The 141,554-nt window shown below is 41.5% G+C and overlaps 4 protein-coding genes across 5 annotated transcripts; 2 read left to right on the forward strand and 2 right to left on the reverse strand.

Annotated features, from left to right (window-relative positions):
- The first annotated feature begins 11,166 nt into the window (after nucleotides 1-11,166).
- LOC104260640 (complement C4) lies at nucleotides 11,167-59,489 on the forward strand. The gene is made up of 41 exons (XM_009816421.2): nucleotides 11,167-11,234; nucleotides 13,983-14,175; nucleotides 15,221-15,404; nucleotides 16,145-16,215; nucleotides 16,529-16,614; nucleotides 17,875-17,957; nucleotides 19,061-19,148; nucleotides 22,529-22,634; nucleotides 22,813-22,936; nucleotides 25,233-25,348; nucleotides 26,099-26,266; nucleotides 27,014-27,211; nucleotides 29,558-29,749; nucleotides 31,101-31,250; nucleotides 31,660-31,786; nucleotides 32,156-32,227; nucleotides 33,101-33,301; nucleotides 34,219-34,330; nucleotides 34,542-34,612; nucleotides 35,545-35,684; nucleotides 36,817-37,029; nucleotides 38,324-38,375; nucleotides 38,911-38,991; nucleotides 40,049-40,252; nucleotides 41,773-41,848; nucleotides 42,229-42,385; nucleotides 44,329-44,424; nucleotides 44,734-44,902; nucleotides 45,909-46,075; nucleotides 46,523-46,681; nucleotides 47,291-47,350; nucleotides 47,816-47,909; nucleotides 48,568-48,736; nucleotides 50,401-50,488; nucleotides 51,119-51,193; nucleotides 52,246-52,354; nucleotides 53,315-53,404; nucleotides 53,785-53,877; nucleotides 54,514-54,597; nucleotides 58,026-58,158; nucleotides 59,351-59,489. Exons 1-41 carry the CDS (start codon nucleotides 11,170-11,172, stop codon nucleotides 59,487-59,489), a joined length of 5,055 nt encoding a protein of 1,684 aa, XP_009814723.2. The 5' UTR covers nucleotides 11,167-11,169.
- Nucleotides 59,490-63,008: 3,519 nt separating this feature from the next.
- Nucleotides 63,009-71,819, reverse strand: STOML3 (stomatin like 3). Its single transcript, XM_009816420.2, has 6 exons — nucleotides 71,768-71,819; nucleotides 68,158-68,259; nucleotides 67,205-67,329; nucleotides 64,539-64,758; nucleotides 63,358-63,491; nucleotides 63,009-63,209 (listed from the first exon to the last, which is right to left on the reverse strand). Exons 1-6 carry the CDS (start codon nucleotides 71,817-71,819, stop codon nucleotides 63,009-63,011), a joined length of 834 nt encoding a protein of 277 aa, XP_009814722.2.
- A 4,690-nt stretch (nucleotides 71,820-76,509) lies between these two features.
- Nucleotides 76,510-96,507, reverse strand: PROSER1 (proline and serine rich 1). 2 transcript variants are annotated; one of them, XM_009816419.2, is made up of 13 exons: nucleotides 96,463-96,507; nucleotides 93,219-93,284; nucleotides 92,416-92,484; nucleotides 91,862-91,956; nucleotides 89,872-89,965; nucleotides 89,248-89,358; nucleotides 87,996-88,079; nucleotides 86,962-87,040; nucleotides 84,587-84,682; nucleotides 84,421-84,465; nucleotides 80,353-82,114; nucleotides 79,540-79,687; nucleotides 76,510-78,184 (listed from the first exon to the last, which is right to left on the reverse strand). In XM_009816419.2, exons 1-13 carry the CDS (start codon nucleotides 96,505-96,507, stop codon nucleotides 78,062-78,064), a joined length of 2,817 nt encoding a protein of 938 aa, XP_009814721.2. In that variant the 3' UTR covers nucleotides 76,510-78,061. The 2 variants fall into 2 exon arrangements, with proteins under 2 accessions (XP_009814721.2, XP_059673909.1); XM_059817926.1 differs by lacking the exon at nucleotides 93,219-93,284.
- A 1,000-nt stretch (nucleotides 96,508-97,507) lies between these two features.
- Nucleotides 97,508-106,810, forward strand: NHLRC3 (NHL repeat containing 3). Its single transcript, XM_059819210.1, has 7 exons — nucleotides 97,508-97,606; nucleotides 98,880-99,032; nucleotides 99,911-100,058; nucleotides 100,591-100,791; nucleotides 101,971-102,062; nucleotides 103,607-103,719; nucleotides 104,202-106,810. The coding sequence occupies exons 1-7, from the start codon at nucleotides 97,523-97,525 to the stop codon at nucleotides 104,428-104,430; spliced, it is 1,020 nt and encodes a 339-aa protein (XP_059675193.1). The 5' UTR covers nucleotides 97,508-97,522; the 3' UTR covers nucleotides 104,431-106,810.
- The last annotated feature ends 34,744 nt before the right edge of the window (nucleotides 106,811-141,554 follow it).

Consider the following 141,554-nt stretch of genomic DNA (forward strand, 5'->3'; position numbering starts at 1 on the left):
GCATGAGTGTTTTCCTAAGCTCATAGCTGCATTCTTCTGTACCTCATACACATTATCTTGCTTTTATATGGTCTTGGACTGCTCTGTGTAGGGGATCCTGCCTGTCTGACTCCTTAGAGAGGGCACTTTCAGATATCTGAGTTGCAGATAGGGTTATGTATTCCTTAACAGCACTGTATATACAATTAAGCCAGCCTTTATTTCTACTATAACCCCCATGGCAGAAGGGCTATCTGCAGACTGTAAAGAGGAATAAGTAATAGGAGTAAAATAAATATCCTTAGAAGGTGTATTTTTTCTCTGTGTTCTTTTAACCTCAGAGATACACTTTACGACAAAGCCAAAGACCCTCTCTGCCTATTCCTGCATGCCAGAAAGATGTTAGCATTCCTAAATAGCTGGCCTTATATCACAATATTTTAAGGCATTTTAATTCCTATCAGAAGTGAAGCTAGCCCTCTGCCTACTGTGAAATATGGGGAACTTAAAGATGATTTAAAATAATCTTTCCCCCTCCCTTCTAGTCATAAGCGGAATTTAGCTGGAACAGAGAATAGGGGCCCCACGTTTTCAAGGCATCTGCTTTCCCAGATAAGCTCTTGACTCGCAGGGAGTGGGAAGAGAAGACTGTGTTGCAGTAAATCTGAAAGACCATAAGGAGTGGAGTGGGGTCAGGCTTCTGACTACAATAATCATTTCAGAAAGGACGCAAATGAGATAAGCCTTGTTCTTGGCAATAAACTGTGGTGGTCAGCACAAAACATTTCAACTTGCCTTCCAGGGTCTAATGCCATGAGGCTGATGTAGCTGGCTAGAGCAAGATGTTCATGACTAGCTCTGAACTGTTCTGCCAACTGAGAATGCACTGACTTTATAAAAACTTACTCTTAAAATACGGCTTAAACAGCACTGCTTTTGCTGGTGCATTTTCTTGCAAAATGATAGATGAAGCAGTAGGTTAGAAAGCTGCATAGAAACGTGGACTTGTGTCCAAACAAGCTGGGTTTGGAGACAGTCGAGTAAAGGCTGTGATGTCAAGAGGTGGGCGGCTCTCAGCATCCCAGAGCGAATCCCACCAGAAGTGTCTCAGAAGACAAAGCGTGTTTGATGCTGAACTGCCAGTGGGTCACCTGGGACATGTTTGGGGGGGTATTATTCTTTTTTTCTCTTCTTTTTTTCACACACAAGTGTTTAAGCACTCCTTAGAGCAGACCAGGATAGGTCCCTCCACTAGGATAACTCAGATCGCTTTTTTAAACCCACTAGCTCTTTTGACTGTCATGGAGCTCGGATATGCAGCTCATGTACGCGCAGCCTGCGCTGTGGAGAACCACCTGTGTGCTCTCAGAAAGCAGGACTGGCAATTTCACAGCTCGTCATGAAAGCTTGCTTCTGTGGCGGAGAGCACAGCTGCCCACTGGATGGCACCAGGACTCTGTCCATACGCCACTGCTGGAGGCCTGCACGCTCCCCTTCAATGTCCCTGACTCTGTCCCATCACTAGGCTCAGTGCTGCTTTGCAAACAGACACAGCAGGACCCTGGAAGCAAAAAGATAGGTAGTAATTACAGATGTGAAAGCTGTCACTGAAGACGTAGAATGCTGGCACGGGTAATATTTTCAAAGGGGTATGTGATCTATGCACATGCATGGGTGTGTTATCGAGATGGGAATATTCTGCAGAGCACTTTGTGTTCTTTTCCACACAGGCTGCTATTTCTGAGTAATCGCATAAAGAATAATCACAGATATGGAATACACCTTTTCTAACCATAGGATAGAGGGAAAAATATTTCTTTTTTCAAACGGTGTTGTTCCAAAGCTTCCTTGATGTTGCTTCAAGCTATAGCAACAGCAGTATATAGATGCTGGAGGTTTAGCAGATTCTAGCTGCAAGATTCTGTGCCTTAGAGTATATTAACATCCCACATGTGACCCAGATCAGAGGCATTGATGCTGCCACAGTGAGTCAACGGTTTTGGGTATCTCAGTGGGGAATGCATGCAGAAAACCTATGGCAGATAGATATTTATAGAATAATATACAAGTAAATGCTGTTAGTACTCCACCACAGAAACTGAAGCTGGGCTTGCTGCCTAAATGTACACCTGCAGTGTACTTACTGAAGCCAACAAGCTTTACTGAAGTCACCAAAGAAAGGGAAGGTGTTTGGAAATTTAGCGTTCCATTACATTATATAGTAATTCTTAATGATCTCTGATGGCTGTTTATTTATTTATTTGTCACTGCTCAGGCAGAAATGTAAAACCCTGTGAAATGGGAGTCAGCTCCAAATTTACTTGAGAAACTGCTGCTGGTGGCAGCAATGAATGAGAAAAAGCCTGTAAGGCAGAGCATAGCAGCCCAAAACTGAGATGCTTGGTAGGGACCAGTCTTGGCAACCCTATGCTGTATATAACCTTGAGGAGGATCCTGCCTCACCGTTTGGATAGCAGAGACCAGTGGGCTCCAGGTGCAGGACAAGATGGTGTCTAAGCGCAGAAACAGCATAAGCAGGCAGGGAATTAGATCACAGAATCACAGAATCACTAAGGTTGGAAAAGACATGTAAGATCATCAGGTCCAACCATCAACTAACACCACCATGCCCATTAAACAATGTCCCACAATGCCACGTCCACACATTCCTTGAAGACCTCCAGTGATGGTCACTCCACCACCTCCCTGGGCAGCCTGTTCCAATGCTTCATCAGTCTCTCAGTAAAGAAATCTTTCCTAATATACAGCCTAAACCTCCCCTGGCACAACTTGAGGCCATTTCCTCTTGTCCTATCACTTGTCACTTGGGAGAAGAGACCAACACCCACCTCTCTGCAACCTCCTTTCAGGTAATTGTAGAGAGCGATAAGGTCTCCCCTCAGCCTCCTCTTCTCCAGGCTGAACAACCCCAGTTCCCTCAGCCGCTCCTCATAAGACTTGTGCTCCAGACCCCTCACCAGCTTCGTCGCCCTTCTCCGGACACGCTCCAGCCCCTCAATGTCTTTCTTGTAGTGAGGGGCCCAAAACTGAACACAGGATTCGAGGTGCGGCCTCACCAGTGCTGAGTACAGGGGCACGATCACCTCCCCACTCCCGCTGTCCACACTATTTCTGATACAGGCCAGGATGCCGTTGGCCTTCTTGGCCACCTGGGCACACTGCTGGCTCATTTTCAGCCGGCTGTCAATCAACACCCCCAGGTCCTTTTCTGCAGGGCAGCTTTCCAGCCACTCTTCCCCAAGCCTGTAGCGTTGCATGGGGTTGTTGTGACCCAAGTGCAGGACCCGGCACTTGGCCTTGTTGAACCTCATCCAATTGGCCTCGGCCCATCGATCCAGCCTGTTCAGATCCCTCTGCAGAGCCTTCCTAGCCTCGAGCAGATCAACACTCCCGCCCAACTTGGTGTCATCTGCAAACTTACTGAGGGTGCACTCGATCCCCTCGTCCAGATCATCGATAAAGATATTAAACAAGACCAGCCCCAAAACTGAGCCCTGGGGAACACCACTTGTGACCGGCCACCAACTTCATTTAACTCTATTCACCACAACTCTCTGGGCTCGGCCATCCAGCCAGTTTTTTACCCAGCGAAGAGTGCACCTGTCTAAGCCACAAGTCGCCAGCTTCTCCAGGAGAATGCTGAGGGAGACAGTGTCGAAGGCTTTACTAAAGTCCAGGTAGACAACATCGGCAGCCTTTCCCTCATTCATAAAGTGGGTCACCTGGTCATAGAAGGAGACGAGGTTGGTCAAGCAGGACCTGCCCTTCATGAACTCGTGCTGGCTGGGCCTGATTCCTTGGTTGTCCTGCACGTGCCCTGGGAGCGCCCTCAAGATGAGCCTCTCCATAATCTCCCCCGGCACCGAGGTCAGGCTGACAGGCCTGTAGTTCCCCAGATCCTCCTTCCGACCCTTCTTGTAGATGGGTGTCACGTTGGCAAGCCTCCAGTCGTCCGGGACCTCCCCTGTTAACCAGGACTGTTGATAAATGTTGGACAGTGGCTTGGCAAGCTCCTCCGCCAGCTCCCTCAGCGCCCTTGGGTGGATCCCATCAGGCCCCATAGACTTGGGAGTGTCCAGGTGGCATAGCAGGTCGTTAACTGCTTCCTCCTGGATCATGGGGAGTTTATTTTGCTCTCCATCCTTGTCTTTCAGCTCAGGGAGCTGAATACCCTGAGGATACCTGGTGTGGCTATTAAAGACTGAGGCAAAGAAGGCATTAAGTACCTCAGCCTTTTCCTCATCCTTCATGACAATGTTCCCCCCCGCATCCAGCAAAGGACCGAGATTCTCCTTGGCTCTCTTTTTGTTGTTAATGTATTTATAGAAGCATTTTTTGTTATCCCTTACAACCGTGGCCAGATTGAGCTCTAGCTGGGCTTTTGCCATTCTCATTCCCTCTCTGCATGACCAAACGAGGTCCTTGTACTCTTCTTCAGTTGCCTGCCCCTCCTTCCAAAGGTGATAAACTCTCCTTTTTTTCCTGAGTCCCAGGAAAAGCTCCTTGTTCAGCCAGGCCGGCCGTCTTCCCCGACGGCTCTTCTTACGACACATGGGGACTGCCTGCTCCTGCGCCTTCAAGATTTCCTTTCTGAAGAAGGCCCAGCCTTCCTGGACCCCTTTGCCCTTCAGGACCGTCTCCCGTGGGACCCTCTCAACCAGTGGCCTGAACAGGCCGAAGTCTGCCCTCTGGAAGTCCATCGTAGTGTTTTTGCTGACAAAACCACCAGATCTCAGACCTGGGCTTCTGTCTGAGGCTTAGAGTGCCATGGGCACCGGCTCTTTCAAACCTGCTATTTATTTCTTCTCCCTCATCAAGACAGGCACAAGAGGCACGCCCAGCACATGTAGAAGACGGAAAGCGAAGGAAAACTAAGAGAGACGCACAGACATGGATGGCACCAGCTTCCAAAGCTCTCTGCCCCGCCACCCCAAAGAGGGGATAGCAGAGGTACAGCCCCAGCCTTGGCTTTCACATCAGGGTTGCAGGCTGGGCTGCTGTCAGAGACAGCAGCAGGATCACTGCTGGGACCACAGGCTGAACCAGAACAGTGCAGAGGTGTTTTTAAACCACATGCCGATATGACTGAAAATTCGTCTTCCTCTTTTAGAAGTCAAGTCAAAATCGAGCATAAATGGCCTGGAAATGTGACCCACATCATAAAAATACATAGCAGAACATCTGCTCACATATTAACAAGGGCAGATCCATGCTTCTTCCAAGATGTTTTGACTAAATAAATGAAAGCATCCTTTGTGTTCACATTCTGTTATAGTTTCACCTTTTTTCTGTAGGTACAATGTGTAAACCATATAATCTGGGCAGGATGTGTCTGACCCAAGTACCATCAGCAGGGCTTTGGGGACATCCAGCCAGTCCCCTTCTGAAGGTATCAATATTCCCCTCTGCACCTAAGCCACTGAGAGGACAGCTGAGTTGTCTTCTTTCATATCATTTTGCTGGAGGCAGTTTTCTGCAAAATGGGGTTAGCGAGAGCAAAGATTCCTCCTACAACCGCCGTGTCCAGTTTGGGTACAGTACCTACTCCTGATAGTACAAAGAGCCACATTGTTCATCCAAATAGCTGCCTAAAAAGCTGATGGCTGCAAAGGGTCAGGGCTCCATGGCTACATTTCTGCAGAAAGAAGAGATCAGCATACATTACTTGAATAACTGTCCCACTGAGCTGCTACAGATTTTATTCCTCTATAACAGGACAGCAGATGCTTTGCCTGCCGCCTGGGGAGGTACTGCAGCTCCTGACACTGAAACGTGGTGTAACTGAGCAGCTTCTCCTTTACAATAAAAACAAAACTCTCCTGACACTCATATCCTGTCTCCTCTCCCCCTTTCTCTTTGAATTTCATCCTTGAACATTAAAACCAAGGGACCAAAAAAGGTAGGACAGCTTCTGATGTGCCAGTGGAGCTGACCTAAACTTGCTTGAGTGCGATGGAGGTCAGAGCAGAGCCTTCTCCCAGGCTTGGAAAAACAGCAGCTTTCTTGTGTCTCATGTTGCTCTGTTACTGAGTTACTGGCTGAAGTGAGCATTTTAGATTTAACTTGCAGATCAGAACAAGGAAAGCTGCCAGTGGCAGATAGGCACATGGCTACCTGTGGTTGTACGTGGTATGTGATTTTTTTCTCCTTTTGTTTGTAAAACATTTTTTAGTATAATTGTGCAATCATCTGAAACATTAGAGTATCTCCATTTAACAAGTCAGGAAATGCAAGGAATGATGGTCAGTAATAGTTACAAATTACTTATCTAAATTTTGCCTGCATAAAAGGCTGGTTTCCCTTCATTCATGGTATGCTCCCAAATGCACAGAACTGGATGTGTAACCATTATTCTTGCTCTTATTCTTCTCAGCTGGTTAAAATTTTAGCTTTTGCCACTGATATGTTCAAGATGCCATTTGCTTTTTAACTTATTCTTATCTTTTGCTCCCATGAAAAGGAGAAGAAAAGAATGCCCTAAAGAGACAATTATGTTCATTACAGTCCAGAAGAATGGAGATGTTGGGAAAGATCAAAATATTTGAAATACGTTAATATTTGTAGGTAATGTGTATTTATTACAGTTGGTAGTGAGGAAAAATTGGGTTGTCCTTGGTTTTTATAAAGAAATTGAAAGAAAAGAAAAAAACCCACAAAGGAGAGATTTGAGAACAAGACTCTAGACAGAGTGTCAGGATGTTTGGGTACAATGACAGTACCCCAAATACCCTGTATGATTTAGGACAAGTTGTTTTCTTCTTCATTTCCAGCAGTTCTTTGCTTTCACCTGGGGTGAGAGAGCCACCTGCATGTTCAGACATCTCCTCCCCTCCTGGCCATGACCTGTCCAATGGCTTTTTCTCTCAGCAAGGCTCAAATTGGTACATTTATTAAATTTGACCTACATTTCCTAAAGGTGCCAAAAGCTCTGAGATTCTGAAAAAGGTAGCTGACCAAAAAACCCAGGATGTATTATTACAGTTGGGTGAAATATTATGTCAGTAGTATAATGCAATTATTGTTTGACCTAAAAAAACCATAATGTCTTATATAGGTCACTTTTGCAACATATTAGATTTCCAGAAGCAGTGCTGGTTTTGTACATTTTTCACAAATCCTAAACTTTTTTCTTTTTTTTTTCTTTTTTTTTCTTTTTGTTGACACTATGTTAAGAAAATCACAGAATTGAGCCTACGCATTGGGAAAATGGGGGAGGAACCCAAGAGAAAAAACTAAGGCTGGTTGCTTAATCCCCCCAAAATCCAGGTTCCTCAGTGAGAGAAGAAAAATCATGGATATATTTGTTTTCCTCTTTTAAACATTTTTTTTTTTCAGCAGATACACTTAGGAGCACTAAATACAGAACATTTAAAGAAAATAAAGACAAAACCAACAATTTTTCATGGCAAAAGCAACTAGAACCTAGATTAACTTTTTCATTCATGACCTAGATTATGGTAAAGGAAAAAAGTATAGTTTAAATTTACATTTTCAATTTACATTGAAGCTAAAGAGACGTTATCCTGCTGTTAAGAGGAACTTTTCAAATTAGACCCACGCTTCATGGTCTGCTGTTGAAAAAGGATTTCAAAATCCAATTTTCTGAAATGTCAGAAGTGAAATATTGCCTTTTATGTTTGTCACAATTCCCTGTAACTCTGCAAAGAGGATATCACTGCGGTGCTTATTTGTAAAATGTGCTTTGTGAAGCTGTCCTTTGTACCCTTCTTCCAGGCAGAGGTGAAAAAGTGCAGGAGGAAAGTGAAAGAAGAGTTTGGTCTTGTTAGTATTTAGGCAGATTAAGGGGAAAAAGCCTTTTGGAAGCACTTCAACCCAAAGAACAAAAACTACTGCTGGTGCTCAAAACACTGTGAAAGCCTACAAAGTTCAGATGAAGTTACTGAAAGGAGAGATAGCATATATTCAAAATAAAGCAAGTCTGTCTCCCTGAGTTCAGGGTGCACTAGTTCCTTCCTACACATACATCAATCCCAGACTGTGCTTTCCACATGCTGTACTGGACTGTGGGTCAACTGAAGGATCAATAGCATACCTGGTGAAAAGTGGCTGATGAGTAAATAGGAAAGGACTTTGCCTTTAGAAAAAGAACAGCCGCATAAGTTATTTTCAGGTGAGTTTTCTGTGTTCTCTCTTTCATGCGTGTGCTGGAGATCTTCAACAGAGAGAATTTTATTTTTTTTTATTTTACTTCCTTTTATTTCACTTTATTATGTTATATTTTAATGTGGCTTTGGACTGGAATATTTTTCGTTATACTAGAAATCACAATCCCAGCCAATCTGAAGATTCTGTGATACTAGAGAACCAGTGCAATGATCATTTTATACAAAGCCAGAGACAGACAAATAAAGCATAAGGAATTTTAAGTCTAGTTATAATGGTTATGTATACACTTGCTCTTTTGTGTTTGTGAGAGACAGAGATAAAAATCCCTATTTAATTACAGTTGCTGGTTTATATTTTGGAGAAAAAATGCCTTTATTAAGAGTCAGAACAAAACCTTAAATTCAAGTATAAAATGGTTATGCGACATATTGCTATGGATAGCTGTTATGTACTCACATATATATATATTCATACTTCACAAAGAGGCAAAAGTGTACAAATCCAATTAAAAACAAGTGAAAGCAAAAAATTACTTTTGCAAGTCCCCTTTAAAAAGTGATCTGTGAAAATGTCTTACTGTGAGCTCATACACAGCTATTTGTATAGCTGTACAAACAGACCTTGGTCCCCTGACAAACAAGCCAGCCTGGACAATGGAAAGCCCCTCTCCTTCCCTCTGATAAAGACTGGCACAACAGCAAGATTTTGCTGTGACCCCACAGCGCAAAGTTGCCTTTCCCGTGACTTCAGGAGTAGGAAATCCGTGTTGCAGTCTTCTGCAAATTGTCGACTTTTCAGCTGGGAGAACGCCGTACGTGTTTCTCAAGGAAAGAGCATTGACCTTGCAGATATTGATTTTTTTTTTCTTATTTTTTATTTGTCTGGAGCAAAAATAAAGGACCCTTTCATACTCGTTTCTTGTTCTGTTTTAGTGACTGAGATGGCCAGTGATTGCATCAGCCCTGACCTTGGATGGCAGCCATGTAAGACCTAGCAGTGGAACTGTCTCTGAAAATGGCAGGAGCCTCAGCATGCTCCACAGCTACTGCTGCTCTTAATTAACTTCCCCCATTATCTTCTCTTTGTTCATGCAAGAGTGAGAAGTCCTTATTTTACCAGCTGCAAGTTTAACAAGGTTCTTCTGCTCCCCAGGGAGAGCATGAGCCCTGTTCCCAAGAGAACATCTTCCACAAAACCTTTGTCTTTGTCCTGAGCACAGACCAGCTTCATGGTGGAAATCTCTACTCTTTGTCACCACCTAGCTTGGCTTTTGGAGGCCAGAGGCCCTGAGGAAAATGATGTGATTTTGGCACAGAAATAAATCAGTTTTGTCAGTTCATAACAACTGCAGAGGGAATGAGAGGGTAGGGATGGAGGGCAGAGTGAAAATAACTTTGGTCTTAACAGTTCCCATTTCTGATCTCCTGCAAACATCTCCCAAAGAGCATGGATTTGGACCCTGAGGATCCACAGGTACCTTCCTCACCTTGTCGCCCCTGACTGGCAGCTGAAGTGAGAGTGGAAGCCAGAAGAGGAAGGGTGAAGGCAACTGACTGTCTCTTGGAAAGAACCTATGCCTAGAGCAGGCGAAACTTAGCTTTTGCTGATGCGAGTTTGAAGCCAGAAACATTCTTGTTGCTACTGCTGTTGGTGCTTTCTGTGACCACCAGTGGACAGAAAGTACCTGCCATCCATCTGTTTTTGTCTCAGAGGAAGCTACCACACTTGTGACACACTCAGTGTAAAATAGTGAACTGGTTTGTTGACACCTTACACCTTTTCCTCTTCCTCTACCTCCTTGTCTTGAAGCAACTCTTCCTGGAGCTGCTTATGTCTGAAGAGCAAGGCAAGGGATGTCTCTTAGGCAAGGGGTGGGTGAGGTGGAGGTCCCTTCACCCTCACACTGCAACATGACTGTGGGCAGTGAGCCCTTGCTGTGAGCATTAATTCACCTTACAAATAATGGGGTGCTGATTTAAGGCATCCATTGCTAATAATTAAAGACACAAACTTAAATGTGGTGTATTAAAGGGCAGTTTATCCCCAGAACTTGTGGGCAGCCTTGTGATCATTTCTGGTATTTGATCTGCCTGTAAATCAGATGGGCATTTTTCCATTCTCATGAGTCAACAAAATTATGTTTGGGAGACAACGATCCAGTAAAGGCTTGCAAAAATGAAACTTGATGAGAGTTTCAGTTTGTTCTTTCATTTGCCTTTGATCAAAACTGGTTCCAGCACAAACAGTTATTTGTCAGATATCTTTTTTTTTCCCCCTGTTTTTGAGTATCCTGCCTTTTAAGACATTGTGTGTCTTTCCTGCAGTCTGGAATGCCTTCAGCTAATGAGTCATCTTATGTGCTTATGCTAAGATGAGATCAATTACCTTCTGGAAAAGCCCTCTGTCTTGACTGTAAAGGAAAATTGGGCTGAGTAGTTCAGACAGAGACATCCATTTTATTTCCACTTAAATTAAAGCAGATGAATGCCTTCAAGCACTGCAGATTGGGACTGAGTTGCACAGGCAGATTTCCAGCACAGTTCCTTTGGTGCTATCTAAACCAGAGGGAGGTTTTTCTCACCTTTGCTGGACCACATAGATGCCTGGAGTTAATGGCATAGAGAAGGGACGTGTCACTTGCATTTGTCCCCATTTAGAAGTGCTTTACAGCCACTCTTTTAGCCATGGTGTCTTGTTTGATTTTGGGATTGCCTTTGCAGTATTTGTGGAAACTTGTCTCTGCACATGACTTTTAGTTGCTATCATGTGAAAATATTGAAGCTGGGAAGAGAATGAATAAATAATCAAACGTAAAATTGTGGCTTAGTCCAGAATGTCTATCCCCAGGCTATTAATTTATGCATCACTAGCATGTCCATCATTACTGGTTGAATGGTTTTGCAAGTTATTAATAAATAACCAGGATAGGTAATGTCCTCGCTGCAACGTGACATCAGCCCATTTCTTACAGCCTGCACCACAAGGGTAGATTGATGGTGGCTATTTGGTATTTCTGTTTTGCAGATGTTGTAGAGTTTTCCAATGGAAAGACTGGTATTTTTGATGAGCTTTTGTTCGCTGTTGTCCAATACACAGCAAGCACCATCGTAAGTACATTTTATTATTAATTCTTCACTCCTAACAAATCCCTTGAAAGAGAAAATAGGAAATGCTGGTGGTCTTGATAGAAAATCAACAAAGCCTGTTCTTTCGACCACTGAAAATTTGTGTAACCTTAAATAGGTAAAAAGTAAAAACCTTAAAACTGCCCTTTTAAGGAATTTTTAAGGGGAGAAATCTCCATTCAGTAACAAATAATTAAAAATATCCTACTGAAGCATGATGTTTATGCTGTTATTGCTGCTTGTTCATCTTTAGTTTATGACATTTACCGGACTGGCAAAACTTGGGAAAGAATAACCCTCCTTTCTGTAATTGATTTATACATTGCAGAAAGCAAAGGTTTCACATTTGGGAGAGCTTCAGGATTTTTCTGTACTTATCCTCTATTTTAGTGGAGATTTACATACATTGATACTGATTCTTCTAGTTGGACAAATTCCTGGGTTTGGGAAATAGATGTAACTCTGAGAAAACCTATGGAGCATGTTAAAGGTCCTTTAAATGGACCTTTATCTGTAGGGCAGAGGTACAGGAGAAGAGACTCTTGCTTTTATCCCACCAGGATCAAGTGTATTCAGGTACTTGCTGTAGCCAGAGGAGAGCTTTGATGAGATATTTGGGCAGTCAAACCCTCCTCCCCTTCCATGTCAGCGCACTGTTGAGGTTATCTCCAGCCCCAAATACTTATTTTTCTTCTTATGAGGTTTTAGCCAGGTACAAACTCCTGCCTGCAGTCTAGTGTTGACCTCCAGTGTCCATGTCAGCGTGAAAAATACAGCCCCATAGAAGCTTGATATTGTGCTACCCATGGTGCATCTTGAGGCACCCTTCATCTTCAGTAAAGCACAGGCTTTGTCATCTGTGATAAAATCTTAGTGGAAATGGGGACTGAGACAGTTTTTTTCTGAGGTAATTGGATGTGGGAAACACAAGGTGCTGAATGTATTAGGTATATGAAACTGAACATTATGTCAGGAAAAATCATCATGACTCTTTGAGACCAGATCTGGCTTGTGTCTGGCTAGCTGAGATTATGGGCAGTCTAGGCTAGTGACCATGTCTGTCTGAGTTATTGCATAGGTAAACTTTTAAACAACTAACTATACTCCAGTAAAAAAAGACCCTAAATTTCTGTAGGATATGGCAGAGAGCAATCATTACGGTCTCTTTTCCACATGTGAAGACAGGTCTTATATCACTGTTTGCTAGATCCAACAGACTCTGAGTGGGTCATGCAGTGACACTTTTAGAGTAAAACCCTTTCAATGCGGTTGAGAAAATACAACAAACACAGCTGAAAATGAAAACATTCTTCTCAACATTCAAGCATTTGAATGTATATAGATGCCAAACCTGCCTGACTAATGAATTAGAGAAGATAATTAAAGAAATGAAAACAATAAAGATCAGGATCAAGCATTGCATGAGGGTAGGTGTAACTGAAAGACAAGTTTCATCATTCATTGTAAACTAGAAACATTAGAAAGTATTTTCACAAATGTACAGGTTAAAACAGTAAAACTTTTTAATGTTTATTGAAAGCTGTTCTGTTTTTCTCTCCCAAGATCCCTATGCTTGTGTGAAGACTCAGACCACCTATGATGCATGTCACTAATTATATGGAAGGAGAGACATGATTTTTATTCTGTTTTCACAGCGCACCATGATCATTATCAGAAAAAAAGGAAGCAAATTTGAGTTTCATTTGAAAAAGCATACCAGTTTTATTACCTTATTTCTATACCCCACCTTTCATTTTATAAATTTAAGAAAGAAGAAACATTAAAAAAAAAAAAGTAAAAAAAGAGAAAGTTCAGCCAACCCATTCTGATAATGGTAAAATATTTTACCTTTCATTTTAGAAGTCTTCTGCAGAATAATAATTTTCCAAAAGCAGCCTTCTTAAGCTCAGAACTGTTCTTTGTGTATGTGCCATTATATCATTAAGACATAGCTCTCCACATAGTTCTCTGATTTTTGTGTATAAAAGATACTCGAAAAAAAGAGAGCAAGAATGACGATCTACATTTTAAAGGTCATTAAATTAATTACAAGAAGCACCAGAGCAGAGCTAAGAATACAGAAGAGTAATAAAGAGGAAAAACTAAATCCCAACCAGTTTAGCCTCCAACTCAGCCCTTCCCAGGGCTGGAGTCTCACCTTCCGTGGTCTCTCATTACCAGCATTTCACAAAGAGTGACATCTGAATGAAGAGCAGCTACTTGAAACCCCATATATATGGTTATATAGGAAATTGATACATTCTGACATATTAAAGCATAAACTGGCATAATGTAGGTGCTAGTACATGAAGATACATGACTTTGTAGTATCCAATATGTATTTATGAATATCTGTTCATTGTCTTTTGATGCATGGCGTGGTTTTGTTTCCAGAAAGTTGAGTTTATAGCACTTCCTCTGAGTTAAACCAGGCTATAAATGGCATTGGCAGTCCCTGGGATATATTGCAGGTTTTTTTCTCTCCTGTCTATAGGGACTGATCTTTTGTAGGACCCAAATGTGATGGTTCAGAATTTGGGGATCAGTCAGAGAGAAACTGTCTTCTTTTAACCTCTACTCTGACTAACAAGGGGTGTGGACTAGGTGATCTCCAAGCTCAACTATTCTGGGAGAGTCTGGTTTTTCTTTAAAATTTGTATTGGTTGAACATTCCTGTATTACACGAAAATCAGCCTACATACTGGACAATCTGTTTCTATGTTGGTTTAGATTTCTTATTACTGCCCCAAATGTGGTGCATTTGGGCACACATGAGACAATAACAGTTCAAGTCCATGGAGCACAGAGCCCTGTGCAAGTTACTGCATACTTCAAAGATGAGACAAAAAATCAGCTGCTATCAGAGAGGATCATCTTTAACCTTAACCAAAATAACAACTACCAAGAGATGAAAAAAGTAATGGTGAGTCTACCATCATAGTGATGTAAATGTTTTAATCTGGTGATAAAAAACACAGAATCTGTACTAGGAATATATTGGAACAGAGACAACACTGATCCCTAGAGACAGATGACAAAACACCAGTTCCAGTGACAGCAGCACCCTATTCACCCAACCAGCTGATAAAACAATGCCTAATATAATTTCAGTGGCGCTTGTGAGTGCTCTTTTGCGCCCAATAAGCAAGCTCAAGATTTTGTCATGCGGTGATGAAAAATCTTTTCATCTCTGTAGATCAAAGATGAAATTAAATTTTAAAACATTTAATTGTTTTATCACTGTTTATTGTTCTGCATCACTTGAACTAAGACTGCATTCATGCCTTTGGCATACTTGCCATTTTTACAAAACAGGAGAAACTTAAAAGTGTGCAGTCTCTCAGACCAAAGCCTATGATGTTTCTGCAAACCTGCAAGTTGATTAATTCTTCTTTACATCCTGCTTTGCATTATTTGCTTCCGACATGATTCTTTGAAGTCTTAGTTCAGGAGTACTAGTCTGGGCTATTTGGTTGGATAACAGCACACAGCAAGACTCAGTTTAGCTCTGATTGATTACTCCCAAAGCTAAAAGCTGAGCTTTCAAATCAGGTTCCTCTTGAGCATGATGTTTACAAACACTGTATTATCCTGCATGAGGTAAAGCTCTAGTCTCATAGCCAAGATTTTAGCAAGTGAAGGATTACAGGATGCTGCTACAGCTACCAAATGACATGATAACTGGAATTTAACATGCATGTAGACTGAAGAAAAGTCACTGGGCTTGAGCTGTTGCCATTGGACAGAAGAATGTGCATTTCTATGGCAGAAAATGGGGGATTACATAGTATTTCTACTTAAAAAGAAATATTCATCCAGTAAGAAAGATATAATTGAGTATCTTCTGTCAAATGGTGCTATATAAAATTATTTAAGCACTTCAGCTGTTTTTGGTCCTCAGCTGTGTGGCTCCAAAGTTACCAGGTTCATATCTGACTCTGTGGGGTTTTTCCTTTTGTCTTCTTCAGGTCAAGCCAGGGACTCTGCAACAGGATCTGTTCAAGAAGCGTGATCATCCATATGTTCTGCTAGTCACCGAAAGCAGGGAGCTTTATAAGGAGAGCATTCAAAGCACTCACATCCTCCTGTCTTCCAAGAAAGGCTACATTTTTATTCAGACAGATAAGCCTATATACACACCAAGTTCCAAAGGTTGAAATACAAATGCTGCATTTCAGATGTTGAATATAGATGTTACAAGGGCATTATTAGAAAAAGTAATAACGACTTGATCCTTCCTAATGTAAATTCTTCTTGTTTAATCCCATCTATCTCTGTGCTTAGCAGCCAGTCCAGATTTTAAACTCGCCTTCTGCAGCCAGGGCTTCTGCAGGGTCTGCACTGCACATTGCAGCAACCCACGTGGAAATCCCACAGGATTCAAAAAGTCATTTTCTCTTCTAATGGGAGGCAGACAAAATCTGCTCCTTTTTGTTCAAAAAGCTTAATCATGACTTTTCTTTGGAAAACAAAATTGTGAGAAACCTGCAAAAAAACTCCTATTGCTTCTGCTTGTAACACCAGCAATAAGTATCCTTTGCACTTTAAGACCACAACTGTTTTGTTACTTAACAATTTAATTAAGTAACAAGAGAGGGAAGTCAAAAAAATTCTTGAGTTTGGTTGCAGGCCTTGACTGCAGAAGGAATACAAAAGTGAGTGAAGCTCCCTGAGTATTTTTTGGAATTTCCTTCAAACAGGTATCTGTTTGGTCATGTAACATGCAAAGCCTATGGAAGAATTCAATTCTTTTTTGAAATGTCTCAGAGTTCTTTTCATTAAAAGAAAGTATTTTATCCTAAATTCAGTAACTCAGTTTAGCACTTGTAATAATTAATATCTAGAAAGGCCAGAAATAAATATGTAAACACATTTATCCTTCTGTTAAACAGTAAAATACAGGATCTTCATTCTGGACAATGCTATGAGGCCAACAGATGACACAGTTACAGTTGCTGTGCTAGTAAGTATACAAAAAAACCTGTTAATGAATGCTTCTTCAGCAAAGGAACTATGAAAAACTTCCATAAAAGATCCAAGAGTAAAACTATAGCTATGGCTTCTCTCCAGAAATCAGTATTTACACATTGTGAGATATGTCTAGTCATTTTTGGCCAATATCAGGAGCATGGAGGGAAACGTAATATGTGAGTATTAAAGTAAGAAAGTAAGCAGAGTATTTTCTTTCTTAGGACTAGTATATGAAGTTGAGCTTTTGGATGTAAATGTTTGACAGCTGGTGCATAATTTTATGTTTGTTTTCTCTCTCTCAACAGAATTCAAAAGGAATGGTGGTTAAAAAGTCAGACCTGAAAATAAAAACAGTGTTCAGTGAAAACTTGGAAATACCTGACATTGCAGAGTAGGTTACTGCTGTGCCTTGTGCGTTAAAACAGTTCACATGTCAAAATGTCTCTTGTAGCAGACCTATCTTCAAGCTAAACACAAGAGTCTTGTCCTTCCCTTCCCTTCTTTCTGCTCTGCTCCCCTGTTTTCCTCTCTTCTCTTTTTCACTTATTGTCTATTGTCTGCTTTACGATTTCTCTAGAACAGGAGGTGTGCTAAAGCAGACAGTTTTGCTCTGATCACACATGGGAATCACCGCGGCGCACTGTCAGTGCACGACAGCAGGGAACCGAGCATGGTTGCTCTGGAGCCAGCCCCAGAGCCTTCTGCCGTGCACCTGAGCTGGTGACCCCACACTCCCTTCTCGGACACTGGAGAGAAAGTCACATATTTAGGCTGTGATTCATCTGACCTGTTTTAGATGCCTGTGTCAGGATGAGATGTACCATAACTCATCACTGTCTGTTTCTCTCCATTGGTTCTAGAGGAGCCCAAGGGCACCTACGCAGGTGAAAGACCTCACAGTATAATGTCTAAAGTGAGAAGGACTAACCCCACCTCCTATTAGCAGGATCAAACCATCCTGATTCATCCCCCTTACCTGTTGAAGTACCTAAGATTTTTAACTGCTGAATTGCTTGAATTACCTTTCAAAATTGTCTTTCTCTCACCATGGAGCAGAGATTGAGCCTATGGTTAATATCTTTCTACCTTTAAGCACCTCATCTTGGAGAGATGAGTCCAGAATTTAATGTTAATATGTGGCAATTAGCAACATTTATCCTGGTAAGGAACAATTTAGCAAACTGCTTAAATATCTGCTCAACTATGTGGCTACATTCAGGAGAGCACTTCTGTAAGGGCTCAGTTTGCCAAGTGTCATCAATTACCTCTGATTTCAAACAGTCAAGCTTTTACTTAATATTCAGTGTGTTCTTGCATGCTAGATTGATTTTGGCATCACAGTGAAGATAAGCTATAGGAAATACATGATGAGTTCTCTATTTCTGAGGGCTTTTCAAAGGCAGTGCATGTTACATGTGGTTTGCAAATATGTTATCTTGCAGCTCCTCATAAAGTCTTTTTGAGTGTTTCCTAGGAGGTTTGGAAATATGTTGCTGGCTCCTCCCAGCAAAGAGAAGTCCATTAATAAATTAGTTTGGGATGAGATCAAAGCAAGGAAAATATTAGCATTTAGTGATAATTTAAATATATTAGCATCATAAAATATCTGAGGAATTCTAATTAACTATTTTCTGCTGAATCTGAACTTTAGGCCTGGAACTTGGAAAATCAAAGCCTGGTTTCATCAATATGAAATGTCTAATGTTTCTGCTGAATTTGAAGTTAAAAATTATGGTAAGAGAATATTTAATTTGCATTATAAATGTACAAAGTCAGCACTACGTGTTAAAAGATAGACTGCAGTGATTAAACCTGGCTGTAGTTAGGTACTGAGGACAAGATTCACAGTGTTTCAGTGCCTCATTGCCATCTCTGATGCACAGAAGGACAACTCTTGTTTTGTGTGCCTTCCACTTATATTTGAAAAAAAACTTTATTTTCATACAGGCATAGTAACTTTAACATTTTTCACAAAACATCTGGTTTTGGAAGGGCTCTCCTACTGCAGAAAAAAATGGAGATGAGCTCCATTTTAAAATCATTGCAATTTTGGCTAAAGTTTTCAGTGAAGACTAGAATAAGAAAAAAAAAGCTACCTGTTTTCTCTCAGTAGAATTCAGTTTGGAAGTTGGAGTTGTTCCTATACTCAGAGAAGCTTTTTTAAAGAAAAGTAAGGGACTAGAAAAAGTAAAAATGTAGATATACAATTTGGGGTAAGAAATGGCTTGATTTATTTGCACAGAAATGATGCTTTCTTGTAAAATTCATTGTAGGGTTTGGTTTTTTTTCCTTAAAGGCAAAAGAAAACCGCAGGATTATAAGAAAATCTCAGTTTAACAAAAGTGGTTTTGCCTTAGCTAGTAAATGTAACAGAATAGTGGAGACTACTGCATCCTCTGCAAACACGTACATCCAGGAGCAAATTACTCTGGCTATATCTACAGTAGTAAATAATTTGGCTTTATAGGAGCAAATTACAGAGTAACACAGCTGATGCTGAGGACCTCATGTCCACACTCAATCCATTTCAGGGTGGGTTTACTTCAGACTGCTTCTAGTCCAGGGCACTTAATGCCCATTGGCAGTTAGACCTTATCTTCTGGCGTATTTTCATTGTAAACATATCGATTTTGTATGCTCGAAGACTGCTCCACTATGTGAAGCCAAGCAGAATAAGGGAAGATGATCAGGAGATTTGCTTCAGAAATGCACTGCTGATTCGAACTAAAATATCTTCTCAGTGCAGCTGCATCTCAGTGGGTGTTGCCACAGGACAGGAGTTTAAGGTATGTTTGAATCTCACGTCATGACCTTTTGTCTTCCTTTTTTTCATGCAGAACTTCCATCTTTTGAAGTCAAACTCATCCCACTTCAGCCATACTACCATATCTGGAATGAAAACTTTGTGTTTGATATTGAAGCAAAGTAGGTGTGCCCACAGCAAGGTTGTTTTAGGAGGCAGATAAGTAGATAGATAATGAACTTTGCAGCTTCTTCCTTTTTCTTGTCATTAACAGTTAACAAGCTTCTGGCTTTACTTGAATCTGACTTTAATCTTACATACTCTCTGTTTCCACTAACTTGAGACATCAGTGTAAAATGCAACCTGGGTCCAAGTGGTGTTGATCAAAATGGAACAAGATTTTCTGAATATTTTAGCTTGCTAGTAAAAAGGTGACTAAGATTCTCCTCTGTGTTGCTAGGTAAGGTTCCAGGCAAAACGATAATCTGCTTTTCTTTATACTTTTTGGTTTAAACATTTAGAAACATTCTAAAGCCTCAGAGGTTGCTATTTAATGTAATTCAGGTAGAGAGTTGAACACACAGTATCAGCAAATAATGTCAGACCTTCACTAAGAACAGCTCCTTAAAAAAAAAAGTCAGAACCTTATGGCTTTTGAGGTTGATTCACCTTGTTCCTTAAGATTCTTTAACACAAAACCACAAATAGGATCACACAGAGTTATTGTAGCTAGTATTGTTAAATATATTTGGTGATAAACAGTGGGGAAATTTTCTGTACAGTCATGATACCCAAGATAGTGGAAAGTGAACTGTGTATATTTTATTAAATAATCAGTATTTATTTTTCAAGCCTGTAAAGCTTACTGTATCCATTCACTTTTAGTATTTTTGACTATTAATGCTTTGCAATTATTTTTTGATAGTATAAAAAGATAAACATATGACATTGTTGGGAGATGTTTTAACAGTGACATTCTAATAACTTACTAATTCTACAGAATAACTGATATAATTTTATCAAGGTATTTCATTAAGTTTCCTAGGCAAAGCCTCTTTGAGTGTTGCCTTTTACAAACATACACATAATTGAATAGTTTAAGAATATCTTATTGATAAGTCACCATTGGATAGTTTGTGTATGTCTCAGTAGCTGATGGGGATGGCAGAGAGGAGACAGTCGATTCAGAAGGGAGGAAAGATCTAGGTACAGAAATTGCTAATATAATACGCAGATAAGAATAAAAAAGCCTGGTCTATACAACCAAAGTTTATGACTTTTTTTAAGCACTGACAGTAACTAACATTGTAAGTAATTTGGCTTACAGTAGCCTTTAGTTAAATAGGCATTAAATATTAGCATTGAACTGTGTGGGTGCATGTGACTAAAGTATCATCACTACCATGACCATTTGTGTTTCATCTTGTGTTTGACTCTGGAAAGCCCTCCAAACTGAGAGCAGCAAACAGATGATTATTATACTCAAACATTTTTTTAATATCTTTTGAGATATTATTTCTTAGATGCTTTCCTTATATGAGGAATTTTTCTCATACAGTAGGAGCTTTGTCTGCATTTGAGCAGGATACCAGAAAAGATATTTAAGCCTCCTGGGCTGTAAATCAAACAGTTCCAGGAAAGGTTCCTGAGCCCCAGAGCCTGGCTGCCGACAGCTCAGCTGGTGCATAGCACAAGCTCAGCCTCAGCCATACAGCACTCCCCAAACAATTCCTGGAAACTTTTCAGGAGGAAGCATGGACCAAGGTCCACCCCAGGTCTGCATGTGGCCACCCTCCTGTGGAAGACAGGGGGTTTAGTAGATCAGGTACGAGCTGTGCTGTGCCAGCCAGCCGCAGCCTCCGAGACAGCACTGTGCCTGTTTAATTTAATTTAATTAACCATGTCCAAACAGGGTGCAATCACTAGACTCACTGCACAGACCCTGGCACTGTATCCAAGTGGAAGACTGATCCGCCACCCCACCAGTTCTAGCGGATTTTATTTCTGGTCTAAATTCATCCCTGGCCAGCTCATGTCCTGTTGCTCTTCTGTCCACCGTCCTTGAGCTCTTTGCCCTGACCGTCCTGATCCTTCCTTTCCCCAGCACACCTTGAGAGAGCAGACAGAACGCTGTATCCACCTCCTTTGCTTGGCTGAACAAACTCAACTCTTCTAATCTCCTCTTGATCACCTTCACTTCTTTATTTGGTTCTGTTAAATAATTACTAGCTTTAATCATGATTACTTGATATTGTGATATGAAGTGATATCAGATAACTGGCTTTAATATTTTAATCCTTTGTAAAGTTTTCTCTGTATGTTATTGCAGCACTCAATTTTGGTTTATGGACTGTGCAACTCCTTCATATATACTTCACTACTCATTAACATCATAATTATTTAAGAGGAAAAAATGGGGTTGAATAACTGAATACTATTCTTTTGTCTGTTGGAAAAGGTCCTAGTGGTGCTACACAGGCCTGCCTGACTTTCATCAAAATCAACACATGGAATTCCTGATAACTGAACTTATTTCTCTGAACTGGCCATGCGTGTAATGAACAGTTATTTGGTATATTGACTGTTGTTCCCCACAGTTATTAGTTCTGGCATTTTAAGCAGTTTTCACAAGAACTGCCTCTCAGTTAGTTTCATTGGTATAGATCAGTGCTGCTGATCAGATCAGTTTGAAAGAGGCTTTATTTAAACAAAAATAAGCCATTACAGAACTGAAATGAAGGAGGATTTCCATGAGCAAAAGACAGCACCATGGCCGTGACAGGTCTCATGTAGCACATTACGTGCTGTGTTGCAGGAGGATGCCATCTGCCAGAGTTTTCTTGAGTAAGGAGCCTGCCAGGTGCCACAACATGCCCTATCCCCTCTGTCCATAACATATATGGAGAGTTCAGAGGTGTTCTTGGCAGATACCTATCTGGCAAATATTTCACTTACACTGTGTTATACTTTCACTATGTTATACTGCCTAAATCCATAGGAGAGATGTGGGGCAGAGGGTGTCTGCTCTGCCTAATGCAGGTATTAAAATTTCAACAGGTAGGATCTGTCTCTGGAGGTCTTCAGAGGTACCAGATACTTCATATTTGTCCCTAAGACAATTCTCTGGACCCCTATTTTAAATGCTGTGTTCATGTGGTGTCTCATACAAAGGAATTAGCTGTTCATCCAAGCTTAATAGGTGCATACCTCCCTTGCTCCCTGTGAAGGGGATGAGTTGTGTGAAACCTCACTGTGCAAAAAAAAAGTTTAAAATACACTGGTGTAAATTTTGTCAGATTATGTCTCCACATGTGATTCTGCCAACACAATTTACTCCATATATTTCTCTGCACTTGAAACCACCACTTTGTGCACAGACCAGTAAAAGTCTTCATGATTGAATTATCAGTGAGTGGGACTAATTTTTGTTTTCAAGCTATTAGTTACAGATGGGATGCCTATAGATATCCCAATTTTATTTCAGCATAAAATGATTAGTCTGATTTATGCTTGCTTTTTATCAATGTAATGATTCATCTCCTCACTTTTCTTCCTTCCAAAGACACTCCTATGGGAAAGGGATTCAAGGTGCTGCATATGTGCGATTTGGCATAATTGATGAAAACGAGAAAAAAGTCTTTCTTCCAGGCCTGGAACAACAGCTTTCAGTAAGTACTGGAGTTCAGTGGAACTATTCTGATTTATCCCAGGTGAGCTGAATATTGTCAGAAATTACCAGAATATAGATCCCTGTAATACCGTAGTCATGCTATAAGCAACAATTTTTTTAAATCTATTGGCAACAAACCAGTAAAGGGTTGTCACTTTTTTTCACTTTTGTTTTAGATTCAAAATGGAAAAGGAAGAGTTACTTTAAATACACCACTTTTGGAAGAGAAATTAAGAAAGAGTATTTCCACTCTGGAAGGGTTTCATTTATATGTTGCTGTTACCACTGTAGAAACTGCGAGTGAGTACACTTAGCTGATACAGTCTGTAATATTTACATCGATCTTTCTCTAGTGCAATCCTTCATGTGGGAAATCTTGTCCTGCTGAACCAATCTTCACTGCAAAGCGTGCTCATGCTATAGTGCATGACAGTCTCCTTCATCTGACCCCCTTCTCTGCACAAACTTAATCTCGTGTGGGATTCACTTATCTGAACACAAATGTCCAGTACCACTTTAAATGCCCTATGTAGTCCTGTATGGTCTTCCACTGCTGCTCCTGAAGTGCTCAGGTCTCCTATAAGTACTCTCCTATAGGGTCCTGTGAGCCCTGTGAGGATATGTAAGATAACCTAGTCTGTATGAAGTGGCACCAGACACCTGTATGAATGTAAATAAATTGCTCCCCTTGAGATCTTGTTTGAGCACTTGCCTCAGCCACGTTTATTCCTTCCATACATACAAAGTTATTAGTTGAGCTTGGTATCTTAGCTTGCTTTGTACCTCAGCTAGCTAAGCTGTCAGTCTAAAGGCATAGGTATTACAGCTACAGTGCGATGCAGAGGAGGATCTAGCCCTTGTGAGTCCTGCTTGTCCTCTTATGCCTTCCCACGGTTTTATCAGGCTGTGATACTTGGCATATGCACAAGTACAATGTAGTCCAAATAGCTTGGTCTTGCTGTTCATCTGGGACATGAGCCTGGAGCACGCCTATCCAGAAGTTTTTCAGTGGCTGTTTGCCTTTGTTTTCCTAGAGGACAGATAATTATTTCCACAGTTCATTACAAGGGATTTGTGCAGATATTTGCTCACAGCAGTGCTTAAGTGTGTTGAGTAGGCCCCCCGTTATCTTAGAGCTACCCACAAGTGAGCACTGTGTTGAATTAGATGCAGTGGTCAATGGGTTATCTGAGTTGTAGCAAGTGCTATTGTTAGTCATGTGAGGCTAAGGTGAGAGGTGCAACTTCAGTGCTGACCTCTGAAGTTGAATCTGCGACGAAGCTGACTTTTCCAAAATGGGCAAGATGTTTCTTGTTTGTAGGGCGATTGATCTCTTTTATTTTAGATATCTGAAAGTAATGTATCTAGTTGGAGCTCAGGCACTTTGTATAAACAGTATAGAGAAAGGATGGGTTAAATTGCACTCCAGAGATGTCTGATCCCATTAGCTATAGAAGGAGTCTGGTTACTTAGAATTACTAGAATCCTAAAAATTCCTAAAAATCCTAAATATGAAGTAGGATTCCTTAGAATCCCCAAATTAAGTCAAATGCATTCAGCTGTGCAGTTCTTTAGTATAATCTCCTATAGGTACTTGCATGCACTATTGCCGCAGTATTTATTGCAAGAGCAAAAGGGGCTGAAAGACCTCCTGTTGCCACACCAGCATGATGGACATAAGATCTCATGGTGTGGCTCTCTACCACGCTGTGCATGCTTCCTCTTTCTGCTGCAGGCAGGCTGCCTCCACCCTTGGGTTTGGTATTAATTATATGCACGACAGGGCAAGGCTGGTGGGCTTTACGGACACCTCTCAACCTTGGAGTGGAAAATAAGAACATTGAAAGTATGTCTTTAAATGCACTTAGTTTAAAGCAATCCATGTAACTGGGTTTTTTAGAAGTAGTTATGGGTAGTGGTTTAACTAGAAGTTAACTAGAAGAATGAGTGGTTTAACTAGAAGAATCTTAGATGGGAAGCAGATGCTCAAGCTGTCTTGTAGGTGCAAAGTTGCAGAAGATTATATTAGGCAATATTAACTCTCATCAGTAGTCAAAAAAGTAAAAAAAAAAAAAGCTCTTTCAGAAAATTAGACATCTAAGGTCCACATCCCCCTACTGATTCTGAGTGACTTTTATGTTGGACTTCGATGTAGCCCTCCCCCAGCAGCAAAGCCCCGACAGCTCGGAAAGGGAGGTGCATGGCCGCAGTGCCTCTATGTTTGCAGTTACCTTGTTCCGATCGATGTGTTAGAGGGGAATTTTTGTGTTGTGAATAACAAATCACTTTGCAGGTCTCCTTGTTCTGATCTCAGCTGTCAAGAGCATACACCTGCCAGTGTCAGCTCGCTGGAGCACCGCACACGCCGCACTGCCCTTGCACTGGCCTGCCTTTGGTTGTGTTCCCCATCCGCCTGCACCCATCTCTTCCTCTTTTCAGGACTGAAGCTCTTTGGGGAGGGATCATATTTCAGTTTTCTTTATATACGCTGCTAAAAATGCAAGTAATCTTGAAAACAGAAATGATGGATGCTGTGGTAATATGCAAGTATGTAGTTATTGCTCCCATAGCAACATAGACTGTTTGATATTAACAGGTGGTGAGATGAGGGAAGAGGAACTCAGCAATGTGAAGTTTGTGAAATCTCCTTATGCTGTTGATCTGTCTAACACCAAAAAGTATTTTGTGCCTGGAGCCCCATTCTCTGTTGTGGTATGTAGTATTGAATGGACTGTGTCCGTTTGCCTCCGTAGCAAAGGATTTATATCTGCCCTGTTTATAAAATCCTTGTCTGATCCAGTGGGAGCTCTGTAGGACAGAGACCTTCAGGAACAGGTCCAACATGGAGCTACTGTTTGTGTGTCTGGTTTGTCTCGTTTCTGTACACACAAAGCGTAAGCAGGGAAACTGAAACCAGAAAATGCTGCTTTTCTGTTCTGGAAGTTATCTGTCCACTGTTGCACTACAAGGTTTTATAAAAAACAGAGAAGTCTCTTCCTCACTTCCATATCAAAAGATTAAAATAATAATGTTGTGTCAAATTAATCCTGTGTCAAATTAAAATTCTAAAAACTAAACCAAGGTATTGTCTTTTTTTAAAAAAATGCATTTAGGTTTAAGTTTTTAAACTTCACACCTTACAAGTTTTTTCTACAAAGAGTTAAAGTTGGAAATTTACCTTATAGTAGTTAAAGGCAAATATCTCTGGGATCAGCTGAGATCTAATAGATGCTAAGTGAAAATCTGGGGCAGCTGTTAATCTGTGTTCACGGATTTTTACCTTAGTCGGAGTCCAGACTGAGTCAATTGCTACCTTCTTCTCTCAAACCTCAAATTTTCAAACACTGATGTGTACAGGTTTGTATTTCTTCTCAGTTTATAAAAATAATTGCTTCTTTTTTGTGGGCATTTTTAAACCTAGGCATTCCCTTGAAGTAACAGAAAAACATTTTTTTCCAATAGGCATCTGCCACTTTGATTGATGGCTCTCCTGCTGCCTCTCTACCTGTCACTGCTACTGTTACCTTGCCTGGAAAAACCCCAATGAAGAAGACCGCACTTTCTAATAAAGAGGGTCTAATCCCCTTTACATTCGACATCCCTGGAGATGCTCAGATGCTTCAAATAATGGTAAAGAAAACCCAAACATCCATGTTTAAATATACACCACTGAGAAGAGCTCATAAGACAATTACAAATGACTGTGAAGATGATCAGTTTTCATTAAATGAGCACAGAGGGTGGAACATGATATTTTACACCATCTGTACAGCTTTGTCCAGGTTGTGTAAGATATGTTAGAGAGACCAGGGGCCTGAGGGGTGCCTCACTGAACTGAGGGACGCTTTTGTACATCGGAGCTGTGGGAGTACATGCATTGGTGGTAGTGGTGCTTTTTTTGTGGTTCAAATGTACATTTTCCTGGCATGAAGGATGGAAATGGGACCATAAGGAGTATCACCATGAGAAGTGACAGAAAATGATGAAAACAAGGTGAAGGAAAAGAACCTGAGCAATGCAGACAGTAGGCTGCGTCTGGACACTCAGGGGGTTCAATTATGTGCACAATATAAAAAGGGAAAAAAGCTGTCTAAGTACAAAATCACTTTGTGATTTTGAGCCATTGATTCTCATTAAGAAAGAGCCAAGGCTGAAAAATACCAAGTGCAAATACAGCAAGGGACAAAATAGGGTGAGAGAATAAAGTAATTAAAATCCTGGTTTTTGATGCCAGGTTCTGCTAATGAGGTCTCAGCAGTGATTCATCTCATCTCCCAGCATTTTCTGAATAAGCTGACATGATATGAATTAAGGGTGGCACTCTATACTGTCTCCTGAGGGACACTTTAGTCACTCTGTCCTTTTCTTCCCTGACAGGTAAAGGCTGAAGAGGGAAAAGAAAAATTAGAATCACCTGAAACCAGTATTAGAGCTGAAAGATACCAGTCCGCTTCCCCGAACTACCTCAGCATCAGCATCCCGCATACTGTTGTGGCACCTGGAGATACCTTACGCATCACCTTGAATAATATTCATCAGTCTGGCAGTGGAAAGATTGACTATTTCTATTATATGGTAAACAGAGTAGTAGCATATCAGTAATTTCTTTCAGGAATTATACGAGCCAGAACACCTATCTAGTTACTAATAGATGGGAAACCAGAGGGGGTTCAACAAGGGGCAACCGAGATGATCAGTGTCGTAGCACACCTGACCTATCAAGGCAGGCTGAGGGACCTGGGCTTGTTCACCTTGGTGAAGAGGCTAAGAGTGAGTTAACAGCAACCTAAAATTACTTGAAGAGGAATTACAGATATAATGCAGACAAACTTTCCCTGTTGGTGCCGTGCAGTACTACAAGGGACAAAGGCTACAAATTATGTCCTGGAAGGTTCATTTTGGAAAAATCTTTTCATTAGTGATGAATGCAATACTGGAAGAGGTTCCTCAGAGGATTTAGGAAATTGTCATCCTCAGAAGCATGCAGCACTCAGCCAGAGAAAACCACATCTGACCTAATCTTATGCTGGTGATGGCTTATCTTAGAGCAGGCAGTAGGACTAGAGATCTCCATAGGTCCCTTTCAGAAACTATATCTAGGATTCTGTTATTTTGATATATTTACATATATTTGGGGGCATGTAATATACAAATCTTTGTAAATTTTTCTTTTGAAGGACACATAAGTAAAAATTTTAATCTGTAGTTTCTAATACAGTCTAGAGCAACTAGGTCCACATGGGGTAATGTTTGTCTGCATAATTATGCAGATATTTTTGAAAGATACTAAACTCACAGCTTGAAAGCTGAAATCCTAGACAGATAACTTCTATGATAGCTATGACAATTTGTTTTCTCTTAATCCAGATCTCATTCTTTCCCACTCCTTCCAATCTGTACTTTTTCCTTGTAATAAGCCAATATTAAATATTATTTTTATTGGTACAATTCCCATAAATGCATTTTTTCAGCTATTACAGAACTGCCCACCTTGTTGTGAGCAGATCATACATATATATGAGATTCTGTCCCTGTAACTAGAAAACCTAGTCGTATTCTAGGGGACCTTGAATATCTCAGAAAATGCCTTTTATAGTTAACTATTGTTTATTTCATGAATAACACATGATTCTTGTATTACCATGGCTCCATATTACCTGGACCCGATGTTAGTTGACAGGTAGGTCAGTGTTATCTCCAACAGATAACGTCATGAAGGATCACTGAAGGCATTGGCTGTTGTGGGTCTAAATAGCATCCTGAAACTGGGTCTGAAAAGTAGTTCTATAGATAGAAAAGTGAGGAAACAATCCTGCTCAGCCTGGGACCAGGAATGCAAAGTATTTATTTTGCTGAAGGAGGCAAATGTGTTCATGGATACATTCCGGGAGTGAATCTGTTGAATGTCAAATGTGTTTAATCTGATTCTCCCTCTCTTCGTCTTAATTTCCCTTGGCAGCTTAAATTTCCCAGGATGATAAGCACCACAGGCACCAGTTCCCATTTATTTTTAATAGGACTCTGATATATTGGAATATTTGTATCCCTAGGAATTAAATTTAGGTTTGCGGGGGGGGTATTTTCATTGGATGACTTAGCATAAGGCTGGAATTGCCGCTGCCGGGCTCTGGGAAGGCGCAGTGCTGGGCAGGCAGGGTGTGTGGGAGGGGTGGTGGGAGACACTGCTGGAGCTCAGTGGTGAGATTCTCTCCCAAGCTTTGGTCACCTAAACGAAGGCAGTGAGAATTTCAGACCAGGCTGCAGCATGTCTTTGTTTCTTCCTGAAGCCTATCCATAGTGCGTTTACGAAAGCTGCATATATTTTGTTCAGGAAAGAGCTCTATCAGTCCTGCCGCTGTGCCAGTTTTCCGCTCCTCCGACAACCCATGGATATAATTAACGTAACATGGGAAGAAAGGAATCAAATAGTGAAAGATGGGCTGAAATCAGTTAAGGGCCAGTCTGTGATACTTTATCCTGAATAATACTTTTTGGGTGAAACCTCCTGCTCCATCCCTTCCACACCATCTGTAAGATTAAGTACTGATTACAGATTAAATAAAGCTGATATCCTCCTGGGGGTGATGACCTGTTACTGTAGAAGGCAAAAATCTGGGACTCCCTTTTCAAGCTGTAAGACTGAGTGGAGGGCGGTAGATTTGTGTTCAAACCTGGGCCACAGAACCAGTGCAGCAGAGGCTTACCACCACACTCCTGTGCTAGAGGCACTGTGAGCTGGTCTCCTGCGGGCTACTGACATGCAGGTTGGGAATTAAAACTATTAAGTGCCATTAGAAGAGAATAAATTTTAAATAGAAATGGCCTCAGAAAATTCTCAATATGTATATAAAATTATGCAACCTAATGCCCAGTCTAGTGTGTATTCACAATGTTTAATTTCTGTTTGTTTCTGCCTTGCAGGTTGTGGCAAAGGGACAAGCCGAGCTTTTGGGTAGGGTCCCCTCCTCAAACAAAATAATAAACCTTAAAATCACTGAGAAGATGGTGCCTGCCTTTCGCTTTCTAGCTTACTACTTCATTGCAAATGAGGGCCGTCAAGACATTGTCGCTGATTCTGTATGGGTGGACGTTATGGATGTCTGCGAAGGAAAGGTACTTTCAAAGCAAGGAGCTTCTGTTATTGTATTCCAAAATAAAAACAAAAACATGGGGTATCAGCAGAGCAAGTGCAGGCCTGGGGTTAAAAAGTGAAAGACATTTCATTTTTCTTGAAAAAGGGAGTTGTCAGGATTCTTGCTAAAAGGTAGAGCTGGGAAAGACTCCCAGGAGTGATGGCAGAGATAGCCTTCTTCCATAGACAAGTTGTGCCTCAAAGAGCTGAAAAATATAGTTTCCTACAGATAAATGCACCTCTGCAAGTGTCTATATATTAGAAATCTGCAGGGAAACACCAATAGAATCATTGAGGGGCAGAATTTCTTTATAACTTTGTCTTTTTGTAGTGAGATGCATCACATGAAAGACAGTGAAGCAATTTATTGGGGGGAAAAAAAAGAGGAAGTTAAAGTAATTTTTTAAGCTTTTTCATTCTTGTTAAAAGTAATTTTCTGAGATTTTGTAGCTCTTCAAAAGCACTTTAAAAAAATAAAATAGTTTACATTAGAAAATGAAGTGTGGACAAAATATGAGTCCCTCTAAGCCTTTCTTTCACCTTCCTCCTCCTCCTTTTTGGTACCCTAACGTAAAACGAAAAAAATAACATGAGAATTTTTCCCAATAGCATGAAACACAAATCCTGAAAAGTGTCAGCTATTTAAAATTATTTTTTCAAAAAAAAAAAAAAAAATTGTTTTGGAAAAAGAATGTGATAGTCCACTGGGAAAAATTATCCACCTCTAACACACAGCCAATTTTTCATTCGTACAATGGCAAAACCCAGTTACGTTCAGATTGGCATTTCTATTAATAATTCCCTGTTAATTACATAATCATCATGGCTATTTCCTCCTAAACCACAGAAGTGTCTACATCAGATATGCACCAGATCTGAACCCAGTCATGTAGAAAAAGTCAAGTGTAAGATAGAAAGGAGGTAGTACTATTACAAACTGGTTTGTCAGCTAATTTTCTATGTTAATTAGTCGTTTGCTGTATTTCATGGTGATTTTGTTGCCACTGGAAAATAACAAAATTATGTTGAAGGCCCTAGTTCAGCAAACCCCTTACACATACTTTTAATTCCCATTGGTGTTTAAGTGTCGTTGAAAGGCAGCATCAAATATCCTGCACAGACGCATCTTTTAACCCCCCACGTTGTCCTCCAGTGGGAGACATCTGCATCTTCATCTTCCAAAACGCAGGATCCCGGGCAGAAACACCGCAAAACAGAACCATCCCCCAGTCTCTGACTGCTGACAGTCACAGCTGACAGTATTCCATGACCAAAGAGTCTTTGCTTTTTATTAATAAATATGATATTTTTGTTTCAATATTTTCTATTTAGATTAAAGTGAGAACAGAACAAGAGAGATATGAACCAACAGACAATGTCAATTTACTGATTGAAACGGACCATGTGGGAACAGTTGCCTTAGCTGTGATTGATAAAGCAGTTTTTATTCTGAACAAGAAAAACAAGCTTACAGCCAAAAAAGTAAGATATCTGTAAGAAGGAAGTATCATATCCACTAATCAAGCAAAATTTTCCATGACTAATGAGAGGATCAAAATGTAATTAATGGCTATTAATTGCTTAATCACAGCTTTGCTAAACTTGAAAATTTTTTGCTTTTACAATTTAGGATATATTTAAGATGAATGATACATTTAAGATGGGGATTGCCATGCTACAGCAGACAAGTTTGTAAATTAAAAAAAAACCCACAACTGAAAATATTCTCCCACTAAAACATCCCTCAGCTTTAATCTCAGTTTCCAAGTGTAGCTTGTACCACCATTTTGTGTTACTTCTGCAAGTTAAAGGCTACAATAATTTTTAATATATTAAAAAAAACCAACTTTTGCACATGTGTACAGTCCATGTATGTTATTTTATTTGGCAGGTATTTAATGCTATGAATTCGTATGATCTTGGATGTTCTGCAGGTGGTGGTGCAGACAGTGTTCAAGTTTTTACTGATGTAGGTCTGGCCTTTTTATCAGATACGATTAAATCCAATGTTCGGGAGGGTAAGTGCAATCTGTCCTTTACTTTAGATGTTTGTACAAGATCACTACAGATCTGCAGAGGCTGATTGCTTAAAAATCAGAAATATTTTATTGTGATATTGTAAGATCGCCCTGCCTGTGGATTTTCCTTCTTCTGTTCTTCCACCGGGTGCTGGCAGCTCAGATAGCCCAGATCGTGGCTGCTTGTCCTTCAATGCCCAGCTCAGCTGGGGTAGGCAGCAGTTGGCTAGGGCTGTAAAGTAACTTGGCAATCTGTGGGTCTGCCGTGAACGAGATGGGTCCTAAGATGGATCTTCCATGAATGACCTGTACGATCAGGCTGTTACTGTCATAGTATCATAAACAAGCTCTTCTTTTCTGCTTCCCCAGGCTATAAATGCCTTCAGGTTAGCAGAAGGCAGAAGAGATCTTTGGATTTTCAGAAGAAAATGTCAGGAATTGGTGCGTCTACTCACCTGGGTGACCTGAAAGGCTTAGCAGGGGGAGGCAAAGGGAACTGGCTGGGATCTAAGGGGCAAGAAGTGATGGGATGTTAAAGGATACGAAGATATTCATAGTCCCAGTTCTTGCATTAAGCGACCTAATGTAGCACAAGTGTGTATACTATACCATGTGACTGGATGCATTATCTATCAAAACAACTCAAAAAAAAAAACCAAAGAGTGGCCTGGCTGCAAATGGAAACTATTTCACCAGTTTATAATCCCAAATATGAAGTACTTCTACTAGATATCATGTCAAAGAATCAGTCATGACTTTTAAATTTTTTTCAAAATTATTTGTATGGACAGAAAATGTTTTATAGGGGTTTTTTTCTTTCTTTCTTGACATTCTGCTTTGAAGTTGTTCCAGCTTTGGTACTTTAGGCTCCAAATAAGAGAAGAGCTAGTATAATAGTAGAAGTTAAAAATAAAAAAATTTACACAAATTGATATTTTCTTGCCAGAAGACATGAAGGCTTGAAGCTGGGATCTTCCTTTGAAATCAGTCTCTTTATTCAAGAACGAGAGCACTGCCATGACTATTATTTCTATCAAGATATCTAATTCCAGTGCATGAAGGAGGCATTTTTAATTCACAGTCTGAATTTGGAGAGAAAGTTTAGCATAGAATATCTAGGATGCTGTAGGGCCCATGCTTTCCTCCTGTGTTTGTGGACTGGTTTTAGGATGGAGGAAGGGTCCCCAACTGAAGGTAGACTGTTGCAATAACAACTAACATTAACTGCAAAGAGTGACAGGAATGAGCACAATGAACACCTTTATACTTAGTGCGACTTCCACAGAACTAATTCTGCCTTTAATTATATTGCAGCCAGCAAATATCAAAACACTGATCTACAGAAATGCTGTGAAGATGGAATGAAATTAAATCCCATGAGGTTTTCTTGTGTGAAAAGGCTAGCAAAGGTGGTTGGCTCCCCCGAATGCAGAAATGCCTTCCAGGACTGCTGTGAGAAAGCCACAACCCTCAGAAAGGAGGCGAAGCGGAGGACCAGAGTGGGCTTGGCACGATGTAAAGAACAGTGGCGTGCAACTGTCTACAGAAAAATACCCTTCATATGGTGGCAAGGGAGGGTTAAGGGGGATTTAATGCTGTCAGGCCAGGGAGGAAGTTTTCACATCATTTCAGTGAGCCCCGGTATAGTGCAACACCCACACGCCATTGCATCGTCACAACTATACACTGTGAAGGTGGGAGTGGGACGGGATAAATTCTTGGGGTGAAAAAAGGCAGGAATCGCTTTAGCCACCGTTGGTCCCAGAACAGCTTTGTGGAGGAGCTGCTGGCCTCTGCCCGCACCCCAGCAGGCTGCAAACAGCGGAGCAGAGAAGGAGGTGGATGTCTGCGTTCAGGGCTCTGAGTGATCTCAGATTCATGACTATTTTATTAGTGATGCTACTATTACACCACCCGAGTACCTCCAAAACACTCCTCATGAGAAGGGGCCACTTCAGCCAGGGGCAATTTTGTCTCTTTCTTCCTTTCTTCTCCCCAAAGTCTATCTCTGATCACGCAAGAGCTCATCTAACAAAAAAAAGTATTTCATGTTGAAAATTACCCCATTCTAAGTGTAATTTCTACTACCATTTTTCTCAGAGCTCCCCTTTCGTGTTCTGTCTGTTACAAATAGGGGACAGTGGGAACATCTTTGCTATGCATTACTAAGGGGGAATGTTTTCTTATTTGTTAGCATATAGTTATTGAACTTGGAAAGAAGAATTATATTTTTGTTCAATGACAATCTGTGGCCATTGCTTCTCTTTTTTTCAGTATTTTTTTTTTCAATGCACAAGATGAAACCCAGATGAAGTCTTTTCATTCAGAGCATTTTTCAAGCTGCTTTCTGTCTGACAAACTGACTCCCTGCAAGACAGCGTAAGGTCAGCAGCCAAAGATTTCAGAACAGAAACCCCACTCTTGTTTTACAGACTATGATGACCATGAAGAATTTTTTGACGAAACCTCTGTCAACTTGCGCAGTTATTTTCCTGAGAGCTGGTGGTGGAGTTTTGAAGAAGTGAAAAACCCTGGAAACCATAGGTACTGTATCACCTGGCTAGGTGAACATGTCTAAATTTGTACAGTAAAATGTATGTAAATATCAGCTTTATGTGTTATCAGAATATTTGCAAGTACTTTGTCTCCACAACTGAGGAAAAATTTTTTTCCTTTACAATACTCAAACTTCAGCAAATGACAGTGTTTACATTTTATACATCCTTCCTAATACATTTTATTTTGTGTTTCTTAGTGTAGAAAACTTTGCTCCTGACTCTATAACTACCTGGGAAGTTCAGGCAATAAGCATATCTCCCCAAAAAGGTATAAGTATTGGGTATTTTATTAGGTTTCTTTGTACGGATAAATAGAGAACTTTTTTTTTTTAAAAAAACCAGATACAATGTTACGTTGACAGAGTGAGACAGTCTGTATTGAAAAACACCAAGTGTTTTGATCATGACATTTACTTCTCTCTTTTATGCCATATTAAAGCCCAGCTAGAATTTAAAGGATACACATATATTTATAAAAGCAACATGAAATGCGCTCTGAAGGAGGATGGATTACACAATCAAAACTGTCTCTTATTCTTTCCAGTCTATAAACCATCTCATTTTAGCTTCCACATGGCCAGGAAGCCACAAGAAAGGTAACGGTAATAACGCCACTTTTATTTGAATAATTCTGAGAATGAGTGCTGGCCACCTCAGAGAAGCGTGGAAGTCTGTGGTCTCTGGAAAGCCAGGAGACTAGCAGATGATCAGCAAGGGCTGGACACCAGAGAGCCCAAGTTCCCAGGTACTGTGCTCTGGGAGCAACTGGGGCTGGACCAGGACCACGCAAGAGGGACAAAGGGTCCACCCAGTACTGCCCACTCCCCTTCAGAAAGGGAGGCTCATCCAGGGGTGCAGTGATGGGCATGGAGTTCATTTACAGAAAGCAAGGAAAGGTCATCGTGTTTTAAAAATGGCCTTTGGAGGAAAGCTGGGCCACATTTCACTCACAAAAGCTACAAACCCTCCTGCCAAATTTTACCTATCAAAAACCATGGCAGTGACTCCAGAGGACAAATCATCTACCCCTGAGATAGGTCTCTAGAGCAGGTGAGTTGAAATGCTTTCTGAATATGCCTGTCTCACTCTCCTGCTCTTGAGCTTGGGGAAGCTCAGGCAATGAGTTTTGACTAGATGTTTAACTCTCTACCAGCTGATACTAAGTGTGTCATTCTCAACTCTGTATTTTTCTCATCCCAGGATTTTGCATAGCTGACCCCCACACCTTTGCAGTTTTCAAAGACTTTTTTGTATCCCTGAGATTACCATACTCAGTCCGAAGACATGAACAACTAGAAATAAAAGCAGTGGTTTACAACTATCTGCCCGACGATATCCAGGTAGTATTACCACCAACTGCTGTGCTATACACATCTAGCTAGCTAGATGTATAGCTATGTAATAATTTAATGTAAATGACCTACCCACCTTTCAATGCCTTCCTACAGCCCAGACATTACGCTCCCATTTTGAAAGTCTTCCCAGGGACAGGATCCAGTTCTACTTGCTAATCAAACTTACTGTATAATACAGATTTTATTTGCCAAATTACACAGCCAAATTCCATGTCTTTGAGTATGTCTTCTCCCCCTTCACTGAAGAAAACAACTACTTTTTTTGGTGCCTGCTGATCTGGGCAACACACAGCTGCTAATAAAACAGGTACACAAGATACAGAGGTAAACTATGAGCACACAATCCAATATGTTAGTCACAAAATACATTGTGCATACCACAATGCCACTTTTTGTCTGCATGTGACATCTATCCAGCTCTGCATATGGCCACAGTTGTCACTGGGCTTAGGGCCTCCATCATCCTCAGGCTGATGCTCTTTTTCTCATCTCTTCCTATCTCTCAGCCAGCTCTGCCTGGCCAGCATCTTCTGAACTGTGTTGAATGGTATAGAGCTGGGATGTATGAAAATGTACTATCCTTCTTACTTCCCTGTGGTTCAGGTATAGGCCAAAACTGTACTACCAATTCAGTGTAATGAAGAAATACTAGCCGATTTACCTTCACAGCCCTTGTCAATGTAGACGAATGTTAATAGATGATAGGGTCATAGAACAATTTAGGTTGGAAGGGACCTCCAGAGGTCTCTAGTCCAAACTGCTGCCCAGAGCAGGTCCAGTTACAGCAGGTCATTCAGGGCCTTGTCCAGTCAGATATTGAATATCTCCAAGGAGAGAGACTCCACAAACTCTTGTTTGGACAAGTTGTGCAACATTTGATCACTTCTTGGTGAAAAAGTTTTCCCATTTTATAAATGGAGAATAGTAAATTCAGGGGAGCAAAGTGAAAAATACTTTCTATCTTGCAAAATGTCTGCATTGCCTTTTTAAACAAAAACTCGTCTCCTGTTATACCTGTTTCTCATTTCCCATTCTTATCTAGACATGGTGGAGCTGGGTATTTTTCCTGTTCAGTGATGCACTAAGCCTGATCGCAGGTATTGCCTTGTCCCCGCAGGTTGCAGTGACAATGGATGCAGTAAAGGGGCTGTGCACCGCAGAGGCGACGGAGAAGGCTGTGCAGCTGATGCTGGTGGCTAAGGGAAACTCTGCAACACCAGCCTACTTCTCAGTTGTCCCTCTGACTGTGGGAGAAATTCCAATTACTATCACTGCTTTTGACACGGTTTCTGGGCATAGTGATAGCATTAGGAAGAACCTCAATGTTGTGGTAAGTATAACTAGTTGAGGGCAGGCACTTCACAAATATGTGTTTGTCCTCAATATAACATTCACTATGTGTGGAGCTCTTGTGGACGGAGCGAAATCGTAGAAACATAAGGCTGGAAGCAATGTCAGGAAACCTGTTTCTCAGCAAGGATTGAGCTATAGCATGGGGATGAAATATAACCCTGTGGTGGGCTTGTATGTAGTGTATATGGACAGAATTGTCCTCTATAGCAAAAAGGCATCCTTCTACCCATGACACAGCAACAACTTCCTTCATGCAGTCAGCACCCATCTTGTAATCTTTAACTTCAACCTGCTTCATCAATATTTATAAAAATGCTTTTTCCTTTATGAAGCCAAGATTGAAGATGTCCATCTAGCAATATTTTAGAGAAGGAAGTACTCTCTGCTACTCATAAAGTTAAACCCTATTGTATTCTTTCTAGTTAATGGATCTTCAATCTTAACAATTGCATAGGTAAAAGAGATACAGGCAAACAAAGTTGTTGTATTGATTATTTAATACCTTAGTTCTCTTTCAAAATGATGAAAAGTAGGAGCCTTTTAGAAAAGATGACTTTTCAAGAATCAACACTGACTGGCACAGACTCATTACAGCACTCCAGTAGCCCGCTGAGGGTTATTTTCAATCCACACAAAGACTGCAAAATATGAATCCTTGCACCATTAATGTCAGGGGACAGCCATGTAGGCAAAGATAAGGCATGGGATGGTGGGAACCTGCTGTTGTTACAGGCCATAACTTTACTAGAGATAGACACAGTCTCAGAGTTCAATGCTACACCAAAACACTAAAAGTGTCTGTAAAAATAGCTTTATTGAAATAGAAATGGTAGGAAGAGAGATGTGTGGAAATTAGAAGGAAAAAATGTTTAAATTTTACCAACAAGATGACCTCAGAACTTGGTGGATTTCATAGATGAGAGGTTTATAAAAATGAGTCCACCTGTGAATTTGACTTGCACAGCTCACAAAGCTGAGAATAAACTTTGAAGTTTAATTTTTCTGGGTTAGTTTTGGTTAAAGGAATTTCATCCAGGGAAATATATCAATAATAACAAAAAAAGTCAGTAAAGTTTATTAGCATTTCAACTGGGAGACTGAAATTCTGATTTGAAGCTTCAGTTTTACCTGGAGAGAAATCTCACTCCAAAACAACTTATTTCTGCCACCTGCTGTCTAGTGTTAAGGGCAGAGATCGTGACTTTCATGCAGCTTAATTTCAGGTGTGAGTACTTGCAAAAGTTTTTACTTTTCTTTCCTCAATTGTACAGGCTGAAGGTGTTTTACAGAGAGAAGAAAAGACCATTTGCATTAACAGTGGCTGTAAGTTACACAAAAGAATTAAATACAGATGAGGTTTGAGGTAGGGACAGGGGTGTAAATCCTGGTGTGAATATCCGATGGATGTAGTGAAATACTTCTTAATGAACAAATGTTGCTTTGGTTGACCAGAATTTGACACAAATCTCTTCATCTAATACATAGTAAAAGACTCAGAAAAGAAAAGTCATTTAATTCTAAATGTTTATAATTGATTTGTATTACTTTTGTGTTTCATGGTAGCATTCTTTAAATATTAAATAGGCATCTATTTAATTTACTAATGGGTCTTAAAAGGTATTAAAAACAAGCCTCATTTCAAGCCAAAAAATACTGCTAATGATTGAAAATTAAATCAATTTAAGAAAGATAAGTATATTTCTTTTCATAAAATTCCATTTAACATTTCTGATAACATTTCTGTCATAATTGCCCTCAACTGTGACATGTTTAATGAAAAGCATGTTCTAAAGTTACACTGTATGTCTTTATGTTTAAAGAGTCTGGATGTAGATCTCTATTTACTCTTTATTTACAGTAAAGTCCCAAACACTGGACCTGAACAGACCATCTGATATGGTACCGGGTTCTGATAGTCACGTGTTTGTTAGCCTGAAAGGTAAATGTAATTTTTTGTCAATAACTTCTCCATAGTTGACGAGAGACATGCCCCTTTGTGCTGCTTGTTCCTGAACGTTGAGTCTCCATTCCCACCTAGTTTTTCAGCTATGACTCAAATGGTCTGTGCTACATGCCCAGGTCATAAAACAAACAGTCCCAAGGCTGATCCAGTACCTTTCCTCTTTCTAATTATTCCTTCTCACTTGTGTTGGATATAATAGCTTTATGCGGGCCATCCTGCCTCACCGTGCCCAAGCTAACTTTATGGGAAAGCCAGAGAAGAAGGAAAGAGTTCACCTTCTCTGATAACCCCACACTGCATGTAGGTCTGTAGAAATCTTCTTTAGTCTTCAGAAATAAGGATGCCAGACTCTGATGTATAAGTTCTGGAAAGTTCTGTTTTTCTAAAGAGAAGATATGTACAATCATATATTCATTTAATTAAATAATCGTATACATATATATTTACTCATGCATACGTATTTTAAAAACACCTACTAGCAAGTACTCTTATTAATGATAAAAACATTTTTTCCCAGAAAATGTGAAATAATGCATTCTTGACACAAAGGCTATTGACTTCCTTTCAAATCCCTGTTCGAAAGTATGGGGGTGCTTGAATTCATCAAATGAGAAAATTGCAGAGAGGAAAAAGAAAAAAACCTCTGCACAAAATGTTTAGCATGATTAAGGCATGATCTTTTTGCTCTCTGTGGGAGGATCAGGTCTGGTTTGACAAGACTTTTCCAGCCCTAATCTGAAGCACCAGTTTTTCCCCCTTTCCTTGCTTCCCTGCCTCCGGTAGCCTCAGGATTCTTTCTCCTCCATGCTCCTTCACTGCCCCAACCTCCTTTCTCCAGCTTTCTCAGGGTCTGGCACCTCATCCTTGTTCTTCTCCAGCTTTACAAAGTCTTAGGTAGCTGAAAACAGTGTTTAATAATGAAAGGTATCAGGCCATGCTGGAATGTCAACCCATAGTTAGTATCACCTTTCTTCATGTTATACCAGCCAGCTTTAAATAGAGTATGTACTATGGCTTGTGTTTTTCACAACAGGGAATATTATGGATGAGTCTGTTGAAAATTGTCTTAGTCTCACTGGAGTTGAGAAACTTATTCAAGTGCCCACAGGCTGCGCAGAGCAAACAATGGTGAAAATGGCCCCCGCAGTCTACGCTATTGAGTACTTGGATGCCAGTGAACAGTGGGTGAACTTTAATCCTGAAAGGAAGGTGGAAGCCATTAACATGATTGAAAAAGGTACGCAGAAAAAAAACCCAGAGACCAACCCACATGGTCTTTGTTATCATTTTACATTGCACACTAACCATTGCTACTTGCCAAAGGAGTGGCGTTGTCTTAACACAGCCACACAGAAATGCCTCTGACAATCTGCAGACATGAGAAACGGAACTGGTGAGGAGGATTTAGGTGACTAATTGCCTACATCTGACATTGTACAGTATTGACATTCACAGTCCACCCTCTCTCTTGCCTAATTCAGAAGCAGAAAGTAAAATCTGAGCTGATCCATGTCAACTCTTTTCAGAGTAAATGGACAGGAAAAGCCAGTTGATCATTTCCTCCTAATGTAGATGTGCAAAATAGATCAAGATGAATCATGTCCTAAAAATGTTTATTTCTCCCCACGTATCATAGACAGTGCTTAGGATGGCCAGCTGGGATGTAGACATCTCTGCTGGAGATGTCTGTAGCTGGCAAGAGGAGTATCACTAAGGAAACTCCCAATGGTAATAATGATATTGACACTTTCTCTTCCACACTCCTGTATTCATTACATGAGCTCGGGTGACTCCAACAGCCTTGGACCAACCCAGGGAGGGAGTTTCCTTAGGGAGAAGACAGCTGCAAGGCTGCTTCTTGAAAAGCCCACTCCAAGACGTGATCCAAAGCTGGTGGTAAACGTACAGCAAAGCCAAGACCACAGCATGTGGAAGTGGAGGTGTTCCAGCTCACAGGCACTAACATAGAGCACAAGAGTTATCAGTATTGTAGCAGGTACAGCTGATCTTTCTAACTGTAGTGGTGTGCACATGGCATAAAGCAATATAACGCACCTGTCTTCCTGTTCTTCAGACAATGTGACACACATTTCATCAGTGAAAATTAAGGGTATAAATAGAGATTAAAAACATGCTAACAGTTGCTGAATGGAGGTCTTCACCTATTTATCTAAGATTGCCTAAAGTGACATGAGATCTTGCTGATGAGTATTTGGTACTATCAGCAGCATTTAGTCCCTTTGTTATGCCTTCATTGATTCTTATTGAAGTTCACCGGGGTAGAAAATGAGTTGTGTGGCTATGGTACAGACTTTGTCAAGATAATAGCAGTCAAGATCAGAGGTCACAACTCATGATTTCTAAGTCTATGTCTGACCCAAGAGATGATGTTTTGTATATTTTTTGATTCCATGCACCGTAACATCAACAGCGTGGGAAGTTTTCAGTAATGGTAAATAAGTTTCCCAAGACTCGCTACACAGAAAATGCTTTGTAACTATAGATAGCTGCAGTTTTCGGGTTATTCTCATGGCTCAATTAAGTCAAACAAGACAGAGCACCTTCTAAACCTAGTACTTTTTCTGTGTCAAAGGCCTGCTGACACAGACATTTCCTTCTTAATGCACCAGTGAATACCTCCATGTACTCTTCCACTAGTCAATACTGAACATGTCCATGTTAATACAAGTGATGTACGAAAATGTCCAAAAAATATGTATATTCTCTGAACAGTTATGTGGTGCCCTGTTCATGCAGGTTATACTAGACTGCTTGAGTTTCAGAAGGTGGATGGCTCCTATGGAGCATTTAAAACAACTCCCAGTAGTGTATGGTAAGTGTATTTTTCTTTTTTTTTCCCCTCAAAATAACTCTATTATCATTTGATACATCAGTTTTTCTGGGAGGATGGATTTTCAAAATCTGGTGGGCATGGTGTTACCTATATACTTTTGTCATGGATAGTCAGTGATGTAAGTTTCTAAGCATGTTTAGTCCTTGATGAAGGAGTTTTATAATGAGTCACTGATTATTTTGCATTTGCCATAGAGTAGAAATAGTCACGATGATGCTGCATGATAACTCATTAGGTTCCAGTGAGTGCACTATATTGAATATGAGCCTATGCACAAAATTAGTATGTTTCTTTTCCTGTCAATATACTCCTCTATAAACATATGTCAGCAAAAGTTTGGAATATTTTCTTTTGTGCAGGTTAACTGCATTCATTGTTAAAGTACTCACAAGGTGCAGAGAATACATTAATGTCCAAGACAGTCACATTCGCAACTCGATTTCCTACTTGATTAATCAACAGCAGGCAGATGACTCATTCCATGACCATCACCCTGTATTGGATAGGACTATGCAGGTAGGTCATCCGTATTTAGAAGAATCCGTTGCACATTTAGAGCTGCTAGGGATTGAAGGGAATAGTGTGAGTTGTTGAGTAACAAGAAATGTATCTAAAGAAAAGAAATGAAATGTCTGGAGCACAAGTCTTATGAGGAGCGGCTGAGGGAACTGGGGTTGTTCAGTCTGGAGAAGAGGAGGCTGAGGAGAGACCTCATCGCTCTCTACAACTACCTGAAAGGAGATTGCAGAGAGGTGGGTGTTGGCCTCTTCTCCCAAGTGACGAGTGACAGAACAAGAAGAAATGGCCTCAAGTTGCACCAGGGGAGGTTTAGACTGGATATTAGGAAAAATTTCTTTACTGAGAGAGTGGTGAGACACTGGAATAAACTGCCCAGGGAAGTGGTGGAGTCACCATCCCTGGAGGTGTTTGAGGAACCTGTGGACAAGGCATTGTGGGACATGGTTTAATGGGCATGGTGGTGTTTTTTTGGTTGATGGTTGGACTTGATGACCTTACAGGTCTTTTCCAACCTTTGTGATTCTGTGATTCTGTGAAATCTGTAATGTAAGAAGTACAAAATCTGTAATGTAAAATGAACTTGTTAAAAGGTCTGTTATCTTAGAGACGCATAGCTAGCACTTCACCACCTTTATCTTTTGATCCAGTCTTAGATAATTTTATAACTGACCTATGCCTCTAGACCACTTAGAAAATTAATTCTGAGATCTTTGTGCTTAGTAAAAATCTGTGCCTTTTATTGTCAAAGGCAATAGAGCCATAGAATCGTAATTTAGTTTTGAAGGGACCTCCAGAGTCCAACCCCTGCTCAGAACAGGTCTAGTTAGGTCAGATTCCACAGGGCCATGTCCAGCTGAGTCTTGAGTACCTCCAAGGATGGGGATCTCACAGTCTCTCTGAGTAACCTGTTTAAGTATTTCACCACTCCCATGGTGGGGAAAAAAAAATCTTAATACCTAACCAGAATTTCCAATTGCATATGTTAGTCTACATATCCCTATAAGTCTCAGAAACACAAAATTGTTACACTGTCCATGCATCTAAGATATGAAAATAATGTGCATATTCCAAAATTCATTGAAAATGTAGATACCTTTGTGGTGATCTTATAAAAAAAAAAATGTATTAACTTTATTAATGATCTTTGTCAAATCACTAGTGGTGCTTCCACCCTCAAAGCCAGTTCCACAGTTGGTATAACACTGTTAGGGATAAAACACAGCTCCAGAACTGGCCAAGGCTTTTCTGACCTGTGTTCATGCTGAGATACTTGTCTTCTCTTCTACGTTTGCTTCAGGAGCTGTGCATGATAATTTTGTACAGAGTCTTTCCAAGCAAACAACCTATCCTTCTCCTAAGGATAAACATTTGGGGCTGAGTGAAGGAGAAGGTTGTTGTCAAAGGTTGTTGAATGTTGTTGAAGGTCCTAAGGTTGTTGTCAAAGGAGAGCATGAGCAAAAGAATCACAAAGAAGAATAGGAAAGAAAATGCAGATCTTCAGGGAAAAGAGCTAATGAGGGCACTGTATTTAGTTTATCAAGAAGAGGAATAAGAAATGATGTGTATAATGGTGTTTAAATAACTTTCCAGGAGGAAAGTTCTGTGTGTTAGAGGGCTTGGAAATTGAAGCTATGAATATTCCAGTGAGAAATTATAGATTTTTAACAGTAAGTTAAAGAATTAAATAGTTGATTACCAGCTGAAGGATGTAGTGTGTTCCTAATCTTTTAACATTGTTTAATGCAAACTGACTACCATTATAGAAGATATACTTCAGGCAGACACAAGTTATTGAGCAAAATTAAAGGGTAAAACTACATGGTCTGTGATCAGATGGTTTGACAAGAAGGTTCTTGACTTCATGAAAAGTTATTTTCTAAATTTAATCATAAGCATATACATGTACATTTAACTTTTCCTTTTCATGTTTCATCTTTCAGGGTGGCATTGGGTCAGCAGAAGAGGATTTGGCTTTGACAGCTTTTGTAACTATAGCATTGCAACAGACTCTAGAGGTCTACAAGTCACCTGATGTGGTAGGAAACCTGTTTATTTTTAAGACTGAAGGCTATTGCACAATGGCATGTCCACCCTACTACCTTAAAGCACTGCAGATGAGGAGGTAAAAGTCTCTTTGCATTTGTGGTGGATAGGAAAAGATGCTGTGGCCTAACATACAATAAGGTGTTTTGAACTACGCACTCCATCAATGGCTAGGCAAAAATTATTAAAATTGTCTCAAAAATAACTACAGTGAAGTATTCTAATTTCCTAGTACTCTCACCAGCAGTAACAGTTAGTAGGTCTGAATGATCTTTTCAAATGGATCCATTCTGTTTTCACAGGTACAAGTGATTAGAGAAGCAGTGGTTTACATGAAAAATCAACTTTCAAGAAATACTAACTGCTATTCTACAGCCATCACTGCTTATGCTCTGACGCTTGTGCAGTCTGACAGTGAAGAAGCCCAGTTTGCAAAAGAAAAATTGAGGGCCTGTTCTGTTTTTGATGCAGGTACTGGTAACTGTTCTTAAAAATTCAGTTAGAAAACATTTTTCCTAATTAAAGCACTTTGAGCACTCCTATATGAACAAAACAAATTCAAGTAAATTAAGACTGTTTAATTTTATAGAAGCATGTATGTATATATGTAATACACTTAATTATTTAAATTACATAATTAAATATGTCAATGTCAAAAATGTAATACGTGATTTGTATAATTAATATCTCTATAAAGTAACAACTTAGCATTGTGAAGTTTGGATCATGATCTTATCTGATACTAGAATTGGAACAAAACCATGGTAAATAGTCATTTACTGCTTCCCTTGCTGCCTACCAAAGTTTCCACACCCCTAAAGTGCATTAAAAATAAAAGTCCAAGCCAGTTGAGAAAGAAGAAAGTTTTGGTGGGTAAATAGGGATGAACAGCCATATATGGGAGTAGTCCAGACTGGATTTGTGATCAAGAGGGAAGGTGTCTTCTCCAGCCCACCTTCTTTCAAAGCCCCCCACCAGTTCTGAGTGATTTGTTCCAGCTCCACATGGATGTCACCTCTTCCCCCTGGGTGTATGGCTGTGGTCAATGCTGAGTCAGTTGGCTGTGTGGCTGCACTGCCATGCTATTAATTTCTCCCAATTCATTTGGTAAATACGTTATGGTTTAATAGCCATAGTTTAAGCATAGGGAATACTCTTCTCCTTAATCAAGACTGGACGTATGGGCATAATTAATACTATTATTTCTTGGGGACCACCAGACACAATGCTACCACTCCATCAGATGGACATCGCTGTACAATGGGATCAGTAGACTGTGATCGTTGGATAGGTCAAGATTGAAAATTGTGGTTTTCCTTTTCCATTACATCTGCTTCCCAACTGATTTGTTGCTCTCAGGAGAGTATCTGTGTCTTGTGGTTCCTCAGCACTATGACATGAAATATCTACTGTGTAGAATAGTAATTTTTGGCAAATATCTTTATCAAGGGGATTCAAGACTGAATTATTCTTGCAGCAAAGCAGCAGCGCTACTGGGGAAACGGGAACGACGCAGTCTCAGTGGAAAGCACTGCCTATGCATTGCTGCAAACAATGCTCCTGAAAGACATGGAGTACGCAAGGCCTATTGCTACGTGGCTGACAGAAAGAAGGAACTACGGTGGAGGATACTGCTCTACACAGGTGCCTGACCACCCATCCAGGTGGAGTTTCAGGGGGAGGGAAGAAAATGGAAGCCCCATAAAGACTGTTTCATTTAGATTTGAAAGCATCGTAACAGTTAATCCTGAACTTCTTTGGTGTATGAAGCACTAAAGATTTTGGCTCATTAATAAAAAATGGGCCAAAATGAAATTGTTATTAGCCAGCAAAGATTCTTTGCCTTTATGAAGACTTATGATAATCAAAGGGCAGAACTCCAGTGTTTTTAGGATTTTAATGCTAAAAGAAGAAGCTGGGAAACAAAACGAATAGTCTGTGCAGGTAGGAACAGACAGATACAGGAGAACTTCAAAGCAGCAAAACCCATAAAACTGAAGAATAGCTTCAGGTGACTGATCATGTCATCTTACATATTGTTGAAATAACCTGGCATAATTGTTAGGTTTTTTGCATTTCTTTCTCACCTAGGACACAGTGGTGGCCCTAGAAGCTCTGTCAGCATACAGCATACAGACATTGAACACTGCTTCCACCAACCTGACTGTAAAACTGGGAACACCTGGAAGACAAAAAGACTACAGTATTACTCTGACTGATACTGATGAAACGATTCAGAAGCAGCTAGAGGTATACAACCATCCATTGTTTCAAGCTTTTTTCCCCTCAAACAGGAGAAACATTGGATCATCTGGCCTAGGTTTTCTGATGTTAAGCGATGATGATGACGGTTTATAATATTTTTTTAATAATTTAATCTGTAAAACAACAGAATCTTCTTAAAGAAAAAAAAATCAGCAGATGCTTAGCAGCACACTTTAGAGGCCCTTTCCTGCCTCTTCAAGGACTTAGGTGATGTAAATCTCCCCCAATAGTGTAGAGCAGCCAGGAGCCCAAGTCTTGCTAGGGAATGAGGAAGAAGGGGAATATTCTGATATTCAGTGTGTTGGGACATGTGAAAATGTCAAATCCAGGCCACAGAGGAGAGAGTGAAGTTGGGAAAATATGTCTCCTGGGCCCCAGAATGGCAGAGTAACATGCACCAGCCCAGCACATTAAAAATCATATGACACTTGAGGTCTCATAACTCCTTCTGCAGCTAAAGGTTTTCCCAACCCCAGTTCTGAGGAGTAAAGGTATAGAAGACCATCAAGATTGCAGGAAAACAATAGTTCAAATGCTGAGCACAAACTAAATCTCCTTTTCTTTTCTTTTTTTCTTTTTGTCCTTGGTTTGCAGTTTGAACTTGGGAGAAAACTTGAAGTGTCTGTACACGGCAGAGGAAATGGCACAATGAGTGTAAGCTGTAAATCAGAAATTCATAGTCCAACTGGACTTCTTTAAATCCCTTTTTGAAAACAGAGTGAGAAGTTACTTGCCATGACTTCATTCTTTGTGTTCCTATCTCCAAATTTCTAAAATTCAGGGCCTACAGACTGCCCTGACAGGCAGTCAATTTTCCCTGTTTTTAACTTTAAGTCCACGAAATGTCAATGCTGATAGAGGCAGATGGAGTTTGAAAGCCCCCTTTGTTGCTGGGAATGGAGAGTTATCTCAAAGGTCCCTCACTACTTATGATTCGCACGTAGGACCTCTCCTGCTTATACCCATGACAGTCGTCTGCCACTAGTCTGTGCCTCTGGGAGACTGGTGTTTTTCTCCATAATCCCACGTCCAATCAACATTTGCTGAAGTCCTGCATGAGTAAATCCCTTGTCATTTAAATTATTTTTTGGTCGTTTGCTGTTTGTGTGTTCGTCTTAGATATTAAAAGTGTACTGGTCTTCTGAGCTGAAAAACAACACGTGTAATGATTTGATTTTGACGGTGGAAATGGAAGGGGGCATTAAGTACTCTGGTGAGTGAAAAGGAAAGTGATTGGGTCTGAAAGGTAACATGTTTGGCCAGCTGCTAATGATACTTAATGTCTTTCCAGCCTTGCAGAGTGGGAATAAATGAATGAAACAAGGAAAGAGAGAGGCCTCTGAACTCTCCTAGCTATTGTTTCATTCAATCTTATTAATATTTTTAAATAGTTTAATAACTATGTGTGTGACTGTACGTGCAGCAGGTACCTAACAGATACGTGGTCCCCCTAATAAGGGACCTACCATGTGGCCTTAAAAATTCTTTGAGGCAGATCTGTCATAGGTTTTTCATATGAGCAAGACTGTGTTTTCCATCCCCTGAAGTGTGCATTCATCATCCTCTCTGCCTATGTCTGCATTTTTTTTCTGTTTGAATAGCTAACTTTTAGAGGCAGGGATTGTCCTTTACATATTTATGCATGGCCTAAACCCCATTCTTATCAAGATCTGTTGGTTATTCTTACTATGATTATCCCTAAAATTTTGACTCAGAATGAATTAGAAATACTGAGATGGTGTAGAGCAAACTTTTATAAAACCCATAGAGATGGCGACTGCCCACTGGTATTTATCATTATACAAAAAGGAGCCAAATTACCAGGTCTTCAGTCAAATTTGTGCATGGCTGATGGTGTCTGTTACCTCCAGAAGTTGCATACCCTGATGAAAATTATGATTATGAGGACTTGATTGCTGCAGAAGACAGCGCGTTTGAGCCACTGTCTGAAATAGAGTGGTTTGATATCCGCAGCAGAAGGAAAAGGGATGTCATCTCTCCCAGTAAAGCAGAATCGCTGCAGTACAAAGTCTGTGTCAGGTAGGTCTGCAAGATCAGCTCTTCATTAGAAAATCCTTTCATTTTTGTTTGGTCACGCTCCTCATATCCGCAAGCTCGGCATCCAACCTGGTGATCTTCTGTGAGTATGCATACATAGTGAGTCTGCATCCTCTCTCCCACGGCAGGAGAAAAGGTTTCCACATGATCTATTAGGTTTAGATAGTTTACATAGACCTCAAATGTCCATTGCAGATTCTGCCCCATCAAACTCTGGGGAGACTCTAAAGCACCTGGCTGGCTAATCATTTGAAAGAATATTTTTTTTAAATAAAGTAGGTACAATTGGAATACAGTAATAACACTTTTACAGAGTCTCATTGTTTTCCAGAGAGATGCTGTTACTTCCTTTGTGGCCACACTCTGGCCTCATAAAAAAGAAAAGATATCTACTACTGTTTGGAGGAGGAGAAGAGGCAGAAGGGATCTCCTGTTGTGGCAATAAAGAAGTAGGCAAGGGCAGAGCTAGTGAGAAAGAAAACCTCCTGTGCAGAATAACACTAAAACATCTGCTTTTGCTCCCTTTCGCAGTCTGGTAAGGGTCGCAGAAGCACAAAGTGGTGGCTGTCCTGAGTTCCTCTTCTAGAGAAGTGCAGTGTGGCAGAAGCAGGTTTTACTCCCCAGTAGAATTTAGCTTTTCCACCGACTTTTGACAAAGCCTCGGAGGCAGTGGTTTTTTCCCCCCCTCCCAGACAGTGGCATGAACAATAGCAGGGGAGGATTGGAGTTATCCTAATTCCCAGGTTTCGCTTTCCCTAGTTAAACATGTATTCAGTGAATCGTGTGCTGTCTGAAGCATCATTTTCCCCATTAATTGCTATGTAACATTTATCAACTATCAGATCCACTCTTCTGCAGGACATTGCTGAGTGTTAGGGTGAGGCTTAAACAATAATGTGGAGCTCCCTTTGTTGTAGTTAAGGCACAGGAGAAAAATTGAAGGCACTGACTACATCACCATACTTCTTCCCTGCACCATGGTACATCCCTTATGGGGAAAGGAGGGTGCCAAAATAAAAGTTTCTGAAGTACCGCTAAGTGTATGTAGAATATCTTATGGCAAGGCACCCTATGTCAGTACAGAACAGCTTCATTTTCCATCAATGACAAAGCCACCCGATTTTTGAGAAGGTGGAATTAGAAAAGATTGGAAGTCCAATATCTATACCTAATGGATAGTTAGAGCTATGAGGATTTTTGCCTTGGACAGCAAAGGTGATGTAAATTTGACTTTGTCCGTGAAGAATTTGGATAAACTCTTTACCCATCTCCACTCTCCAGGTAATAGAGAACAGACACTTTGTCAATGCTGTTTACTTTCCCTATATTCAACAGTGTTTTTATGGTGGGATGAACTGTCCTTTGAAGGTGATTGTTTCTGCCTATCAGCTATAAAGAAAGCCTAGATGACAAGCTCAGGCAAGACACCTGGGTTTAGGTTGACCATTTGACTCGTTTAGATAATGAATTTTGCCTCCTGACTCTTAATAAGGTAGGCAGCTAATTTTCAAATTAAAATCCACTTAGGAAAGTTAAATGGAGTGGAATGTTTTGTTTCACCATTAGCAAGCCTGAAGAGCCAAATTCTTCAAAGTAAGCTGGCTGTCCAGTGCAGGTGTTCACTGATGGCGGTCTCCCTTGTAAAGGTCCACAGGTTCCAATGCACCAAAGATGTCCCTGGTTGATCTCTCTCTGTTGAGTGGCTTGGAGCCTGACACAAAGGATCTCGAACAGGTTAGAAACACACTTTTCTGTGCAATCTTTTATAGCCTTTTCTATAGAAAATTTGTCTTTCAAAATCTTTCCAAAGTCCACAGAATAAAAAAGGGAAAATAGATTTTGGATAGATGTATTTTCATATTCTTGTTCTGATAAAATATTTGCTGAATATATATAAGAAATGAAAAGCTTGTGGTGAACAGAGTTCAGCCTTCTTAGTCCATTGTAACAGAAATTAGGGCAAGGCTCAGGAGGGCACTTAAGTATGTGCCTGCTCCTTAAAACATATTGCTTCTCCCCACTGGCACTGTTCTGCAACATGACAGGACAGCATGTCATGTGCTTGCAGGAGGAATGCAAGCAGGTCTTTTAGAGGCAGTTCCCAGCAGGGCACGGTGACAGGGAGGTGGAGCACAGTGCTCTGCAAAGGTGGCTACAGAGTTTTGGGTTCTGTAGCCTGCTTGGTTGGAGAAGGTTTTCCCAGGTTCATGCTCTCAGGGACTGTCTCCTTTAGGGAGGAAGAAAGAGGGCAAAATAAAGCAAAGAGCTGAACAAAGCAAACCAGAATATAGAGGGTGGTAGCAAAGGTGTTCCTGTTATGCTAGGTTTTTGTTCTGATTTTTTTGTTTGCTTGTTTTCCTGCAGTTGGTGATGTCTTCAGACCAGTACATTCAGCACTATGAGTACAAGGAAGGAAAGGTTTTGCTCTACTTTGGTGAGGTAAGCAAACACAACGATTTTCCAATCTCTGCCATTTCAGACAGCATATATAGACCTCTTTTTAAACCTAATCATCATTGTTTTTCATACTCCGTTACCTTCTTGTGGTTTTTGTCATATATTATTATTGAACAGCTCAGTTGAAAGAGGGCGGAGGAGGGGAAGAAGAGAAACATGCACCTTCGTCCTCTGCCTTTCTGTGTTCCAGGTGATGTAATCCATGTTTGAGATTTTGGCTTTGGCCCCAAAAAAAAAAAAAAAAAAAAAATCCTCTCTAGCCAGAAGAGATGCTTTTCGTCCAAGATTAATGAAGTATTAACTGGTGGGCCTGTAAATTCCACAGGGACACCTTGCGTGTGAAGTTCAGCATTTCTGGACTGAGATCCATAAAACAAATGCAAACATCAAAACCCCTAGTTTCTGTGTATTTCCCCATATTTTGGTTAATGACTCCACCCTACACCCACTTGAGTTGTTTCACCTCCACAACCAAAACAGGGGGATCCCTGTAGAAAGCACACAGAGGTCAATGGTTTTTTTTAAATGTAAGACAATAGACAAATGAAAAAATGTAAATGTTATTGCTGCTATGACCAACCTAGATAATTTGTGTGTTTAACATAAGTCAAAAGCTGTCCCTGACCTTAGCATTTTACTAAGGAAAGTGTATATACTGGCGGCCACCAGTACAGGATAGGCTATGAACACGTATTACACCCATTACTCCTGTGGAAGGTGGCTTTAGGCAAAAGCTGAAAAGTAAAGTCCAAAGTGATGATGTGAGTCCAGATCAGATGATAGTTTCAGGCAGAGAAGACCTGCACACATCTCTCAAAACTACCTTTACCAGGCTTATCTCATCCACAAAATCTCCCAATAAAATCACAGAAGGAAACGCCTTCTTCAAGTTGAGGCTACAGCTATCAGGATTAACTCACCTATGCCATCAGAAACAAGCACTCAAGAGCTAATACAGGCACAAATGAATAAGGAACTGACTGGGGAGAAAGAGTTAGTTTCCTTGTCATAACTGTTGTTCCTTTTTTCTCCAGCTCACAAGCGGACCAGACCCAGATTGTGTATCATTTGGGGCAAAGCAAATCAATCCCATGGGCTTGGTTCAGCCAGCAAATGCCATCCTTTATGATTTTTACAACCCTGGTAAGGGCACAGGAAAATGATACATAACTGATTGAAAGAGAGACCCTCAAGAACAAACTCCAGTCTATAGAAAGGTGGTTTTGATGTAGTGTGTGAAACCACGTGATTTTGTCAAGTGTTAAAATAACCTGCCTCGAATACTGTCTTCTACTACCATGGCTTAAGATCATCTAAATAGAGATCCTCTCAGGAAGGGTCCATTATTGCGAATGGACTGAAAATACAAACTTTTTCACTCATGGATTTTTAAATCAGGTTTCCTGAGTTCCTGTTTCTCATCGTGCTTTTAAACACCGTGTTCCACTCACATCATCTTTTCAGTCAGGCTGTCTTTATATGCATCAAAGATAGCCAACCTTAGAGATCTGGCTTACGTACTGTGCTTGCTGGGGGAACCAGTCTCATTCCCCATTCAAAGAAGGTTAAATGCAAATCATCCCCACTTGCCAGAGTTACGAAAACAATATTTGAAAATTAGGTCAAATCTCTACTTTGCCTGAAGCTGAGGGATTCAAGACAGTTTACACTAGGTTTAAATCACTAACTGTTGGTGATCCTACCTCCTTCTTCTGAAACAGCGCAGTGCTCACTGTAGCTCTGTCGTCTACAGACGCTTTTAAGATGGATGATTTTCAGAGGAAACAAAAAAAAAGGGAAGAATACAACTTAAAAAGGCCACCCAAACAAAAAAAAACCAAACCACAAACTGAAAAAAAAAAAACCTCCCCCCAAAAAAACCTGGAAGCAACAAGCCAGATTGTGCCCAGCTGAAAGGCAAGGTGATCCCTGTACTCTAGATGCCTAGGCTATAGGTCTTTGTGGACTGCTGAAGTGCATCTAACCCCTTAGTGCTCTGATTCCTCTGGACCAGGGAAAAGTTGGGCTGCAAATGTAGTTTCCACTGCATAGGCTTTTCCACCTGAGCTCTCTGAGACAAGCCATTTTGTTTCTTCTCCGTAGACAGAAAGTGCAGCGTATTCTACAGTGCTCCCAAACACAGCTCCATGCTTTCAAAGGTGTGCCACGCCAATGTTTGCCAGTGTGCAGAAGGTAAGGAATGACTAAATAAGCTGGTCTAAAAGAAGATAGTTACTTCTACGAACCGTTAACATGAGAATTGTTAAGCCCAGAAAGGACCATTACAATTATCCTAATGCATAATACAGGACACAAAGCATCCTCTAGTATGTTCGGTACGAAATTGAAAATTTTTTTTTAAGATATCCAGGATTGATTTAATAGTTGAATGCAATGTGTATATACATGTGCATACGTATGTAAAAACCCTCCACCACACCTCTAAGAAAGTCGTTCTGCCATTTTATTTTATTCTCTGTTATAAAGTTGAGTGAATGAGTATTTGTAAACTATATCTATCTAAATAGCCATGCCTACAGAGACAGATGTGTCATTTATTTTCTTCACTTTAGGTCCCTGCCCAAGACAAAGATCAACTTTCAGTAAAGCTGTAACACAAACCACACGCTTTAGTTTTGTCTGCTACCACCCTATTGCGGATTATGGTAAGGCATGAAAGACAACTGTCAATTTAATTTAAAGATAGTTCTTTTTAATAAGGATAAATTTGTAGTTTTATATGCCCAGACCTCTCCTGAAATGAGTAAGGTTTCTGTATCTGGCCTAGAGGCTGAGGAGATGAAACAAAGCTGTGTGCTGTCACAGTCATCAGGGCATTTTACAGGATGGAGATAAAGAGCAGGCTTTGCATGGCATGCCATAGCTCAGCAGCTCCTTCTGCAGAGCTAGACAAATATTTCTCCTTTGTTAATTTGCCTTTCTGGTCTCTTCTTTGGATGGGAAGTTGGAAGAGCTACTGAAGGAAAACTGGTTCAGCAGCTTTGGTAACTTAGATGCTAACAGAAGGACCGGAAAAAAAAGTGAAAACCTAATCATATAGGAGCTGCTTTTAAAAAAAATACACAAAAGGAATACAAATCTAGAGGTTGTTGATTAATACCTGGCTTTCTAAAAGCATATTAGGCATATAGGATTACTATCCTGTTGTCTTTCATATCCTCATGATTTGTGAATAGATGGTACACCGGCCTCTGACATCTGGTAAAAGCATACCTATTTTTCAGTTCTTGGATGCAATTTCATGTTTCCATCCAGCCTCACACAGTTGTTGTCTGTTGCAGTGTACGAGGTAGAGGTTCTCAATAATACACAGAAGAATGTTTTTGATTACTATGAGGCCAAAATCCACAGAATCCTTAAAGCCAGTAAGTATCAAAATGTTTGGTTCCTTTCATTCACCTGTAGGAAAACTAGGTTGATTAAATGTTAGCCAGTATGAGCCATGCAGATACCTTCTCTTGCTGTAGAAAGTAGGGTCAGATATACTTCTACACTAGGCTTGCAAGAAGACTGATTTCTTTCAAGGCTTATTTGGTACAGCTACCTCACTGTTCAGTTCAGGGGTAGGTTGCTTTGGTTCACATTGTGCAGCACAGAGCACATGAGTTTCAATCCTTTCAGGTGAAACTAAACCAGAAGACACATTCCAGCTGCATTCATTCCATGGCTCCAAACTGGAGCTAATCTAAGATAAACCCTCCAAAAACATGCATAGTGTGGATATTAGGTCTTCTGCATCAACTAATTCACTTTATAGACTGCTGTTATTGCTCCACATCTTTTTCTGCTGTAGACATATCCACTGACCTCTGTTTTGATACTAGATGAAGAATTGAAGTGCTTGTTACCCAATTAATTATTAAGCACTTGCAACCCTTGCAGAACAGGCTAAGAGTTGTCCACAATGACTTGCCTGAAGTCAGTGACCACAGGAAAACTTCTAGAACTTCAATTTAATAATTGTGATAAGAAGCCTTTCTATTTCTTTAGGTGCAGTGTAAAGATTTGAACTGCTCTCAGATGATGTCCTTTTGCAGGTCTGCCATCCCAGTTGTCCCCATGTGAACTTTATCAGCAGCATCAGTGAGCACTGATACTCTTCAAAGTAATTTCTGGAGAGGCTGTCAGATAACATCTCAGACTTCAGCCACTGTGGTGTCACGTGGTTGTCAGTTTTGAGTTTGGCAGCCAGAGATTGCCTTTAAAAAACAATTTCAAAGATTCTGAAATCTTCCCTGTCTGGAACAGAATAATTAACTCACTCCCTCGATCTTTTCCCAGGGGACTGGCAATGTCACCCAGTACATTATGGCACACAACTTGTGATCTGTGCCCAATGTTCAGTTCCTGTTGGAAAATGAGGTCCACAATTCATGAGTCCAGAGACAGCATCTGTCATACCCAGGGCTTTCCATATGCAGGGAAATGATAATGTACCTAGTGATCGGAACACTGGCTATGGGAGATTACAGCACTATGATGGAAAGTTTCATTAATCCCTCCAGAAAACCTACAGGATCTAAAGGATTTGGATCTCTGGGCCCCAATGCATTTGTACTCACAACTCGCAGGCAAGCACTGGAAAGATTTTGCTTCTTGGCAGCTGAGAGAAACATGCTTTGAATGTGAAGTTGAAGGGAAGAGATTATTTCTCCCATTCCCACCTCATTCTTTTTAATACCTTTAAAATCCCCTTTGGTTTGTGCTGTATGATGCAGCTTATGAGCATCAGTAGGCTTTCAGCAGGCTTGAGGAAGGCTGGGAAGAAGCATGAAGCCATGATGATGAAGGAAAAGCAAGGTGTTGCATCCAAATCAGCTCATGACTGAGCTGGAGTTGTTATCTTTTGTATTTTCTGTGGCTGTTTTGAGTGAGGTTGGTCTCTGTTGCCCTCACCAAGGGTAGGTGAGAATTAGTAGGGTAAATTCTCATTCTCTGGACTGCTGGCATTATTTCAGTATCAATCCTTGCAAATAAAGGGGTGGTTCAGAAGACAGATGGAAACACTTATTTGTGTTTGGGAGTCAGCAAAAGAGAATTTTGCAGATGTGCATTCCTCAGATTACTTTGATTATTAATAGAATTAGTGCATGTATTTTGGATGGTTAACATTTATGCTGTCCTATGAGTCCTTTAGGGGAACAGTATGGCCCATGCAAAATAGCACAGAATTCTTTTTTTTTTTTCCTTTTTTTTTCCCCCCAGGTTTTTTATTTCACATTATAGACTCTAAAACTTGAATTAATTGTTTCCCTTAAATTCTGCTTGGTCACTTTGGATCATTATATTTTTATTTTTTTAACTGGAGATTTAGAATTGGAAATGACATAATAACCTGTTAAAGTAATAACTCAAATGCTTATGAACTCTACAGTCTGAACTGTATTTAGGCCATTTGTGAAGCATATGAACCAAGAAACACCATGGTAATTTAAGCACAATGAACCTGAGGCATAATATCATCATTTTCTCAAGTAGTTCTGATCCATCTTTGCATTCCTTGAGCAAAATGAAAATTCAGTACACCATATAGCATAGGAACAATAGAAATGTCTTGGGTTATATGAGAAAACCTACAGTACTGTATCATTCTTTGGAAAAATGCAGATGTAAACCAGCATACAATACCGAAGACTGACTTTTCCCTGGCCTACAGGTACCATATGTAAAATTAAGGCAAGTTTTAACTAGGAAATAGATAACGTTCTCAGTGTTAGGATTCACAGATTACCACACTACATCAAATTCTCTGAAATCTATTAGCGTTAAAATATTCTACTTCAGGATTTTATTCTACTTTTAGGGTTCTATTTTGAATACTAGACTTCCCATACTTGTAATACAATACTGTAGAGAGCAGAAGCTGCACAAGCTTCTGTTAACTGATAGGAAGACTGTGGTGTCTTAGTTGTAATTTAAGCTGGTTTAATGTTGAATTTGTCACCACAGTTGCGCATGACATTTCACATTATAGTTAGAAAGGGAGTAAGAAATTACAATATTGCTGTTATTTGCATTTTTTTTTCAAATGGACTTTGAAAACTGTTGTTCTAGCCAAACAACACAGTATTGTCATGACCAGTGGTTGGTCTGATGAATAAGCATCTTTCCAGCTCTCATGTCATTGCAGTACCTGAGTAGCCTTCTATTCTGCCTTGGATGCCCACTTCTGTAATGGGCAGTGCAGCTCTTGAATGAATAATCTTCTGGGCCGGAATCCAGACCACAATCTTCTAAGTTATTTTAATGTGGAGATCACCAAGTGCATGTCCTATGTATCAGCTTCAGAGGGAATAGTGTAGAGGCTACATTGGTGAAGTTCAGGTCAGGTGTGCTAAGGAGAGTGAGTTTTTAATACTGCCTGCTGCATTGTTGAGCCTCAAGATATTTGAATTTAGTTTGCTAGCTTTTAAGACCACTATGAGCCTAAGCAATCTGAAATATAAGATAGCATGTTTTCTTTGTCCTTTGGCTTTTCCTTCAGTCTCTGAGATTTAAACAAACTCCATAAGGCCTGAAAGTTCTCTATAGCAAAACAGCTTCTTCAATAACTACTGAGGAGGCCAAGACAACCAGCTAAGACAGAAATAGCTTACTTTTTGTCAGGTAATGTTAAGGAAAATATATCCTACCATAGCATGGCCATTTATTCCCATGTCAAGCCACAACTCCCAAGTGAAATATTACCTTGGCTTAGCAGTGGAGTAAATGATCACAAGGAGTTGTGTCCTGTGGGCTACGGTTCTACTCTTTATTAGAAAAGTTCATGTGGTTTGCTCTTGTTGTGCCACAGCTACTGATGACAGCATCCAAGTGGGCGCCCACCGACAGTTCCTAACACGTTCCACGTGCAAGTTAAACATGATCGCTGGCAAACGGTACCTCCTCATGGGGAAAGATGGGCAAACGGTTGATTGCAACAACAAGTAAGTGTAATAGTTTCTGAGCAGCACTGGCTGTTATCACGGACAGTGAATCCAGAGGATACTCAACCTATTAGAATACCTCCAGAAAGCAAAGGGAGGGCCAAATTTCTTACGGGCTGATTCTGCTGGCTTTACTAAAATGCAAAGAGTACCACGCCATAGGCAAAATGGTGGCTGTGGGGAACAGCTGAGCCACCCAAATCTATTGGCTCATGTATCTGTGCAAAGCCTGGTTCCCCCATTTCTCAGAATCAAAATCTGGCCCTGACTCCACTCATTTAAAAATTCATAGCTAGAAAAGGAGAATGGGAAGCACTACATGGTTGCATCTACTGCAGATGCCTTACACAACTCCTGTGTTTGCAAAAGAAATGGGTGGGACTGTGGCCAAGAGCAGCTCTCAAAGTTTCTGTTATATCATGCATGCAAATAGCATATTCTTCTCACTTCTCATTGTCATACTTTAATGAAAAAAAGGGATTTATCTGAGGAGGAATTGAGTCTGACACTATCAAATATTCAGTGATGAAGACATCTTAAATTTTTCATTTCCCTGCACAGAACTGGAGAAAGGTAGTGCATCTGAAAGCTTCTAGGAAGGGGACCTTCTCAATCAAATTGTGAGCACCACTTCCTAAAACCTTAAAAAGTCCACTCTCCCCATCTTTATATGACACCAATGTGAGTGCTTAAGTCAGGGGCCTGCTTCAAGGCAAGCTTGCTAAAGACTGAAGTCTCTCAGTAGAGGTGTAACCTCCAAAGTCTTCTCCAGTCCAGTTGTAAAATGCCAGAAGCTACATGGGCTCTTACCACAGAAAATTAGGAAACATTTTGGGATACTGTGTTGAAACTAAACTCCCCTCCACTGTGTCCCATTGGTGTTCACTGGGGCTTTTTGTGCCAGTCCACAAAATTCTAATAGAAACTTAGCCCAAGCCTACCTGGTGTCACTCAAAACACAAGTACAGCCAGATTTATCCCAGCTTGGCACTGGCTCTTCCTAAACTTTATTCAAAGCTCAGTTAACCTGCTGGTGGAACGAGGTTTCAGGCAAGTTTCTTGGCTAGTGTAACTCCTCCTGATCTCAGAGATGCTTTAGTGGAGGGATGCAGTCCCGCAGGGTTTACACTTCCCCATCGCTCCGTGTCAGCTGTAGTGACTCACCTCCTTTACCTGTCCCACTTGCACTCAGGATGCAGTACTTCCTTGATGCACAAGCCTGGGTAGAGAAAATCCCAGACGACAGTGAGTGCCGCACCACCCTGCACCGGCAAGCCTGTGCTCATCTGCAGGACTTCATGAACACGCCTGACAGCCTGTGCCTCTTCTGAACGATTGCTCTGCTCCCCACATCCTACCTGTGTGACTGAGACTCAGCTCCTTCCTAAATTTTTCTTGCAAAGCCTGTACATCGCAGTGGCACCTGAAACATTGCAGAGTTGCTTCTGTTGCTATCTGTTTTGCTGAATGGGTTATCGTCTTGTAGATTTTTTTTTTGGGGGGTGTAATACAACAAAAATTGCAGTTACTCTACCGGTTATTGTGTTTATTCTCCCTGCCACTGGTGAAGAGAGAGCAGGAATTTCTGTCTCCCTGGTCCATTATACAACAGTGCAATTATCCTGCAGGAGATCAAATGAAAAATCATTGTGCTGGCAGAGCTGATGGTTAATTCCTGCAGTTATTGCCACTGGATGTTGAAGAGGCCAAGAAATTTGCATGGGTCAGAAAGAAGACTGGGCATTCATGGGCTTACCAAGTACACCCTGTGTTACACTGCTACTGAAAGAAAAGAGATACTAACACTTATGTTTCAGCACATCAGTTAATTTCTGATTTTAATTGTGAGCCCTCATGTAGGGAAATGAATGATCCCACTTGTACCACAGCAGGATTCCCATACGTACTTCTGAAGCTGGAACTGGAACTGGCCCAGCATCAGGGATGGGCAACTGGACTGGATGTGCCTGTGTCTCGCCCAGGAGTCCTGCACAGGCTGGTTAGTGCTGGTAGCTCACTGAGAGCACAGAACTGCTTTTCAATTACATTCTGTAGTCACATGTCTTTCAAGCTTTTCTTTTTTTTAGAGTTTAATTAATTTGCACTACTTTAAAAAAAAAAAAAAGCTGATGCAATCTGTGGTTGCATTTTTCTAAAGCATTGCTGCTTCTGTGCAACTTGCTTCTGCAAACAGTTCTGTAGTGGAGATAGAATATTTGTCAGGGAAAGGTGGGGGGGGTTGCTGTCACAATTATAAAGGCTTCTGCAAATGGCAGACTAAACTGACGATGAAAAATAACCCCAAAACTCAAAACCTCTCTTTTCTTAGAATAAGTCTGTAGAAAATGTTTGGATAGCACTGATAAGTAGATGCCTTGCAAATACAGGTTTTACTTCTTTAGTTTGCCAGCAAAATGCCATTTGGCAGTCAGGTCTGAAGCAGAGAAGAGCTGTACTGAAAAGCTGTCTTTGCTGAACAGGTCACCATCCTCAGATGCTCATACACTGTCTTCGTGCCAGCAGTTACTGAGTGCGAAAATTTGCAACCTGGACTGCTTGTGTTACATTGCAGTAAAAATAAGAAGGGTCTGTATTAATGATATAATAATTAGTAGGTCCATGCTGATCTGGTTAATTTGGAGTCAAATGACCCTACTGGATAGGAGGGGCAGCAGTGAGCCCTGTGTGGAGGAGACACTACACAGCAGCAGCACCTACCAGAACAGCTACTCCACAAGAGCCTTCAGATTCCTAGCAAACAGCCCATCACTGTGTGCCAGCACTGTGAACTACCCAGCTATTTTTGAAGGCTGTAAACTCAGGCGTAATGATAGCTGAACTCTGATATCTGCAATGGTGTGCCCCGCTCAGCTGCCAGGCATTGCATTCTTGGAGGGTGGGGAAGGCTCATTCTGTGAAAACCTGCACCACTGCTTCATGACATCTGCAAGGGAAGATGAGAAACCTCCTGATAATGAAAAACAGACACTTAAATTAACAAAGACAATTTGTTTTCCTCAAGGTTTGCCCCAGTGTATTGAGTTTGCGTGGCAAGGTTTTGGTAGCAGGGGGGCTACAGGGGTGGCTTCTGTGAGAAGATGCCAGAAGCTTCCCCTGTGTCCCATAGAGCCAATGCCAGCCGGCTCCAAGACGGACTCGCCACTGGACAAGGCTGAGCCCATCAGCGATGGTGGTAGCGCCTCTGGGATAATGTATTTAAGAAGGGGGAAAAAAACCTGCTGTGCAATAGCAGCCAGAGAGAGGAGTGAGAATACATGAGAGAAACAACTCTGCAGACCCCAAGGTCAGTGAAGAAGGAGGGGGAGGAGGTGCTCCAGGCGCCAGAGCAGAGATTCCCCTGCAGCCCCTGGTGAAGAGCATGGTGAGGCAGGCTGTGCCCCTGCAGCCCATGGAGGTCCACGGTGGAGCAGATATCCACCTGCAGCCCGTGGAGGACCTCACGCTGGAGCAGGTGGATGCCCGAAGGAGGCTGCGACCCTGTGGGAAGTCTGCGCTGGAGCAGGCTCCTGGCAGGATCTGTCAACCTGTGGAGAGGGAGGAGCCCACGCTGGAGCAGGTTTGCTGGCAGGACTTGTGACCCTGTGGCAGACCCCCACTGGAACAGTCTGTTCCTGAAGGATTACACCCCGTGGAAAGGACACACAGAAAGGACCCATGCTGGAGCTGTTTATGAGGAACTGCAGCCCGTGGGAAGGATCCACGTTGGAGAAGTTCATGGAGAACTGTCTCCTGTGGGAGGGTCCCCACGCAGGAGCAGGGGAAGAACGTGAGGAGGAAGGAGCGCCACAGACGTGTGATGAACTGACCGCATCCCCCATTCCCCGTCCCCCTGTGCTGCTCAGGGGGAGGGGGTAGAGAAAATCAGGAGGGACGTTGAGCCCAGGGAGAAGGGAGGGGTGGGGCAAAGGTGTTTTTAAGATTTCGTTTTATTTCTCATTATTCTACTCTGACTTTTGATTGGTAAAAAATAAAATTAATTTCCCCAAGTTGAGTCTGTTTTGCCCATGATGGTAATTGGTAAGAGATCTCCCTGTCCTTATCTCGATCCACGAGCCTGCCATCATATTTTTTTCTCCCTCTGTCCAGTTGAGGAGGGGGACATGATAGAGCAGCTTGGTGGGCCCCTGGCATCCAGCCAAGGTCAACCCACCGCACCCAGCTCTCAGATTTAGGAAATGTGACTGTAATGCATGGCTGTACATTCTCTTCCTTTTATTACAGAGCTTATAGAAATGTCAGTGATATTGGCAAAATCCAGCTGAGGTCAGTAAAGAAAGTGCTTTTACTCATATAAGGTAGCGAATAGGCTGTTCTACTGACATACCTATTATCCAGTAACTCTGTTAATAATCTCAAAAGAATACCTCTAAGGTTATGGGCCAAATCCTTCTTGCCACTCCACAGGGCTTGAGTTAAATGCCAGTATCTGACCCTTTTGTTGTGTGGAGTATGTCAAGAGCTCACAGGTTCTTGCTTAGCAGACAAATCACCAAATAATTGCTACACTCAAGACTCTGTAAAATGTGCTGAAAGCATCATTAAAATTTCATATTAGGTTTAACATAAATTTTATATATTTTATTGTATTTTAAATATTTTCTTCCATTTCACTTGGAGATGAGTCTAAGCTGAAACTGGTTAGTGCCTGAACTTTGCAAATGCAGTCTCCTAATGTGGGAGCTATGTGTGGTTATTAAACCTTTTTTACTGTTATTTTTGGTACAGAGGACCAAAGCATGCTTCTACTTTAGGCCTGATAATCTGGAATGCCTTGCTTCCTGGGAAACCCTTTAAATGTCTCTGCCCAAGGATCTAGCATAGAAGAGTCTCTATCCCCCTCTATTTTTCTGCCCGAAACTCTCAAGCAAATTTATAGGGAGAGGGAAGACAATGGTGGAATTATTCTCTGCGGCCAAGGTTGTTAACATTTGCAGGTAGCGTTGCTGAAGACCTGCTGGAGACTCAGCCAGCGTCATGGAGGCCTGCTTGAGGGCTTTAGAAGCATTCATTTCTCTTTCTGCTGCCACAATCTGCAAAGCAAGAGAAACGGAAACCACATTGAGATACTGCCCATAGTGGGGAAAATACACCTTTACAATGAGGAGAAAACAAATAGTCACTTGGATGCCTGGGACAAGGATACAGGAGCTTGGAGGTAGACATTGCTGTGGGTCTCACCTTAGCTCTTGCCTCTCGAGCAGCCTCTGCTTCGGCTGCCATTGCTCTCTGCATGGCTACAGGAATCCTGACATCTTTGATCTCCACTCGGGCCACTTTGATTCCCCACTGCTCCGTGGCACTGTCGAGGAGAGGATAGCCTTAGGGACAAACACACCACCCACCACAAAGAGCGCAGTGATGGCAGAGAGAAAACCACGTGATGTACCCTGCCGCTTGGGCAGAAGGAAAGACAGCGTGTAAACCTGCCTAACAGAAAGACGGAGCCCTCCAGGGGTACTAACATCCGACTTGGTGTTGTACAGCGAGTACCGCAACCTTATGACACTCTTGCTGATCAACACCGATGTCTGAGACAGGGTGTCTCCTGTGTGGCTTCTCTACTGTCTCCTAAATTATGATCCCCATCTTTTCTTCAGGTGGGCACTTACCAAACTTCTCCCTTTTACAAAGTAATACTACTGCAACTTCCTAGAACCGCATGATGCTGTAAAAGCACGTAAAAGGACACTACGAGTGAATGACGCAGCACAGCCCTGCGGCACTGGCATGCTCTTCTGTGCTCAGGCTCCTGGGAGCTACTGCAACCCACGTCACCACTGTGCTCCTGCTCTGCCCATGGCTGCTGTCCTGGCTGGAGAGGGGTACACTCTCTCTTTTATCTGACTATGCCTCGACTCTGACTGAAAAGCGTAAATCAGGTTTTGGCTTTCTTCTCTGCTCCCTCCTTGGCTGCCAAATTAAAAAAAAAAACAGATGGCATTTTAAAGCATAAAACAACTCGGTTCTGTACTTTTAGTTGTTATGACAGGAGATACAAGCCCTGCCTTGATGAAACCTCCATCAAGGGTCTGCTCAAGATAGACCTTTCCACAAGCAGCAGACTTCTTTCTCACTGCTTGCAGTAAACTCTGTACAAAGACTAAACTGATTTATTCAACTGACTGGATAATTTCAGAATCTTCATTACTTTTTGATAGGAAATAACTGTTCTTCAAGAACCTTGGGAAATATCTTTAGAATAACTCTTTCTTACTCTGAGCAATGAGATGTATAATTGAAAAAAACCATAAAGGAAAATTTTGCTATAGTTGTTGAAGAAAGAAAGAGAGATTATTTCTAATCTGCTACTTCCCAGAAAAAATCTCCATGTTGTCAGTGAATTTTGAGAGCCAGATTTACCTGAATACTGCGTGCAATCTCCCCACGAGCTGCCAGGAGCTGAGCCAAGCTCTGTGTACCCAGGAGGTTTCTCAGGGTTGTCTGTGCCAAGAGGAAGGTAGCCAAATGGACGTCAGTGACGTTAGCGACGGCGCTGACAGCGCTGTCGATCCTGTAGCACACCACCCCAGCGACTTGGGTAGTAACAGCATCTTTTGTGAGAATCTGCATTGCAGAAATGTGCAGAATTAGAGAAGGATCCAATAACACTCCCCTTGCTAAGGAAAGGGAATATTTTTTTTCCTTTAGTGAGGAAAAGGCCTGATAATTCAAGGAAACTATGAATTTTGTTTGGTTTCTCTGTTATTCCCCTGAGAAATAACTTCAAGGAAGTTATCCTGCATCACCAATAGTTTAAACCAGGGCAAAATGTTGTACATTGCCTTTAGACAACTGTTTCAACAGGAAATGAATCTCATAACCTGAATGATTTTCTTCTGCAATACTAAATGATGGTTATCCTCTTCCTTTCTGGTAGAAAGGACCATTACTGGTTTTATACATTGCATGCAGACTGGAAAATCCGTTTTTCTTTCCCTAAACAACGTATTTTTAAGAAACACCAGCAAATTAAAACAAAAATGAAAAGCAAAGTGCAAGAAATTATGAGAAGAAACTTTGAAAAATTTTTAAGTATTCATAGAGGAGTTGTGCCATCTTTTGCCAGACAAGCCTCTTGTGCCTCAGCAGGTAGCTGGCCTCAGCAAACTGCTGATGATGCTCCACTGTCTTCCGTCCTCAGCATCTTTTGCCTGCAAGTAAGTGCTTCACAGAAGCCCTGCCAACAGCTGCAGAAGCCTTGCCAAAAGCTGCTAAGCCTTGTACAGCACAACTGCTGTAACCATCTTCCTTCCAGCCTTCCGTTTTGTCAATAAAATGCCTAAAGATACATCTCTCCATTCCTGCTTGGATCTGAGTTTTGTGGATGATTGTCTGCTAATTCCTTTTAATTTAAGGAGATTTGTTATCCATATGTAATTTGCCTTTTAAGAAACATGTAGGCTGTGCATACCTTCGAGCAGTGACTACAACATCACTGAAGGCTTTTTTGAATGGTGAGCTGCGTGCGTGTCAGATCCAATTTTATTAGGACATTCTATTCTGGATATTTTACACTTGTCTATTGCTTCATTTCCATGTGTGGAATAACAATACAATTGGGAATTTTTTAGCCTCTCCTCTCTTGTCCTCTCTGACTCCCATTTGCAGTTCTACCCCCCCTTCCTTATCTTTTATCTCACAGTTCTGAACATCAGCAAGAGGAGTTTGCTTGGCCTGCATGCAGTGATGCATGTGCAGGTTTTCATAAGTAGAAGTTTGGAAGTCAAAAGATACAGCAAATAAGCTAAATTCTATACAGTAGCTCACAACTGCAAGACTATAAAACACCCACATTATTTTTGATCGCGCCACAGATCAGCTTTATGTTTTATTTCTGTTTTAGATGGCTGCTAGAGAATAGGTACCCTGTACAAAGCAAATGGATGGAAATATCCACAGGGTGAGAAATGAGCCCACCTTATTACCACAGCTGTCCTTTCTGCTATGGGAGGTGACAACAGTGAGGTTTTGCATTTTCAAATAATGGAGGGAAATGCAGATATCTGCAAATAACATGAATTTATTGGAGCTTAATGGCCTAGGGCACTGGACTGGGAATGGGCAGATTGCAGTTCTGGTCTCAAATCTGCCATGAGACTTCTGACAAAACCTCCTTCCATGCCTTTGTTTCGTTTCCCCACTTTAGATCATAAGCCATTTATGGTACAGTATGTGTGTCCCCAGGAAAGACATCTCCCAGGTCCAGATTCCTGCACCATATTAGGAACATTGTCCTAAGATCTGACCCGTCCTGTGATGGAGTCCCCACTCTCCCTTCACTAGAGAGGGGGACTTGACAACTATTTTTCTAATCTCAGCACCTTGCTTAGGTGCCCAGAGCCATGCAGAAGAGCTCTGCAGCTGCCCTAGCTGCTCTTTGGACCACATGGCTGTTCTTCAAGAGGAAACACAGTATCTGGAAAGGACTTTTTCCTCTTATTTCCACTTCCAGTTTGCCCAGTTTCATTGCACAGAGGTGGTAACTGCACCAATGCAAATACCTCATGTTGTTGGGTTTGGTTTGTATTTGTGATTTGTAACCTCATCCTAGGTGACTGTAACAAACTCTGTATAGATGCAGAGTGTCCTTGCCCTGACACATTTGCAATTTTCAGAGCAGAAGACAGCTGAAGAGCTGGCAGCAATGAGCAGTGTTGGAAGTGGGGTATAGGGAGAGTGGCCACAGGCACCCAAAGAAGTCTGCAGCAGATCTGAAGATTGAATTTAAACCTCCCCAGTCCCCCACAAGTGTCTGCAGCATGAACACAACCAATTGTTGTCCAACGTACTCAACAGCAAAGCCATACCTGGTATCAAGGTCCTCAACCTTCTGTCTTGTGCTGTGACAGGGGGGTGGCTTTATCTTCTCTTCAGAAAAACAAACAGCCTGCAAGTAAAGGAACTGCAGCAGAGAGGATCATCTCTCTTCATAGCACCCCCTGTGCTATGAAGAAGGATTTCATAGACCTCTGCAATTCTTTATGTGGTTAATGTGCATCATAATAAAATAAAAACAGTGCATCATAATAAAATAAAAACAGTGCATCTTAACAGAATAAAACTGCATGCATTCACCTGGTCCCTTTGCTTTCTCAGACAGTATACGTCCCAGCCGAAATACAACAGCACATTCATATTCTCTGATAACCTAGGACAATATTTCAAATTTAGAATTTTACAAATAATTCCATTCCTGCTCTCTGGACTGATTTTTTTTAATCTTTGGCATCTGTATTGAATGTGAAAAAAGTACAAATAATATAGGAACCAACAAAGCTGCAAGTCACTAGGCATTTTATGTCTTCTCCTCACCTCATCCTTTGCTGGAAAAAACTCAGACTCTGGCCCTGTAAATATTTTACAAAGCAGATCAAATATGAAAGAGTTACCACTGATCTAATGAGGCTACCCACAGCTCTCTCAACATCAGTGCTACACTCAGAGTAGCACTCACCTCAGACAATCTACCTAACTACTTTGGTTAGTGTATTAGGACTACTCAAGGTCTGGTGTTCAGGGCAATCACTCTGGTAACTCACCCCTAAAATTGCTTTAAATTAATCATATTATGCTCATGCCTTGAAGGGACTGTGGGTTTAGGTTGTGTAGTCCCTCAGTGCAGGGACTTTCTCCATTTTTCATCAGTATCCATGTTAATCACTATTGCTGGCAGCATCAAATATGAGTTCTTCAGAAGAGTTTGTATTCTCCTAGTGTTGTTGTAAAGCAGGGAAGTTTAACTGATGATGGAAGTTGAGATGGGAAGAAATTAAATGAGTAAGTTGTGGTGATACAGAAAGTCAGTGGAAGAACATGGATCTCTTGGTCGCAGACCACATCTTCACTACAAGCCCTTACGATTTCCAAAAAGTGAATGTAAAGTGCCTTGTTTTAACAAAATCAATAAACCAATAAATGTAAGTAACAACGATAATCATAGAGCATTCTTTATGTGTCCCAAATCCCAGTAGTTTAGCTTGATACATGCCCAGATGGAAATAGGAAAGGTAATAAGCACCAGGAGGAAAGAAAGGGAAATCAGGATCCAGCCACAGACACCAACTCCTTCCCACCTGTCGGCTATAAAAAAAAAATAAGGAAGAAAAGCAGCGAATGCAAATTTTGAAAAGAGTTCTCTGAAGGATGTAGATCTAGCCCACTGCAATCATAAGGGACTGCAAAGTCCACCGAGACTCATTCCCTTTTACCTCCCTCCCATCGCTCACTGAAAGCTATAAAACACCTATCCAAACATTCAACCTTATGTCCCTTCTGCCCCAAGGGTTAACAGGTTTAGCAAGTACGTTCTGCAACAGGAAAGAAAGAGGAAAAATGAAAAACATTGCCAAAGCTGGGGGCTGTGAAGGAGAAATAAATCATTGGGTGAAGTATCCGTAGATATGAATCTCTGCCAGTGTGCCACGGCTGGGGCAAAAGATTCAGTTTGTATGAAACAGGTAGTAAGGAAAATGAGGGGAACTCCTACTGGCTTTAGTTGAAAGTTTTCAGGAATATTGATGGACCAGTTCATTCACTGGACCAGAAGCTTCAAAATCAGTGCTTGTCAAAATGCACACCCATGCATTTTGAGCAGTTCTTTCACTGCGTTCAGCTCTTCTCATCCCAAAATTTCATTATAATGAAATTTCATTATTTCATTATAATGAAATCAAAACACATCAAAATAATTTCATCATTTTACCACCTGAAGGGAGGACAGTGGTGAGTTGTTGTTCAAGTACTAAAAGTTTGGGAGGCTCTTTGAAAGGGAAAGGTGATCAAGGAGCTGCTGCTCTTTGAAGAGCAGCTGGAGCTGCTGAGGTCCTCACAGAAAAGGCACGGAAGAGGGCAAGGAGCAAAACAGGCCAGTCCTGCCAGCAGGACAGAATGCTGCAAGGTCAACTGAATTCTGTTAAATGCAGAAATGCCTTGGATCAGGAGAGTCACGAGAAAAGCAGAAGCATCAGGGATGCAGGCTGGGCTAGCCCTAAGGGCTGCCCAGCTGCCAGGTTTGGGCCAGAAGAGGGGTTTTGCAGGAATGAGCATCAGCAGATGGGAAGCCGAACGCCACAGCCTACGTTTCCCAGCGCAAGGGGAAGAGGCAGGAGAGAAGACAGAAGGCTCAGACGTCTCCTCAGAGAACCTCCCCCACGCTGATGCAAAGATGCCGCATGTTTTGGATATGTTACCTCAAAGGTACAGGGTAGCACTGGGAATTTCAGACATCAAATAAAATTCATATGCAGATAGAAACTGATAAATAGAAAAGACAACAATTCATTTTATACGTTGCGAGAAAAAACTTGTCACCACAGTGAAACAGCATGAGGCTACCTGATCTGTAAGGCACAAGCTCACAGACCAGCGGAGCAGGACTGACAAGTTTGTCAGAAAACCCCAAGCAACCCTGGAGGAGGAGACTCTACACAGCCCTCCTGCAGCTCTTTCTTCTCTCGGGTGCATAGCTGCGCTACGTGCGCTGGCAACGAAGTCAGGTTAGCTGCAAACCTGGGTGTTACAACCAAGCCTTTTGCTGCTTGGAGTTTTTGCCTTCCTACTTCTGAGGTCCCTGCTGCAGATTTAATCATTCACACATAAATATGTTTGTGTCCAAGAGGGTCAAGTTTCAGGCATCCCTTTGTTTGCCCTGAGAGCTGGGCACAGAATCGCTGCGCCAGGAGCCCGGCTTTCCTCCTGACCCTTTTCAACAAACAGTAATTTGAAATCCCTGGTTGTTTAATGAGGGATCATCAGCCATGCTGCAATCTGTGGTAGGAAAGATTTGAGGAACTCCCCTGAGTAAATTACCATGCAAACCTCAAGGCCATGTGTTTGAAGACAGGACTTTTAAGATTTAATGTGAAAATCTTTAACGCTTTCACTGCTGCTTGTTTGCCATACAGTGTTCTTCATGTTACACTAGTGGTGTGTCAGACTACAACAGGTACATGAAGTACCAGCAGTCAAGCGTCTTTTAATCAGTGGAAAGAGATCAAGGAAACTTGTGGAATGGGCATCATTCATAATTTTTTATCTGAAGCTTGGGGAAATGAATCACAAAGGCATGTTTTGTTCAGCAGAACTCAGCGTTTTCCTCTATTTCACCTAAATTATTAGCTTACAGAAAAATGTCTGAAGATCTTTTTCTCCAATGCCAAACTTGGTCATGAAGAACCTCTTCAAAAGCAATTTTGGATGGTAACATCACCTGCCATCACCCATCTGAGACCACTGTGATGATGCGTGGTAGGAATGACACAACCCACAGATGGGGGGGAATGGCTCGGAACAAATGCCCACACCCTGCAGATTGATATTCAAGCAGCTGAGAAGAGGTAGGTCAAGATATCACTTATCACCACTATGGACAAGAAGCACGCATCCAAAACTTGACAAAGTACAAGTGAATCCTTCTCCATAAAAACTGTCCTAGAGATCCTGTTGCCAACGTAGATTCCAATGAAAAAAGCAGGATATGACAGTATGCCTTTTTAACAGTGAATCCAGACCTAGATCTAAAAAAACACCACAAATGTTCTCAGATTACCCCAAAGTCTCAAACCATTTAACCACAAGACAAATGGAAGGTTCTAGAAAAACACAATAGTGAAGAATAAGGATCAGTCACAACCCAACATATCAGGGACCTGGTTTTGCCATGCCTATATATGGGTTACAATAGTCATAACCACCAAAAACCTCACTTGGGACTACAGTCCAGAGCAAACCAAGAGCTGCAATGCACTGTACAATGTGAGAGCTCATCAATCAGCAGTTGTGGAAAAGCTCCAGGACACTCATAAGATTCACTTTGTTTTTCCTTAATACACTCATTTGCGGTTGGACTTTAAAGGTCTTTTTCAACCTAAATGATTCTATGATTCTGTGATCATGAACACACTTGATACACAAAACTATGATGTGGATGTCAAACTTGAAAAGCTCATGTCCATGTTGTCTCGTGAGGAATATAAAGAACAGTGGGCAAAAATCTCCCAAGTCTCCTACAGCAACAAAGAGAGAAGGAGTAGCCTCAGCCTTTTGTAACCGCTATGCACCCTCCTGCTTTCTACAAGCACCCAAATCAATGCCGCTGAGACTCATGCTTGTCCCACTGTACTATCCATACTAATGGCCAGACACAATGGTGAAAACAGCACACATCATTGCCAGTAACAACTTTGGTTTGGCAGCAGTTCCCTTGCTTGAAGAGAGCACCAGGTAGGTGTTCATCACACAAGTCCAAACACATCAAGTGTCCTTTTGGGGCTGAAAAATTCTTCTGCCTTCCCTAACTATCTCATATTTTTCCCTTTCCACCCCATCCCTACATACAGAAGTGTATCAATAGCTGAATCAGCCATTTTAGCCCCTGGGGTCATTTTGCCGGAAGGTAGATCCTGATATGTGTTGGCAGGCAGTACAAGGTAATTTGGTCTGTCACTCACAGTGGCAGATCCTGAATTTTCATATCCAGCCTATGTGGGAGACATGATGAATGCCTGGATTCAAGTGTACTTTTTTTTGTTTAGTTAGTTTTGCTCCTTTTTATTGAGAAAAACACACACACACACAAAGCTAGGCTTACCAATTAGATGCTCTGTGTTGTTTTTCTTGGGCGTCTCTCTATGGGGATCCATCCCATTCAAGGGAAGCTCTGATACCGTCACAGACGAGATAGCAGCATACCTTGAAACAGCACAGCGCTCATGCGAAGCGCTGAAGAGAGAGGCAGGGTGAGAGGAGAAATCCCCACTTGTACGAGAGCCCTGTGGGAGTTAGTTACCCTGGTGGGGAGGGGATGTTTACAAAAACAAAGTCTTGTGGATCAGAGCTGTCTCTGATGTAACTCCATGGTCTTCTGTGGCTGTCTTCTGGCTGCGGATGCACTTGGCCCAGCTGGTTTTACACCCCACAAAATCCAAACTGGAAATTATTTCTATGAATCAGTAATATCTGCCACCAGAGAGAAAAAACAAGGACAAGACAGAAAGAGAAGATAAAGAGAAAACAAGTCCTATGAGGAGCGGCTGAGGGAACTGGAGTTGTTTAGTCTGGAGAAAAGGAAGCTCAGGGGAGACCTTATCGCTCTCTACAGCTACCTGAAAGGAGGTTGCAGAGAGGTGGGTGTAGGTCTCTTCTCCCAAGTGACAGGTGATAGGACAAGAGGAAATGGCCTCAAGTTGCACCAGGGGAGATTAAGACTGGATATTAGGAAAAATTTCTTCACTGAAAGAGTTGTCAGACATTGGAACAGGCTGCCCAGGGAGGTGGTGGAGTCACCATCCCTGGAGGTATTTAAAAGACATGTAGATGTGGCACTGAGGGACATGGTTTAGTGGTGGACGTAGCAGGGTTAGGTTTACGGTTGGACTCGATGATCTTAAAGGTCTTTTCCAACCTAAATGAGTCTATGATTCTATAAAGCCAGAAGGTACAGGTTGAGGACTGCTCCTCTGCTGTACACCTCTTAATATTACGGGGATCAGCTACTGTTCAGATCACAAACACTAGCAACATAAATAACCCTCCAGGTGAGGTCCCTGCGCTGCGTACAATAGCTCATCACACACTTCTTGATACTGTACATCACAATAGGTTGAACCCTGTTGTGCTAGATAACCTAAAAACCACACTAAAAGCATTTCAGCTCCAAAGTCTCAAAATTTTCCCCCAATAAGAGTGTTTTTCACAAAACACTTTTTACTATTGGCGATCAGACCAAGCACAGCATTTCAGACTCCGCCATTTCTGAAGGCTGCAGCAGCAGCAAGCAGCCTTCTCAAAGGACACAAATCTGTTGCTTGTTACTTGGGAAGTGAGAGGTGGCTTTTCGTATGCAATTGATGAGTTTGACATACAGCTGCATTAATTAATTAATATGGCTGTTTTCTGTGGGTATCCATGATCTAGAATAGCTTTGAAGATCTGGCTCCAGCTTCATTTCACTTCAGTCTTCACCCCTGCCAGTAATCACACTGGCCCCAGATGGGCCATTCAAAGCTGACTGCTTCCCAGAGAATCCTTTCTCAGCTTCACAGAGAGGAAACTACACCATTGAATGGATGTTTTAAATCACAGTGAAAACCATAAGCACAAACAGCTTGCAAAACTGGGACTGACATGCTTACTGCAATACCCTCCCAAATATGTGACAATATCCATCTGAAGTCATTTTCCCAATTATTTGGCTTCTCACGCTGAGCTGTCCCGTTCAGGACAAATGCCTACTAGTAGGGCAGCAAGGGTGAACAGTTACAAGAAAAATGTGCTTTAATTATTTCAGAAGCAAAAACATAACATGCAAAACTACCCTAACATCTTTTTTTTTTTTTAATTTTAGAGCAACTCAGTTTTCTTGAAAGTAACTTTATTCCAAGCCATTTGAACTCCACAATCTACACAGCTGCTTACACCATCAGACAGATGAGAAAATCATACTAAAATCTAACAGAAGTAATTGCTCCCTGCTGTTTATTGATAATTCCCTGAGATGCTTGTAAATATAGCCCTTGAAAGGTGACTAAAGCAGATGGTGTTTTTCTTTCATGTTCAGGAACATCACTGTATTAGTTCCTCCATGTTAACTTCAGCTGCATTTTTATTCCCTGTTTCAGAAATCTGAAGTCAAAGGCAGGGCAATCTTAATCCTTTCTCCCTGGGGCTATACTGGGTCATGTGGATAACTCCTGTCCCGAAGTGCTATAAAACACTCAGAGAAGAAAATACATGAGGGCTCCAGAGCAAAGCAGTTTACAAGCTGCAAGTTCACTGCTGCTGAACAGGCTGGCACAGCCCTGTGTCACAGAGCAGTACCACAAAGAAAACCAGTTTGAGTCCAAAGCCACTTTAGCAGGACTTAGGAGCAACATTAGATAAATGCGGTTCAGGTGGGTGGCAGTTCAGCTATTTCTGCAGTGTGCTGATGTAGCTAAAGCCTTCAACTTCTGTTCCGAAAGCAGCACAAAGGCTCAGGTCAGGCACAATGATTAGGTGCTTACCTGTAAGCAGGCCATTCTCCAAGAGCTCTCTGCACCAACTGCTGTGTTTGCAAATGGTACCAGTCCTTTACAATTTCCCTAAATTGTCCAGTTGTTCCCACTTATCACCCAGTTGCAGAGACTTAACCCACAGACCAAGCACCCACTTCAAAATTTGTTAAAACCAGAATGGGAATTCTTACACACAGCCACTTCTGAACAGTGCCAATCCCAAAGTCATCAGGCAGTCCTCAACCGAGATTCCCATGTAACGAAGTTGTAGGTTTCCGTTTGTCTTTTTCTGACCTTTTTAGGCCTGTAATACTTTCCTTCCCATGTATTGGGCTTTGGCTACTCCCTAAAGATTTCTCAGTCTCGTCTTTTCCTGGCCCTAAATTCTGCCCCCAGAATAGACACTAGCCTTTTTGCTTCAGGCTCGTCATTCCTTTTCCCCAGATTAAAATTTAGAAGGGACAGGACATAGCGAAGATTAACAGCACCATCCTATTGCTTGTAGGGACATCCCCATGTTGCTCCTCCTCCTCATGAAAATGGCATCAGCTTTCAATAGCTGAAGATGGGGAGATCACAGGAGGCACCCCTTTGGCTAGACTTCGCTAGAGCATGAGCAAATATGAGAGACAGTCAGTCAAAGGGATCGCTCCCATCTCAATCCAGAAAGGAAGGCAATTCACAGGAAAGTAAGAACGTTCATACAATGGCAAGTTTCCTTTCAGGCCTAGCCAAAAAGCACAACACTCACTTGCCAATCAGAGGAAGAAGACAGAAAACTGCTGTTTCTCTCATATTCACGACAGCTGCAATTAAAGCACTTGAACGAAATACTGAAACTTGTACTCGCAAACATAATCCCACTATGTTCATAGCTGTTCCAAATAAAGATTTTATTTCAAAGAACATTTCACTACACCTTATCTTTGCAGTCTGTCAACATAGCTGAAAAATAGCAGTAACAGGCAATTTGAACAATGAAAAATCATAGTTAGTCCAGAATTAAGTCAGACAGCAACAGTCCTTTCCCAGCTCAGGCTCAGCGTAAGATCCAGGATGGTTTGCCTCAGAAGCAGACTTTTCCTTGGCTTTTTAAAAATGGTGCTCAAGTAAGCATGAAAGAGCTCAGGACAAATCACCCCCTTCAGAAATTCCAAGGCTGGGTCACAGGAGTTTGCTGCAATGCAGAACACAGACTTTATTCCTGAAGAGAAAAAAAAATCAATAAAAAACAATTTTACATCAGGAGAAATATTTAAGAAATTGAAACTTACCTTAATCCTAACCACTGGAAAGTTCAATTTACAAAATCCTGCTCAGTGTGATTTGGTAAGAACCAGAGAGCCCATTCTAGACAAAAAAAACTTGACAGTTTAATGCTTCTTAGCCTACTTGTTCACTTGTCTACCGCTGATGACAAGCTTCTGGGTAAAACTACACCAGCTGTGCATGAAATACTTTTTCTGGGTAAAGTGGCTAGACACCACTTAGCAAGTACATTGTTTTAGGAGAACAGCATTTAATACAGTGGATATTCATTACTTCTCACCTGTTTTCATTTGGAGAAACAGGGCTTCACGGACTCTTAGGTATCTTTGAGTTGTCTAATGTTCAGACAGAAAAAAAACGCACCAACTCACACCCCACAACCATTCAATAGATGTTTTCAGAAATAGCCTACAAACTACTTTTTGATAAAACCCTGCATAACAGCTGATGTCTGGTACTTGTTTTTGACTGTGAATTAGTTTAAACTTTCCTTGATGGGGAAACTAGGACTCAAATCAGAGACCAAATTCAGCACCTCAGTAATGTTACAAAATGCTTACCGACTTTGAACTACTTTACACTCATATCTATAGAACAAAAGCCAATTCACCCTTGAGAAGATACCTATATTTTTATTTTCTCCTTCTCCAATTGATCTACTAATCTACAAAGAACAAGTCATGAAAAGAATGAGAAGAAAAGTATAATGAAAGATTGTGGAGATTTTTTCCACCTATTCCTTGAGTCAAGATATAAGGCACTGATTTTAAAAGCAGTTCAGAGTGGAGAATCATTAGAATTCAACAGCTTCACAAAACGAAAAAAGTAAAAGTGCAATTTGTTTTTATCTTTAGATTTAAAGTAATATGTGAATTTGATTATTAAAATGCAAGACTACCCAACTGCTGACAAAGTATTGAGGACACTATTTAATTTTTTTATATAAACACGCCACAGGATATTTCTATTGCCACTCTTTTGGAAACCAATTTTATAATTCAGTCTATAATTCCGCATAATGAAGAAACAGCATAAGCAAGATCAAACATTAGGAAGTGTCTTCGTAAAAACAAGTTTATTCATCTGTATTTTAGCCAAATATGTAAATAGTCAGCAAAGCCTTTTTGCCATGACAGTAAACTTTTTATTTAAAAAAATTGTGTTAAAAACCAATACAGGAATTTCCGTTAATGTTCTAAAAAAGTTTGTTCACATCTTGAAAGAAAATACATTAGCAACATCTCCCAGCAGAATTCATCTTTAAAAAAGTAAACCTCTAGGTGCAGAGCTTTTCTACAGTATAGTATCCTCTACATTTTAATTTAATCACAGGATTGAATATCATTCATGTCTATTGTCTCTAGAACATGATCAAGAGTTTATCTTAAATAGATGATATTCAATGATGTGTTACACATTGCCACAGGTACTAACATTATTAGAAGAGTGCACAACTGAATTTCACTAACAAAGCAAGACCTTTCTATATGCTGCGTCATAACCCTTCCTAACCAATACAGTTAATTTAGCTATATGCCTTTAAAATCATGTACATTTTCCAAGGAAAAATACTAAAAAATCCATGGTCCAAATTCTGCTCCCACTTATATTCACAGGATAACATAAGCACCCTCAAGTTGTGGTTTATAGGCGAAAAGCATATAGAGAACCAGTGAGTTTACGACTATAAGGGAGAGAAGAACTTGACCCATGTCTGTAAACATTCACAGAAGTCTGCAGTCAAAAGTGCCGGATAGGCAGCCTACCCGCAGTACAATTATTTCATTCGCAGAGAGGTGTGGGGGCAGGGAGAATGTTATGGAACAGTATTTTAGAGGCAAATTAAAATGCTTTTATATACTTCAGAAAGACATATTCTCAGCTAGCTAAACCATACTCCAGTAAAACATAATCCACTTCTACCCAAATATAGTACAGCATCATTTCCTAGCTCTCCTGTTCAGATTCAGACAAAGGAGTACTCAATTCAGCAGCAAGCCCATGACAATATTTCAAAGCGTAAGAAAACCCCCACACCCCTCTGATCTAGCCTCCCCTTAACATACTGCTGACACTAACAGGAGATCCTCACACATACGAAGAAAAGATCCAAAGAACCATAAACTGACCTTGATCTATGCACACACAAGAAGCGTGCATCTAGACAAAAGATCGTCTACAGCTTTAAGTATCTAGTTTCAGTCTAGATCTCATTCTATATTAACCACATATACCATACAAAACATAACAGAAGGATAGGTGCTTATACACACTATTAAGTATACTTGTTCTCCCCATTCAGTTTGACAGCCAACTGCTCTATTTACATAAATGTTTGTTTGAATGTTCCTGATCCTGTAAGACACCAAACATTCAACTCATAAGCTAAAAGGAGAGTCAAGGATGCTCAGCAATTCACAGGATCAGACCCTGAATCAATTAAATGCAATCACAAATTAGGTTTGACATCTGACACAGCCTCCTGGAATCGTTTTACCCTCATGTTTTCCCCCTCTTTCCCAAATTCAGACCATGCTCCCACTAACGCGGAGACAGCCTTCAAAGTGAATACGATCAGGCTCTGTCAAGCAACAACTGCAGTCTTTAAAAATGCCCGGTATTTATTGCCATCCACTCTGGGGCAGACTTGTCTGCAATGAAAATGGTGTTCCTGGTGTTGACGGATAGTTAGCAAAACCTTCAGGCTGAGCTGTATAGTTCTCCAGAGCAGAAGCAGAATGTGCCTTCAAGGAAGAGAAGAAGTTAGGAAACAGCACTGATAAAAACAAAGAAACAAACAAAAATCTAAATGAAGCAAAATTTCAGGCACAATACCAGTCCTACTCAAGCCAAAACAAACAAAGTATAATATGAAGTATGCAAAGAACAGAGGTGAGCAATGCACCTATACGCAGATGTGAAACTGTAGTGCAGCTATTGCTCTGAAATACCAGAGAATGAGTAAAGCAGTTGGATTAAGAGGAAAAATGAAGAAGTGTTAATGGTGTTTACTTTCCAGTGGAGCATGCCACAGCTGATTTGGAAGGTACAGCCTAATCAAGACCTGTAGTATTTCACTGACTTTGAACTTTCTTTACCTTCACTGCTCGAGTAGCTAAGTGTTAATTTTAGTGATTGGAACTTGTAAACAAGAAAACTGATGTTTCCTCAATGCAATCTGTGTACATAGATTTCTACAGAATAGACAATTCCCGAGCTGCAAAAGCAGCATGGCCTAGATTAAGTAATTTGCTTCTTCCGATCTATTTCCCCTGATATTCAACAGATATCTGACAATATTCTGCATATTGAACAGTACGTAGACACATGCTCCATTTCAAAAACTGATGTGTCACAGAGGAGAGAAAACATTAATTCAAGACATTCAACTGCCTCTTTTAGTATTTTGTAGAGAAGGACAAATTTCCTACCAGAATCCTTAATCTGTACAGAGGCCATTTTTAACAAAAGGCAAACTAAACATCTAAGTACAAACTCTGATGATAATTTCAGTTAACTTATGTAGGTTGATGACTGAAACAAGTTATTTCATGGACAAGAGAGATGATGAAACTACACATTACCTAAAGCTACCTCAAGCTTATATTACAATACTTGTGGGAACTGTCAAGAGAAAGGCACAACCACAGCAGACACAAATTTAAGACAATCTGATTGCATGTGTAGAGAGGCACATAACTCACAACAAAGCGGTTTTCCACAGAAATCTTTAAGTATTAAAATGTCAGACTGGAACTGAGCACAAATTTTGCAACTACATGGTCAGCTCATCAGATTTAACACAAACCTAGCAAAAATTTCACTTGCCTGTATTTTCTTTTTTTTTTTCACTCCTCCCCATTTTACAAAGAGTTTTCAAAAAGGGTTTAATCATATTCATAACATCCAGAAGCACTGTACATTGGCCTTCAATAATTTAATATGAGTTGTTCTTTATCATCATCCTTGTAATCAGTTCTCAAACAGGTTAGGGGTTTTAATCATTTACTGACTTAAACTAATCCCAAGAAGTTAACACACAAGTACATGCTCAAACAATTACTGGAAGCAAAACAGTATTAACAAATAGGCATGTTACCTGTAGTAGTGCTGACTGTGCAGCCGCACTATGCTGCAATTCCTGTAAGGAAGACTGTGCGGCACTTTGGGGAAAGCCAGGGATACCAGGGAGAGATAAAAGACCAGGAAAAACTGCATTTCCCGGTGTCTGTAGTCCAGACGTCAAGCTGAAAGAATGTCAAGATGCGGCTATTATTAGGAACATCTGCATCATGTTTTATCCTATGTTTATCCCTCTATAAGCTTATGTCTATATAAATTAGAAAAGTACCTCTTTTTCTAAACCTCATAAATGCCAGAATTTCCAAACAGAAGCCCAGTCTCTACCCACCTACAAATTATTCATGCACACACAAACCAAGACTGTCTAGAGCACACCTAAGAAGGGAACTCAGAAATTTTTGTACCTCGGCTGTGCCTACAATTTGCACACAAAAAAACTTTACAGACAAAAGTTAATGCTGAGTACTTCCTTAAAACATAGGAACATCTAAGATATTGTCTGCTATTACCTGGATGTGTCAATGGATGCCCACGTGGAATCCATTCTTGTAAAAGCCTAGGAGGTGCCAAGTATCCTCATCTGGGAAATAAGATCACTCAGCACCTCACTGGATTAGACTGTCATAATAGGGACTACTGAGGACAACCTATTTAGTAACTACTCTATCAGTTTCTAAAGACAGGTGGAAATCTAGTGGTGAACTAACTTAAAAAATTAACTGTAATTACTAACTATGAGTGAAAATAAAGTCTACGCCTAAAGTAAAATCAGTGTTTTGCTCAAGAGAAAAAGAAATGGTTCTGACCTCCTTCAGAAACAGAAACATACCCAGCCTGTGCAACAAGTGCAGAGTTGAAGTTTGAGCTAAAGGCCGAGGCAAACCCTGGCAGGACCGGAGCCGGAGATGGGGCTGTGGCAGCTGCCGGCAACGGTGCAACTGCTGCTACTGCAGAAGATGCCTGGAGGCCAGGGAAAGAAGGGAGAGCAGGAGTGACAGAGGGTGTGTTAGAGACAGGAAAACCAGGGAAGGATGGGTTTGATGATCCCAGAGGTCCCTGGGCAACAGAAAAAAGGGAAGGGACGGCACTGGACAAGTTAAGCGAGAAGGGTGGAGCAGAGACTGTTGCTGAGGCGGCGAGTCCTGAGAGTACGGCGGCAGTGGAACTCACATGAGGGGCAGACACGGCTGAAGCGGTTGTAGACGGAGTAGCTAACAAAGACCCTGGGAGAGTGACAGGTGGTGTAAGTGCTGGATTACCAGTAAAAGCAAAGTTACTGGTTAGAGACGTAAAAGGAGGAAGTCCATTGAACACAGGGGGCATGGGAGCAGAGGAGCCATGTGGGGCGAGGGAAATGGAAGCCAGAGAACTGGAATTGTTTAGAGGAGCACTCAAAGAGGAGAGACCTGATAGTGCTGGATTCAGGGAACTGGGTAAACTGACTGGCACTGAAGCTGCTGAGGTGTATGCACGCCCGAGCGCTGATAATCCTATAGTGCCATGAGAAGGGCCGGCCGAATGTGATGGACCTTTGAAGGCCGAGAGGGTAGGACTCATGGGTTCTGTTTTGACCAGAACTGGGATACTTGTGGCAGCTGGGGCTGATGAGAGCTGCTGATCAGGATTAGTAGGGCTTGTGCCATGCAAGAGGGAGGCTGATGAGCCACAGTTGACTGGCAAAATCGATGGCGAAGTGGTTAAAGGTGACTGTGCAGGCAATGTTGGAGGAGTGGAACTAGAATTGGCTACAGATGGGGATGGAAGACCTGGAAAAATGGCCAACCCTGGTGTGGAGGAACGCTGTGGGGTGGGGGTGGCTGATGGAGTGTAACATTTGTTGACAGAGGAAGTGGGAGGGTCAGAGCTTTGATTAGCAAGAGCAGATAAAGAAGCAAGTTCACTTGTCATAGCAGAAGGTAAAGCAGATGAATTGATTAATGAAGTGTCATTTGATGTCAGAAATCCCTTTAAGACAGACAAAATTGGGTTAGGCAAGCTAAGTGAACCAGGAATGGTAGTGGCAGGAGAATTAGCAATTGTAGATGGAACAGGACTAGAAATCCCTTGGGCGTTGGGCGGCAAGGACAAAGGGAGGCCAGCAAAAACTGATGACAATGGAGTGGAATTATTAGCAGAAGCAATTGAAGAGGTTGCAGAAAACGGGAGGCCAGCAAATGGTGCAGTAGCAGATGCAAAAGCTTCACTAGGCGCAGGTGTGGCACACGGTGTGGAAGAACCTTGCGGAGCTGGCATAGCAGTAGGTATAGAAGCCAGCCCAGAAAAAACTGCAGGGATAGGGGTGGAGGTTGCACTGTGAACAGATGTGACAGGAACACCAGGCAATGAAAGGGATTTGATGACAGTAGGGGTTGGGGTGGATGGCTGAGATGTATGGATGGAAGAGGAGACCTGTCCTGGGAAAACAGGAAGGACAGGGGTAGACATGTTCATCCCAGAGATGAGTGGAGTTGCAGGTGCTAATGGATGGCTTATTGCCTTGACAGGTGATGGGGTAGGGACTGGAGTAGCAGCAGGTGTTGAAGGATTAGAACCATGAGGAGTAAAGAGCTGATTCGCTTGTGCAGAAAAAGCTGCAAAGAAACAAAACTGGTAAGAATACTTGAAACTGTCAGAAATGTTTGAAATCAACACAAACACATTTTATACAGCAATTGAAAATATGATACACAGGCAATAGCTAACATACAATGTCTGTATATAAACAATGAACACTGGAGCCTATGAAGACAAAACAAAAAGGTACGTACAAACACATCACACAAGTTGTACATCATGTAAGCTACCACTCCTCTTTAAAACACTTTGTGACATCTGCTACCTCTTCATGATCTCATGCAGGACAGTTAGATACTCAAATACACTCTGTAAGAATGCCTAAATGATACAGATCAACACCCTCCCTCTGGTCCCTAACATCTGGCAGTACCCAAATCAGATCTAATATTCCATTGGCATCAGATCACCTGGGCTCCTCTGCATCCACTCTCACTGAAGGTCAGAATTTCCTTCAGAACCAGTTAATTCAATGTATCATGATTTCAGAGAAGTTTAGTCAACAGCTGAAGAAAGCTGATTTCAGGTGCTGGTATTTTTCTTTCCTTCAAAATCAGGTCATTCTCTTCACTGTGTTTCCTTCAGATTTTGATTCTAAGAAGGTACACTTTTAAATTCATGTATCACACTACAGTATTAAACTAACATTGGCACTTGACCTTATCAACAAATATTTGTGTGAGTCTGAAGTCAGATGTCTATGATTGAAGCAAGCGCCTGCCACTAGGAAGAATCAGCTTATACCAACCCTACAAAGTAAGTCAGAGACATCAGTCAAGCTGGAGGAAAACAGGCAGGCACACTGTGAATGGTGATGTGGGGGTTAAAGGAAAGATGCTGCATTTATGAACACTGGCATGTCAAGAGCCTTGGTATGCCTCTATCTAGTTTCCTGTGGAATGTGAATGTGTTAATTAATCACTCCTCTCAAACAACCCTCATGCTTTATTTTACTTTTAAAATAATCTGTTCAACTGTAAGCAAATTACTGATCCAACCAGCCAAACTCATTACCCATAACTTTGTAACAGCTTAGATTTCTCTCTTGCCCAAATTCTACATATACACACACAAACCCAAAACCAGAATCTTTAAAATCTTGGACCTAAGCTGATATGAGAAACTCCTGCTTTATGTATCTTGAAACTCTAAAACTAGCAAGTTTGCAAACAAACTATTTCTTTTTACATATTCTTTTCCAAAAACCTAGACCCAGATTGCTCGGCTCTGGATTCTGTCCTTTCCTCACCCTGTTTCCAAGCTGAAGACTCTCCAAAAGAACACAGTGGTTAATCCTGACAGCCAAGACAATCACCAGGGAAATACTGCTGCAATAGAACCCAGAGCTGTTACTGAATTCCTCCTCCTAAGAGAAAATTTTATTCTTTACACTGTGTTCATTTAGCTGTATAAACTACCTTGTAAATACATGCACACTTAAAGGGGTATATATGAATAAAGTGATTCTTTGAAACCGCAACATTTCTGTAGAACCATCCCTGGGCACAGAGGAGAAAAGACAAAACATAACTTTTTTTTTTTCCCTAGAAATATTTAAAGGAGCTAAACTTATCATCGTCATCTTATCTATTTTGTGTATTTGTTAATATGCCTGACTCAAGAGTCAGTAGATTCTCAGTTTCTATTTGTCAAACCTAACAAATTATTATCAAAGCCTTTGTGTAAGTTCATAAAGGGATTTATTATTATGATTTGTACTAAGTGTAAAAAGCATACAAAGTACCACACCAACAGAGACACACAAAAACCCGCAAAACTCTCTCTTCTGCAAAAAGAATTGGAATTTAAAGGATAAGACAAAAGTGCAGGTAGACACAGTTGGATGTATCAGTATAAGACATTCCACACGTGGATTTCAACAAACTATAAATGAAGAATCTGTTTCTCTTGTATTCCTAGCTTCCCATTGCAACTAATATATGAAATTAAAATCTGAATTAGTTTTCAAACAGGTGTCCAAAGTTTTACAACTGCAAAGATATTAATGAAGTGTTTCAGTGCACTACACTGCAAAGAACATTTTGATTTAGTATTTTGCATGATTTCTCACATACTTATATGCTGAAGAATATAAAACTTTAATGAGCTAAAACAAAAGACCAAATTTTAATGTTTCAATGCTACTAAGTACCAAATGCCTGAGATTATTTTTTCTCAACTCTCAAGGGATCCTTTTCCAACAGTAGTTAAATACTTAGAGGCTTACGAAAATCCCACTAAACAAATAAGTTGCTTACATTTTTATGAACAAAGAACAAAGATACAATCAACACAAAAATCCCCCTGTGGACTTGCAATTTACCTTGATTTTGGGAAGGTTTTGCCTGGCTGGAAAGGTCCTCATTTTCTAAACAGAGAACAACAGCTTGTTATTTACAAGCAAATGAAACTCCAGCAGTGAATGATCCATTCACAACAATGAATTAGAAAAAATACCATCAACATTTTTAAAGGTATGCATGCTTTACCTGATACCACTTGATTAGCAGTGTATGGTGGAGGAGCTGGTAAGCCTGGAGCTATGACATTAGCCATTGGAACTAAGCCAGCATTGTTGTAAGCACCTAAAAGAACAAATGCAATACACATCTCGGTTGTCAGAAGAACCTATATATAAATGAATCAGTAAGTGTGTTTTCCTTTAAAAGAACATTTGCAAGATTGTAGGACATTCCTTCACCAAAAACCCAGACCAGTTAATCATCCAGGCTGGATGCTGACATTTGCCAGTGTCTGCCTGAGTGACATGCATTGTGATCCAAATTTTAGTAAGCGCAGTTCTCTTGAAAGAGCCTGAAAAAGTCAGGTTTCAATTGCTTTCAGTTCCATTTTGCCTGAAAACCTCAAAGGGGAGGAGTGATTCAGAGTGTCTGCAGCATCATTTGTTCTTTTTACATTCCTAACTTAAAGGCTGTTGCAACTCTTCCTGTAACATTAAAGCCTTGACAAACAAAAGAGCCAAACATACACCAGTGACCATGACAAGCCCTCCAACACTAGTCAGAAAATTCAGAGAAAAATGTCCCATCTCAAATACTTAAGTCTGTCATTCTTCAATATTTCTTTAAATGTTGAGAAATTCAAGTGGGTTAGAAAATTATTTTAATATAAAATACTTATTGTACTTAACATATAAAAAAATACCCCTTTTCTTCCCTTATTCTTTGGAGCAACTCAAACTGTTGTATAGCTGTGGTATACAGTTCTGATGAAGAACATCAGAATTCAAATCACAGGAACATAAATACACTTCACAGTGGTCTTGAATGAATATTTTAAGAGCATAAGAACTTACTCTTCATGGGAAAAGGTAGCACTTGAAAAATACTCAAAGTGCAGTAATCTGTCATACACAATCCTTTTTAATTTCACACTTTCATAATAGTTCTACCTAATGTTAAGATTTCTTGCATGACAACTCTTGGCTGAAAATCAGAAAAGTAACTAACAATCATCGTGTCAGCCAGGAAGGAAATGTTAAACCAATACACATAAGAGGCAGAAAACAAAACATCATTCCGACAATTCTGACTATTGCTTGAAAATAATCACATTCACAGTTTCAGGTCAGCATCTGCAATCTCATTAAACACATTTTTTATATATATAAATATATCATCAGTTATGAGTTCCGTTGCCACAAGTTTTTTAAAAACATGTTGCAGCCTAATAAGGCCCTGAAACCTCAAAGCTGTTTCATATCCTAAAATGTACTAATACTTACCTCCAGTCACAGGCCAAATTTTGTGCCCTATCTTACTTCGGATGCGATTTATTTAATATAAATTTGAGCTAGCCTGCAAGTTTCCTGTACACTTTCTGGGGAGCAAGTTATTTCTAGGACACAAATCATCAGACTTACTTTAGCTACTAGTAGTGCCCATTTTTCCGAACTGACTATAAAGAAACTTGCAGACATCAAGTTGGTTAGATGACTCACCCTTTTAACATGCACGCTAAGAGCTCTACCACACCTTCTTATCAAATACCTGAAAAACTCCCTGAAACATCAGCGAAAATCACGCTTCCTAACCAGAGCACTCCTTGTTTTGCAGTACAGAATGGCAAGATTAGGAAAAGCTTTCAGCTGCTGCTCAAAAAGGCCAGAGTCTGACTCCATAAATACTCCAAGCTCTTCTTCCAAAGAAATGGAAATTGCTGTGCTCCTTTCCAAAAATGTCTGGAACCAAACAACTAATGCAGCAGAGCAAAGAGAGAGGAGTTTATGAAGGAAGACTCAATCTTACTTGAGGCACAAGGCTAGGTAGGAATAGCCAGGCCAAACACAGGAAAAGGCAATCACTTTGTCCCTTTTGAGATTGAAATCTACATAGCTAAACGTTTCTTCTAGGAAACTGTTTTCTCTCCATTGTGATGGAGAGAAAGTAAAGCTGAAGGCAACTGAGAAACAGATTACTGTCCTTCAGCAAGCTCCTACATATTTTCACCCAATTCAGGGCTGTGCCTAACCATATCCTAGGCTTGGTCAACAGACTTGCCAAGCCAAAGCCCAAACCTTGGTCAAACATTACAACAAAGACACAGCCCTAGTCTTGTCTAACATGCACAATGCCTCCCACAAATGAAATATTTTGTCATCAGAACAGGATTGTGAATTTTCCTTATGATGTGGATGTTGGAAAAAGAAGTCCATATATTCCTCTTTTTATCAACTCTGCGTTCATGACAGGAAGAGGTAGAAACCAGTACCCAGAGCATGCTTAGGGAGCGCAAGTCAATTTCAGATATGACCATGGTCAGAGAAACTGACACTTGACACCTATTACTTAAAAGGCAAATGGATGAAACAATAGCATTGAGCTAGAACACATAGAAGCCTTACTTGGTGCAATAGTTGCATGTGGCCGACATGGTGGGATGGGGTATGGAACTGGTTTGTGTGGATTGTAGGTTGATGGAGCCTACATAAACAAAAAACAAACGGAAAAAGCAATAGTGAAAGCATTACCTAATGTTTCTCAGACAAATAACTAACATTCAGATACTACTACAGACAGCTGTACTTCACTGGAAAAATATCAGATAGCAAATTTCTTCATAATATCCATAGTGACTGCAAATATTTCACTGTTTCTGAAAAAAATGAAACAAGCATCACTAGTATACCTTTAGATTTTAATATAACACTGAACACGGGTGGGAAAGGGAACTTATTCCTGCCTTGTAGCTTTCACACTGCAGTCTTGGGCTGACTTCTCATTTTAAAGATTTAGCACATTTAAAATTAACAAATACTTACGAAGCTACCTGTCCCTTTAAAGTAATACACCTTAGTGGGAAACATCTCATAATAAAAGTGAAAATAAAACATTTGGACAATACTTCAAAGTAGTATCAGGTTCATTGAAAGTTTGTCCCACATGCTTAAAAATTTTGAAATACAGATCAGCTGTGTTATTAAGGAACAAGAACCTTCTTCTAAGGCACTGCTGTAATTCAAGTTTCCAAGATGCAGGCATTTTTTATGTTCATGTGGGAAATCCTCAGAGACTGTAATAAAAAATTGCATATATTTGTATCTAAAACTTCCACTAGCTCATGACAAACTACTAAAAATGCTTTTAGTTTTGTCTTCTGCTACTGTAATTCAAATTCTGTCTTCAAATGGACACCCATTGTATCCACTAGAGAATCCTATCCCCCACAGATATAAACTGGAGCTTCTTTTCAAATTAAATAAAAAAAATACTAGGTCATACTATCTTTATTATAGAAGTTTAGCTTTGTTTAAATTGCTGCTCTACAGTCTTCTTGTAACACAATAGCATTTTATATAAAGGCCTCATTGAATTGGCTGGTGGTTGGATTTTGTTTTTTTCTTAAAGTTCCATTTATTTACTCATTTATTAGACATACTGGTTTGGATGGTCCAAGTATACGGGCTGCTATTCCCTTTCCTTCATTAGTACATTCTTCTGTGTCCTTTTTGATAGGGGTTCCCTGAAACAAAAGAAAATTAAACTATTAAGTATCAATTTAGAAGTAAATCTTGCTATAGAATTTCTGCCATATTTGATTTTTTTTCTAAACTACATTCAAGTTTTTGAATATTCTGAAAGCGATACTTAACCATGTTTGTTAGGAAGAAGAAACTGTGTTCTAGGCTTGTAAAATGGTAAGTAAGAGCATTCCAATAGCTTGGTTTGTAACACTGAGCTTTTGTAAAGAGATGCGTATTAAACAGCCCATGTTTCTGACACAATTAGAATTCTGCATTTTGATTTGTGGACATAATAACTTATATTTTGCAGTCCCTTAAGTGTTCACAGAAAATACTTAACATGGTTTTTCAAGAACTACACAAAGACAGCATGTCCAGAGAAGGGTGACAAAGCTGGTGAAGGGTCTGGAGCACAAGCCTTATGCGGAGTGGTTGAGAGAGCTGGGGTTGTTCAGCCTGGAGAAGAGGAGGCTGAGAGGAGACCTTATCACTCTCTACAGCTACCTTAAAGGAGGTTGTAGCGAGGTGGGTGCTGGTCTCTTGTCCCAGGTGACAAGTGATAGGACAAGAGGAAATGGCCTCAAGTTGCACCAGGGGACATTTAGACTGGATATTAAGAAAAATTTCTTCACTGAAAGGGTTGTCAGACATGGGAACAGGCTACCCAGGGAGGTGGTTGAGTCACCATCCCTGGAGGTTTTTAAAAGACGTACAGACGAGGTGCTTAGGGACATGGTTTAGTGGTGGACTTAGCAGGGTTAGGTTTATGGTTAGACCTGATGATCTTAAAGGTCTTTTCCAAACTAAATGATTCTATGATTAGCAGTAGTACTGTAGTGACTATATTAGGTCATCTTATCAACCTACCAGTAAGGCTCTGTACACATCTCCCCATTCTGCCAAATATTGCTGGAATTTACAATGTTTTCCGTATATGAAAAATGTCTTATTTATGCAGTAACCTTTACTTGAAGCAGCATAGAAAGAATGGGCAAATAAAAACAATGCAAGTTCCCTATAAATTTGTAATGGGGTAATACAAAAAAACCCAAACACTGCTTTTGATTCCACTCCTCCTTTCATGTATATGAATACTGGTTTGGTTATACTATAATGAACCCGAAATCAAGGATGCTGTGAAAAGCAAAAGCATATAATCACGCTTACTGGGAAAATTCCATTTATGCGGCTTGGTTTGCCCTTGGGATAAGGGTTGCCAGGAATCATGCCACAGGATGATATCATAGCATGAGGAGCCTTACAACCCGTTTTTGAAGCCTGCAAAATAATGAAGAAAGGACATTATTTGCTATCAAATTCAATGGTTTAAGGAAATGAATTACTATTTCGTGACATTTAGACTGCATGAATCAACCTACATGGAACAATTCAAAGCTCTGTCTCAAATCTTCTTCCCAAATAGTCCAAATAGTGTGAGGTTCTGCCGAAGTCCCCTTTGTTTTGAATAACTCTACTTGGACCACCTCTGCTTCTACTGAACTTGGGGTTAAGCACTTGGTATTCTCTAAAACAAATGCAGACTGTTTCCTTTAGCAATTGATTGCAATTCTGTGCCCCTCTCTCCATATGATCCTAATGCCTGACAGAAACTTCCCCTTTTTTTGCACATGTATTACATAGCTCTTATCTTTTTGCAGCTGCTTCTTTCAGCTTGTCTTCCACCAGTAGTTCCCAGCGGTCTTCACGGTAAGTCCTGACCCCACAATGACCATAAGGACAGAAACAATACTGTATTTGACAGAATCAAGGATACTAGAGTATCTTGACTACCTGTTCAAGAATTCTTCTGCACCTTTTCTTCTCTGACATATTAATTCTGAACAGATCTTCAATAAGGCGGTAATTCTGAGCATCAACAATGTTGCTATAAATAAAGACATTCATAGACGATTACTGCCATTTCTTATGCTTATCAGAAATAATGCACTACTGAAAAGTGATCAATACTTAGTCAGTCAGTACCCAACAGTACCTTGAAAAAACATAATCAGTTCAGATCATAATATTACTATTAAAGTAAAAAACCCAGGCTTAAATATGGACTTCATACCTGTAAGTGAAACATGATATTAGAATTAAATATCAATACGGAGTATTAGAATTAAATATCAATATGGAACAATGGACAATGATGGCTAAACTTTATGGCAAAATTAATTATGTTGAAAAAATGAATTTTGCATCACAGCAGTTCATTAGAAAGCTTTAATTGCTACTAGCACGCAATTCCCAGCACAGCAGAAAACCAGCAGCTACTCAGTTTGCCGCTGTTCCTTGCTAGACTGGTAGAGAAACAAATTTTCATCTTATTTACTCCAGAATGAAAAAGATGAAACTCCTGGCAATTCTCCCCAGGTTCTGCAGAGCTAGTGAAACCCCTCACACAGTTCCATAAAGTACCGTTCCTTTCTCCTTGCTCCTCTCCCAAAAACAACACTAGACACACCAACAACAGAATGTGCAAGTACAAGGAGCCTAATGCCTGATTCTACGTGTCTCTTTCAAAACCCTGACCACAGCACCTTTACTGCTATCAAACATTACCTGCCCCATCCAAACTACTGGAAATACAATACAGCCTCAAAAAGGAGAACTTCTCAAAGGAGGATATTAGAAGAAATGGAATCAGCAGAATGTTGAACAAAAACATGAAAAACACCTCAAAAAATGGTATTAAAATGTGAATGAACTTTCAGCTTTGTTCTCTAGTTCTGATTAGCAAAGTAAGTAGTACATAGATTTGGGTTAGGATTTCTATATTATGACTCCCTTATTATGCTCTTGCATTGTAGAAAGAAATTCAACAGCTAAAGAAATTACCACGCTCTCCCCCCACACCAGCTGAAGTGTAGCAACTAAAGAGTCTGTGAGCTCCAGTCTCATTTCAAGAAGCAAAACATGTTAGTTTAATGTGCCACTGAACTTCCTTTAGGCTATCCTGTTTTGTTTTGGTCTGAAAGAGACTAGAAGCATTCATACAGCTTCTTAAAGCTCAACCCAAAAGCAAGATCATGTCTATATCCTCAGACTTATTGGTTTTATGGATGTTTATGTAATGAATTTATATGCCCCAAAATGTTCACACTGTCTGTAATATATAGCATTCATATGCAAGGCAGACATACTTAATGCAAAAAAAAACCCAACTCAAAACAGAACAATACTTCATATAATAAATCCCCTAAATCAGGCAGAAGAATTCCAATATAAACATATGCAAAAGCTAGATCCTTTGAAGCAGCTGTGTTCAGTAAAAAAACCCAACTTTCTGTGTAAACATACATTTAGAATATCTATACATCTTTTATAGACATTAGATCTGTAAATCAAATGTGTCAATTTAAGAGATGTATTTACTTAACTCCTTTTCACATACGTGATATTTAGAGGGCTTTTCAAATGCAAAAGGGTCAATTCCCAGAATACTCTGGTCTCAAGTCTTCTATATTTCAGTGAGCAGAAATAAGCTTAAGTCCCTCTTCATTCTCTACAAGATTTGAAGACGACTGTAAAAATATTGGCAAAGTGACAGTTTTCCAGCAGGCAGAAGCCCACATAGCATGCTGAAGACTCAGACAAACTATAGAATTCTGCACAATGTCTACTACTAATTATTCTTTTGATAGCCCCATCAATAATGGATTTGTGCTTTACCTTAACTGGCCACAGTGCTTCCTTCTAGAAGTATCTTAAGTTTTATATACTGAAACATTAGTAAAAACAATACCACTTAAGGAAATATAACATGAGAGATACTTACGAAGCTAAGATTTCAAGGGCAATAAGTTTATCTTTACTGAATGTGAAGCAGTTGAGAATATTAACCATTTTTGATGCTGGAACTGCCACTATTTTCTGACAAGTAAGCAAGAAAGAAAAAAGTGTATATAAAATAAGACACTACAATTATTTTAAACCCAGAATGCTACTTAGTAACAGCTTCATATCACATATTTCAGTAAACATTTAATAATCTCTCCCTCCCACTTGAAGGAGACTCTATGCACTAAATGCTGAACAAGGAACTGCAAAAAGCACTTGCCAAAAGCAGAGAAATTAGGGAAGTTAACAACAGTTAAAAAGGGCTACATCTATTCCTGTGATACACAGGAAAGTAAAAGATACTTTAGTCAGAAAAGATGCCCTGGTTAAAAGTATGACGTTTCGTATTTTGATACCACAGAAAAAGAAAGAGATGAAGAGGAAACTTTGAAGATTAAAAGGTAGACTGACCCACCAGTTGCAAAAGTAGACATCACAAAACTAAAATAAGAGGGCAAACTTAGTCTACAAGATTATGCCACAAGAACTTACATGTTGTAAAGCCTTTATTGCCTTGAGCTGTGGTTCAGCCCAGGAAAAGTACCTCAGTAACTCAACAACCTGCAACAGAAAGGCCTTCAATTAATCTTTTATAGATATGTTAAAAATTATGCTAACAACATGAATATGGTCTTCCCATTTTTGGAGTATAGTGGTATACTGCTAAAAAACATGTGTCTGTCTGTGATGTTTGATTACATCAGTGCCTACCAACATCTAATGTTCTTTTTATTTCTAAGTAGGCACCTAAAAATTCTCTTATGAGATGGAAGTTTTTCTATGGAAATATTTAAAATAGATACTTACTCCTCTCTATATATTTGCATATATGCATAACAATTGCCACCGTATTAAAATAAAATAAAATCAAGTCTTTCTGAAAAAGCTTATAAATCTTCAGTATCTCAAACAGCATATTTACCAAACATACACCAAAAAAAAGAAGAAAAAGAAACAGGAAAAAAACCTACATAGTACCAAAATAAGTTGGACACTTACTACTACATGCCAGCGTAGAAAATACATGCAAAATAATCCTAAATTCCATTATGATAAATTTCTCCAATTTTGCCCACACAAGAGAAACAAAAATGTAATGATTTTGATAATAAAATAACTTGGAACTATTTTTAACAGATTAATGCTGATATAATAACAAGGAATTAAATATCCTCAGTTAATAAATAAAAAAGCTAATATGATCAGCCTCAGCATGACTGGAGACACTGTCTTTCTATATTACTAAATACACAAAACCAATAGTTCCCATTAAACCCATGAGCATTGACTTTTACCTGTTCACTAGAAAAGTATCCATGAACATATTCAATAGCTTTTAATTTGTACTCAGTCAATACAGCCTAGAAGATAAAAAAAAAAACACCATGCATAATTAGTCCCTCAAAAATTATAATAGCACAATCATCTGCTAGAATAATCTATTAATCTAAAAAAACCCCACCTTACAAAGTGACATTTGCATCAATTACACTGCAATATTTCTAAGTAACAGAATACTCCTTCGATAATTGAGAGAACAATGAAAAGCAGAGAGATGTAATTATACTCTTCTATTACAAAAAATGACTCATTTTTTTATTTATTTCATTTTGCTTTTTTTTTGTTGTTTAAAACTGTACTGAGAGATCATCCTTTTGCCTCTAAGGTTTACATCAACCTGACATTAAACAAGATAGTACAGTTGATTATTCATAAAATCTTTGTACGTTCCCTGTAAAATAATTAGCAAAGCATCTTACTTCAGTGAATTTATGAAGAGACTGGATAACAAGTCTGTACAGACAGAATTAAGTATACAAGAAAGCTTGATCCAGAGAGTGATGTTGTCTTACCATTACCTTCCCATAGATCAAATGTTAATATGCAATCATACAAAACAAAGGAAGCAACGTAGTTTAACACAGTACCGGCCACCACCTTTAACTTAGTGGCAAGACAGTTTTGTTGATAACCACGTGGGCTATCTAAAAGCCAGGACTTCCTCCCTCTCCTCATACCCAGCTCACTGATACAGGTACAAGACGTAAAGAAGATAGGTAACAGCTGAATTCCTGCCCCAAACTGGTGCACACACCTTTCTTCCCCAGTTTCCAAGGCCCGCATCTTTTGCTAGCTCTCATGCTTATTCTCAAATCACTTCCAGCTTCACCCACACACCCATTTCTATTTCCTTCCCAATAGCCCTAAAACCTACCCCTACTTCTTCCTTTTTTTGTTCTTGTCCCTCCACACAGACAGATGTGAAGTTCTCCATCACTGCAACCTGACTGTGAGTAGCACAGGTGCACAAAAACCCACTCGCATACTGTTCGAGGCAACCCCCTTCCCTTATGTACCTCTTTAAGAGACCAACACTACCAGACATGCTGAAATCAAAGGGGAAAAAGAACATCTCTCTTCATGCTCGTTTTTTCTGCACTCCCTTCCTTCTCTTCACATATTTTGGAAGAAAACCTGATATGTCACACAGCAACTTCTGTACCAAAACAAATGTCACTTTTCCTCCTTAAATCAACAACTGAATTACTTCATAATAAGACAAACAGAAAGCACTGCTATGTATATTTACAAAAAAAAAACCAACCCCAAACTTTATTTTGTTAATAATCATAAATATATATGGGGAAAGACAGAACTAAGCTACACATTAAGACATTTAAATAATTGTTCCTGCTAACTGTAGGACTGAAAATGGAACAGACCAACACAACTGACCTGTGAATCACATAATAAAGATGGTTCTGCCACAGAGCTAGAAATGAAGTTTAAACAAAGACCTAGCAACAAAGGTACAAAATAAGCATTCGGAAAATGAACTTTACACTGGAACAGCACAGCTATTATTAACACAGCACAACACTGATCCTTAGATCAACAGTAAGAGGCCTACAGGAATACAGGCAGATAGCATACAGGAAACATAACTGCCTAAAATCATATGCCAAAACCCCTTTCATTTGAAGTCTTTAGAAATCACAGTGTGTGTTCTGAAGGGCCGCACTGCAGTAGTACTATTTGAAACGTTACTCCCTCCCACCATCAATTCTCAGAGAAAGTATTCATGTGCAATTTGTTCCTTGATTTTTTTCCCCAGATTTTCCATAAAAATTCTTAAGTTGGGAGGGAAGTCCACACCCTGAAATATCTGAGGCTGTCACATTTTAGCTGGTTACACAGCATGGAACATACCTGTTTTATAAAGAAGAATTTATCACCATGACCTTATGCAAAAATGCTAGTAAATTTAGTTGTGATAACACAGACTCATCAATGGGGCTTTTGTGCACAGTGGTTTATACCTCAATATGTTCCAAAATAATAATACTACTACAACTGCAGCCATCACTGTATCTCACGTTGAAGAGAAGCTGCACTGAAACTCAACTCTAGCACCCAAGTCCAAATAAAGGAAATTACCTCCTAGACAACCCTTCATAACAAAAACCACCTTTCACGAAAAAGCTAAGGATTCCTTTCCTGCCATAAGGCAATCTTATCCAAAACAAGCCCTTCATTTCCACACCAAGACAGCTTTAGCAGGATACATAATGGTTCTACTGTGACACTTAAATCACCTCTGCTTAACTACAGTAAGATACATCATCCCAGGTTTGTACTTCCCACACAAGACAGAAACCCTGGTTCTACTAATCTGAGAGGTTCTGAAAGATCCAGACACTTTTCCACCTCCTCTTCCACTTCCAGCATTTGGGGAACTGTCCCAACCACTAACCTCTGGCTTTCATGGTAAAAGAAGGCCTCTGTGCAGAAAGAAATGAGAGCACCCAGCAGACATCAGGAAGCCTAGGTTTGTATCTCTGCTTCCCACAACTAGCAGGTATTTGCTCAGTGAATTTTCAACAGGAGATGCACAAGCACAGTTCAGAGCATGCATCAAAACCCAGGATTTCACACCCGGGAGGAAGGTGTGCACACACCGCTGAGCTGTGGCAGACATGGCTTTGAACAAGGGCAGCATAGTGCAGCTTGGAAATCAGCCCTCTCATGTCAGATTTGTGTGTTGTGTCTCCTAAACCATGATATAAAGGGTGGATACCTCACACTCTAAGTCTGCATCTCTGATCAGGCCAAGCAAACACAGTCCCTCCCCCCACATAAGAGATACGTGGCTATTTTGGCTTTTCTTCCCCATCTTCCTTGACAGTGAAAATGCTGTGATGAACTTATTCAAATGCTTATTTCAAATGAGTGTTCTTCAAGCGCATGTTGTTAGCTCAGTGACAGCAGTCTGGACATTCAATCTCAGTTTTCTGAGAAAATAAAAATACCTCAAAGAGAGCAAGCATGTCACAGCAGCTTTACACTGTTATATCTGACATACAAAAACTAGGATACACCAGCAATACAGGATTACAGTTCTTCACACTGAGAGGAAATTTAGTCTTTATTGAATCCTCAAGTGGTTATTAAAGAATACAAACACCTAACCTGGTGTGTTCATCAAGAGGAATATTCTACCATCAAATGGTTAAACTGACATGCAAAACAAGAAGTTACCTTTCTAATTTCATCCAGCACGGTTTCAAATGATTTCTTATCCATCTTTATTAGTTCATTCAATGCAGATACTTAAACATGGAGGGGAAAAAAAAATAAAAAATCCAGGCCAAAGACTTTACCGAGAGTCTTTAAGCACACAGAAATTAAAAAAAAAAAAAAAAAAAAAAAAAAAAAAAAAAAAAAAGCAGCAGGGCAAGAAGGGCAGCCTGGGCTCTGCTTAGCCCCTGGGATTTTAGCGCTGACGCCCTCCTTTACAATGCTGGACACAGCGCAAGAGACAAAGGCAGACCGCCGGCTGCTGCTCGCCACCTCGGAGGCGACCCGCGCCCGCTCACTGCACGTTCCGAGGCTGTTCTCGCCGGCGAAGGAAGAGGAAGGGCACAGGGCAGAGAGGCCCAGGCAGCGGCAGGAAGGGGGCGGCAGCCGTGGCCCCTCGGAGCGGCCGCCCAACGACCCCGCAGCGCCGCTCCCCTCAGCACGCGACACCGAGGCCCGGCCGGCCCGCGCCCGCCCGCGGGGCGGCCTCACACTCCATAGCTCGCTGCGCCGCCACCCTTTGATGCCGGCGGTCAGAAGCCGAGGCGCTTCCGAGCGGCCGCCGGATAACGCGGGGCAGCAGGTCGAGCCGGCCCGGGAAGCGAGGGCGCGGCGCCACCGGCAGCCCGGAGCCACCGACAAGGCACCCCACTCCACCGGTCCTGCCTCTCTGCCGTCGCGCTCGCATGACATCACAGCGCGGAGTCGAAGGCCCCTTTCTATGCTGGTCGGCACAACGATGCCTGCGCAGAAGTGGCGGAAACTGGAGGCGGACTCGCCCCTCTTCCAGGTCCCGGGCGTCGCGCGGAAACGCTGAGCGTTTCGTCTGGCCTACCTCTCTGCTGCCGCCGCTCCGTTCGGAGCCGGCACAGTTCCGGGCAGCCCAGCGCCGAGAGAAGCGGCGAAGGGGGACAAGGCCCCCTTTCCTGGGCCATCCGAAGGCCGGAGGGGGGGGTCGGTCACGTGGCTGCCATGGCAACGCCGCCCGCCCGCGCCGCGGCCCCTCCCCGTCCCGGCCTCCATGAGGCGGAAGCGGCCGCCGAGGCCGTGGCTGGTGATGGCCGGTGCCCTGTTAGCCCTGCTGGCCCTGCTCTGGGGCTCGCAGGTGGGCAGCGGGCAGCGGGCGGGGGGCGCGGCCTGAGGGAGGGGGCGAAGCGCGGGAAGCGGCAGGGGCCAGCCCGGTGGCTGAGCTGTGTGCAAGCCCTCCGGTTACGGCTTCTTGCCCGAAGGCAAATACCGGGGGAGGGGGCTGGCGGCGGGCTGGGAGGAGTGCACCCGGGGGCGGCGGGGCCGGGGCCGTGGTGCACCTGCCTGCCTGTCGCCAGTCTGCGTGGGGACCCGCCGGAGTGCGGGGGGGCGGCCGGGGCCCCGGGGGCCGGTTCGTCCTGTGCTTTCCCGCGCCTCTTCTGCCTTACGTCGTTTTAGGGGGAGGCTTGTTTATGTGACTGCAGCCCTTCTGAGATAAATGCGTACGCTGGGTGATTCTTTTTCAGGGGTTTCCAAGCAATATGCTCTGCTTAAACGAGGAAAAACTTCATAATCTGTAGGTGAATAACTTTGCACTTCTTACTGTCGGATTTTCTCCCTGCTTAATTACTCTCGGTTTTCCTTCATGATAGTCTAGTCTTTCTTAAGCGGGTCCTAGTTCTCTCTCATCAACTTACCGCCACTTCTGGCAGGGCAATTAACAGGAATGTTAAATGGCCCTGGTCCTTCAGGGGCACCACTTGTTATTTCTTAGTTCTAGCCTGATCTTCCTGTTTCAGCCCTTAGATCTCAATCCAGTGCTTGCCGCAGCGCAGCTGTGCTTAGCTTCCGTTCTTCTGCTGGAAAAATAGAACAAAAAGGTGGAAGATTATTTTTTTCCATTATCCTTTAAAATATATACATTGACCTGAGTTTCACCATTCCTGCTATCTTACACATCCCCGTTTCTGACATACAGTTTTCTTTCTTGACCTGTATTTTCCCTTAGTTCTGATTTTTCTTTTTCTTATTTTCATATCTTCTTGAAGTGATTATTGATTCTCTTGCATTTGGAACCTTCTCTACTATCTTTCTCATTTTGGAGTGTGATTTACAGATAGTAATAGCAATTTCGATATAAGAAATTTCAGGGTGTGGGTTTTTTTACCTTCTAATTCCAGAGCTCCCCAGTCCAAAGAACTTCATTAGCTAATTTCCAGTTTGTCAAAATTTTCCCATTTGCAGTCCAAAACCCTAGCTACACGCCTATTTCTGTTTATCTGTCTTCTTAATTTAAATTGAATAAATCAATTTATGATGCTTCCAGACAAAGTTACTTTCTACTGCTGGTTCTTCTGATCCCACCATTGTGGGATTTAACTACTAATGGATATTTATTTTTGTATTTTCAGGTTTTAAAAGCATTTGATTACTTCTCTTCTTGGAAGGGACAGGAACAGATGTACAAGCTGGACATAGGCTGGCCTAAAATTCCAGAATACTTCACTGGTCAAACATTTTGTGTTGCTGTTGACTCTCTTCATGGTTTGGTCTATGTGGGACAAGTGAGTGAGAATACTATCTTTTTCTCCTTGTTAACCTAGTGTATTTTTGCCTTTAAAGTGTCTTGTTTAGAGTAAGAGAGAGAGATATATATATGTATGTGTGTATATATAGATAGGAATAATTATTGTATCAAAATTAGTGAAAATATAAGTATAGTTATCTCTGCTATATCCATTTTTAAAGCGGTTCTAGGACCATAGTTGCTTGTGCTTTTAAAAGCATTACATTTCTGTGATATGAATGCGTGATCCAACTTAACTGAGTTACAGTAGCTTTTTCTCTAACTGTAAGGTAAAGTGTGTTTCTGGGGCAACTGACTAGTCCCCTTCTACTCTTTCAGCCTTTGTCACATGAAATGAAAAACATGCAGCTCTTTCAGCCAGTTACAGTAATTGGAGTTCAATTATTTGCTTTACCCAGTTGCATGCATTGGTATCCCTAGGTCATGGATAAGACATTATCTCCATGGAAAGTGGTGGGATTTAATTATAAAGCACAGTATAAGTACTTGAGTGCCATGTAGCTAGTAAGTACAGTCACAGTTTTTCATGCTTGTGTTATGCTTGGCATATTTTTCAGCAAGAACATAAAAACATGATTGAAGAGGAAGACCAAGATAGCTGCAGGAGCTTGGCTGCTCTGAAAAGTGGACTCTGTGTGATTTAAGTTAAAAGTCTAGAATGAATGGAAGGTTTTGCATGCTAAACTTAGGCCCTTCTTTCTCTCTTCTAGCTGGAAAAAGTGAGATCTAGCAGGCAGTCTCAGGAGACTTGCCATGATTCATGAAACATTGCAAAAACCGTACGAAGAGGAATTTTCAAAAATATGATTACTTGCTTAATAAGTTTTCTTAATAGACCTTTTTTTGCCTTTTCAGAGGGGAGATAATATACCAAAGGTACTTGTATTCTCAGAGGAAGGCTATTTTCTTTACTCCTGGAATAATACCGTTGAAATGCCTCATGGTATCTTTGTATTGAACACTGCAACAGATAGTTCAGTATGGATCACAGATGTTGGAACAGGTATGCATGGTGGTAATGAGAGAAGTATTAGGTGGGGAAGAAAATGCTAATATTGCAGATATTACTTTAAACAATTCATTTATTTAAGTTTCTCAAACAAATCTGAGACAGATTTGTACTTCTCTTGCCATGAACAAACTTTTCAGGGGCTGCATAAAATACTCTGAAGGTTCATGAGTTGTGCTGTGTGTCTGCTTACAGCTTCTGAACTTAGTAAGCAAGTTTTTTGTTTTGTTTAGGTTTTTTGTGGTTTTGGGGTTTTTTTCCCGGGAGAAGTATCAGGGGGAAAAGAAAATCTTCTGGCTAGACTTAATCTTCTGTCCTAGGTTTGGTGGCCCTAATACAATGGTGAATATTGCTGTAGCCTATGGATTTACTAACCCACAGTCATATTCTCACTAAAGAATTTTGTCTGTTTGATTTATTAATATCACTTATGAGTATCAGGAGATTTTCTTCTTTAATCTTTGTAATGAGTTGTAATAGTTGCATTTTGTTTTAAGATGTTTATGCGCTTTTTTTCTTAATTCAGGGAAATATGGGCACACCGTGAAACAGTATAGCCCTTCGGGTAAACTTATGCAGATCTTGGGCACGCCAGGTAATGCTGGTTCAAGTTTGATTCCCCTACAATTTGATCAACCAGCAGAGATCTTTGTAGAGGAAAGTGGAGATATCTATGTTGTGGATGGAGATGGAGGAATGAATAACAGATTGCTCAAACTATCTAACGGTATGGAAAAATGAACTTCCGCAGTAGTTGACCATTGAAAATTGAATTTTAAATAGCACAGCTTGAGAATACTTTTAAGCGAGGACTAGGTAGAGCTGTTATTTAACATTAGTTTGAAGACTTCGTTGGATCAGGTCCTGTTTTACTGCTTGTCACTTCTGGAGAAATCTCCTAATCATTTATGACAAGAGGCTGAGAGAATGAGTTTTTTTAATCTTCAAGTGAGAAGGCTAAGGAGGATTCTTATTGCTGTCTTCAAGTCAGTAATGGGAGTGCTTAGAGAAGACAGAGCCACACATTTCTTGGAGATGCACAGTGAAGAATGAGGAACACTGAGCAAAAGATGCAAGAGGGGGAATTCTACTTTGGTTTTTGGAGGGAAGGATTCACAGTGAGGGTGATCAGGCAGTGAATAGTTTGCCCAGAGAGGGTGTGCAATCACCACTCTGGGAGATGCTCAAAACTTGATGAGTTATGAACAATCTGATCTAACTTCAGAGTTGGATTTATTATCAAGGCTAGTCATGCTTTGAGAAGCAGGTTGGACCCGATGGTGTCTGGAGATCTTTTATACTTAAATTATTCCATGATTCTAATTAGCTTGCTCATATTTCCCAGTTAGATGGTCAGTGTTGGTTAGGCCTGTGAGTGAGGAGTCTGTGCCTGTCTGCAGTTGTGGAAAAGTGGAGGAGCTACTGTTTCTCCTTTGCACTATCATAAAACAGTCGGTTTGCTAATACCTCATTTGCAAAATAGTAAATTGTTAAAACAAAGCTGCCAGGTAACAAATGTAAAAAGTCAATTTAGAAAAACAAATTAATATCATAATCAACCAACTGTCTTTATATATATATTTTTATACATATATATAAAAAAATAAATTTTTTTAATACAGTGCCAAACAGAGCCTTGGACTGTGGCTGTTGTGGACTAGTGGCTACATTTCTGTAAGCAGAATCCTGAAACCGCTAATAACAATCCAGTAGTTCCTCTAGTAGTTTCATTATTTCTTGGGTTTATGTATCAGTAGTACTGTGTTTAAAAAGCCTGGGTTTAGAAATTCCACCTTTTAAAAATTACTCAAAGTAACTTTGCAAGGGAATGATTTAAAGCTATTTTATTTGTTGTTTTCTTACTGTAATTTTCCTATTTTTATTTTTCACGGTGCTCACTGTTTAGATTACAAAGAGATATGGCTGACTGGAACAAATGGGACTGGCATTGGTCAGTTCAAGATTCCTCACAGTGTAACAGTGGATCCTTTTGGACGGGTAAAGAATAAAAGGAGAATTTTTTTTTCATCTTCCAACAGACTTGTTTACATGTATTTGAACAAAACAAATTGTATTTCTTTTTAATTGAGCTGTTGTGATATGGGTCATTTTTATGTGGGTTACAGTTTTCAGCGTGATAGCAGTCATAAGCTGAGGTTTCACGCTGCAGATGCTACTAAAGTAGCTGGCTGCAAGGTTAATGCAAGGATTCTGACTGGTTACCTTGTCAGTGTACGTGCAACAATAGACTGTTCCTCCTGCAGTTTCTAACAGGTTGCTATTGTGAGAGTACAGGAGAATTATGTTCTGTAATAAATATCTACCCAAGCAGTTATGTTTCTTCAGGGGACTTTAATTTCATATTTGGAAATTCTGAATAAGCTTAAGGTGACTCTGGCTAGGTTGTGAACATTGGTCCTTTTCTACCTGCAGCTCAAGGCATTCAAGAGTCTACTTCTGCCAGGTGTTAATCATAGTCTGGCTTTTGCCCTGCTGCTCTGATAGAGGAATTGTGTGGTCACTCCTTAATCTATTTCAGGGAAAATAAAATTACTTGACTAAAACACCTGAAATCACTGGTTTGAGTTAATTCTGCTGGTGCTGTCTGAATCAGAATAAGAAGCATATATAAAAATCACTTCTCTGCCAAAACTGGCAGGGTGGGAGGGAGAAGAGGAGGGACATCATGGCCGCTTCGTATTGAAGGGTAACCATGAGTATACATTCAAAGACAGCAATTGTGATGGGTTGCGATTTTATTGCCAACATGGTGTTGAGCATCAGCCTAGATTAGAAATAATTGTCAATTCCTAAGAAATATAAGAGACTGCTGTAGTAGTGTTTCATTTAAAATAGTGATGGAAGATCTCGGGTCGCCTTGTTTATTGCTCCCTTTTCGGTGATATCCTAGAAAAGTCATGAAGTTTACTTATCAGGCTGATGAGTTGTCAACAGCTAAAATTTCAATGATTGTAATACAAGAGAGTCCTTCACTGGAGCTGTCTAATGGTATTGCTAGCTTGCCGTGTTTGTGAACCCAGTTAGCACAGGGTGGAGCAGAGATAGGCGCCGCAAAACTGATTAGACAAAACATGCTGAAAATGCTCTTAGTGTTTAAGTTGCTCAATATTTATAGTATTATTAGGCATATTAGAGTGTTTGCAGAGACAGTCATCATAGGCCTGGATCATGAAATGAGACCACTGTTGAAAAACAAATTGTTAGCAGGTACCAGACTAAGATTCTAATCTTTAGAATTAAATAGGTGGGAATATGTTCTTACTGGGAGGGAAAAAAATCCTACTAAATACATCCGTATCATAGCCCCAAAAATGAAGAGAAGGCACTGATTTCTCTGTTAAAGTAGTATAAAATAATTTGTGTATTTTGACTGCGGCGGTTTTGTTTTATATCTGGAAGTCATACCTACTTAGTTTTGAATGTGGAGGTACTTTTTTACTACAGGATACTTTGCTCGTGTAAGAAACTAATGCGTTTGATTTGTTCTATTTGTGAACAGCCATGATTTTTGTTCTTAACAGGTATGGGTTGCAGACAGAGACAACAAAAGAATCCAAGTCTTTGATAAAGTTACAGGGGAATGGCTTGGGTCTTGGAGCAGCTGTTTTTCAGAAGATGGACCCTATTCTGTCAGGTATTGTTGAACAGTTTTTCTAGAAGCATGCAATTACATAAATAAGGTGTACTCTTACTGGTGAATTAAAATGTTGATATTTAATGCCTGATGACAAGGAAGGTGCGGGGCCCTGATTACATCCAAAGATCAGCACAGTTGCATCTAGACAGGGAAATCCCGGCTTTATAACAAGACCCATGGATTTGAATGCAGGATTGGGAACTTAATTTCCAAGTTGTGTGTTGTTGACCTTACTGTTGCAGCTATTGCAGGAAAAGAGATTGCCTTGAATGAGTTTTCTGTAGCATAATCTGTCTCAAGGAGCAGCAACATGTAGAGCAAGGCTTACAAGTTAATTCTCCATGTTTCACTGCATTTAGTCTGTTGTAGCCTTCAAAACCTTGACTATTAAGGAGGTTTTGTTTTAAAGCGCATGGTTGTGTTAAAATGAGATGTCATATGGCGTTCATAATTCAGAAATGTATTTCTGTCTTTCACAGATTTACTGCCAATTACAAATACCTGATTGTAGCTCAGCTGAATATCAACCGGTTAGCAATCTTGGCGGCACCACCGGTTGGCTCTATTGGGGACTGTGTTATGGTCAACACAATCCAACTGGCAGATGAAACCAAACCACACCTTGTGGATGTAGACATGAAGAGTGGAGCAGTCTATGTTGCAGAGATTGGAGCCCAGCAAGTACAAAAATACATACCCTTAAGCTGATGGTTTCCCACAACTGCTGTGGCACAAGCTCTGTGACATACAAGACCTATGACCACATTTCCTTGAGTTTTCTGTGGCTTATGTTTCCTTAGACAAGCACAGAACATTGTGCTCCCAGAACTGTAGAGCTGAGAATCTGTCCTAGCTGTTCTGCAGTCCTGGAGAAGTACTTGGTCTTCAGCTGTTATTTATTTTAGTCATACTATGGTGGCTTTTGCTTTTATTGCTGGCAATTGTAAAATTACTTTGATAAGCATCTTAATTTTATTACATAAAACTTTACAAACACAGCTGCTGTTCTTAAATGCAAGGGATCATCTTGGGGCTCCTCTACTTAGCCTGTGTGTGTTGTTAAATGAAGGTCAGAACTGTCTGAAAGAAATGTATAAATGATTTCCTGGGAAGTGAGCACCTCATTTTAATGTTTCTTCACTTGATTTTTGTTATCATTGTGCTGATGCTGCCCAACACTGAAAACAGGGATGCATTATGATGTTGAAGATGATGCTGGTGGTTACTGGTGTCAGTGCTGATACTGGCATCTGCCCAGGTGGTTAATGACATAAGCATTGAAATCTAAGTTTTCAGCTCTAGCTATAAGTGGTAGAGTCTCTAATAGGCTTAAGTTAAATTGATACCAGACACTTCAAACTAAATTAAAAATATGAGCACAGCAGCCAAGTACTGATTCTTAACTAAATCAGTTCTTAACCTGATATGATTTATATCAGCATGAGTTTTCTCTTCCATAAGATTTCATAGTGGAACATATTGAAGTTCAACTAATTTAAGTTCCTCAAGATAAATTGCAGTTTGCTTGGAAAGTCTTAATCAATGTTAGGGACTGGAAGACACATGATTTTCTCCCAATTTTACTGAGGTTCTGTCAGTTAACAGCAGTGCATCTGTTTTGATTTGGGAATTCTTAGCTGTTTTATATCCAGCACTTAGACTCCATCAACTCCGTTAATGTCTAGAGTTAAGTTCCTTACACTGTAATCTTAGCAGATGTCTCCAAGCTTTGTCCTAAAAAATGCTGTCCCTTTCCCTTCCCAGTCCACAGTGGTTCTGTTTTCTTTACATGTTGTTACAAGATTTTAAATTAGTTTACTTTATAGCACAGATGGAAATGGGTATAAGGAAATGGGATGTGGAAAATGCACGGCAGAAAAGAGACAGTGGATAACTGATTACCTCTGTAAAGCTGTGGACCCACATTCCATATTTATCTACTAGCTCGTTGAAACATTTGGGAGGATTTTTGCTGTTTCCACACACTTATTCTACTGTGTAGACTATTTTAATGGTAATTACCAGCTAAGAGAGGCAATTTTTTTTTCAATTTCCTTAGAAAGGGAATATGGGAAATGGAATTATTCCGATGGGAAATATCCACTTCAGTGAATGTTATCAAAAGCAAATGCATCTTAATTTGGCAGGTTTCAACCTATGATCACAAATTTCTGGGTCAGCCAATCTGAAAACTGCCCAGAAAAGTCAGATTCATATGTTCTCTAGAAGGTAACTCAGCTGCGGAGCCTGATGGCCTGATTTCAGTGCTATTTGAGATCAATGCACTAAATACAAATGCTTTGTTGTTGGCTACATCCACGATAACAAAAGTGGATCTGACCTGGCTGCAAGTCTTGAAACCAGAACTTCAGGGTTATACCTGGCAAATATGATCCATCGTTCAGATGGTCTTGAATGGGAGCTAGTAGGCAATATTTATTAGCTGAAAAAGTAGCAGTACTTCCTCTAGACCTAGATGGATAGGTCCACATTGCTTTGCAGTGTGTTGTGGGGATTTTCTAACTAGGTCTCCACTAGCTCAGGGATTTCTGCTCTGTGTGCAATTTAGCTATTTCTCACCTACACGAGGTGGATTTCTTTTTAAAAATATTACTGTAATATCATTAACTATATTTGAGTGTATCTTGGTGGTGTAAGGGGTCCACGCACATCCATCCTTCCTCACCACATCCTCTCCTTATTTATTTTTCCTTTGTCATGTCCATTTGAAACTGGACTCAAAGCTCTCTGGGAACATGCTTCCATGTTCGGTAAAGGAGTAGTGCAGTTTTGGATGTTGATGAATAAGTTATTTCTGCAAGGTTATGTTTGCTGCATGGATCTGCTCTCAACTCTCTTTTTACATGGGCTTTTTCAGCCCCTAGAAATGGGCAGCATTCATCCAGTTTTGTCAGGCTTTACTGAAGTAGGCCATGGTGCCAAAATGTGCCTTGCCTCTAGGCATTTGGGTATCTGTGATAAGAAGGGATGCTCATTATCAACTAGTATGAGATTCTTAGACTCCTTTTTACCTCTACATCTATGACCAGACTGAGAAAGTGATTGATTTGTGCACTAACTTGCTACTTCTCTGAAGGTTTTCTTATGTATCATCTTGAAACTGATTTCTGAAAAATTGCATGGTAGGATAATTTGATAAAATAAATAATTTCCCATGATGAAAGGCTTGGGTGCTTTATTTCTGTACTAATATCAATACATTCCGTTGCAATGGATTACTTTTCTAAATACAGGGTCCTCAGCACTTTAATAAGGTATTTAATAATTTCTGATAACAACATTCAAATGTAATCTAAAATTCCGTGTTATCTTTATACATTACTATTTCTGTGGCCCATCTCTTATGCATTCTAATATATGTATCAAAAAGGCACGTAAATCTCTCCCAGATGTTTTCCTCTGAGTAATTAGTAAAATAGGATGATGAGTTATATAAGTGCCAAGTATTTAAAAAAAAAAAGTAAACTGTATACCCTTTTCATGCTAATAGGGAAATTAAAAACAAACTAACAAAACACTTCCTAACATAGAATCCAGAAAAGATTTACCAAGCAATCTGTTTAGTTTTTAGAAGATCAAGAAGGGACTTCTCTACGGGTTAGAAATACTTGCACAAGAAGAAAAATAACATACTACAGTGTTAACTAGACAAGAAAGCAAACATGATTGCTAGAATCCCCCAAAAATATAATTTTAATTAATAGGTGTCAACTTCTAAGTCTAAGAGTAATCACTGGAGTATCCAAGTAAAGGAAATAGGAATATTCTATATGTTGATGTCTCCAACTTTGCAGGCTTTTTTTTTAATTGATCCTTTTCTTTGGGTAGGTACCTAGATTGTTAACTAGATGACATTCCCAGGAGGTAAGGCCAGGTCTATTAATACAGTTCATCTTGATTTTTCTGTGATGCTAACCAGCCTATTTTTTTGTGTTATTGTAGTCAGGAATTGATTAACAATATCTGTCTGGCCAAACCAAAAGAAGCCTGAATCAGGTTTGTGCCATGCAAGATCAGTTTAGTGAGGCTGAGCTGTCTCAATAAAAGCTGAGGGGGAAGGTGCACCAGTATGTCTGTGCACCTGCTCATTGCTGTTATTAAGTTCACCACCTTAAAGTGGTTATTAACCTTTCTGAAGCATTAAGTAGTTAGTTATCTTAGCTGACACTTAACTTTCTTAACAGTTTGTAACCTGAGAAGCCTTCACAAGTGATCCATCACCAAGAAGTGTTTGCAGTCACTGAAGTTGTTTGTATAAAACGTAAGAGGGCACCAAACCCCTGCTGATGCTTGGTATACTCAGTGTAGCTATACACTAGCAAATGTAAACAGCTGGTAATTTCTGAACATTTGGAGTAAATCAACAAAGATAATGAATTGCTCCAGACTTCCTTTCTCTTTTCAAAATAGGTTGCTTTAAACATAAGAAGATAATTTTATTACAGTTATTTTGGCTTATTACTACAGGATTTATGTCCATCTTTTATTTATTTCCATTGTTTTTCCTAGGAAAAAACAACCCAGTAATTCAGTGTCCAGAGACAACTGGGTATGGTGAATTGATTCTTCTATTCCTTATGGTGTTGATTTCAGTCGAATTGCTCCTGATATGTTGCTTTGGAAACATAGTAATTTACAATAGTGTAATTGTAGCAGCATAATTATACCAAGAGAGTAATGCCAGTATATTTCCCTAGAGAGGTGACCCTTAGTGAGATTTACATCTAAGCTTACTGGATCTGATTCACCAATTTTTCTCTAGCTCTCCTTTCTCAGCCTTTGTCTAAAAACCTTGCTCTGATTTTGTGTTACTATTTTATTCTACGTCTTTGGGGATTGCATCTGCAAAAATTGTATTTGCCAGCAGTTGCCAGCAGAAAGTTTGAACATGGACTTTTCTTCAGGTAAATGATTCAAAATATTTGAGTCTTTCAGTGTTCGTAAAGCATCAAAGTTATGTTGCTTGTATGAAATTCAAAAGTAGGAGCATATTAATTTATGCACACAGGCTGATTTGTTACTGCATTAAAGCCAAAGTAACACTGATACAAATGAGATATGAATAGACATATGTTATCATAAGATCACATGTTTTGAGGCTGAGGAAACCAAATATGATTGTGTAACTGGATCTGCAAAACAAGAGGTAAAAAACTTCTCCCAGTTACCTCAGGAATGAACCTATTAATCTGTCTGAGCTATGATGGGATCTTTTACAAACAAATTAAGACTTAAGAAATCTAACTCTTGAATAATTAAGGTCTATATATTTTAATCCTTCCTAGTAGTCAATAAACATCATTATAAAGGGAAGGCTTTACATTTTGTCTGGATTTGTTTGTCTTCAACCTCGTGTTTTCTGTTTTCAACTAGCTTAGAGATCTAATATGGGAAATTTTTTTCTTATCCCCCATGGAGTCATTTGCAAATGAAGACTGAGTCATCTCTTGCTCCATTCCTTGTCTAAACTGTATAGATCGGAAAACTTGCCTTGCAGTGGAAAACTGACAAGTCTTTAATTTTAAAACGTTTTCATAGTGTTTATTATTAAAAACAAACAAATCCAAAAGAATGTTCACCCCGTGACAAGAAGTCTGGATATTAGAACTGCCAGCACCAAACCTATCTGTGTGCTGTACAGGAGTAATACTATCTCCTCATGATTTGATGTGGCTGAATTTGCTTCTGCTCCTAGCTCTCTGTACAGTACTGTCTCTGACAGTTGTCAAAGGGTGACTAGGTGGTCAAGGTGTAAAGGAACCCTTCTGGAAGAATACACCAGAATAGATACTGGGTTTTTTATCTGTGCTTGCTGTTGAAGTCCTTAGCAAACTTTCCACGATGTTAACATTTTTTGACAGGGTCTTAATCGGAAGATCTGGCTGGAATTGAAGTGTCAGTAAATGACTTATTAAAACAAACTGATAAGTTGCTAGCAGGTGTTCATTTCATTAAGGTCATTCAGTATTTTCAGAAGAGTTCTGAAATACTAACTTTTGCTTAGAACTGCCTTAGTATCAGAGGAAAGAAAAAATGGCAAATATGGTTTGAAGAAAGAAAAAAAACCCACAGCCGCACCTGTGTGTGAGGATTCTGGAGAGATCCAATAGAATTGATGGCTGTACCTTGCCAATTGACATAAACCATAATGAAACAATAGATGTATTGGATACATAACCATGAAATCTATTACAGGTCTTTGGAAGAATCTCTGAGCATGTATGTCAGGATGGTCTGGCTAATAAAGTTTGCTTAAATTTTCAGAAGGCTTTCAACAGCATCTTTTGCCAAGTGTCCATGAAGATACTATGTGGAATAAGAAGGGATAATTATGGACTCCTAATTAAAAGATTATAAATGAAGTATATTAAAAATTAGTTCTGTGCTGCTCAATGTATTGATAAATGATCTGGAAATGGACTTGGGAAGTCAGGTACAGAATTTACTGACAACACCAAGCTATTCAGGCTAGTAAAGACAAAAACTGCAAAGAGTTGCAGAAGGATATAATGAGATTGAATGACTGAACAATAAAATGGCAAATGGAATATAACATTGAAAAATATAAAATCAGATGCAATTAGTAAAAAGAAGTCTAATTTTACATATACAATGGTAGCTTTGATATATATTGCCATTTAGGAAATTATCCCAGGCTCGTAAAAGATGGTTCTATGAAAAAAACAGCTTCCAGACTGAGCAGCAGTCAGAAAACAAAGAGAATAACGGGAGGTACTAGGAAAGTACCAGATGATCAAACAGAAAGCATTGCAATGTAATTACGTGAATTCTTGGTGCACACTCGTTTTGAATACTGCAGGCACTTCAGGCTCTTCTTCCCCTTTCTAATCTCAGGGAGGCTGCAGTGGAACTAGAAATAGTAGAGAGAAGGGGAAGAAGAGTCTGTTAAAAATCCTTGACTGTATCCAGCTACCATGTTTGGTATCATCACCATTTCATCATTTAAGCCATCTGTGTGAACGTGCCTTTTCCCCTATAGCTGCTGTTCTGTTTGGCTTCAGAACTCGGTGAGGACGTACAGTCTGCTGGTGTGCAAAGGTGGGGTGGAGAATTAAGGTGGGCAGAGACATGTGGTGTCCATTATGCAAGGGAAGTTAGCTTGAAAGGAAGGTAAGAGTTTGCAAATATCCTAAGGTTTTAGTGTTGAAGGTACTTTTTGAATAGAACATACAGTCCCAAAGTCAGTTCATTGGTCTTACCACAAATGAAAGTTTTGGCAAAGGAGGCTGGAGTTGCCCTTGCTTCAGTCTGGCCAGCTTTGATGTTCTCCCCAAGGTGCATGACCTGGCTGCCTGTGGCACCTGTCTGCTGTCCCAGAGGTGAAAAGCACTATACTTGCTGAATCAGGTAACAAAATTGCAAAAAATACTGGATTTTTATGTAACACATCATCACCCATGGTCTGACATAAATGTGAGGTAGCACAAGTGTAGGCTAATTTTTGTTCAAAGACCGGAGCACTTGAAAAATCTTGGAATTAAAATGAATGTTCTCCTTCAAACTTTTTACTAACTTCCAGCCGAGACACAATGCTGATGGTTGCGCCGGTTCATTCTCATGTGCATGGGGCCTCCTTATATGTCCCAGCTACAATGTTCATAGCAGTGGGTGATTGGTCTGCAAGCAAATGTCCATATTTTTCTCTACAGGGATGCCGTAAAAGAGAAAGGAAGGAAGATACCATATTAGGGGTGTGTGCTTCAACATGTGTATAAATCTTGTAGTGGAAATGTGTATTTAATCAATTAAGGAGGAGACGTGGAGGTCAAGGGGAAGAAGGGGGAGTGATTCTACCTAGCGTATTCCACACTAGCTCTGTAATAAGGCTTGCAGCATCTTACTTCATGCCTAGTCTAATTTCAGAGCTTTTAGGAATGAAAACTCTAGAAAAATGTTATGAGTGGGAGATTATACTATACCTAAGGGTTACCATGACACGCTTCCAGAGTGGTGCCTTAATGCGGCTTTGTGATGGATGGTGCTACCAGACAAAAATAGGAGAAAGAAACTTTGAATCATCTGTGAGACAGATAACAAGCTGGAGGAATTAAAAATATTTGGGATAACTTCTACGGTGGCACCCTGACAATGCTGGCCTATGTTCTTATGGGGATGCATGGCCCAGCAGAGAGCTCCTGATTTTCATTTTGCCCAATCTCCTTGTTGTAAATTTCCTTCTTTCTCATAGACAGTTGAGTCAGGAGGAAACACAGGTCACAGCCAATATTTATGAAACACCTTTTATTAATTAAGCTGTTGCTATTAATAGAGTCAAGCTGTTGTTATTAATAGCAGATGACTATTCCACAGCGCCTCCAACTCCCTGCTCCAAGCGCTCAGGCACGCAGCTGCCCCAACGGAGCGCCATTTGGGAGGCCCACCCTAGCTCTCCCAGGAGTGGAGGGTCACCCTGGTGCGCTGGTGATGAGGAAACCCCTCAGGGCATCCAGTGCTTCATGCAGTGCCTACATACCCTGCAGTCTCTGTGCACACACGGCAGCCACTGCCTCCCTGGACGCGGCCAAGTTGCATGGCCACTGTTGATGGCAGGCATGGCCGGCCGGCCCTGTCCCCAGCTGCCCTGTGTGGATCTACCTCTGGAGCTCACCCAGCTGCAGAGGGCTGCCACACACAGCCCCCGGCATGTACGTATCTCCTCTCCGGACTGCTGCTTTCTGGTCACTGTTTCTCCATCCCCACGCAGTTTTTAGCAATGCTCAGGTCTTCATCTCTGCACACAGCTCCCCGTCAGTGCACGGGAAAGGAGGATGGATCTCGGGTCGGGACACCCTGACAGCACTGGAGTGGCCTATGTTAAAGAAGTCTCTTTTCCTAATCTACCATTGCAAAGACACAGCTTATCTGAAAAGGCAGACTCGCTGGCAGTCTTGGAGAGGCCACCTCTAAAGCAGAGCTGGCCACCAGGCTGTCCTAGGAAGGCTGCCAGGTGCTTTGAAACCCGTGCAGCCCTGTGGAGCTGTCGTGTAAGGTCTCGTGCATCATGTCTGCTTCTCCCTGTGCCCTTCCTGTTCTGCATCGAAGCCAAGGGCCCTTCAGTCCTGATGGCTGCTCTCTGAACACCACCTTCCTTCTCCAACAGAGGAAGCAATCACGCTACCATTGTAAAACCCATAATGAGCTGCAGACACAAGCACGACAGCATTTGCAAGGAAAAAATAGTATCTCTCATTAGCACAATTGTGGCAGTTTAAAATGGGAGATGAACTTTTGGGTATGCAAGTCCTTGTGTAATTACGTTTTTTTTAACAACTATCTCACAATAAAGGGTATCATCTCCACCAGCAAATCTTGACTTGCCCAAGAAACAGCAGTCCTATTACAAATTTTAAATTGTATGTATTCCATCTCCTAAACACAAACACATACACACAAGTATATAGATAAATATATCAGGAGAGGTGTATGTAGCAGAATCACACAATGATTAAGGTTGGAAAAAACCTGCAAGATCATCAAGTCCAACCATCAACCCAACACCACCATGCCCACTAAACCATGTCCCGCAATGCGGTATATATAATCTAACATTCATATATATGTATGTTATTTTTATTTAATTTTTATTGATGTAGCCTGGGTCACAGGCATGCTGGGAGAGAAGAGTGGTAACAAATGCTTCTATAATGAAACTGCCTAAGCCACCCAATATCAGCAGTAGGTCCCTGCAGTGTTTGCACTGTACGTACATGCAACAAAGACAGCCCTTGCCCTGGAGACCATTGCCAAGGAAATGGGCTGGTGTTAAAGAAAAGCAATACATGATTCAGTAAGACAAATGAGCCAACCTGAAACCTCCATGCTTTCAAAAGGAGGTTCACTTGGTGTGAGGGATCCATTAGGTCAGCTCAGGTGTCCCAAGAAGTGCTATTGCACCCATCTAACTCACTGCATTAATTCCAACGTATGAGTATTAATGGATTTTATGACATCCTCAGTTCTCACTCTTCTGCTTGGGGGAAATTTCATCTGGGATAAGAAAGGAATAATAGCTCCTTGACCCAAAATCTTTATCAGAGAAGAAACATTTGCAGCTTGATCTAAAAATCTCAAACCCCATAATTACTTCAAAAGGAAAAAAAAGTGCTTGGCACTATACAATACATAAGATGAAAGCCTGTGCCTTGCCAAGAGAGCTTGACATAAGCACATTACAGATAATGGAAACAGTGGAAAAATTAAGAGATAGGAAATTCTGAGCACCTACTAAGAAGTTATATTATTAACATACTTGTTAGCCTGTAGAAGGATTTATTTTTCACTGTAATGTGGTTAGAGGTGAATCCAAGTAAACAAAGCATACAAAATTTAAGTAGACCACAGTGGCATTTAACGGAAGTATGAGTCTGTGAGACAGGCTGGAAACGTATCCTTTTTCTTAGACAAAGCTTTATGCAGGCCTAGTCAAATTAAATGTGATTACTGGTGCATACATTTAAAGAGCTAATGCCGGGATAGAGCTATCTCTGGAATAGTGGTTTCAAATCTGAAGCGTAGATTAGGATCCAAATCAGGAATGGCAATTGGTGATATTTAAATAAACACCAACAGGCCGAGTGGCCAGTAATCCCACTGCTCATCCCTCACTAGCCTGTGCTTCCTCAGCGAGGGTGAATGGCAAAACTGGATATATCCTCTGAAGCGTAATAATTAAATGGGCTGAATCCTGAACGGCCAAGTGTTCAAAATGCAAATGCTGCCGCTTTTTTAAATTCAGCGGAGAATTTATTAGCCTGTTATATAGATAATCAAACGCAGTGGGGGAGGGATGAACGGTAAAATTGAAGCAATGTTGGCGATCCAGAAACTGTGGGACAAATGGGATTGGGTTGCTTCATTCTTCTTATGGGACAAGACTATTTTAGTTGCTGCAGTTGGTTTAGTTGCCTGGCCTTAGTTTTTTAAGTGGCTGAAAGCAAACCTGGAGCCTTGTGTTGGTCCCTTACTTTTTGTTTTCCCACTCGCTCCACAGAGGAAGAGAATGAAACAAAAGGGGAAGCTGGCCGCTGCTCCTGCACCCACCAGGAGCACGGGTGCCTCTCTGTAGCCTGGAGAGGTCCCCGGGTGCTCAACACAGGCGGCTTTTGCTTTGCAGCAACACAACTCACCCACAGACCACTTCGAGGGGACAGACGGGGAGAGGGAACAGCACCAACCCTGGAAAACTTCTCCCAGTTTTATGCAGGTGTCTTACTTGGGGACAAGTGTTAGACCCTAGTCTCTGGTGTCCTGTTCCCCTTCTTCAACAAAGCTGCTGAAGAAACTGCCAGGGACTACAGTGGGCTTATGAAAATACGAGCTGTGCAATAGGTAAAGCCAGTCGTATCACCAAACTGAAACTTTCCAACATTCGCCTTTATTAGATGCTGGTTTTGTTTGCTTTTGACCTCTGAAGTTGAACTATTCAGGCTGAAATCATCCATGCAATGGCTTTGATTATCTTCTGCTGAAATCAGTGACTTGTAAGAAAGTATATTGTTTTCCACTTATTTAGAAGAATTATAAAATATGGAGAAGGTCTAATGCCTTCCTGCTAAATATGGCTTTAAATTCAGCAAAGGGCACGCCCTCTGCATGAGATAATTTCCACTTGTTATTCCTGTGGAAAATATGTGGATGTTTGGCAGTGCAGTGAGCCTGGAGATGTCTGAGGAATGGGGAGCTGGAGGAGGAACATCCAGCAGAGGACACTAAATAGGACAGGACCCGTTGGGGAGAAAATAAATTGGTGATCATGTTATTAAAGATTGTAGCCATGATGCATGTGGGGAAAGGACAGATTTAGGTAACACAGATAGCGTTAACTCTGACACTTCCTAGGCTTTTGCCTTCTTGAGTCAGTAGACTTAATGAGGTTTTTAATGTGCGTATGTGCATGTAAAGTAATGTTTTTTGACAATGTCCCTTTAACCTGGAAATCCTGTTCATAATTCATAATACCTTGGCACACAATATCACACAATGAAAATACCTGTTGTGCAAAGTGAACGCCAAGAGATAAGATAGCTGAGGAGCACACAAAATTACAATGCAAAGTGGGCTTTTGGTGCTACTGAGAAAGAAAATAATCCGTGTCACCAGAGGTGGGCTGCTTCTTTGGATCTTATTCTCTCTTTATGATTTTCTTTATAGCTATAACCGATGGTGTTTCCAGTGTATGTGTTTAAGCGGAGGGGAGAAAACTGTTCGCTGGAAGTCTCAAGAACCTACAATAAAAACATTCTTCCTGGTTTGTCAGTTACTCATTTTTGTTACTTCTGGAATCAGCTCTATCTTTTCCTCCTTCTGAGATTTAAATTTTCCTTTTCTTGCCTTGTCTGTACACAGATACACATACAGAACAGGCCAGTGTCCACTCTCACAGTGTCAGATTCAAAAAACAGCTTTTAATGAAAGATCACAGAATCACAGAATCACTAATGTTGGAAAAGACATGTAAGATCATCAAGTCCAACCATCAACTAACACCACTATGCCCATTAAAACATGTCCCGCAATGCCTCGTCCATACGCTCCTTGAATACCTCCAGTGATGGTGACTCCACCACCTCCCTGGGCAGTTTATTCCAGTGTCTCACTACTCTCTCAGTAAAGAAATTTTTCCTAATATACAGCCTAAACCTCCCCTGGCACAACTTGAGGCCATTTCCTTTTGTCCTGTCACTCGTCACTTGGGAGAAGAGACCAACACCCACCTCACCACAACCCCCTTTCAGGTAATTGTAGAGAGCGATAAGGTCTCCCCTCAGCCTCCTCTTCTCCAGACTGAACAACTCCAGTTCCCTCAGCCACTCCTCATAAGACTTGTGCTCCAGACCCCTCACCAGCTTCGTCGCCCTTCTCTGGACACGCTCCAGCCCCTCAATGTCTTTCTTGTAGTGAGGGGCCCAAAACTGAACACAGGATTCGAGGTGCGGCCTCACCAGTGCCGAGTACAGGGGCACGATCACCTCCCTGCTCCTGCTGGCCACACCATTTCTGATACAGGCCAGGATGCCATTGGCCTTCTTGGCCACCTGGGCACACTGCTGGCTCATATTCAGCCGGCTGTCAATCAACACCCCCAGGTCCTTTTCTGCAGGGCAGCTTTCCAGCCACTCGTCCCCAAGCCTGTAGCGTTGCATGGGGTTGTTGTGACCCAAGTGCAGGACCCAGCACTTGGCCTTGTTGAACCTCATACAATTGGCCTCGGCCCATCGATCCAGCCTGTCCAGATCCCTCTGCAGAGCCTTCCGACCCTCAAGCAGATCAACACTCCCGCCCAACTTGGTGTCATCTGCAAACTTGCTGAGGGAGCACTCAATCCCCTCATCCAGATCATTGATAAATATATTAAACAAGACGGGCCCCAAAACTGAGCCCTGGGGGACTCCGCTTGTGACCGGCCGCCAACTGGATTTCTCTCCATTCACCACGACTCTCTGGGCTCGGCCATCCAGCCAGTTTTTTACCCAGCGAAGAGTGCACCTGACTGAGCCACGATTCGCCAGCTTCTCCAGGAGAATGCTGAGGGAGACAGTGTTGAAGGCTTTACTAAAGTCCAGGTAGACAAAATCCACAGCCTTTCCCTCATCCACTATGCGGGTCACCTGGTCATAGAAGGAGATCAGGTTGGTCAAGCAGGACCTGCCCTTCATGAACCCGTGCTGGCTGGGCCTGATCCTTTGGTTGTCCTGCACGTGCCCTGTGAACGCCCTCAAGATGAACCTCTCCATAATCTTCCCCGGCACCGAGGTCAGGCTGACAGGCCTGTAGTTCCCCGGATCCTCCTTCCGACCCTTCTTGTAGATGGGTGTCACGTTGGCAAGCCTCCAGTCATCCGGGACCTCCCCCGTTAACCAGGACTGTTGATAAATGATGGACAGTGGCTTGGCAAGCTCCTCCGCCAGCTCCCTCAGCACCCTTGGGTGGATGCCATCAGGCCCCATAGACTTGTGAGTGTCCAGGTGGCATAGCAGGTCATTAACTGCTTCCTCCTGGATCATGGGAAGTTTATTTTGCTCTCCATCCTTGTCTTCCAGCTCAGGGAGCTGAATACCCTGAGGATACCTGGTGTGGCTATTAAAGACTGAGGCAAAGAAGGCATTAAGTACCTCAGCCTTTTCCTCATCCTTCATGACGATGTTCCCCTCTGCATCCAGTAAAGGATGGAGATTCTCCTTGGCTCTCTTTTTGTTGTTAATGTATTTATAGAAGCATTGTTTGTTATCCCTTACGACCGTAAATGCTTCCAGTCTTTTGCAAACAGAAATAGTAATTTGAGTCACAACAGGAAGTATTAAACAAATAATTTTCTGTACTGAGCTACAATAGGTGTTTTCCTCTCTATACCTTTTCTAATTTCTCGCTATTACTCTTATCGCTTATATAGCTTTGATGGGTTTTAATATGCTTAAGATGTTTCTCCAGAGTATTTTCCTAGACGCTGGTGAGCAGAGTTATTTTATGGTTGGTCCTTTCATCTTCTTAGCGTCTTGTTACTTTATCAGTTACGATTTTATGAGTAGTCCTATCTTGCTAAAATTTGCAAATCAAATTCCTTTTAATTTAAAGGAGAATGATTTGATGGTAGTGTCTGCTGGGTTCAGTTACAATAAATCAAAACACACTCAATGTAGCTGAAATTGTCTTGAAAGAGGAAAGGCAGTTGCACTGTAAATCTGTGGAGGTGGAGGTGATGAATTATACTGTGAAAGAAAATGAAAACCAGATGGCAATTGCCAAACACCAACACAGTGCAATTACACATAGTGGAGACATAACCACATAGCACGTATACAAATCTGTTACCTAGAGCCTCACCAGACTGCTGAGCGGAGTGAAGTTTGAGTTTTGCTAAGGTGTCTGGTGACATCAGGGTTTTGCAAGATGAAGACGAAGCAGCAGCTTGGGCTGAATGAGACCAGGGCAGAGATGAGGTGATAGAAGGGTAGTTTGCCAGGAGCTCCCCAAGACTGATGGCTTTGCCCAGAACTGCTGCATGGTTTGGAGCCCCCACCAGCGCCTGTGGGGCAGGGAGCTGCTGGCTGCTCTGATAATGGGGAGTTTGAAGTCTGAGTTTGAACAGCATGATCCTCCCCACTGCCTTTACTACAGCTCAGACATCACTTTCACGGCCACAGATAGTTTTAAAACCACAACCTTAGATGTGTTGTGAATCCAAACTCGGTATAGGAGGAATCCAGACTTCGTATAGGAGGAGAAGAAACTTGTAAGAAAGATCAAAGCCCTGACTGCACTGCAGCCAGGAATAAAATTGTCACTCACAGCTACAGCAGAAGTAGAATTTCCCCCTATGCAAATACACCACACTTTTTTGATGTTGCTAATACGACCCCACTTACTAGGACCATGGCAAACACAAGCAGACACAACCTGGGATTGACATCAGAACTGGGTTCATTCTGCTCCTCCGGAGCATCCACAGCATTTACAAGCTGGGGAGCAGAGCTTTAAGTGAACAGAAGTTTTTGCACAGTGAGTTATTGCTTATTAAATGTTGTTGTTGTTTGAATTTCCTTGCAACTTTAAAGTAGATTTTCCAATCAACAGATGAGTCATTCCCTTAATCCTCTTTATTTTGCCAACAGACAAGTAAAAAGACCCAGCTGATACACAGCTTGGCATATTGCCATTTTATGATTCAATTTACTGTCATAATAGTTTGTTGTTCTGCTTTGTTTCTGTGAAATTGATGGATTATAATAATTATTTTGCATATTGTATTTCTCTTTCAGTCCTTAGATCTAGAAAGGTATTTGGACCAGTTTTCCTGCAAGTGAACCACAGCAGGGGCATGCCACTTTTATTTAGAGATACCTACGTTAATCTTCATTATCAACATCTGCTATTAGCAACATTAAAGAGGAAAATTAATTCCCAAGAAAATCTTTCTGGGCACTTTCCCATCAGCTAAAAGGTCATGGCACTACAGAGTTAAAACCTCATCATCTCTACATGACTGTTCTTGCTGGGTTTGTTCCAGTTAAAATATCTTGTGAGATGGTGATATGAGCGCTTTATGATTGAAGGAAGACATTTATAGAAGATATGTCCCTTTGGCTGGAATTCTCCACCCTGCAGCTGAGATGCAGTAATTGACAGCATGTCTGGTGCAAAGGAAGGTACAAATCAAAATGGGAGAGGCTAACAGATTGTGTAGGTATGCATCTGTAGGGGTTCTGCCATGCTGCGGCCCTGCAAGGTGCTCAAGGTGAAAAAGTTTGGTCCATTTACATTGCAAAACTGAGCCCTCCAGCTGGGGCAAATGTTGCATGTTGCAGCACAGAAAGCCTCTTAGTGGGGAGAGCTTCCAGATGAGATCTCTCATCTACCGCGTTGTGCAGGCAAGGGTCTAATAGATCTGTCAGCTATTTTTCTTGCAAAACCCTCCTGCCAGAGGTGGCTAGGGGCAGGCATGGCAGCCTGCCTCTGCCTGCGAGCTGGTGCTGACCTGGGATGTGCAGGTCCTGGCAGCTGCCCTGATTTACACCCACCTGATGCTCTCCATGGGAAAACAATGCTTACTCTTTTCTTTGGGCACCAGTATCTCAGGTTGAAAAGCTAGGCGGCAAAGGCTATGTCCACACTGTTAAAAATAAAAAACAGAGGGTTTGGTCACTCTCCCTGAGTGACACGGACTGTCTCACATCCACGCTGCCCAGGGCATGTCCCTCCTGTAGCACTCCCACCCCATCCTCTCCCTGGATGTCCTTTGGGACCCAGCTGATGCCCCTCCAGTGACAGAATCATCATTTGGGGGATGTGGGGGTTTGGGGGTGTGTGTGTCTCTTTTCTTTCTTTTCGTTGTCTTCATTTAAAATGTCTGAAATAATCCAAGGTTTGCTCTGCAGCTCTGAATGCCATGAACCTGTGAGTGGGTGTTTTATTCACACCAGTGTGTGGCATGAGGACATGTCAATGTTGGAGGGTCAAGTCTACCCACAGTGTCTTCTGGGAGGAATTGCTGGGAAAAACTCTCCCCAGAAGCATGCCTGGGCTTTGTCTTGGAAAAAGCTCATTGGAGTGGTCAGGCCAGCCTGTGAGCAAACAAAAAATTCAGTGCAGTGCTCAGGCTCACTCCCTGCCCCACGTTTATTTAGCAGTCCTGGCATACCAGGGGTCAGCACCTTATTTTAGCCAGAACAGTGTCACCAAATGAGCAGAAAGGGAGTGACACAAATCATATCCAACACCGCACACACTCACTCCCTGCCAGGGAGCAGACATTCCCATCAGATGCTGTTAGTTTAATCCAGAAAAAAAAAATTATATACACATCTATCTGGCAGGGAAGGAATCTTGCGTCTCTCAAGTCAAAGTGCCTCCTGGGACTTCTCCCGCAGAACTCAGCGCATGCCCCACCTCCTGCTCAAGGTCCCATCCAAAATTATGGTTTCATCTTATGCAAAACACCCTAATTTTTTGGCAGAATACTTGAAAATGAATGCTGCAGCACAATCACGGAAATTCCCCTCTTTTTAATAGGATTTTCTGCCTGGCTAATAAAAAAATTATCTTTCAAATGAAAGCTGCCTCTGACTCTGTTCTGACACTGGATTCCAGCCGAGCTAAGAGAGAAGGAAACTCCAGAAAAGGTCTGTTCTCCCTGACAATGATCAATGCTGTTGAGTGACGTGTAATGGCAATATCTTTATTTATTTATTTATTTATTTGCCACCGTTAATCCCTGTTGCATTGCTGCCTGCTATCTCTCCCCATCGGTTTAAAAGGAACGTTTGCACTATGGGTTGTTTTTTTCCTCCCAGTGCTTTTGTCACCCACCTCTTTTGTTGTTGTTGTCTCCTGTCTTCTAGCCCTGGGGACAGTTTTCTGCCACCATCATCCTTTATCTGTCTTAGAGTTAGCTCTTGCAGTCCTTTTTCCCTAGGGTAAGTGAATGGATGGAAAAATGGGGCCAACAGTGAATGAAAGCAGGAGGGCTGCATACCCCAGCAGGGTAAAACACTGACTTAACCAGCACTGCTTTAGACAATCAATCAAAGTTTTTTCTGAGTTACCTTACTGGTCACAATCGCTACAGGTCATTGTTGTGCTGGGTAGACACAAGCTCCTCAGACCAACAAATACACATTTTTACTTAACTGGGAGGCAACGAGCACAGCAGCGGTGCTTCTGAGCATAGATGATAATCCACTTCTGGCACTGTCTTGTGCTGTGTTAATATGAAAATGCAGTGCTGATTTTGTTTGTTTGTTTTGTGTGAGAAGATTGATGCTAAATTTCCCCCCACAAATCCAACAGGATCATTGTGGTTTGAGATAATTGCATAGCTTAGCACAGTTGTAAAACTGCAGTTGATTCTGGCACTGAGAAACTGCCTTTGATGTGCCTTAGGTTCATGTCCTGAAATTGAGTGCCAGTTTGTTCAACAATCCATCATTTATTTATTTATTTAAAATCAAAATAATCAAGGTAGGTTCCCAAGGCTCTATGGGCCTGCCATAATAAATTATGCAAAAACACCATTAAGTTAAACCTCAGCAGTTCAGTCAGCCAGCTATCTACCTCTATTGTCAGCTGGAAAGTATGTCCCTACCTCCTCTGAAAACCATCTCACATAAATGTCGTTTGCACTGTGCCTGGAAAGCCAGCAAATTTGATGTCTTCAAAAGAAAAAGAGGAACAATTTCCAGAGCCATCAAATATAACACTTTGCAAGTGCTGTGCTTTTCCCAGTTTCTAGGTCCTAGAGCTCCTGAAGAGAGGTCATTTCTTGGTCTTTCAGGCCCAGTCCACAGAGGACTTTACTGTGCACACAAAACTGAGTGTGTGAGAGGACATGACACTCTTAACCCAAATTAATGAACATGGAGAATAAGTAAAACCGCAAGGGAAGACCACAGATATATTCTCTCTGCTTTCCCAAGCAAACATCATAAACTCCAAGCAGACTCTGAGGCACTGAACACAGCTCCTGAGACACCAATATCTTACACTCCCAAATATTCTGCATGGATTTCAGCTGTTACGCTGCATGATGCGTGTTACCGGCACCTAACCCTGAGGTAACCATCACGTGGATCACATTGTCAGTGTTTGTGCCCAAGAGGGAAGGCTGTATGTGCCTAATGAGACACACATGATGAAAACTGGCTAAAGAGGATGCTAGCAAAGGAAGAAGAATGTTACAAATAAAGCAGACTTAAAAACAGTGAGATTATTTAAACTATGTCTTCCTCTGTAGAAGCTCTAAACTCCCACTTTGACCCTTAAAGCCCATGTCGCTGGTATGTCCTAAATAACCTCTCAGCATCCTATTTCTTTCTACTCTTGATAGTGCTGTGGCAAAATGGCCAACTGGCACAAAATGACCTACATTCATACTGTTAAATTCCTTTACCCTCCAAAACACATGGCCATGTCCAGTCTGCCTGTTGGCACTGCTCTTTGACATGTAGTAACTCCTGTGCTCATGCGTTGTCTGGAAAAGTGCTTGCAGGCCCAGGCCAAAACCATGCCAAGGACTCTGCAAAAATTCAGCTCAATTTAGGCAACTTCAGTCGCATGAAGCACCTTCTGCAATCAATGGAGAGCAACGGGCCATGTCCAGTCAAGGATGCTGCTCATCCAACAAAGCTCCTGACACGGAGGGTCTCGAGGTCTGTGCCTGAGTCTGGGTTTGATGCCCACCTACATCTTTGGCCACCTCAATGGCTGTGCCTTGGGATCGACTCTAAGAAGAGCCCAAGCAGACAATGGGCCCAGTACTAAATGGGAATAAAGCACCCTTCTGAAATCTGGTTCGTAAATACTAAAAAGGGAAGGATAATGGAAAGTTGACTGAATGGAGGCTAGACTTGAGCTATATCCCTAAATCCCATTTTTCCAGATCTGATCTCTAGATCTTACAATACCAAGTAGATCCAAGTACAAACACTTTCAGAAATAAAGGAGTTTTACACTCTCTTTGAAAATCATCCTCTGCAGGTTTCAGCCAAGGCCACATCCCAAATGGGGAGAACTGTGGCATTCTGTCTTTCAGCGTTTTGGTAAAGAAGCAGCCTCAAGGGAATGCTAAACACCTTGGGACCAGTATTGCTTATTGTGTCATGTTGGACGGTTACTTATCTTCTTCAGTATTTTCTGAATGAAAGACTCCTTAGAATGGGGAAAAGTAAAAGGCTGTAGATTGTTTCCACATATTCAAAGATTTAAAAATCAGAAGCAGTACCAGGATCATCTGTTAGACATCCTATTAACTGCGGCTGTATTTTGCCATTTCTAACGTGGCTTTGTTGAAGCCTCCCTCTAAAACAATTCAGCTTTCAAAGCTTGCAAGAATGCTAAAAGATTATTCAAGGATCAGGGAGCACAATCCAGAGAACCGAAGTGGAAGAGTCTGTAACTGGTTTTGATGAAATTACCAGCATGTGTAATTACATCACATGTATATATGCTGTATGTTTCAGCAAAGTTGCATTTAAGCTGCTTTTCTTCTTGAAAGACAACAGCAGCTCCATCTTTCCCACAGGTGAATGCAATTTAGATATGTTCATAGGTAAAGCAGACACAGCAGCTGCAGGTTTAATTAAACATTTGCCTAACCATGTAAAAAGACAGTGATATATCTTCACAGCATCTGGCAGTTTAACCATTCACTAGTCATCCTATAATTAGCATGCTGGTGAATTTAATAGAAGACTGTTCTAATGTAGTGCCAGATGGTCCTTCTGACTGACAAGGGGAATGATAATTTCTGTCATGTTTACTTCAAGGGTAGCAGAACAGTCAAAAAGATCCTTCTCAGAGCACAACGCTGATGAAGTAAGAGGTTACGTTTGCTGCCCTCAGAAAGCAATGGCTTTGAAAGTTGCAATATGGACTAAGCATGACTCATGAACTTCCCATGAAAAGTTTTGCTTGGCTTCCCTTGTTTATTTCTCCTATTTTGTAAAGTCATTAGCTTGCTTACTACATTTGCAGAAGAGCTTTGTATAAGTCAATGCTAGCATCCCAAGGTCCTGTGGACATAAGAGAGGTCTGCTCTGCAGCGAGGCCTGGGAGTTGACCCCTGACTGTCTCAGTGGAGCTTTAAATTAGCCCACACACTACACAAGTGTCTCTTTGCTACAGCTCCATTCATTAGAGAAATTAACTTTTACAAAGCAACTAGTGTAATGGCAGGGACACTAAGATGAGGAATATCCATGGAGGAGAAAATTAAAAGACAGGTCAGGCTGACAGGCCTGTAGTTCCCCAGATCCTCCCTCCATCCCTTCTTGTAGATGGGTGTCACGTTGGCAAGCCTCCAGTCGTCCGGGACCTCCCCTGTTAACCAGGACTGTTGATAAATGCTGGACAGTGGCTTGGCAAGCTCCTCTGCCAGCTCCCTCAGCACCCTTGGGTGGATGCCATCAGGCCCCATAGACTTATGAGTGTCCAGGTGGCATAGCAGGTCGTTAACTGCTTCCTCCGGGATCATGGGGAGTTTATTTTGCTCTCCATCCCTGTCTTCCAGCTCAGGGAGCTGGATTCCCTGAGGATACCTGGTGTGGCTATTAAAGACTGAGGCAAAGAAGGCATTAAGTACCTCAGCCTTTTCCTCATCCTTTGTGACATTGTTCCCCCCCGCACCCAGTAAAGGATGGAGATTCTCTTTGGCTCTTTTTTTGTTGTTAATGTATTTATAGAAACATTTTTTGTTATCCCTTACAACCGTGGCCAGATTGAGCTCTAGCTGGGCTTTTGCCGTTCTCATTCCCTCTCTGCATGACCTAACGAGGTCCTTGTACTCTTCTTCAGTTGCCTGCCCCTCCTTCCAAAGGTGATAAACTCTCATTTTTTCCCTGAGTCTCAGCAAAAGCTCCTTGTTCAGCCAGGCCGGTCGTCTTCCCCGCCGGCTCTTCTTACAGCACATGGGGACTGCCTGCTCCTGCGCCTTTAAGATTTCCTTCCTGAAGAAGGCCCAGCCTTCCTGGGCCCCTTTGCCCTTCAGGACCATGTCCCATGGGACCCTCTCAACCAGTGTCCTGAACAGGCCGAAGTCTGCCCTCCGGAAGTCCAACGTAGTGGTTTTGCTACCAAGAATTGAGAATGCTATCATTTCATGGTCGCTAAGCCCAAGACGGCCTCTGACCATCACTTCTCCCACCGGTCCTTCTCTGTTCACAAACAGCAGGTCAAGCAGGGCACCTCCCCTGGTAGGCTCGCTTACCAGCTGTGTCAGGAAGTTACCATCTTCCACACGCTCCAGGAACCTCCTGGACTATTTCCTCTCTGCTGTGTTATATCCAGTAAGTTGAAGTCCCCCACAAGAACAAGGGCTTGCGACTGTGAGACTTCTGCCAGTTGCTTGCAGAAGGCTTCGTCTGCCTCTTCGTGCTGGTTGGGTGGTCTATAACAGACACCCAGCAGGATATATATTTTAAATGATACTCTGCAGAATCTGGGTGCCTTCTCACTGGCATAACCTCTTGGTGCAAAACATTTGTTGCAGTCGACAGGTCCCAGCGAGAAACGCCTTTCTGGAGAAAGGATACCGAGGGAGAGGGAGACAGGGCACCTGCTTGGCTCCACATGCAGTGGTGGGAGCAGCTGCAAAGGATGTAGCCCGGTGGCTGCGCGGTGGCTTGGGAAAGCGAGGAGGGATTGCCTGGACGCCTCACCCCGGCTGAAGCATTGGCGTGTCTCAGAAATCATGGGGCAGGGAAGGGGAGAGCCGGGAAAAGCGTGCGCTGTGTTCGCTTGTGCTTGAAGCGGAGCCGCCCCGGGCAGCCCCGCAGCCGGCAGGCAGCCTGCGGCGGGGCGGGTCGGCCCGCGCAGGGCACCGCGCAGGCACGGACGTCTGCCGCGGCGGGGGCGCGGGGACGGCGGCCTCTGGGCTCCGCGGACGAGGAGAGGACGGAGGGGTCGGGGGGTGCGGCCGCCGGTGACTGCCGAGGCCGGGGAAGGGGGGAAGGAGGCCCGCGCCCCTCCGCCGCTGGGGCCGTGCGCCTCCCCCCACCGCCCCCCTGCCCCACAACGGGGTCGGGGCGGCCCCTCCCGCAGGGCGCACACGGCCGTGACCCCAGGAATGAACGGGCAAATAGGAACGCATTGGGGGGTGGCGGGGTGGAAGAAATGTAGAATCACAGAACGGTTTGGTTTCAAGGGACCTTTAAGGGAGCAAACAGGTCTCCCCAGAGCCCTCTCTTCTCCAGGCTGAACGACCCCAGCTCTCTCAGCCTTTCCCCATAGGAGAGGTGTTCCAGCCCTCTGATCATTTTTGTGGCCCTCCTCTGAACCCGCTCCAACAGGTCCATGGCCTTCTGGTACTGAGGATTCCAGAGCTGGACACAGTACTCCAGGTGAGATCTCACCAGAGCGGAGAAGAGGGGCAGAATCACCTCCCTCAACCTGATGACCATCCTTCTTTTGATGCAGCCCAGGATACGGCTGGCTTTTTGGGCTGCAAGTGCACATTGCCGGCTCATGTTCAATTTTTCATCCACTAGCATCACCAGCTCCTTCTCCACAGGGCTGCTCTCATTTATCCCCCAGTCTGTATTGATACTGGGGTTTGCCCCAACTCAGGTGCAGGACTCCTCAAGTTCCTCTGGATGGCATCCCTTCCCTCTAGCAAATCAGCGGTGCTGTCTGCAAACTTGCTGAGGGTGTATTCAATCCTGCTATCTATGTTATTGATAAAAAGATTAAGGTCCAGTACGGACCCTTGAGGCACACCACTTGTTACTGGTTTCTTTTGAGCTTCCTCCACCAGTAGGAACAAAGTTGATCATGTCTTTTAATCCTGGAGTCAGGATTAAAGGGCAGGGAAGTACCCAATGATAGGTAAGCAAGTCTCACTTTCAGCCTGACAATGCCAGCAGGTCTTAATGTGAGATTCTTGTCAATCCCGTGCTAAAAATTCCGTTGTGGGGTTGACATTTGGTCTTAGTTGTAGTGCTGTGGTAAGTTTCCTGTTGGGAATGACCCTTTAGCACTCAATCCAGTTATTGCTGATCTTACCCTTCTCAAACTTGACAATACCACAGCCCTGACATGGCAGCCTGGTCCCGTTGAAAAATTCCTCTTTCCTCCAATTACTAGGTCTCGGAAAGATGACCTTTGGAGCAGGGATCTCCCATTCAGAGGCTGGAACCTCTCTGCTTGCAACTTCTGGGCTTACCATGACTGCATTAACATTGCAAATTGATGGTAGTTTCTCTTCCCTTCCTCCCACAGCAATCCATAACTTTCTGAATTCACCTTCAGTACCCTCTTGATGAACTATTGATTTTATAACATCATCATGGGAGTGGGAGATCTGATGCAGCCAACTGGCTTGCATGCTCGGGATTAATCCCACATGCTGGATAATATTGCCATCCTGCATGCTGGAATATAGGATCGCATCACAGGTACAGACAGGAAGATGTAACCACTCCTTGACAGTAGATCGAATAGCCAAGTGAAGGGTTTGGAGGTACAAGGCCATCACGTTGGCATGGTCTACCAGATAAATCAACAGTGGGATGGTAAATCCTTTCAAGATGCGTACTTTCTGAAAAGACTTTAGTGAAATCTACCCAATCTGCCTCAGCCATTCTTGTTTCTCTGACAGTTCAAGTTTTGATAGTCCAACCCATGGGTCTACATGTAGGCCCAGGTATTTCTCTGAACTGCCAGGATCGATCATTTTGAGGGGTGTGCCACTGAGTGTCCATGCAGGACAACTGATGATCATATAAGAGTCTTTAGCCAGCTTGATGTAAAATTAATCAGGGCAACAACATGATCATCCATGCCCTTCTCTCTTAGAGACATTAGAATATGAGAATGGCTCACTGCATTGAAGACCTTAGCCAAGTCCACAAAGACTACACAGAGGGGCTGGTGTTCCCACTTGGCACAATGAATGAGTAGTTGTAAGAGTTTTAGATTTTCAGAATACCCAGTTGATCTTATAAAGCCCCTCTGTCGCAAATTGATTTGGCATACATTTATCAGCCAGGCTGTAAGGGTTCTTCAGAACAGCCTCAGGATAAGTGACCCAAGCATAATGGGCCACCAGTTATTGATGTTATTTTGTCATTCTGGCAATGCAGATTTTTATATTTATACCCAGAATGACTCACTGAGTTGAAGGCCTTAGCCAAGTCCACAAAGACTACATTGCAGACCTGGTGTTCAGACAGGCTTCTTGAGAACAGCCTCAGGATAGTAGACCTGATCATAATGGGCTGCCAATTATTGTTTATTTTTATATTAATACTGTACAGCAGTCTTTCTTCATGTCTGGTATGATACCAGACACCAGCCATAGATTCAAAAGTTCGATTAGTTGGACATGCTGGTGATCTGTTTCAATCAAACCCCTCAGGTTTAGGTGGTCGGGGCCTGGCACTGAGCTCTTGCTCATTTTCATCATTTCATCATTTCATCATTGCTCATGATCGTGACCCTGTACTCGGTGCTGGTGAGGCCGCACCTCGAATACTGTGTTCAGTTTTGGGCCCCTCACTGCAAGAAAGATATTGAGGTGCTGGAGCGTGTCCAGAGAAGGGCAACGAAGCTGGTGAGGGGTCTGGAGCACAAGTCTTATGAGGAGCGGCTGAGGGAACTGGGGTTGTTCAGTCTGGAGAAGAGGAGGCTGAGGGGAGACCTCATCGCTCTCTACAACTACCTGAAAGGAAGTTGCAAAGAGGTGGGTGTTGGTCTCTTCTCCCAAGTGACGAGTGACAGAACAAGAGGAAATGGCCTCAAGTTGCGCCAGGGGAGGTTCAGACTGGATATTAGGAAAAATTTCTTTACTGAGAGAGTGGTGAAACACTGGAATAAACTGCCCAGGGAAGTGTTGGAGTCACCCTCCCTGGAGGTATTCAAGGAACCTGTGGACGTGGCATTGTGGGACATGGCTTAATGGGCATGGTGGTGGTTTTTTTTTGGTTGATGGCTGGACTTGATGATCTTACAGGTCTTTTCCAACCTTAGTGATTCTGTGTGTGTGTGTGATTTTTCTGATGTTCTTAGAGATTTCCTTTGCCGTAATCATGGTGTCAAATGCCGAGTTGTCTGTGAAGCCGACGGTCTTGAAAGTACCCAGGCCTTTAAATGTACCAGGTGATTCCCATCTGGACTGCATGCACCTCATCCATGGGGAGACCACACCTCAGGCACTCAACATCATCCAGGATGATACCAGCTAGCTTCCCCTGATCTAGGTGGAACAGTCGTTGGAAGCATAGAAACTGTACCCGTTGCACATCTCTCTTCATCCACTTTTTCAGTGGACCAGAAGGACGTGCGTTTTGCTGGTGCTTTCTCAATTGGCTGACCTTTGCCATGATGGTTTGGGCAAAGAAGCATGCAGAGCAGCCCTTGGAGACATCAGCAACTCCTGATGTTAGATCTTCACAGCCTTCAATCACTTTATAAGCCCTTCAAGAATGGTAAGTTTACCAGATGCTAACCATTCTAAGACAGTCCTTCTGTAGTGGGGTTTTAGCCTTCTTCTCTATGCGGCCCATCATCATCATGATCTTCCCCTTCTTCATATTGTTTTTTCTTCCATTCCAGGTCTTTTCCTTTTTTTCTTAACAGACTTTTCATCAGTCCTCTCTGCTTATCACTTATTTGTTGAGCCATTTTAGATGGCAGTTGTTCTGCTATCAGTTTATTGATGCTTCTGTGTCTTTCATTCTGCTTTTCAAGCAGCACACCTCCTGCAGGACAGAGGGCCATCTCTCCTGGCATCAGAGACAGGTCCCAGGCACCTTCTGCAGCCTGGGACTTGGAGGGCTGCATCCACCATCAGAAACTCAGTCTGTGTCCGACTCATGCTAGAGAAATGCTCTGTGGTATGTCACCACCATGTGTGGGACTGTCACAGTGGTGTGAATTCAGCCAAGGCCACCTTCTTCACACCCTCCTGCACAAACTGCTGCATCTGTTGGCTGTACCCTTGGACCTCTGCTCTGGGCCTTGCTCTTATATGGGCCTCTCCCGGCACCCTCCCTAATTAGGGGGCAGCTGCAACAAAGGCTCTAGGCTCCCTGGGTCAAGGGCAGCTGATCACAAGCTGCTAGAGCTTCCTCAGGCACACACCCTCTTTGCTCCCCTTACCTCATCCTTACCTGGCAGCAGCAGGCACCATCAAGTTTCTCCGAGGGTTCCCAGGTGTTCCTCGATGCTCCTGGACCTTGTTTCCCAGGAGGTTCAGAAGTTCCCAAAGCAGAACCCAGAGACCGCTGCGTCTGTTGGCTGCCTCTGTTAGCTGTGCTCTAGTATACGGTAAGCAAAATGCTATCTAGTATCTTGCTTACATGAGAGTGCAAATTAAGATGACCCCGCTTAAGCCCTGTTTTCGTGATTTTGTGTTCCCGTTCATCGACATTACACCAGGCCCTTTGCTTGTCATCACTGTCTGTCACTCCCTCACAGGGCTACCGGTTGCTCTCTCCTTTCCCCATCATTCCTAGTTTAAAGCCCTCCTTACCAGGTCAGCCATCCTACTGGCAAAGATGCCTTTGCCCCACTTGGTGAGACTAAGCAAGTCTCATGGATCAAGATAACGACAGTTTAAAAAGGAAAGCAAAAGCGGTGCATGCAAGCAAAGCAAAGTAAGGAATTAATTCATTCACTACTTCCCATCATCAGGCAGATGTCCAGCCACTTCCAGGAAAGCAGGGCCTCACCATGCATAACGGTTACTTGGGAAGACAAACGCTGTAACCACAAATGTCCCCCCTTCCTCTCCCTTTCCCTGAGCTTTTATTGCTGAGCATGACCTCATATGATACGGGCTATCCCTTTGGTCAGTTTGGGTCAGCTGTCCTGGCTGTGACCTCTCCCAACATCTTGCCTATCCCCAGCCTACTGCCCTTTCGGGGTGGGGGGTGGTTGGAGAGACAGCCTTGATGCTGTGCAAGCCCTGTTCAGCAGTAGCCCAAACATTGCTGTGTTATCCACAGTGTTTTAGCAACAAATGCCAAGCATAGCACCATATGGGCTGGTGTGGAGAAAGTTAACTGCATCCCAACCAGACCCAATACAGCTCCCATGCCCCTGACTATTGCCCTGTCACTTGACACTACGTGACACTATGGGGACAGGCTGGTTCTTTTAAGGAGCCTTGCATTTGATTGTAATACAGAGTATAATCACAATTGCTTGTTTTTCCCACCTAGGTTTGATTGTGCTCTGGGGCATTCTAATGTACCACGGGGCTCTATCATAAGAATGTTCCTTAAAAGGTTGGTGTTTGATAATTTGGAGTGTTGGGGAGTAAGTGTGCCAAGTTGCGTTGATACCAAGATGCTTCAGAAAAAGGTTCAGCTAACTACCCAAATTCAGCATCTAAAGGTTGAGGGTGGTGTAGACAATAGCAGCAATCTGGTACTTTACCTAATTGAGAAACTGTATTCATAAATTGAATGATACAATTATTGTTCCATTCTTGGGATAAGGAAAAACAAGCTACAAATAAGAATAAGCACAGTACAACAGATGTCATGGTCATCTTAAAGTTATGATTTCCTGGGCACACTCTAGTCTTGTCCAGGCCAAAGGATCCATCTAGATACAATTCATTACCTGAAAGGGATAAAAGATTATCTGATCTTGGAGATTATCCAAACCTCAGTAATAGTTAAAGAGAGTTCCCATTTGGAAATGGCTGTCCATATGCCTTTTTCTTGGGGAGACAGTAAAGTGACAGACATTTTACCCATTGAAGGGTGGTCAGTAAGAACAGTGTCGCCCTGAGAAAAATGACAGGTTGACAGTGGGGTCTCTGGAGGTTTTGTGGGATGGATAGTGGGTAAATCAGCTCATTCCACTGGGTATCCAGTGGGTATTTGTTAGTTATTCAGCTGTCAAATGGCCTCAGGTAAGACTTCACCCCGTTTTCCTGTATATAAATTTTGTCGTAGAGCTTGTTTTAAAAGGCCATTCCACCTCTCAACCATACCATTACTTTGAGGTCTATAGGATAGGTGAAATACCCAGGTGACTCCATGGTATTCACACCATTCTTGGACAATTTTATTTTTAAAGTGAGTGCCGTTGTCAGATTGCACAGCGGAGGGCATAGGAGTATCAGCAAACCATTGATTAAGCCCCACCATGGTGGCAAGACCATCAACTCTCCGGCAAGGGAAAGTTTTCCCTAAGCCTGATACCATTTCAACTCCGGTAAGGAGTAGCCCTGGCAGTATCACTGGTACCCACATGGAAGAACAGCTAGGGGTAGTAGTAAAAGAGTTGCTTGAGCTTCGGCAGTCCCTCCTCAATATCTCGGATCCAAGCTCCTGGCAAGCAGCAAACTTCTCTAGAGGACAGGTCAGATGGGCAGATGGGTGCCTACATCCCCTGCAGCAGGGAATCACCCTCTGTGATCACTCAGAGCTCCTTCTGGTGCTTCTGCATGGCTCAGGATCAGTCAGCCCATACAGTTCGCTTGAAAGCAACTCCAGCTCCTCATCTTTGAGGGCAGTGAACCTGTTCTGTAGATGCAAGCCTTCAGGTGGGGCAGGACCCCTCCTCCTGGTGCCAAAAGTCACCACCTTCCAGCCTTCCCCTTCTCCAGAGGTTTTGATTACTTTGACCGTGGGGGGTAGACACTGCCCACTTCTCTGTTGCCAATGGGGTCTGAGGGTCTTCAAGCTGTTAAGTCTCAGAGAAGATACTGTCTTCCTTTCCTCTTCTCTGATGGTGTGCAGCCTGCTCACTTCCTCCTGTTGGCAGCACAGCTTCTCAACGGTGGGAGATGGGATGACAGGTGGAGTCCAATGGCAGGACATCTTTGGTGGTCCTAGCCCTAGTATTGTTGCTGTTCTGCACTTATTGTCTCAACTAGTATTTGGTTTACTTGTCTTTATTCTTGTATTATTATTCTTCACAGAATTGCTTTGTATATAAGAATCTCTCTAGTAGCCAAACAGCTTGCTAATAGAATCTGTAACTTTTAATATCTTTAAGAAAGGCCAACTGTATGTGGATTAAAGTGGAGAATATAATGATGTTGGCTGGAAGATGATTGTACATTGAGGAGTCAGTGATCCACATAGCAGTGAACCTGCGTAGAGCCCAGTCTGTGCTGTGTTGCACTGTGCAGCACGTGCAGCATCACCTTCAGGCCTGTGCCATGCCCCACAGATCCCTCGGTGCAGGACAGACTCAGGTGGGTGATGGAAACGGAGGGGCCCGCAGGCAGCTCCCAGTCAGTACTGGTGATTACATCTTTACACTGTTAGCTCTAATAAACAGCATTTAAATTGTATTTTACGGAGTCTGGGTGCCTTTCTTACTGGGATCATAACACATCAGCCGCTCCTGGTGCAAAGCAGTTCCCCACAATTCCACTTTTTCAACAGAAGACTTTATAATTTAACATTCATCCCTGAAGTCTGCAGTTAAGAGGCCAGGTAGGATCTGTTGTGCCCTACTTATGGTCCCTGTGACTATTTTGGGTACCAGCTATTTTGTTTTACTAAAGACAGGAACAACTCCACCTCCTGTCTTGGCAGAGACCACAAAGCTGGTAGTCAGCTTCCTCAGCTGCCTTTGCCTCCATTTTTGAAAAGCCGCTTCTTGTAACGTGTAAGGACCAGTATGAAGGAATTCCCTCACATTAGTGTTGTGAGAGTGTATCCCAGCACAGCTGTCCAGTTGTATTGGATTTATGTGGTGAGGTTTTGGTAGTGAGGGGCTGCAGGGGTGGCTTCTGTGAGAAGATGCCAGAAGCTGCCCCCATGTGGGACCGAGACAGTTCCAGCTGGCTCCAAGACGGACCCACCGCTGGCCAAAGATGAGCCAATCAATCAGCCATGTTGTCAGCACCTCATATGTGATAACATATTTAAGAAAGGGTGAAAAACTCTGGGAAAGAGGAGTGAGAAAATGTGAGAGAAATAACTCTGCAGACACCAAGGTCAGTGAAGAAGGAGGGGGAGGAGGTGCTCCAGGCACCAGAGATTCCCCTGCAGTCCCTGGTGAAGACCATGGTGAGGCAGGCTGTGCCACTGCAGCCCATGGAGGATGTCACACTGGAGCAGGTGGATGTGCACTGAAGGAAGCTGCAGCCCGTGGAGAGCCCATGCTGGAGCGGGTTTTCTGGCAAGACCTGTGACCCCATGGGGGACCCCATGCTGAAGAAGCCCATTCCTCAAGGACTGCACGCTGTGGAAAGGACCCATGCTGGAGCAGTTCATAAAGAACTGCAGCCCATGTAAAGGACCCATGTTGGCGAATTTCATGCAGGACTGTGTCCTGTGGGTGGGACCCCACACTGGAGCATGATCTCCCTGTCCTTATCTCAAGCCATGAGCTTTTTGTTGTATTTTCTCCCCCCCTGTCCAGCTGAGGAGGGGGAGCAATAGAGCGGCTTGGTGGGCTCCTGTTGGCCAGCCAAGGTTAACCCACCACACCAGTCCTGGCTTTCAGGCTGTCACTTGGCCTTTCCCGCTGAGAAGCAGACCCCTTCTGGGATGCTGCAGTTGGCACCCTGTACATCACAGAGTCCTCCACTGCCTGAACGTTAAACCGATAACAACACTCTCCTGTCACAAAGGGGTCCTAAGCAGGCAAAGGAGACTGATTTGTTTCCCCCCCTTTTCAAATGCAGCAGGGAAGAAACCTAAATGAACTTCCTTTTGGATGTGTAGAGATAGGGAAGGGGGGTGTGTGTGATGTCTGAGTGCATTCAGCCATATCTCCATAAGTTTTTACAATTAATCTTTCATTCTCTATATAAAACATATATTTCCCAAGTTAATGTATATGATGGCTTGCAGTTTTCCATGCCTTGCCTTTCACATTCATTGCTGAAGTCAAATGATTTACACCATTACAAATGGAAGCTGCACCTCAGTGTCCCACAATCCCTGGCCCTCTGACAAGAGACCCGCAAAAATCTGTCACACTGGTTTCAGTCACAGAAAACTATATCTGTTGCTCTCCTGACAGAAAAGCTACAGCCTCAGAAAGCTCCTTATTGCTGAAGAGGGGAGGAAGACTGAAGTGCAGGCTGCGAACAGCAGCAGTTTCTAGGATCTGAAGAGCTGAAGATGCGCGACATCCTGGGGAGAAACTGCAATGCTCAAGTGAAGTGGAGAGGGGAGACAAGGACAAAAGAGGAGGTAAGGATTTTCTGGAGAGGTGGAATGAGGGCAGAGTGGTGTATGGCCTGAATGAAAGCAATCTTTCACCCAAACTGTGCTAGCAAACTTGCAGGCATGAGAGGTTTGAGAGAGAAAATGTAAGAGTCAAACAGTAAAAGCACATTGAAGGTCTGAAGTAAGGTGGGGAACAGCATTATGTTAGATGGTGGTACAGTTGTTCAGAAGACTGTTTCTGACTCTGAAACCTTTTCCAGAAGGAATTCAGCTGGGAAATGGCTCCTTGATTCAGTTTGCCTCATTCAGTTATGTCTTAAGGAAAAAGACCAAAAAGTAATGGAAAGGCAGTATCTGATCCTCTCCCATCCTTAGTCTTTCCACAGGGAAAAAATATGTAGAGTGGGAAGAGACAAAATTATGTGAGCCAAGTCATTTCACTCTTTGGCTCTTCACAAAAAAAAACCCAAAACCAAACAAAAAAACCCCATCATGGAAAACAGCTGGCTGTTTTCTGCTCACAGAATGAGCTATGCCATTTAACAGTCAGAGGTCTAGGTCTCCACCAGACCAGGTCCCAGTAAACCAGCTATTCATCTGCTAAAAGCAGGCCTATCTTAAGTTAGCTCAGGGAAAGCACTAGGACACAGGACTAGAGCCAAGAAACAGCTGTAAAATTTTTATTTCTGTCTTTCCGCCCTTCCAGAATTCTCTCACAACTCTGGTTTCCTCAGTGAAGTATTTTGGCAGAGAGGATGCTCACAGAGCCTGGGATATGAACTGTGTGGGCTGCAGCCAAGAGCCCCTCCACGTGGCTCCCTGAGCCTTGCCTTGCTTTATCTCTCCCTCTGCCTTTGCCCCCTGTCCCTGGGATGGCTTCAGGGTCTTTTTGATAGATCCAGGGGTAACCGACTGGTTTGCATGCTCATGGCACTATTAATCTGAAAAGTAACAGTTATTAATAGCATCATCAGTTATCTCCTGTATCATCGTGTAGAGCACACTAAAAGTCATGGAAAAAAAAATAATCTGGTTAGCATTTGGAATATCTCAAATGATTTCAAAGATATTCCAAAACACTAAGGGAATCTGGGCTGATGTAGCTGCCATACCTCATTGCCTTACACTGATCATTCCCATGGTGGGTAATAAGGTTTCAAATGTGTTGTTTAATTTGCAAATGTCTAGTGCTGAGTGATGGAAGTTGCTATAGACATTTAAGTTACTAAACATTGGTAGAACATTAGGCATTAAGTCTCTGTGGAGCAGAAAATGGCTTGGTTTTTTATTGAGATTTTAAATTTCAACTGTTGCTTTTAAACATCTGTGTCTCAGTCCAATTTAACTCATAATTCTATTACATATTTTGTAAGAAATATTCATATAATAGATTTGATTTATTACTACCCTGTGTAGTTGGCAGAGGCAATATAACTCTGTTATGATGCTTCACAGAAACACTGCAAATATAATACATTCATAAATTATTTCTTATTAATGTAAAAACCCTTCCCTTCCCAGTTAAGCACACCTGTGCTGTGAGAATACAGAACGACACATATTTCCCTGGTAGCAAATAGAAAAACTTCATAGTCTACTGAAAGGCATGCTGGCAATTAGTCTGCTGAGGGGTTAACGTTTGCAAGGTAATACTAATTATCTCACAATTCTTAGAAAAATTCAGTGTTTAGAATCAAAAAAAAGGGCATTCAGTTAAATTTATTTATCAACCTGCAACTCTCTGTTCTTTCATTTAATTTGAGTTAGCAATAGAGAAAAAAAGAAATGCTGCATCACTGTGTCACTTGCATAAGCTATTGCTATTTGTTGATCCCTCCCTCAGGAAGACACAAAAGAGACCACTATTCTCATCCCCTCTGTCGGCTATAGAAGAACTCAGCTGTGTAAGCCAAAATTAGACATATCAAAGCACCTTTGATCACTTCATTGTCTGTCAAGTCCTCTCCAAAGCCAGCACTGTCTGCTGTAATGGATTGTATTACTTTCAAATGTCATATTGAATGTGCATTCCTTCAGATCCCTGATATTGTCTGAGGTGCTGACTGCGTAGCACAGCGCTGAGAGCCTTGCAGGGGGGTCTATTAGTTTCAGTGTGTTCCTGTTTCTCAACAGCTTGTGGCTTAATTGCAGAATTGGGGAAGCAAGGGCATCGCAAGAATTCATCTGCGTTTTTCTGTATGTGCACAACCACAAAGTCATCCTGCAGTGTAGATTTGAATGAGTTATGGGACCATAAAATAATACTTCAATTCACAAGGCTATCAACTCTTTGTCATGAAACAAAAACACCTGCCAGAAGAGTTTTATTCTTACTTGATAATCACAGCACAAATAGGCATGGGACAAAGCCATCATTTAAAGGGATATTTTTATGCAGCAGGCATGCTGCAGAGCATCTGAGGCACCATGGTCTAAATTTAGTTACTAATTAGAAAAACACTTTTCACAGATGTCATTAATCACCCAACAATCTGAGAACTGTCTCTTTTAAAAAGGGAGTGTTAGACCCATTAGTAAAGTACCCACCACAGGATTTGACTTCTCTTGTCCAATAGCTCCAGCAACGGATCATTACTCATGTAGGTAACTTCTTGGTTTCCACTGATAAAATTAATTCCTAGCTACCTTAGGCTAATACTGAAATGTTGTCCTTGGTCAGAAATCCCACTGAAGAAACTGCAGAAATACATAATAATCCAGCATTTTTCCATCACTTTCCAGAGTTTTATAAGATTTCCTCTTTATCTTCTTTCAGGCTGTTAGGACACAATCACATCTTGATGTCATATTTTCCTCCAATAATATGTGATTCAGAAACTTCCTTTTTCATACATAAAAGCTGAAATGCTGAGGTATTCACATGGTCCCAGAAGGCAGGTCCATGAGAAGTCATTTATAGCATGAGTAAAATAGCAAAGTTGGCACCTAGAAATGATTAAGTAAGTTGGAATAAAACTGCAGTATAGGGAACAGGATAAAAGTTACCAATGGTGGGAAAATGGCTTTCTGTGTCACATGAAAAATCTTGAATTTTTGAATAAAAGAATGTCTCAAATATTTCAACCGAGGGAAAAATCCGTTGTTAAATGTTACAGTGATGATTTATGTGAGCTGTGGTTCATTGGCCAAATGCACTCAATTTTTTTCTTTGCGCTGGATAATATTTCCCACAGTGTCTCATTTTGGAGAGGAAAATGGCTCAAGAAACTCAAGAAGGATTGTATGGCCACAGGCATATTTCAGGAAATGTAATGTGTACCTGGATACCCTGGAAATGGAAAAGTATAAGGACATGGGGCATCTGTTCTTCAGGCACCACTGAGGAGCACTAGTTACACATACCCTGAAACACTGGGTTCTTGGCCAAGTCTTCATTCCAAGCTTTCACTCTTAAGCTCTCACTTTTCCAAAGAAAATTATATATTACATGTGGGAAAACCTGCCCTTTCATGAAAAATAAAAAAGGTTCTTAATTTTGTGTTTTGACAGATTCTTTTCAACTAGCCTTGGAAAACATGAATGACAACCATCAACAAAATCCATGTCTCCTTCACTGGTTTTTGGGGTTTTTTTTTCCCATTTCTAAGCAAATTGCTACAAATTTCTAGGTATACTGTTGAATGATATTTTAGAAGGAACTTGTTGAAACAAGGATTTGGTAAATACTAAACAAAGACTTTAGGATTTGTCTTCAGGGTCATGGAAATGGGAAATATTTGTAGACCAAGTCAATCATATTTCTTAGTGAGATGAAAAAGACAAGGATTTAATAATTACTGATGCTGAAAAATCTCAGAGACTTTGACAGGCATTAGTTTACTAACTGACAGACACTTAAGCTAAGCTGGTTGTGCAGGCTTCCCTTGTAGTTAATGGAGACAGAAAAGTACCTAAAGAAGGAGATTCATCCTACCTTCTCAGATATCTCTTCTAGATATCTGGACTAAATAACCTGCTTTAAGAGCCATTCAGGGCCATTCACTATGGAGGGAATTGGGAAACAGTGAGGGAAACAGTGAACATTTTTGCTCACTGTTTGTGTAGGAAACACTTCTGGATTTCCTTCACTCAAAAATGCTTCAATGCTACTGTTTTGCTCATAGAAAATGATGCACTTCTCCATTGTCTGATAATCACAGGTCTCTCCAGGGACACATTCTGTACAAATGATTTCTGAACATGTGTTCATTCAGGTTTTCTTTCATGGGTATCCAACCTACATTTTTACCTCATCTATATACACACAGCTATAATTTAAGTAAACACAAAGGCATATACCTGCGTTTTCTACTTTGTAAGATACCTATAAAAAGAGTTTTCTCTGGCTTAATTTAGCAGTTTAAAGTTAAAATTAATCTAGTGCAATTCTCCCTAATTATTGGTCTGGAGATTCTTTAAAATGACCTTGCTGAAAGGACTTCATGTTTGAAACCTGAGGCACGTTGCTTCACCACAGCTGTTCATGCAGTTCCAGCAGTATCATTTCTGTTCCTCGGCTTAGAAGAACACCTCAGCAAGTATCGAGTGTTCACGGCATAATTTCAGTATCTGAAAATTCTCTTTCTTTCAGTATTTTCTTACGTGGACAGTCACCTCAGTGAATACTCTGGTTCTAAAGCCATTTACTAGTACACTCCCTGAAAGTGAATCCAGACTCAATCAAAGAGGATTAGCCCTCTCTGTCCTGTCAGGTGGCCGTTCTGCTCCTAGCATTTTTCTTCTCACTTGCAGCTTTCAGTTTTTGAAATTCGTGTCTCAGTTACCCTGGGAGCCAAATTCATAGGTATGTTGTATGCAAGAAACTCAGTAAGAGAACAGAGAATGGGTTGTCTGCTAATATAAACACAGCTGTGTATGGTAAGTAAGCAGCATGTAGCTGTTTATATCCAAATTGAGGCTATCGTACAACAGACAAAATAAATAAATACTTCAAATCAAAAGAAAATAAAGTTGTCGTCATTTTTGCCATTTCCTTTTACCTAAAAGCACTTATGCAGATGCATAGTTTGGGATGAGACAAGAAGATAAGAAGAAACAATTTGCACACTTTTATGGAAGTATCATTTAATGATGTTTCAAGTCCTCATATTGCTTCAACAGGCATGGGAGGCATGGAAGAATTTCTGGGAATGTGTGTGATGCCATAAAAGACTAAGTGATCATCTTTCATCCTATTTTTCTTTCCTTTTTTGTACATGGCTTTTGTACTTTTAATACATATGAGTGTATTAGATGAGAATTTTGTACATAGTTTTTCTCAGAAATCTTTGCCAGAAGTTAACACTAACTTTCTACAGCCAGAATGCTGGAAAAATGCAATGAAAATGCTTCCAGTCCCAAGAGAGAATAGTGTTTCTTGTCATTCTTATTTATCAGAATGAGTACTTATTTATCAAAATGAGATAGCAGTACTTAGTATTCAGAATAAGACATCAGCAACGCTCTGTATATTTAAATAAATTCACCAGATTACTGGAAGCAGTATGGCTTTGTTACTACTGGATTATATTAGACTAAGCAGCTGTACTAGTTCAAAATTAGCTTGGATAGCTAATATTACTGTGGCAGACAGAACTAGCCCACAGCCTATGTCCTGTGTATGCACTCAATGGCCTAATGCTATCTGTTACAGTACCAGGAAGAATAATTACCAAAAGAGGACCCCAAGCATGTTACTATTTCTTGAGGAAGGCT

Source organism: Gavia stellata, chromosome 1 (assembly GCF_030936135.1).
Source record: "Gavia stellata isolate bGavSte3 chromosome 1, bGavSte3.hap2, whole genome shotgun sequence".
Classification (NCBI taxonomy): domain Eukaryota; kingdom Metazoa; phylum Chordata; class Aves; order Gaviiformes; family Gaviidae; genus Gavia; species Gavia stellata.

What these genes read in the sequence shown, in the direction of transcription:
- LOC104260640 (XM_009816421.2), top strand. Translation starts at nt 11,170, where the DNA reads ATGGAAAGACTGGTATTTTTGATGAGCTTTTGTTCGCTGTTGTCCAAT. An exon ending in CAGAGTGGGCTTGGCACGAT is followed by an intron (nt 33,302 to 34,218) that starts GTAAAGAACAGT and finishes CTTGTTTTACAG; the next exon opens with ACTATGATGACCATGAAGAA. An exon ending in CAGTACAAAGTCTGTGTCAG is followed by an intron (nt 48,737 to 50,400) that starts GTAGGTCTGCAA and finishes TCCCTTGTAAAG; the next exon opens with GTCCACAGGTTCCAATGCAC.
- STOML3 (XM_009816420.2), bottom strand. Translation starts at nt 71,819, where the DNA reads ATGGATCCCCATAGAGAGACGCCCAAGAAAAACAACACAGAGCATCTA. An exon ending in TTCCATCTGGGCATGTATCA is followed by an intron (nt 67,330 to 68,157) that starts AGCTAAACTACT and finishes AAATATTGTCCT; the next exon opens with AGGTTATCAGAGAATATGAA. An exon ending in GATTGCACGCAGTATTCAGG is followed by an intron (nt 63,492 to 64,538) that starts TAAATCTGGCTC and finishes CCTAAGGCTATC; the next exon opens with CTCTCCTCGACAGTGCCACG.
- PROSER1 (XM_009816419.2), bottom strand. Translation starts at nt 96,507, where the DNA reads ATGGATAAGAAATCATTTGAAACCGTGCTGGATGAAATTAGAAAG. An exon ending in GATACTTTTCTAGTGAACAG is followed by an intron (nt 92,485 to 93,218) that starts GTAAAAGTCAAT and finishes TTTCTGTTGCAG; the next exon opens with GTTGTTGAGTTACTGAGGTA. An exon ending in TACTTGGACCATCCAAACCA is followed by an intron (nt 87,041 to 87,995) that starts GTATGTCTAATA and finishes TTGTTTATGTAG; the next exon opens with GCTCCATCAACCTACAATCC.
- NHLRC3 (XM_059819210.1), top strand. Translation starts at nt 97,523, where the DNA reads ATGAGGCGGAAGCGGCCGCCGAGGCCGTGGCTGGTGATGGCCGGTGCC. An exon ending in CCCTGCTCTGGGGCTCGCAG is followed by an intron (nt 97,607 to 98,879) that starts GTGGGCAGCGGG and finishes TTGTATTTTCAG; the next exon opens with GTTTTAAAAGCATTTGATTA. An exon ending in GTTTGGTCTATGTGGGACAA is followed by an intron (nt 99,033 to 99,910) that starts GTGAGTGAGAAT and finishes TTGCCTTTTCAG; the next exon opens with AGGGGAGATAATATACCAAA.